Below are 144,179 nucleotides of genomic sequence, written 5' to 3'. Positions count from 1 at the left end.
AATTATTTCCTCTCGAATGTCGTCTTCAAACAATTATTATTTACTCAATTAATAAAGATCGGAAAATGTCATGACATTGCTTTTTATGTGTAACATTGTGTTTAAATGAATAAAACTTTAGGGGGAGGTGTTTCCATGCAAGTTTTTCCCATGCACGACACCGGTACAAAATATGTATTTAGTCGTACTGTCCAGTCTGGACTACCAAGTGCATAGTAGACCCATGGCACGTTTTATGCAACAAATTTAGCCTGGTAAGATCACAGTGATTTGTATTCTACTACGTTGTACTTTTACTTCAAAAAACTATGCAGGACAATCACTCCCATTAAACAATATACGGATTGAAACAGATTTATATTGATTTAATCATGATATTAATGTAAAAAATAATAATAATAAAAATAGTTTGTCATTTTGAAATGTGGAAGCAATTTATTTGATTAGTTAGTAAATGAATTATTAACGAATCAATCCAATAGCTGAAAACAACAATTTAGTTGACAGAGACTAAATTATAAACACTCTTACATTAAAGAAAAAATGATAACTTAAAATTTAAGTACATTGGCCTATATTATATATATACTTTTATTCAAAGGTAAGTAATTTATATAAACTGAGGTCTTTAAGGTTTTGCAATAACACAATCCATCACAGCAAACATAGTCTCAAGATTGATTCAACTTTTCTCAGGAAAATGAGCAGAAGAAGAAATCTAACGTTTCTGTAAAGAATCTAAAGGATTGCTTATTTAAACCTCTAATCTGCTGTATAGCTAGAACCATTTCTTAACCCTATTCCTGCCGAGGGGGGGGGGGTTTTACTGCACGGGAAAATTGTTGTTGGGGAAGTTGCTGTTTTTACTGCGTGGGGAAATTTTTGTTGGAGAAGTTGCTGCTAGGGAAATTGGCTTTGGGGAAATTGATATTGGGGAAGTTGTGAACTTGTGACTGGGGAAGTTGCGCTGGGGAAATAACCTAACACCATAATATGTTTATAAAATATTTTGAATTTGTGCAAAAAAGTGCAAAAAAAAAACTGAAAAATGCGAATTGCAAAAATTGAATTATTTTCTTCTTTGATCTGTTTTAGAAATGGTCAAATAGCTGTCCAACAATTCAATTATATGATATGTGATAACTTTAGCATGAATTTACAGTTACTGCGCATCTTTATAAAATGGCAAAACTAGTTTGCAAATATGAGAATTTTTTGCAAATCTAAAGCTCTATACTTGGTTATGTTAAAAAACTAATGAACAAGTGAAGAATGCAAAATATGAAATTATCAGATAAATCCGTTTTTGAATATTTGTACAAATTTGCTTTGCAAATCCGGTTTTTTTTCTTTAAAACTACGGATTTAGATGAGAAGGAGGCAATTTACCCCCCCCCCCCCAGCGTATCGTGGTTTTTAAGTACCCAGCAGGGATAGGGTTAATCAGAGAATGATATTTTTGCAAAAGTTGAAAAATAAACAAATACTTGTATTTTTGCTCAATGCATTATTTTTAAAGTGAAATATTCAATTTTAAAGAGAAGCTGACAGAAGAGATATTATAAGGGTTTTATAGTTCTGTCAATTACCTGGAAACTGGAATAAAATCAAAGTTCTAAATCTAAAAGTTGGCACCTTTAACAATTCTCATATAAATGGAACAATCCCTTGAGAGTATACTGACACACATTCAACTTTGATCAATTTCCAAACTGATGATTTTCTATTTTGCATCTTGTTAAACTAGAAACTGGTAATTACTTGTGCATTTACATTATACAGGGTGTCCCAATAAACTGGTAATTACTTACAGGTGTCCCAATAAACTATTAATTACTATGCATATACAGGGTGTCCCAATAAACTGGTAATTATTTGTGCATATACAGGGTGTCCTAATAAACTGGTAATTACTTGTATGCATATACAGGGTGTACCAATAAACTGGTAATTACTTTTATTCATATACAGGTGTCCCAATGAATGGTAATTGCTTTTCATAATAGTTGGTGTCCCAATTAACCGTTAATTGCTTCTGAAATTACAGGGTGTCCCAAAAAAGTTTTAATTATTTTTGCATATATTAAAAAATGGGATTACAGAGACTATATCATGAATTCATGATACCTCTTGATTACAATATATAGTGCTTATTTATATTTAATATGGTAAATTAGAAATGGTTAAGCATATTTTATCCTTTCAAAAGATGTGGTATAATAGCTTTTAATGTAATAATACCATAATTAAGATCTAGAAAGAGTTAACATTTGGTTCGAAAACGATTCATTAGATATTTTTAATTCCCATTTTATAATAGGAACCACTTTCTCTATAGTTTTCAGGGTCTTATTGAATACTTGAAAGTTTCAACACCTTAACTCTATCTCAAACTTATTAGAGAAGAACTTTGCAGAAACGGGGTGTTTGATAACTATTTACTGTAACATGTATTTGAATAATTCAGGAACTAGCCTTATTGAGAATGATTAGAAAATGTTTGGTTTTTCTAAACAGGGCAAAAGGAGAAGAGACATTGGCCGGAGCCCGAAATTTAAAAGAGTATAGTTGAACGAAACTCCCGAGTTTCCTTTTTGGGATCTTAACATTTGTGTAGATTTTGATTTAAGAGATTAAAAAAAATAGAGAATTTGAAGAAATAAAATAAGATAAGATTTCATCTCAAAAATATTGATATTCACAAAACTATAACCTAACCCCATTCGTAAAACCCAGGTTTCAAAACTGGTTTTCATAACGATACCCTGTCTTAAGTTTTGAGCTCTGAGGAAACACTGAGCTGGAACTTTTGTACTATGGATATTGAGATCAATGCTTGATCTTGATCTTTTGTTAATCTTAAGGTTATTTTAATCTTTCATCTATATTCTGTAAAGCAATTGTATACACCCTGAAGGGATAATATCTTAATATTTTTTGTTGTTTTTTTTGCACAAAAATCACTAAAAGATAAGAGGAATATAAAAATATAAAAGAATATAGAATATAAAATATAAAATACTAGCCTTCAAGGAAGCTTCGCACCCATCTTCTATTTTAATTGTGTGCATGTTCTCTTTTTGTACATTGGACAAAACAGATAAATTTCGTGGATTTTTAAAATTTTCAAAAAAATGAAAATAGAATTGTTAAGGAGGCAAATTTTTGAAATGTTGATCATTCATGAACCTTCTCTAGCGCCACGTGAGGCCCCACACAAAATTTGGGCCCGATCGGTTCAGCCGTTTTGACGTTATTGGATACAAACAAACAAACATACAGACACCCAAGCTAAATTTATATATAGATAGATAAAAAAATATCTTCAATATATTTCCTCTACATTTATCTGTGCAGAGTGCAGAGCATAGATACTAGTATAAGAGCCTGAAGGGGAATATAAGAAGTATATTAAAAATCTATAAAAGGATTCCATACCGTCAATCTCGATAGTCTGTACTGCAGCCTTGAGTAAACAAAGAGCAGAGAAAACAAACAAGCAATACAAAATACAAACATCAACAAAGCAACCATTATTTATCGAACAATAAAGAAAGGATTCTTATATGTAGGGAATACACGCAAAATACTAAAGGAATACACGCAAAATTGTCGCTTTAGTGATGGTAAATTTGTTGTGCCCCCCCCCCCCCTTGGCAACATTGAGCTCCCTTAAAAACCCCTTTTTCGAAAAAATATTTTTAACTAAGTAAACTATTCGATCATATCCACACTTCCATATTACAAGTGTTAATAAATTATTGATGTAATTTTCTCAAGTGGACTCATTAGACAATCCATCTTAATATTGTGGTGTAAGCTTCAAGGGATGAAAAATAGAAATGGAAACGTTTCTAAAACAAATATCTATATTTTCATAGGATCGATACATATTGTCTTGTAAATTAAGATATCAAATATATATTTACACTGAAGGTAGTATTGATTAAAGCTTTTTAATGAAACTTTTTTAGTTAAGGGAGATTAAAAAGTGAGATTTTAAAGTATTTTTTTATGCAATGTAATTATACTTAAAGGTAGTGTTCACGAAAAATGAAAGGGGGTATAGGCTTAATGCGATAAAAAAGCGCTTTTGATCGCTACTAATCTTACTTCTATCAATGCGTCTATAAGGAGAAAATTGTTAAAAAAGACTAATACCGAAGAACGTAGTGCCCACACAAATTCAGAAAGATGCAAAATTCAACTCGGATCGTAAACAAAACAATTTAATTTTTAACAAATCATTCAGATATTACAAACAATAGTCATTGATTTTTCGACGCATTCGTAAATAGTTGATATTTCATAATATTTTGTATTTTTCATAATCTACGACTGCCTGTGTCTGCCTACAGCGCTAGGCTAGCTATATTTACATATATTATGTCTGTACATTGTAAATGGTGTACCGGGCGGGGCTGTACAAACTAGAACAGGTAGTTTCAGCTCAAATTCATAAGTTGTAAGTAAATGTTGCTGAAATTCACAGAAACACTTTAATTAATTATCCAAGTATTGAAAATAGTCATTTTTTGATTTTAGACTGCGAACAGAGGCTTTTACTAGAGTTTGAAGGGGGGAGGGGGGCACTGGGACCTAAAACCTCTCCATAGAAACTCTAATCTCTTCATTTTTCCATTATTGGATACTGTGTATTGATCTGTAAGAATCATATTTATTTCATCCCTCTGTATTTGGTATCTGTAGAATACTGTTGTTGGTAGAAGTGTAGGACTGGGCTTTGCAATATTTAGTAATCTAAAAGCAAATTATCAAAAATGAACTAAAGAGTCAGTGAAAATCGTAAAAACCTGATAACTTGAAATCGTCAACGAAAGAAAATATCCGTTTTTAAAAAAAAAAATAATGGTTTATAAAAGAATTTATGCGTTTCAATATAGCGGTGACTTTTGTAAATTTTTTTGATTTAAAATTACATGAAACTTACAGAAAATACAATAATTTCATGTATTTTAATCTCTTTTTACGTGTTTTGATGTTTTTAATGTTAACGGCTCATTAACGAATACAGGACTGTTGATGTTTTCTTTCATATCTATTGTTGCTGTTAATGAAATTGACATCATTAACGAACGGAACGTTCAGTTCTTATCTAAAGAAATAATGGCCATACCAGAAAAGTTTTTTGGACGATTTTAACACAAAGCGTTATTAACGGCTTGAAAAGGTCTGAATGTGCCCAGCCCTATAGAAGCGTTATTAACGGCTTAAAAAGGTCTGAATGTGCCCATCCCTATAGAAGCGTTATTAACGGCTTGAAAAGGTCTGAATGTGCCCATCCCTATAGAAGCGTTATTAACGGCTTAAAAAGGTCTGAATGTGCCCATCCCTATAGAAGCGTTATTAACGGCTTGAAAAGGTCTGAATGTGCCCATCCCTATAGAAGCGTTAATAACGGCTTGAAAAGGTCTGAATGTGCCCAGCCCTATAGAAGCGTTATTAACGGCTTGAAAAGGTCTGAATGTGCCCAGCCCTATAGAAGCGTTATTAACGGCTTGAAAAGGTCTTAATGTGCCCATCCCTATAGAAGCGTTATTAACGGCTTAAAAAGGTCTGAATGTGCCCATCCCTATAGAAGTGTAGGAAATATTATTTGCACTACTCTTATAGAATAATAATCATGTTTTACAGAAAATGATTTTTTTATTTTCATTTTCACCAAAAAGGAGGACATAGATGTTACAGGGTTTGGAAAGAGGTATATTGATCTTTTTTGTATATCTGAATTAAAAAACCACCCTGTTAATGATTATATGAATTATGAAACACCTTATAATACCTATAATATGAAACACTCTGTAAATGAATATGTGAATGTAAAAGCATGCTTCCTAACGTAAGACTGCACTTAAACTTAGAATAGAATCCATTACTGACCTAGTATTAATCTGAATAGACTAGTGTAGGTATAAAGAGAGTGCAGGGGTCTAAACAGATACAGGAAAAATTATGTTAAGTACTATGTGTCCCAATAAAAATAGAATAAAAATATTATTTTTGATAAATTGCTAATGGCAAAGGATATATTTTTTTGGTGTTAGGCATTTTCCCAAGGCGTCTTCCCAAATGACAATTTCCCAAGTGGAAACTGCGCCCGGCTAGGATTGGTTCGGGGCCCAAGCGCTGCAGCTAGAACAGGCTAAGGGCCGAGGGTTGCAGCTAGTATAGACTTGGAAAGTTGCCGCTTGGGAAATTCGACGGTAACTTTGGAAAATAGGGAGTTGCCAGTGGGAAAAAAAGGCCGATGGGAAAGTACCTAACATAATTGTTTACAACAATTATCATAACATTCATAGCTTTTCCATAATGTGAACTGCAGGTTTAAGATCTAAGGATTTCTTGTTTGCAAAAAGTCGATAAAAATGTTCTCCATTCAATTCGATTCATTAATATTCTGAGTGAATTTCAAATATCGAAAAGCTATACATATTTGTTCAAAATATTGATGCCCGGGGGGGAACTCAGGCCTATTCATCTTATAAACTTGATTTTTATTCAAATCATGTTTCAGAAAAGGTTTTTTTTTACTTTTACTTGAAGTACAGTGATAACCTGAAAACTTCGGCTTTTAAAGTCCAATAAGTATCAGACACAGTAATTGTGTACTGTGAACAGAGATACATTTCACTAAATATGTGATTCAATAAGTGTTCAGTAAAACTACTTGCTTTTAACAACATCAAGTGTACTTAAGTATTGCTTTAATGTCGTCTTACTATTCCACTATTTTCTGGTTATCACTCTATGTTAATAGTGATTGGCATCGTTTAAACAAACGAAAGTTTTGAGAAGGAACGGTCGTTTGCAGAGAACACAAACCAAATAGATGGAAAATGAACAATAATTTTGAAAACGAAAGAATTTAATTTTTTGCATGATTTAACAAAACGAAGAAAATGGTTCGTTCACAAACAATGAACGAACGAAATGAAAAAAAGATGAATCTCTATAAATTAAAGATTAAGTGGAACAGTACATATATGGATTATTTATGCAGCAATATTAATCACTTTCTTTATGTTGAATAAACTGATATATAGATTCATATTCATATTTCATATTTTTATTCAACTACGAAGCACGAGATAATACAAATTAAAAAATCACAATTTACTATGTAGTTTGGACCCGCCTAACCAGAGTAGGTTTTTCTAAACCACTTAACTTTCATTAATTATTATACTATAGTTTGTCACACTACAATATACTTCAAACCATTACCTTTTATATTAACTTTTATTTTGATACACCAAAATACATAAAGGGGAAATAGAACAATCTGTTTTAATTTTATTCCTTTTTTTGGTTTATTACATACTAACTTGTAAAACTTAAAAAAAATTCAAATTTTGAAGGACAAAACTTCGTTTTTTATCCTACGGTGGTAGGCAATTATATCAATATAATGAAGACGACTTTAGATTTTAATTTTAATTTTTTATCAAGTTTTTAAACAGCATGGATTATGAAAAGCATGGAAACAAAGAGAAGCTGCCAATTTAAAAAGCTTCTCTTTAATGAATTGTAAAGTTCTAATTCTTAAAAAGCTTTTAACAATTAAAACGTAAATTAAAAAGTCGTCTTCATTAGATTAATATTATAGCTTACCAACGTATGTTACACCCATATGTCCATGAGTTTCCTAAAAACTCAGCCAATTCAGTCCAGTAATTCGGTCAACCATAGCTAACATATATAAATGTGCAAAGATCTGTATTAAATATAATATGTAGAAACAGTTGCTTTATATTATGGATTGTTTGGGACTGTAAAGGGATTTCTTTCCTTTCCCAATCTTTTACAAGTTTATAAAAAGATAAAATCATGATAAAATACTTAATTTATGTCGTATTTATAGCTAGTCTCATCTCTTGTGGATAACCCTTCATGTATGTCTACTGGTTGCAAACTAATATAATGGTCAGTGCATGGTCAGATTCTATATATTGGGTATGATTAGATCTAATTGTTAAATTGTATTTACATTATTAATATGTTTGACATGCACTCACACATCATGGATCTACTTAATTATTTTTTAGAACAAAATTTACTAACAAATTATAATTTTTCAAAGTAAATATTAATTTTAGTATGAACCGTATAAATTTGGATTAATGCAAGGTACTACTGCATGCAAGGAAAGTTATTTCAGAGGTGTACGAATTTTGTTGATTGCAGTGTACTGTCTCTGGGCTGTAAAACGGGTGTCACAGTCTGACATTGGATCCATCTTTCACACAAAAAATCTATGAAATATTCTAGTCCTAGGAAACTATTATGTAAATTATCAAAATCATCAAAATAAAATGCTTTTATCCTCCTCGGATACTAGAGTAACACTAATGCATCTATTCTTGTTTACAAACACATCCCGGAGAGAACTGGTTTCAATTTGTACGCAGAGAATACGCAACAGCAATTGACTTTCCTTGCCTTATTACCTTGAGTGAATTAACATGTTGATGTTTTTCTAAATAAATAGGTTCTAAGCCACTAGATACCAGGAAAGCAACAGAAAATATAATCCATTTCAGAGTGTTTTCCCCACATTTTAAAATATCTTATAGTTAATCCTATCACGGGGGTATGTGTGTCCCGTCCCCCCCCCCTGCAGGTTTTTTCTCAATATCTTAAAAACGGATTACACTAGAACTTCTTCGACTTCATAGTTGTGATTGTGAACAAGTTTTGCAAACAATGTTTGGCATAGTGTAGGGTGACGATGGTAAAGGAATTGAGTCTTTGCCACAAACTCTGATTTTATAATCTCTATATCTTTGCAACCCAATGTCGTAGACCCTTAGATATTTCAAACTATGCATTCTGTAAGTTTGAAATATGAAACGTTTGCATTATCAGACTGGAAAGATATAGAAATTTGAAAATTCAATTTTATTAATGAAAGTACTGATCTAAAAAATAGATGATATAACATTCGTCAAATGTCAATTTTTGACAAAGTAAAAATAAATATTATTCAACATTTTTTCAACACCCTAACCATTAAAGTTAGATGTCTATTTTTTTTAATGAATTAGCTGGACTCGAAAAGTTGGACTAGGGACATGTATCACACTCCTCTAGCTAACTCTAAAGACAAGCTCAGAGAGGGGGGGACATTCGACCCCCAGCTAATTTACACAAAATAGCCCAATCTGGTTAGGGTTAAAAAATATAGAATAAAACATCTGAAAGATTAGATTTCAAAGATTTTTTTGGAAAATTAAAATTCGAAAAATGTAAATATTCTGAAATAATAATTGTTACAAAGTGAGCCAAAAATATGTTTCACATAAATATTTTAAACAAGATCTAAGATTTTATTTTGATAAAAATTAACCAAACATAATTTAGAAAATATTTCAAGAGAAAATAAAAGAACATAGGAAGGAGTGTAGAAAAATTAATTTTACAAAAAATAACATTAATCTTGCAACAAGGTTAAATATAAAAGTTTCCCTGAGGAATTTCTATTTGGTCAGCTTCTGCAAAACTTAAAAATGTGAAATTAAAATAATGTAAAAACATTTTTCCACTTTGTGAGAAAAATGCAACTTCTGAAACGAATCTGATATTTAATTTAAAACTCTTAAGTTTAATTTGAGGTTTTGGGGATTAAGAAGTTTGAAGCTAAATAATTGGGTTTAAAGGAAACTAAAGTTTATCAAGGTTTTAGTGGTTTCTATAAATAGACTCTCACAAATTATACAGAATACATTTAACTTGCAGATGAAGATGTCCAGAGCTCGAAACTTAATCAAAGTCAGTATCAGAACTCGGTTTCATGAATGGGGTCAGGCAGTTTTGTACTCATTGTAGATACCAATATTTGTGTAAAGATTAAGAAATATTAATTCATGTGGTTTCTTTGCATTCTCTTTATGTTTTCTGATTTCTTAAGTTAAAATCCACGCAAATGTGAAGACCACAAAAGGAAAATAAGGAGTTTCGTTCAAGGATACTCTTTTTAATTTCCGGCTCAGAGGGTAGAACTTTTAAACGCGGAAAATCTACAATAACAGAGTCCGAATAATGAATTTGAGCCACGTCTCAAACCCTCCAAAAACCGGTTTCAATTGAGCGCCGGCTTAAATCTTTAAAAATTTAATACAATTTTAAGTGGAATTAACCATATTTGAGCCACGGCTTAAATTTAAGCCGCGGCTTAAATTCTTTAAATTCGGCCTCTGAACTCGATATCCACTGAGGAAACTTGCATGATATTGATTTTACATGATCAGCTTACTCATATTCTCTAAATTTCTTCAAATAGACAGAGAAAGAGAATGTTACATTTACTGGTATGACTTTGTGACCTCCTAGCTCCAATATTTTTTTAGAATAATAGGAGTTTGAGAAAACCGGTAACATCAAACCTAAACTAAACTTTCTGTGATCAGTAAATATACAGTGCTCCCCAATATAAAATGGTAAGCATTGACGACTTTTTAAAAAATTCAGTGCTCCCCAAATTAAATGGTAAAAGAAGACAACTTCTCAAAAATATACTTTGCTTCCAAAATAAAATGGTAACTGAAGACAATTTCTCATAAATATACACTGCTCCCCAATATAAAATGGTAAGCATTGACTACTTTTCAAAATATACAGTGCTCCCCAAAATAAAATGGTAAGCATTGATGACTTTTCAAAATATTCAGTGTTCCCCAAAATAAAATGGTAAATAAAGACAACTTCTCATAAATATATAGTGCTCCCCAAAATAAAAAGGTTAATGAATTCAAAGGAGAAATATCGTATTTATTTCCATTCTAATTTGAGAAGCACTGTATATTTTTTATATAATATTTATGATGACTTTTCAAAAATATTCAGTCCTCTCCAAAATAAAGTGTAAAATGAAGACGACTTGTAAACAGTGGTCTCTAAAATTAAATGTTAAAGATTAAGTTATAATTTCAATAATTAAATATTTTCCACAGAGAGTTCACTAAAATCAAGTATACAATACCTTTTAAAAGAAAGAACAGAGGTTGTTGTGTGCAGGGGGGGGGAGTAGGGAAGGAGTGCCCGCTAGTGGGGATACCCATTTGTTTTAATGTAGGGGAAAATATTGACTATGAAAGGATAATATTTTATTTTTATATATAATGGAGATCATAACACCAACATAATGTATACAGGAGGTCATTTTATGGACAGGGAGGGCCGGGTTATTCTATCAGGAAATGGTTTTCCGGCCTTTTTACTTTCTGGATTTTTTTGATAGATTTTTACACTTGTTGATTTGTCATAATTTTCTAGATTTTTACACTGTTCTAGATTTGTCATAATTTTCTAGAGTTTTACATTTTTTTAGAACATTGATACAGTTAAACCCTAAATAAGCCATACATCGAAAGAATTCATCAAATGTCGTATTCTTCACTTTCTAATAACGGAATGTTGCAGATATTTAGTTTTTTAATTAAATGATTATATGGAGCCCTGTAAAACTGTTCCCGAATATTCATGGCTATTTATTTATTGGAAAATTGTCAAGACGACATTTGATAAATTCTATCGATGTATGGCTCATTTAGGGTTTAACTGTACTTAGACTCAAGTTATGATTTTAAATGGTCCAATGTAAATAAAATATAATAAATATGGCAATGCCAGATTCACCACGGTATCCTTAAAAGCTATGTCTGATCAAGCATAAATAAGATATCGTTTATTATTACAAAAATTATTGTTTTCAAATGTGGTTTCAATACAAAAGTGACTAGCGCAATGCGCATTTCTATTGCAGGCAAACATATAAGAATGATCAGAATATAGTAAGTTTAAACCTAGAAAAATTTAATCTTCCACCTAATTGATCAAATAAAGATCTCAAGGGTACTGTTGCGAGGAGGGTTAATTGTAAGGTTACAGTTCCAACAAACATGCACCTAATATTCCATATAAATGACAAATATAAATTTTATTAATTATTGAACATGTCCATGTATGATTACTAATTTGTTGCGGTTTGGTTTTTTATAAAAAATATGACTGAACAAGATAAAAGATGGAAAGGAGTTTTAAGTTTTAGAATTTTTCTATGATTTACTCATTTTTAAGTTTTGTTGGGATTTGTTTGGTTAAGAGGGGAGATTAAAGACTGTAACTTTTAATCTTAATTAAAAAGAAGCTCAAAATAAGCTCGGTGTACTGTACCTGCAAGAAAACTAAAATGCCAAAAAAGAAAATGAGACCATTTTAAACATGAAATTAGATAATTAAGTCATTCCGATTTGGCCCAATTTTTGTATAGCAACTTGCATGACCACAGGGAAGGTTTATGGACGCTTAAACGTTAAATACTTTATCTCTGGAAAAATGTCGAGTTTTTTCAAATATTTTAGAAATCTATTAATGCTAACGGAAAAATCTGTAAAATTTTGAGTTTTTCCATTCCGCTTGAAAAGCAACATTTCAATGCTAAAATTGTTGCCGTATTGTTTTCATATTTAACAGTTATTCTTAGTAAGTAACCCTGTAGGATTTAGGAGAGTGCGGAGAATTACCTGGATCCTGGATCCGGGGCCTGGAACCTGGCTCCGGGGTCTCGGTTCTACTAAAGGAGGATACAGAGGTTTAGTTGCAGGAAAACCAGGGATACAACTAGCAGATGTAAACCAGGGATACAACTAGTAGATGTAAACCAGGGATACAACTAGTAGATGTAAACCAGGGATACAACTAGTAGATGTAAACCAGGGATACAACTAGTAGATGTAAACCAGGTATACAACTAGTAGATGTAAACCAGGGATACAACTGAACTTTATATGGGACCCTACATGACCCCAGGGAAGGTTTATGAATGCTCAAAATTACAAAAATTTGTGTCCAAAAGCTTTTGATTTTTTTTTAGATTTTAAAAATGCGCAAAAAATATTATTAAATCAGCAAACTTTTTTTTATATGTACAAAGGGAATATGCTCACATAGTTGAAATAGAAAATGGGCACGAAGCGCCGTAAAAGTCTAGTATTTTTTTTCTTTTATAATCAACAGATTTTTATCTGCCAAATACCAAATTATAAACCTATTATTTCAGGGATGCGATTTTGTTAACCTTTGAAGTCAGATTGTTCTTTTTTCTTTAATATTCTAAACAGAATGCACTGAGGGTTTTATACGAAATTAAACGGAATTTTGTTTTATTTATATTTCCTGCCTTGGAAAACAAAATCTTAATTAAAGGAATTCTTCACTTTTATAAAATTGAACACAACTTTAAGCGATTCTTTAAGCTCAAGGATGCTTTATTAGATCAACAATTTATTTAAATGGAAAGCACTTTGTCTTTTTGTTACCGGGCCAGTAATCCAAATAAAATGCAGGGATTCAATTGCTTGAATTTAATATATATATTTATTGTAAAAATACCTAAATTGGAGCATGTTTTGCAGGCAAAAGTTTTTTTTTCAATTCTTAAAGAATCAGTTTTATACATTTTTGCAGATTGATTTAAAATTTTTTACAAGGCGTGAAAATTATTTTTTTTTCTCAAAAATATCCTTTGCTTTTCTTAGTAAGACATTCATTGTTTCTTGTGGCTACTGATGTTGTGGTTTGAATTAGGAAAAGAAACTTCCTAATTAGGCAGAAGAATATATTATTGTTATTGTAAGTCTAAATAAAGATGTATATTTCCTTTAATAACAAAATATAATCTGATTTATTAACATAATTGATTAATATACCTTGTTCATTACTTGTATATACTACAAACAATTCATCTCAAGGGATATACACCTATTTACTATTCATTTATTTATATTTGATTATTCATGCACACTTTTTAAAAACAATGGAATACTAACCCTCACTACAATTTTGAAATCTAAGACCAGGCCAACTTTGGAGTGTCGTTTTGTTTTTCTTTGAAATTGGACCCTACACTACCACTGTAACTTTTCTTAAGATATGGACATTTCAAACTAGTTAGTTTTGAAGGAGCAAAATCCTAATAAATCATTCCTCTAAAATGTGCGTTTTTGTCAGGATGTGGACGCAAATCTAATTACAATTCATTATGAGTGCTGGGGTGGACGCACATGTTTTTGACTCAAGCTTTAGGTTAAGATCAAGTATTAAAAGGAGCGTAAGCGTAATTTCTAGTGATCTTATATTTCAAGAGCGGCATTCCAGATTCACAACGGTACCTTTTAAACCTTGGACCGATAATCAATGACAGAGCTCTCAGTGTATATATCTCATGAATGATAAGTAAAAAGCCGCAATCTGGATTGTATACTAGCTAGCATACTATTGTAAACTAAACATGGATGACGTCACATTTATTCATAGAAAGTCTAGAATATTCTTTTTCCAACACGGTTTTCAAAAATTTGATTGTGAATATTTGAATTCTGCAACTTCTTGAAAATAAATGTTATTTTCTTTTAAACACAAATTGCTTTTAAACAAAGTGTTTAAAAATTGCAAGCTTTTATTCATCCATGATCAGTCAAAGTTCTACATCGAGGAGGACATACTGAAAGATCATTTGAAATTACGCTTACAGTCCCTTTAATACCAACCCTAACTATGCCTTTCCATGTTTAGTAATGTAGAAGTATGCATCTACTTTATTGCCTCTAGCATTAACATAAGCATGCTTAGGGTTTATTTACATTTTTCTGCCTGAGCTGTGGAAGATAGAGGGAGAGCATTAGTTCTGTGTTATTCTTCTCTTTAATCTAGAGCTGGGCGAAAACAGGATTTTTTAAACCGGCCGGTCCATCACTGTAAACTCCAGTTCATTGAAAGTATAAGACCGACTCTGAAGCAGCGAGAGAAAGTTGATCCTTAATTCTACATTCTTTTCCAAATCGTTCTGCTCCACAAATTTTAATTAATCTTTTATCAAGAAGGAATTGTTTTTGGGTCGTCAACAATATGTGATGGTTAAAGGGAATGTAATCGTAATTTCAAGTTACCATCCAAATGTAGAGTTGCATGTTCGAATCTTAATATTACTCTTTGTTGAGGGTTCTTTTTTAAAGTGACTTGTGAAGTTGTAGATTTCTTGCTAGAGAAATAACATAGGATCTTTACAAAAAGACATTCTTGGTTCATTATCTTCCACATTATTATATCAGATAAAGGTTTCAAGGGTACCGTTGTGAATCGAAGATGCCTCTCTGCAAGGATTGTCACTTAAAATTACGACGACAGTTCCGTTAAAGAGAAATCCCAACCCTACTCAGTTTGATGGAAGTAAACAATTGTTTTCCCAGAGAGACTCTATCTTATTTAGTCAGGTTCAAAATTCCCAGGATTCCTGAAGAAAAAATTCTTCTTGTTCTAATGCAAGGTTTACTATAGTGCAAATATTTCTGCATTGAAAGATTAAATTAGATATTTATTTAAACTCATTTTAAACTTATTTTAAATTTATTTAAAATATATTTTATATTTATTACTAATTTACCTGTTAAAAAATTACCTTTTTATTAATTTACTAATTTACTTCAATTTTTATTTTACTTATTTCAAATTGACTTAATTATTAATTTACTTTTTTTAATTTACTTATTTACAATTCACTAATTTATTAATTTACCTATTTATAAATTACTATTTAAAATTTACTTATTTACTAGTTTACTGATTGAAAAGTAACTTATTTACTAATTTATTTCTTTGCTAATATACTTATTTATTAATTTATTGATTTATTGATTTACTTATTTATTGATTTACTTATTTACTAATTTACTTATTTACTTATCTATTTATTTATTAATTTACTTAATCACTAATCGACTTTTGTTTCAGATGCAATTTTAAAAACAAGCAGAAATTAGCAAAGGAAAATTGTTGAATTCTGAATTTCCGAAATTATTCTTTTGTAAATGCAATATTGTTTTAAGTTGATCCTCTTCCTTTAAAACCAATGACATTAAAAAATGACCAGTTACCCTTCATAAAAAGTTTCCTTTGAAACCAAAAGTAAAAATAGTGATAATTCTAATGGCTTTGTTTTCTAACTAAAAAATTATTTCTAATCTCGGTTTCCCAATAAAAGTGCCTTGCCGATTTTATGTAGCAGAGAAATAAAAGTAATTTACAGAATTCAGAGTTGCAGTATTAAACAGATCATATTCAACAGTACGCAAACACTCTGAAAACGACGATATCTCACAGGAGGATCTGAGAATCTCAGGTTTGCTCCTGTTATAATTTTTTGATTTAATTTTGCATTTTTGATTGGTATAATTGATAATGAAATTACATAGTGTCCGTATAGTCCATATTACGTCACCGGGAACTTCAGCCAATGGCAGTGCAGTATCGTTGTCAGGTGATACAGACGGAAATCACGTGACCAGTATACTGCACTGCCATTGGCTGAAGTTCTGGTGATGTCACACGGACTATATGTAAAAATATTATCAATTAAATCTATTAAAAATGCAAAATAAAAATTACAAAATTAAAATAGGAACAAACCTGAGATTCTCAGGCTCCTGTGGGATACCGTCGTTTTCAGATTGGTTGCGCATTTGTTGAATATGATCTGTTTAATACTACCACTTTTATACAAAATTGCATATGTATGAATGTTCGTATAAATTTGACACCGTTTGATATCAATCAGATGGATGTTTTATATGTATCGTTAAATGCTTGAGATTCTTAGGTTTCATTCTATACCCCCTTTAATTTTTCCTTTACACTCCCTTTAAGATGATAACTTTTAACTAAAACAACTTTAAGCTCTGAAACTTAATATCTATGTGTGACTAACACTTTTTAAATTGGCAGTGTAATTTATTAAAAGCAAAAAACAAATGTACAGTGATAACCAGAAAACGATGGAATAGAAAGACGACTTAAGCTTTTTGATGTTGTTACAAAGCCAATATTTCAACTAGTAACTTAGCAAAAGCACAATTAAAGTGAAAAGGGTCTATTTACACTCTACAATTGCTAAAATGTCTAATTTTCATTTTACTAGTATTAGTCCTAACTTGAGTTCAAAAGTCGTCTTTTTATTTTAGAGTTTTCTGGTTATCACTGTATTTTCCAACATCTTTGAAATGAATCAGTTAATCTTCATAATTTTACTTCCGTCTATTCACAAGTTTTGGATTTAAATCGAAACAATAATTAATTTTGAAGTCAGTTTCAAAGATGTCTGGAGTTAAGGAATCTAGGTAAGAATAGAATAAACATTGATATAAATTTCATAAAAATTCTAAAATTATGAAATGGTTAAAATTCACAAATTTAACCTAAAAAAGGAATCTTGATGCCACGAATTTGGTGATAAAAACTGGAAATTTAAAAAACTTGTTCATTTTGTTCTTTTATGTGACACATTGGTCAAAAATAAGTAAATTCTAAAAAAAATTTGAAAAAACTCTTATCTATCTATCTCTTGCTATTAATTGCTTGAAAAAAAATAAAGGTTATTTAAAACTATCAATTATTTTAAAACTAAAACAATTAAGTATAGTAATAAAAATAATTAAATTATACATGATTACCCGCTAATTACAGTAATAATAATAATTAAATTATACATGATTACCCGCTAATTACAGTAATAATAATAATTAAATTAAACATGATTACCCGCTAATTATAGTAATAATAATAATTAAATTATACATGACCGCTAATTACAGTAATAATAATAATTAAATTATACATGATTACCAGCTAATTACAGTAATAATAATAATTAAATTATACATGATTACCCGCTAAGGATGAGACTTCAGAGACACTTGTAAAATATTTATGTTGTCTATTTCCTCACATTTATGATTCTCTACAACTGAAAACTTGTGTCTTTCTGAAAGGCCTTAAAATGACTATCTTTATGGCAGATGACTTATTTTAACCTTAGAATCTACATATTTAAAGAGATTCAGGTCGTCTTACAGTCTCATCCTTTGTGGGTAACTCTGTGTATATCTCTAATGAGATATCATGATAATATTAAAGTGTTTATTATAATACTTAGAATGATAATTAGATGAAAAAAAATTCAGATCTCGAGGGCGTTCTCAACTGAAATCAAGAGATGAAGAAAAATATCCTTCTCTTCAGGTTTTCTTATTTTTTTTGGCACTTAAACGGTCGTTTTGAATAGGAGTCATTTTTCTAATTTTCCGTTTTAAAACGAAAAACAATATTTTCATCGTTTTTCGACGATTAATTGCAATAAAAAATTTGCTCAATTCAACACGCTGACTTTAGTAAAATTGAACGTTAGTCAAATCGATACAACATCGTCATTTCATATTTAAAATGGTTTGAAAAAATACAACAGCCAAGACAAGGCACCTTTAACCAGGTGTTTGTGAATGTTGCAAAAAATTAGTTTTGGCAAAAATGTGTTCCTAATCTGTTGCGTTTCTAAGAAAAAAATGGTTGAAATGTATTTAAATTCAATTAGTTGCATTATTTATACCACTTAACCCGTGAATAATTCAATAATATTTATAACTGATCCTTTAAAAATTTCAATACATAAATACCGTATTTTAAATAGGGCCGGACATTCGGATGAAGATACCATATTATAATATTTATAATTTTTGCATGATTCTTGTGTAAGTTAAGAATATTTTGAGGATTTTTAATTACGAAGACGACATTTTCATATAATCCAAGAAATCCAGCCCATGCCGTTAAAAGAAAATTTTCAACAAAGAATTATATTTTTTTTTAGGATTCTGGATCTAAGGTTCGAACAAAGACAACCAGCCTCCCTCCCGGAACCTATTCTGGATCCTCAGGGTTCAAAACTGGACACATGGAGGTATATAACATTTTATCTTTAAACATATCAAGTCACCAAATTATGTGGTTCTTCATCCTGACTCGGGACAATAAAGAGAATTTCAAATTTTGGATAAAAAACTTATTCAGATTCATTTTATCTTACAAAGTTACGCGAAATGGCGACAGTAGCGTAAAATTATTTTAATTTAAAATTTTGAAGACTCATGCGTGATAATAAAAATTTTAAGCTCGCGAAATTTTGCATACATTCGACCTAATTTGGCGTAATTACGGCCTAATTACATGCAATTTTTAAATATTAACTAGGCACATTACGTAGAATTAACTAAAACTTGATTTTGTAAAATTACGGATTAAAGCGTAATTGATTTATTCTTAATTTTGCGTAAGCTAAAGAAATCGTTTCGCTTTATTGTCCTACTGCTGTACTGTCTTGGCTAACCGCTTTATTGTCCAGAATAGCTAACCACTGTACTGTCTTGGCTAATCGCTTTATTGTCCTAAATAGCTAACCACTGTATTATCTTGGCTAACCGCTTTATTGTCCTGAATAGCTAACCACTGTATTATCTTGGCTAACCGCTTTATTGTCCTAAATAGCTAACCACTGTATTATCTTAGCTAACTGCTTTATTATTCTAATAATTCTGATATTCTGATAATCGCTTTATTGTCCTTAATAGCCCCCTTATTGCCCTGACAAACCAATTATTTGCCCTCACAAACTATTTTATAGTCCTGACTGGCTCTTTATAGTCCTGTCAAACCACTCTATTGTCCTGACGAGCAACTCTACTTTCCTGACTAAACACTAAAACCCAATAATGTTCCTGATTAACCACTTTATTGTCCTGACTAACCACTTTATTGTCCTGACTAACCACTCTTTATTGTCCTGCCTGATCACTTTTTTTGTCCAGACTAGCCCATTTAGGTTTCTGACTAAAAGCATTATCGTCCCGACTAACCCATTTAGGTTCCTGACTAACCATATTATTGTCCTGACTTGCCCCTTTTTGTCTTGGGTTGAGTTAAGGTATATTAAAATTGAAATATCCAATCTCAACCCTTCGACCACTGACCAGGCATATACATATTTAAAGCATAACCTTCTAACTTTACTCTCACTAAGTTTTAAAACAAATGTTATACAAAGACAGGTTAAAAGCTTGAGAAATATACAAAGTAAATCCTACAACATGCTTCAGAAACACAGGGTTTTTCACAAAGAATGAGACGTCAGAGACAACTTTGAAAAGCTGTGTTTTTGGTGACCGTGTTTTTGATGTGGAACCTTTTTTTCTTTGTGTTGTTTGCAAAAAAAATTTCGCTTGAATCTAGCAATTTGATAGCTATTTTTAAAACTGTTTTATCAAAATTCTCATGGGATTCTATGAAGCGCAAATTACTTCTTTAATGAATCAAATGAATAAACAGAACTCGGAACTTTTTTGTATCGTTAACCTTTTACGCTTTATCTTGATATCCTGTGTTGGCACTTTTTAATGGAATTGAGTTTTTGCTACAAACTCAAATCTCCTAATCTCGATATCTTTTCAAACTAATGGTGTTGACCTTAAATTATTCAATTTAAGATTATTTGATATAACAGATTTCATAATTTGAAATATTTAAGGTCTACAGTGCAGCGTTGGGTTCCAAAAATTTAGAAATAAGAAAATTAGAGTTTGTGGCAAAGGCTCAATTCCTTCGAGAATAAATGTTTTCTCAATTAGAATTAGCTTAGACCGATCATCATTGAAGAGGAATTGAATTAATCTGCAGATGGATATCTATGTTTGATCTCGATATTCACAGCAAACAAGTTCTGACTTTATTTAGTAGATATATTTGTATTTTTCAGTTTCGAGTAGGGTTTCCAGCGGAAGAAAACATTTGCGAAAAATGCGAAAATTTTCTGTAGTATTGTGCAAACTTTTTCGCAGAAATGAATTTTACGGAAGCAAGCAAAACCGTTCCGGAGTTCCACGATAATTTATTTCGCGAAAAAAAAATATCACGCAAGAAAAAATTCTGCGCAAAACCTTTTAATATGCGAAACAGGCGGAATTTCGGTGAAACTAAATATTTTTGCGAAAAATGCAGCGTTGGGAGTTCATCTTACAGTATACTGAAATTTGTTTACAGAAGGATTAAATCTTGAATTAAATAACCTTATTTATTCTGAGCCTTAAGTGGATCAAATCGTACTCAGTTTTCTTCATATTGAAGGGGGGGGGGTGTAATAGAAGGTTTTTATTTTAAAAAGTTCCATTATCAAAGAAACTACATCGCTTGCAATAAAGTTTCTAAAAATATGTTTTTTTTCTAATTATGAATGTAATAATATGACACGTTAAACTGAAGTGAATTGCATGTTAAAATTTTAGATTAAAATCTGACATGTTTTCTTCATAACTGCTTTTTCAAGAAGTATCAAAAAGAACAAAAATGTTTTGAATTTCTAAAATGTAACCAGCTAAACTCACTTTTCATAATACTTTTTCGTAAAATCTACGAGGTCACAAAGTTGTATCAGTAATGTAATGAATTTGACCTTCTCCTTCTTGCTTAGTTTGCAGTGATGAATGTACAGCGGGAGTCCTTGGCTCTAACTGTACTACATTACATAAGAATGTACATATTTAGGTTAACAGTCTGTACAGTGGGGATTCTGGAAGTCTAACTGTAAACTCTATGAATGCTCCAAACAATTCAACTTTACAGGTTTATTTAAAGGAAATGTTCACGAAAATAAAAGGTGTAACCATTATTCAATAGCAAATTATTACTAATTGCATTTTTTTCACTCTATCAAATTTTTAAAATGTGGTCTAGTGCCAGCCTATGCCAATGTGTGTGGTGAATGGTTTAAATTGAATGTAAGCGTAATTTCAAGTGAGCTTTCATGCAAAGATGGTAATGCCCGATTTAGAACGGTACCCTTGAAACCTTTATCTGATCAAAAATGTGAAAGATATTGTCGTTTTTCTAGGTTTAAAGGTTTTCATTGTGATGATTATTATGCATTTTTCTGCAGTAATGCGCAAGTCACTTTTGTAGAGAAACCACAATTGAAAATAATCATTTTACAAAATTTTCAATATTGATATCTATTACTTGATCAAACACACTTGTAAATAAGGTATTGTCATCTTCGCATGGATAGTCATAACAATTAAGCTTCTACATTCTCCTTAAACAATTTTTTTTTACATAAACATTTCGTGGATATGGTAATATTGCAATAAGATTCTTCACTTCTTTGTTATCTATCCAATACCACTGTAGTTAGTTCTGTTTTTAATATAGAATTCTTTCTTATTCAAAACATTTTCTGAAATCTTGTACTATGTTTTTTTACGCCAAATCTTTTAATTTAGTTTTTATTTCATTTACTCACTATTTTGTCGCGTCATTTTTACCTTGTGTACTTTGTATAATATAATTGTGTGAAGGTAAAACTAATGATGACTGATTATATAGGTTTATGCTTAATCCATCAATATATTGGGTTTATTAGTTTTCATGCATATAATACAAGTATAGTCTAAACTATTAATCATACCGATCTTATATCATATAAAGTATATTGTTATTATACATTCTAGTATAATAATCAAATTCCTACTGGATCAGACAATGCTTTTAAAGGGAGTGTTCGCGAAAAATGAAAGGGGGAATAGGCTTAATGCGATAAAAAGCGCTTTGGATCGCTACTAACCTTATTTCTATCTGTTGCGTCTATAAGGAGAAAATTGTTAAAAACGACTCACACAGAAGAACGCAGCGTCCATACAAATTCGGAAAGATGCAACCTTCAACGCGGATCGTAAACAAATCAATTTAATTCCAAACAAATCATTCAGATATTGCAAACAGTAGTTATCGATTACTTTTCGACGCATTCGTATAAAGTTAATATTTCATAATATTTCTGATTTTGTTTTTTAAAATAATTTTCGCTGGCGCTGGATTTTCGAACATTCCTGGAAATTATGAGAATGTCGTCTTCATTATAAAAAATCCTCGAAACAGGAATAAATATTTTCAAAAGTAACTCTCAGATCATGAAAAATACAAAATATTATGAAATATCAACTATTTACGAATGCGTCGAAAAATAATCTTTGATGCTCAAAAGACCGTTGTAAACATGGAGGATTACTTGAAATTACGTTTACAGTCCCTTAAAAAGGAAGTGCGATCTAAGATTCTTAGGGGAATTCACTTAAAAGGGAGTGTGATCCAAGATTCTTAGGGGAATTCACTTAAAAGGGAGTGTGATCCAAGATTCTTAGGGGAATTCACTTAAATGGATCACACTTAAAACAAATTAACTATGGTTAGTGTTGATCTGATTTAAGGATTTTTGGTTTTTCTTGTGGCACTAGCTATGTGAACCTTGTGGCACTAGCTATGTGTCGACTCTCGCACCACAGACTTTGGCCTGAACGAAGCAAATCCAACCCTTCGTTAAAGTTCAGAAATATAACTTCTATTTTACATTTTACAATTTTACAACATTTTACAAAGTGAAATAAAACCAAAGAAAATACGTTCGTTAAACTTCTCAGATGTTTATATGAGTCATAAAACCCGGATGATTAAAAAACGGGAAAAAAGCAATTGGTCCCATAAATTCTAAAAATAGGATAATAGGAAAATCTGCTAAAAATGGTTTTTCTTTCAAAGTCTTTTTATTTTTATATTTTATCATGATTGATTCAGTTTTACTGAAGGAAAAGACCTAAAACCCTTTTCATGTAGCTTAATCATCGCATTTTATCAAGTAACTATGAAATATGCTTTTTCTCACACAGTTTTCTTTTATAATGATTAAGGGCTTTTCCAGCCCACAATATTCTATTTCAGTTTACATAAAAATATTTTTTAATAATTTACATAAAATTAAGGTTTCTTCCCGCCCACAGTTTTATATTATAATTTACATAATGATAAAATTCAGTGCTCTTTCCCGCCACAGTTTTCTTTTATAATTTACGTAAAATTCAGAACTCTTTCCGCCAATACGTTTGCTTTTTTGAAACTAGTTTTAACTTGCACAACTAAGCTAATTAAAATTAATCTTTTGAAATTTTATTTTGCCATGAATACCTAAGGTCATACTTTGTCAATTTTGTAGCAAACTTTTGGCAAACAGGTTTTAACTTTTAAGTCCATCTTAGAGCTAATTTAATTATAGTTTGTTGTTTGTTCTGTATATTTCCCCCTATATTCCTATTTTCCCTTTCATTTTGTTTTATTGCTCTCTTTATTATGGTTAATTTCCGCTTTTTTAATTTTCCATTTTCATTTTACTTCTTTCTTGTTTTCTTAAAGGGACTGTAAGCGTAATTTCAAGTGACCCTCCATGCAAAGATGGCAATGCCCGATTCACAACGGTACCCTCAAAACCTTCGACTGTTGTCAGATTTATTATAATTAATCTACAAAATCACGTTTAATGGTTGAACACTATGTTTGCAAGCTGTTTTAAAATATTCGGTTGTGTCAAATTATTCAAGTAGTGCATAAGCTGTGTTGAGGTCAAACTGTAGAGAGCGTTTACCGCATTTTAGCGGGATTAAAGTGGTTTTTAAGGAATGCACAGTCAAAGGTTTAAGGGTACCGTTGTAAATCGCGTATTTTCATCCTTGCAATGAGTGTCATTTACGCTTACAGTCCCTTTAAGAAATGAAGGTGAAGTAAAGAATAGGGGGATAGGGGCTCTACACATTCTATTGTGATATATATTGGCAGCCTAAAACTAGTTTTTCGTAGAACAAATACCATTTTGAGAAAAGATCCAGCTCTCCCTCCTTCCGTGTATTTTAAAATTGGGATTTTGGGTTGGGACATTTGTACATTTCATAGATAAACAATTTTATAGAGGACAAATATCATTTTTATTGGCCTATTAATAAATTAATAAAGATAGTAATAAAGCTGTTTTTGGTTTATGCTGTCAAACGTTATTTAGATGTATTCACACACAAAGGTCATCCCCAAGGGTATCTATGAGTTTCCTCACTAAAATTCAGCCCATTTGATTTAGCCGTTTGGCCAGCCATAGCAAACACATAAATGAACCTAAGAGCTTTATTATACAATTGAACTCCTGTAGTGTGGTTTATACTAACTATTTCTTTAACACATATTACCAATCATATTACCCTTTCTTTAGATAGTCAGTTCACCTTAAGCTTCGCCTCTATTTTATTTATATTTTCACCCCCTCCAAAAAAACATTACGTCTCAAACTCAAATTTTCTAAACCCTATATCTTTGCAACCTGATGGTATAAACCTTTGATATTTTAAACCTATTTGATGTACCAGAATTTATAAGTGTGATTTATCAAAAAATTACGACATCGGGATGCAAAGATATAGGGATTAAAAAAATAGAATTTGTTTTTAATGGAAGAGGTAAAAAATTTGTTTGTGTCATAAAAATTCTATTTTCAAGCTCTAAAAATGCAGCTTTAAATTTCTTATTTCACTGAATTCTAATTTTGTCAATTATTGAATTAAATATCTAACCTCCCCCCACCCCTATTACAGTGATATTATAGTCTAAAATAGTAAGATGGCTTTATAACTATACTTAAGTGTATTTTATGTTGTTACAAAGCAAATAGTTTTACTACATACTTATTAAACACTAATTAAGTGAATTGGGTCTTTTTACACTCAACAATTTCTGTGTCCTATGCTCATAGAAATATGTACAGTCAAAACTTAAAACTAAAAGTCGTCTTCCCATTTCAGAGTTTTTTGGCTTATAGTACTGTACCCAATTAAGTTGTCAATTATACTGAATGTATCTATATAGGTCTTTATCGGACAATTTCTTACTTAATCTATTTAGATGTAGCGGTTGGATTGGCCAGGACATTGTTTTTCAGTTTATCCTACAATCTTCAACCAAACCTAGTTTGTAGAATTAACACAGAAACATGGTCTATTTATTATTTAAGCAATTCTTCAATTTAATTCCTATAAAATCCACCAACTCATAAAAAGAATCTAAAGCTCTGCATCCACTAAAATAAGAAAGCTTATTCAAACCTTATCAAACTAAGCAAAAAAATTCTTCTAAATTTTATGACTGCTACAAATTAATGTTTTATGCATTCCACCAGTAAAAAAAGTCAGAATATTTTACAGTAAGAACCAAATAGCTATTCTTATCTTATATTATATGCAATTATATAACTCCCAAAATATTGTTTTATGACAATAAATCTTAAAACCTAGGATAAAACGAAATTCGGCTTAATTTAAAGTTTTGGTTGGAGCCTGGAAAACTAAAAACCTTTATTTTGAAAATATTTAGCTGTTTCCTCCGCTCCTAAATATATCTTGTTCAGCCTGTACTTCTAGTAATTAGTAATGACAACACTGCTTAGCAATTTATGTACTGCGTACATTGAGAACATTGTCAACGCCATTTTTTGAGATCTGCAAGACAGCTTTCCAGAGATATATTACAGATTTTAAATTGTTTAGTGGCGTTACAACATGTTGCGGTGTTGCGCATTTTTAATTATATTCATTATTCAGCTATCTTCATAAATATTTATTAGATTTTAAGGGTTTGTGTAATAAAATAATAATGAAAGTCGTAAATTTCTCTGCAGAATTATAATGTTAAAAAATATTAAATCTATTTATCTTAAATGTATATGTATGTCAATGTATGTTTACCCCTTTCTTCAATAAAATATTTTTTTTTTCTAAAATTATTTCAATTTAGAAAAAATAAAAATCTTTGTTTTACTTGTATCATAGAAAACAATAACTTTTACGCTCAAGTTTCTTAAACAAAAATAATTGGACTCAAAAAAGTAACAACATTTTTTTAATAAATTTTCTACAAACTTTGTGTAATGTGTTGAATCTCTGGCTATAAGGTGTTGTACAGCGAAGAAAAACTTTTCCAGAAAGAGGAATTTCAGAGTATATCACAACTCACAATTTCACATTTCGTTCGTTGAACGTTTATGAACAACCCATTTTCTTTGTTTTTTGTTTCAATCGTTCAAAAAAAATATTTCGTTTATCGTTCATTTTCCATCTTTTTCGTTTGTTTAACGATTGTTCAGTAAAATTTTTTATTCAGTAAAATCGTTCGTTCAATAAAATTGTTCGTTCAATAAAATTGTTCGTTCAATAAAATTGTTCGTTCAGTAAAAAAACTATTGTTTAAAAAAATTATGTTTCACAAAATCATTTGCTCAGTAAAAATAATACATTTTTTATCAAATCCGAACTAAAATGGATAGCCCAAACATATTTCAATCATGCGCTGAACTATCTGGGTATTTTTTTTTCAAAAAAACCGGGAAAATTTTTTTTTATTGTCTTTTGTGAAGAAAAGTATTTTCTAGATACTAACATGTAAAGTTGCATTATACGTCAATTTGAAATTTTTTTCATTAGGGGCGTACTGTGTACCCCTAGACATGCACAATAAACATTATAAGTTGTAAAAAGTGGGATAAAAATAAAAAAACAAATGAGCTGGTCACTTGGTATAAAATTGTTTTTATTTTGAAATATTTGGTTTAACATTCTGTCAAGTGTAAAACAATATGTAAAGCAAAAAGAGAATATAAAAGTTTCTTTTTCAAGATCACACAAGTTTTAAGAACTTTGAAAAGGGGAGGGGGGAGAGAAAGGGGGATACACATATGTTTCGGAAGTAATTCTAAAGTTTACACCACTACAGTATTCAAGAAAAGAGAGAGGGGGGGGGGAAGGGGATATTAATATGTTTTGGAAGTAATTCTAAAGTTTACACAACAACAGTATTCAAGAAAAGGGAACAGAAAAAGTAGAGACTTTTATTTAAAGACGAATACACGAAATAAAAAAAGTTGCGATTTTAAATCCAGTGAATTTTTTTATATTTCATTTTCTTTGGATATTAATTTTAGTATTCCTTCCCCTTCATGTCCTTTAACATTCTTAAAGTTTTGTCAAGCTTGAAACTTTTCCAGAAAAGTTTAAAACAATCTTGAAAGAATCATGATACATAGATTTTAGAGTTCAGTGGCCATTTTTTGGAAAACATGATGGAAACTTCAGGATCTGAAAATAATTTAACTTAAAATATCATTATTTTTTTTTAGCTAAGAGAACCATGTCATTATAATCTTCAAAGTTCAAATTTAGATTTTCAAAAAAACCAGATCATTTTTGGTTTCAAATTTAAAAATTCAAAACTTTTTCTGTAAAGGGTAGGTCTGGACACATTCAGCCTTTCCTTAACGGTTAGTTAAAATAGCTAAACCAATTTTCAGGTAGCCGTTCACTTTTATCTGAATGACACCATCAATGAACTGAACGATGGTATTTTCTGTTCTTTCTTAAAGTTACCTTTCGTTTATTTTTTATTCATAATATCGTTAAACGTGCATTTATGAAAAAATAAATAGAAAAGTAGAAGACAATATTCAAAACCATCAAAACATGGAAAAAACATGGACAATTTTTGTAATTTCTGTTAGTTTAGCAATTTTAAGCAGAAAAATTAAAGAAAGTAGATCTTTTATATTTTCCGTTAATTTTATTTTTTATGAACGGTTATTTTTGTTTGATAATGATTTCAAAATTAACGGATCAGTTTGCAATTCATTTGCCCTGCCCTAGTAATACGCCAGCAATATTCTTGATAGGACTTTAAGTCCATATGTTTGCTTGACTGATCTAATATTAAAATGAATAAACTTAAATTAACCAAATCAGATTTAGAAGTTAGGTTTTCACTTAGATTTAATGAAATCATTTAAACATAGATTAAACAAAGTTAAGCAAATTCTCTTTGGCTTCAAGTTGATCTCTGTAGCACCTCTTCATTGATTCTGACTTAAAAACATGTTAACTAAATCTCTCTTTTGAACGGGACCAAAATGTTTTTGGTATATCTTCCTTGTTATTTGTTCCGGTGAATCTTCCTTAATATTTATTTATTTTATTTATTGGGGGGTTCCTTGACGAGACAAATAAAAACCTTTAATGAAAAATATTGAATTTCTTATTGGCTCGTAAAATATGATTTACATTGATCACAAGAAAATAGAAAATTCTTTAGAGTTTTTGTTTACAAAAAGAGGTGTGAACTGCAGTTTCTTGTTGTTATGCAAAACAAGGTTTTTACTCCTTAAAAACAGTTGGATTGCAGGACTTGGCAGAATTATTTTGCCTTCAGTTCACTTTTTAACTATGAAGGAAAGCTTTAGCTCAAAATGCAACTTTTACACAATTTTTATTTTCTAAAACAGTCAAAAAATTTCTTATTACATAATTTCAAATTTAAGTAAAAAACCTATAATTTAATAAACGTGTACTATATCATTATTTGTATCAAACATAATTCAAAATAAAAAATTATGTGTTGCATGATATTCTGTGAAATATGTTACAAAATTAACAAAAAAATAATCAGAAAATTACCCTGAGCAACGCTGGGTTCTCAAGCTAGTTAAAGAAACCATATACTGTGGCTATCAAGTTCAGAGTCCGAATTTGATGCATATGAACCGTGTCTCAAATTCGCCAAAAACCGGTTTCAATTGAGCGCCGGCTTCAATCTTGAAACATTGAATACAATTTTAAGTGGAACCAACAATATTTGAGCCACGTCTTAAATTTAAGCCGCGGCTCAAATTCTTTAAACTCAGCCTCTGCAGGTATTGCAGATTGCAGAATTAAAATCTAAAACTAAAAATTTTTACCTTTTAAGGTAAGATATGTTTTAAAAAAATAATATTTATTTTCAATATCTTATCTTATTTTTTTTCAGGTGTAATTATAATCACAATTTAGATTCATTTGACATTTGGTTAAGAAAGGTTTTGCTGTTAATTTCCAAATGTTTTATTGTTTTATAAATTTCAACAGATTCAGAAAGGTTCCGTAAAGCATTTAAGAAACTAAATTAGCCTGAAAAAAACTAAAAGCCCTGCTCATATCTCAACTATTTGTGACACTCTTTCGCTGCAGTAAATTTGAATTCGAACAGGACCTGCCCAGTTTGTACCGTCCTGCCAGATAACAGCGTATACTGACCCGATCCTATGGTACAGTACGTCGCCTTAACCAGACTAAAATACGACAGGGGTCAATTTTCTTGGCATAGTCCCGTGCAAAGTCTAATTATGACAACTCCCATGGCGCGTTCAGACTTTTTACAGTACCCGGCCTAATCCTAGGCTTATTTGACCGACCCAACTGGCTTAGTCCACCGTGGTTAGATCTTATGTCAGAATTCAAAATTTTATCATATGTTAAACAGAACTACAAAGCATGAAATGATAATAATAATTATTATGGATCTGCCTAACCCGAGAAAGTTGTTTTAATTTGGCTTGTAATAAGTTAATTATGATAAAAACAATAATTGGATGATCTTGAGGTTAAAATATTAATGTAGATAAACATGTATCAATTTTCTTTATAGGAATAATTTAATCGGAAATGCAAAATAATCTGAAGCAATGTTAAGGGCAGAGGTTTATTAAAATGAAATGTTTTAGAAAACAATGAACCTATATGTGTTGGGAATTTTTTTGTAAACAATGGGAAAGCTGTAAATAAATAATTGTCATAAATTTAACTACAGCCTAAACTGAAATGTTTCACATTTACGCTTACAAAAAAAAACTAGAAACAAAGGATTTGAGTTTTTTTTAAAAAAACTCTGATTTTCTTATCCCTTTATCTTTGCATCTCAATGTCGTAGACATTAAATATTTCAAACTACGGCTTTTGTTAGATTAAAAAATTTAAGTTTGAAATATTTAAGGTTCACACCATCAGGTTGCAAAGATAAATGTACTAGAAAATTTGAGTTTGTGGCAAAGACTCAATTCCATTGCGGGATAGTAAAAAAGAATAAAAATCTAGAAAGTAAAATGTCCAGAAAACCATTTTCCTAGTAGAATGACCCGGCCCTCCCTGTCCATAAAATGACCTCCTGTATACACTATGTTGGTGTTATGATCTCCATTATATATAAAAATAAAATATTATCCTTTCATAGTCAATATTTTCCCCTNCTTAATTGTAGATTTTTTTACACATGCTTAATTGTAGATTTTTTTACACATGCTTAATTGTAGATTTTTTTACACATGCTTAATTCTAGATTTTTTTACATATGTTTGATTGTAGATTTTTTTACACATGTTTAATTGTAAATTTTTTTTACACATACTTAATTGTAGATTGTAGATTTTTTTACACATGCTTAATTGTAGATTTTGTAGATGTTTTAGGAAATTTGTTTTGCAGAATTAAAAATAAAATGTGATAGTCAAGAGATTAGATAAAAACAATCTCTAAGTGAAAGTATGCTGATGATAGAAGTTTAGGGAAACCTTGGTGCTAAGGATATGTCTGAGACCAAAGCTAGGAATAATAGTTTTATAAACTGTATTTGTCTGACAAACATGAAAAATGAAAATATAGTTTTTTATTTGTTCACATAACATTTTTTTTGCCACATTACCGGTATGTCTTTTTGACCTTGTAGTTCCACAGAATTTTATTTTACGCACAAGTATAGGAAAAATAGTTATATGAGAATTAACTAAACATAGTTATGATTGAACAAATATAAAATTTTTATCTGACGTGAAATATTCAGTTTGACGTAGTAAATGCTTTTTAAATCCCTAGATATAAGTATTTAGAAAAAGTTATGAAGAGTATTTACACACACCATTAACTCCTTTTTAAATTCTTTTGTCTTTGCAACCTTATGGTGTTATTTAAAAATTTGGACCGGGTTAAGTTTGTTAAAAAAAGCTTTTTTAAATTTTTAATTTTTAATTCAGATTATAGTAAAGATATTTATAAAAAATCAGAGGTTTTTAAGAAAAATAAATATATTTATGTTTTAATTTTTTCCTCTGATATCAGGGACAAGAAATTGAAAAGTCCAGTTTTATTTTTACAAAAACTAGCCAAGTAATTAGATTGAGAAATACCAGGGGAGATAAACTTTTTATATTTATTCTCCTTGTTCAGTTGTAAAATTAATTAAAACTTTTTAGCAATTTTAATTTTGAAAATAATTCTACAGTGTCTTTAATATCTTCTAAAAGAATGTGTAAAATTTTTCTAAATTATAGGATTTGTTTGGTTTTCTCAGTTTTGCTGAAAACTTGTTAAAACTTTATTTTGTTACACAATCTTTGTTTACAAAAAAGGTATGATTGCAAATTTTGAGATTGTTATGTTTCTTCAAAAATCTTTGGCTAGCTATAAATTAAAATTGAAGACCAATTATTTTTTTTTCTCAACAGCTTAAAATATATTTACATCGTCCAGGTTGAAATAAAAATCTGACATCCTGGAATGTTCATATTCTATAATGGTAACAGAGCCGTTCCAATACCTGATTCTAAAATAATGAATAGTCCTATTACATGGCTCTAACAGTCCAGCTTCATTTAGACCATGTTTTGGCTGTCTCTTATTCAAAATTGATTTCTTATCACCAACCAACTGCACTGTGAGGATTGCGAATATGATTAATAACATGGTGAGGAAAAAATATAAAAGAAGTTACACTATCAATAATTCAACATGATTGAGAGTATTGTATTTGTAATCTGTATATATTCAATATGTTCTTAGTTTATTAGATTACTATACACCAAGTGAAAATCATTAACATATAAATCTTTCATGATGCAGTGTGATAATGATGTTAGTTGCAATGGAAATTATATGCATTTTAAGGCACTTCCTTACTTGTTATGCAACATATTTAAATTACATTATATCTTTTATTATGTTGTTTAGCTTTGATATATTTATAAAAGACGACATTACTGTTTGTCTGTCCAACCATACAAAGCAGGTAGGTTTCAATTTGAACTCCACACCTATCCCAGGTGTGGGGATGTTTTTCCAAGATGAATTCATCAATATAAAAGGTAATAGTTTGTAAACCTTAAATAACCTTTAGATTGTATGCATAAGTGTATGCATATTTATCAAGTTACATATCTTAACTATTTTGTATATTTCAGTTATGTGACTTAGACGAGTGTATCGTGTATGAGAAAGATTGAAAATAAACATCTAAAGTTAAACTTGATCATTATATTCAAAAGTCTACCCATTGACAAAACTTGTTGTCTGGGTTTTATTGAAAGGAAACCTGAAACTGATTCCTCTCAATACATATGTGTTAGATCAATTTTGCAATTCTACTAGTGTTTTGTCTGAGGAAAAGTTAGTTAAACTTTAGCTAGTTAGACGTAAAAGACTTCTAAAGAATTTTCCAAAATATTGTAAAGCGAATTTCTTAGATTGGCCAATTTGTTTATGTGTTCCGGATACCTTATTTAAGTCTTGTTGTGAATACTACAGATAAGTATTAAACTACTGATATTAATGCTTGTTGCCTGAAATGTGGTTAGATTATTCAGGCAGGTTTCCCACATAAATATAGTTATATTCTTTATTTATCCATGAACTTATAATATTCAATATACAGGGTGTCCCAATAAACATGATACTTAAGAGACTTTGATTGGGGTTTCCATTCCAACGCAATTGGATTTTACTTGCGCGCCATTGCGAGTCCTGTAAATTCCGCGCACTTCTGCACATTTCGTGCGATTCGAGAAAAGTTGTGCGCAAGTCCGCGTAGCTGAATTCCGATTGGAGACCCTATTTCATATATAATGTATGGTTCAATCGTATGCTTACTGGGATACAGGCAGAAACTACTTTACTTAAAGGACAAGGTTATTGTGATTTTAAAATATATTTTTAATTTTGAATTATTCTTTACTTTTTATCCTCTCCGAATTAAACTTTTTCTAATTAACTTCCTGAAACTTGATCATAAAACCATATTTGATGAATTGCAGTGAAAGAATGTCAAAAAAAAACAATGAAAAAACAAATGAAACATTATTTGGCTAACTGAATTATAGGTTTTTATAATGTTTTCGTATAAGTAACTTGTGTTTGTAACTCGAAGGCTCACAACCTCTATTTTCTTTTTCCGTATTTCCCAATCAACGTCCCTTAAGAATTTGAAGTAAAAGAATTTTTTTAACATCTTCTAATCAAAGTTTGGTATGAGAAATAAACTTTAATTAACTTCTTAATCCCATGTTTTACCTTCGCCTCGGAATATCTTGAAATGTTTAGAATTTTGCCATCAACATTTTTGAGAAATCTTGGGAACCATAGTTGCGTTCAACTGAACTTTTTAAAAATATAGTGTGAACCCAACCCAAGGATTCACAACTTGTACTTTACAGATTATTGTTCCCAAACGAGAATAAAGCCTAACAATCTAACCCCAAGCCAAGTGCCCAAGTTTATTGAACTCATAGTATGTTTGCGGCCTGATTACGCAACAGGCTAGACCCTATTCGCCACAGGTGAATGTGGTGTTATTTAGATGAATTTTAGTTGATCCAACACTTACCGTTTGGTTTTTTACTTTTTCAAGTTTATAATAGGGAAAAAAATAAGAAATGATTATTAAATTATATTTTTGCAATTAATAATCAAAGATTTTTTGCTGATTCCGCTTTCCAGAGTACATACTTGATGTCGTCTTCCATCAGCTCTGTTGTAAAGATCAAGTTTTATTTTAAATATTTTTAACAAAAAAAAGTTTTTTTTGTGTCTTTAAATGATTTTTTGCAGGTGCAATTAAATAATTAAGAGGGGGGGGGGTTACATTCCTACATTCCCTTTAAAACTAATTAGTTAAATAGTGCCTGTTAGAGTAGAAATCCCATAAAAAATGAAATAAAGTTAAAATCCGTGGAGAATTAAACATTTTCAAAGAACTGGAACTTTTTACTTTGACAAAACACACTGAACATTTCAAGTTTGATTTTACAAACTTAAGAAAGGAAATGAGTTTTTGTCACAAACTCAAAATGTCTAATCCCTATATCTTTACAATCTGATTATGTAAACCTTTGATATTTCAAACTTAAATTATTTGGTCTAACAGAATTCATAGTTTGAAATATCAAAGGACTTCGACATTGGGTAGAAAAGATATAGAGATTAGAAAAGTAGAGTTTGTGACAACAACTCAGTTCCTTTAGGTCTGAATATGCTTCAATGGAGAAATAAAACAAAATAGGCTTAAATATCTTGAATTTCAAAATGGTTGCCTTAAAACGTGGATTTTTCCTTGTTGAGTGAGAGTTTTGGTTTGGTTGAGTTTGAGCGTGTAAGGAGTATAACCAGACACTCTGAAACCTAAAATATTGGAACAGTTCTAAATTAAAAATCTTATTTCAATAATTTGTTTCTATTTTCCAAAAATCAAGCAAGATTATTTCATCTTATTTTTTTAAGAAAAGAACATTTTGTAAGTCAATGTTTATTAAAATTTTATTTCTTGTGTTAACGGTATTTTGCTTTTAAGTAGTGATGTGCACATTTTACTTTTTTGTCTGGTTTGTTGATTACCCATTTCTATTGTTTTTTAATTTTAATTGATCAGTGGCCGAAATTAAAGAGTTTGAGCGGCGGTTTAAATTTAAGCCGCGGCTTAAATATGGTTGGTTCCACTTAAAATGTATCAAATGTTTCAAGATTTAAGTCGGCGCTTAATTTAAACCGGGTTTTGGCAGATTTAAACCGCGGCTCAATTTCTTAAAATTCCATCTCAGTACAGTTAACAATTTGGTTGTTCATTATGTTGTTGTTATTTTCCGATTTGTTCCTTAGGGACTGTAAGTGTAATTTTATATAACCCTCTATGCAAAGATGGTAAGGCACAATTCACAACGGTGCCCTCGAAACCTTCATATGATCAATGATGAGGAAGATATTGTAGTTTTTCTAGGTTTAAAAGTGCTTCATTCTGTGTGTTATATCCAGTGCGAATCACTTTTGTAGAGAAACTACAATTGAAAATAGTCAGCTTTCAAAGTTATAAACATTGACATCTTATTCATACTTAAGCAGACAAAGGTTTTATAAAGGTGTATAAAGGGTCACTTGAAATTACCCTTAAAATCCCTTTAATGAAAACTATGCCCATCAATATTCTCAAGGGTTTTTACCTTCTAACATTTGTGGGAATTCATCACAATCATCGCTCATTCCAGTCTTAAATAATTTAATCATCTTTTTGAAATATCTATAGTTATAATCTGTTTGTCTTTTTGAATGTGCGATCACAACTCAGGAACTCCTTGACTCAAATTTAGATTGGGGAATTCTGTAGAACCTCGGGATTGTAGATTTTAAAAATTTTAAACTTTCTATATTGTTCCAAAACTACTTTTATAATATGTACTTCCAATTCAAATCATGGTAATTTATATTTCTTGCATCATAAAAAATTTAAAAGCATTTATAGAAAAATAGAAAAATTAAAAAGCATTTATAGAAAAATATCAATTTGCAGTATTCTCCATTTTTATGGAAGGAGGAAAATTTTAAATTGAGCTAAGTTTAATTGATTTCTACTTGAGTCTTTTTACCTTGCTTGTGTAAACTGAGTCCCAGCGTATAAAAATATAAAGGAATATTGTAGGTTTTGGTTTCTTCCACAAATAACTTGTTATCACCTTAAAGGGACTGTCATCGTAATTTTAAGTGACCCTCGCCCTTAAGAGGACCATGACCGATTCACAAAAGTACCCTTGAAACCTTAATCAGATCAATAATGTTGTAAATTGTTTTTATAAATGTAAAAGTATTTAATTCTGATAAATTATAAATTGTTTCTGAAGCAGAAAATGAACAAGTCACTTTTAAACAGAAAACACAAATGCAAATACTTAGCTTTAAAAAACAAAAACTTGGATATCTAATTCATACATGATCAGACAAAGCTTTCAAGGGTACTGTTGTAAATCAGACATGTCATTTTATAAGTTTATAGGGTCACCTAAAATTATGTTTAATTTTAATTTGAATATTAGATTATATGTTAAATACAGTGATAACCGCTGTAAAGTGAAATTATCGTCGTCTCTGTTCAATCTTGAAATGGTAATTTGTAAATAATAAAAATCTACAAATTAATGTTCAAAAATGTTTCAGAAGTTTTAAAATCCTTTTCAATGTTCCTAATTAAAAGACTATAAGGAGACGACAATCGTTTTACTCAAGGCACATATATTCAGACTACCATTAAAAGTTGCATCAATTTTCAAGACTCGGAAGTGTCGCATTTTACTTTTTTGCATATTTTAGAACTAAAAAGCAATTATTTTTAGCTTCAGTAATCTATATATAAATTTGGCTTGTCTGTCTGTTTGGGTGTTTGTTTGTTTGTATCCAATAAACGTCAAAACGGCTGAACCGATCGGGCCCAAATTTTTTGTGGGACATCTAGGGACCACCCCAGGGAAGGTTTATGAATGATCAAAATTTCAAATATTTGTCTCCATCAAAATTCGATCTTCATTAAATTTTTGAAAATTTTGAAAATCCACGAAATTTTTTGTGAAAATCCGCGAATTATTTTTGTTTTGTTTTACGATGTACACAAAGAGAACATGTTCACAATTAATTTAGAAGATGGGCGCGAAGCGCCCTCTAAGGCTAGTTGGTAATATTCTTTTAAATTGTTGCGTGAGAGCATGTAACCTGTTAGAGGAAAACCTACCTTACAGTTCAGACCTGTAGCAAATGACAAATATTTTCCCATTTAAGAAGATCAACACAAATGTAAACTTATTTTCGGAAATCACTGAAATACCTTTTTGATCGAAAAAATATTTATTTCCTTGTGTATTGATGTTTAGAATCAACGGTTGGTTTCCAATGTTCAGATATTTGACAAGATACTCTAGAGACACCTGGTGGACATCCTGAACAACACATTAGGTAATAAACCACTGGTAGACCGTAGAGACACCTGGTGGACATCTTGAACAACACATTAGGTAATAAACCACTGGTAGACCGTAGAGACACCTGGTGGAGATTCTGAACAATTGATTAGGTAATGAACCACTGGTTGACCCTAAAGACACTTGGTGGACATCCTGAACAATATGATTAGGTAATGAACCACTGGTTGACCCTAAAGACACTTGGTGGACATCCTGAACAATTGATTAGGTAATGAACCACTGGTTGACCCTAAAGACACTTGGTGGACATCCTGAACAATATAAGTAGGTACTAAACCACTGGTAGACCATACACCTTGTGGACATCCTGAACAATATAATTAGGTATTAAACCACCGATAGACCCTAGAGACACCTGGTGGACATCCTGAACAACACATTAGGTAATAAACTACTGGTAGACCGTAGAGACACCTGGTGGACATCCTGAACAATTGATTAGGCAATGAACCACTGGTTGACCCTAAAGACACTTGGTGGACATCCTGAACAATATAAGTAGGTACTAAACCACTGGTAGACCCTAGATACACCTTGCGGACATCCTGAACAATATAATTAGGTATTAAACCACCGATAGACCCTAGAGACACCTGGTGGACATCCTGAACAATATAATTAGGTACTAAACCACTGGTAGACCGTAGAGACACCTGTAAGACATACTGAACAACATAATTAGGTAATTAACCCCTTGTAAACCCTGGCGACACCTGGTGGACATACTGTACAATATAATAAGGTATTAAACCATTAATTATGTATTTAGAAAAAATCTAAACAAATTTAAACAGCCTCAGATTGATAATTTTAGATTAAAAATAATATCAGAAAAAAAGGACAAAATCACTATATCAACAATTGCAATAAAATTATGAAGATTAATTTACCTTATTCTCAAGTGAGCCAAAAACTTCACCATCACTAAAAACAAATAAAAAAAGAATTAGTTTATCTAAGCATTAACAGGTATTAAAATGTATTCTTAAAAAGTTTGCTTTACATTACAAAATAAACAAAAACAAGTAAACCTTCATCACTTTTTAAAACAACTTTTTTATTCATAGATTTATCTTTTTTTTAAATATTTTTTTAAAAATGGGACAATTTTTTTCTTAAAAGTTTGTAAACGCACACTAATATAAAAAAAATCAGATAACATCATCGTTATTGTATTTCCTTGATCATACTATACACATTTGCCAATATTTTTATCATTTGCCTGGATCATTATTTATCTTTTATTTAAATTATTTATTTATTATTTATATTTATTTATAATTTTTTATATTGATATATTTGGCTTGTCTGTTTGTTTGTNTTTATCAGAGCATTCACTACCTTTATCAGAGTATACACTCCCTTTATCAGAGTATACACTACCTTTATCAGAGTATACACTCTTTTTATCAGAGCATACACTCCCTTTATCAGAGTATATACTCCCTTTATCAGAGCATACACTACCTTTATCAGAGTATACACTCTTTTTATCAGAGTATACATTCCCTTTATCAGAGCATACACTCCCTTTATCAGAGCATACACTACCTTTATCAGAGTATACACTACCTTTATCAGAGCATACACTACCTTTATCAGAGTATACACTCTTTTTATCAGAGCATACACTCCCTTTATCAGAGTATACACTCCCTTTATCAGAGCATACACTCCCTTTATCAGAGCATACACTACCTTTATCAGAGTATACACTACCTTTATCAGAGTATACACTCTTTTTATCAGGGCATACACTCCCTTTATCAGAGCATACACTCCCTTTATCAGAGCATTCACTCCCTTTATCAGAGTATACACTCCCTTTATCAGAGTATACACTACCTTTATCAGAGTATACACTCTTTTTATCAGAGCATACACTCCCTTTATCAGAGCATACACTCACTTTATCAGAGTACACACTCCCTTTATCAGAGTATACATCTTTTTATCAGAGCATACACTCCCTTTATCAGAGTATATACTCCCTTTATCAGAGCATACACTACCTTTATCAGAGTATACACTCTTTTTATCAGGGCATACACTCATTTTATCAGAGTATGCACTCCCTTTATCAGAGTATACACTCCCTTTATCAGAGCATACACTCCCTTTATCAGAGCATACACTCACTTTATCAGAGTATACACTCCTTTTATCAGAGTATACATTCCCTTTATCAGAGCATACACTCCCTTTATCAGAGTATACACTCCTTTTATCAGAGCATACACTACCTTTATCAGAGCATACACTCCCTTTATCAGAGTATACACTCCCTTTAACAGAGCATACACTCACTTTATCAGAGTACACACTCCCTTTATCAGAGTATACATTGCCTTTATCAGAGCATACACTCCCTTTATCAGAGCATACACTACCTGTATCAGAGCATACACTCCCTTTATCAGAGCATACACTCCATTTATGATCTTTTACTTTAACGCACCATTTCTATTATTTGCGCAAACAGTCCCTTTTTGTTGACAATGCACACCAATATCTATCCCTTGAGTTTTGATTAAAAATGTCAAGAGCACACAATACATTATCATTTTCACCATACAGTCAGTTACATTCAAACATAGATATTACATCATCATGCTTGGAGTTGCACTATCGGAGATCCCCGCAGCAATCTCATCGGAAACCCATAGATTTTCCTTGGATACCACAAGCTTTTCATCGGAGACCCAAGCTTTTCATAAGAGAATTCAAAATTTTCTTTGGAGACCCCCAGAACTTCATTAAAGACCCAAAACTGTTCATCAGAGACCCCTAGATTTTCATTGCAGCCTCAAGGTTTGTCATTGCCCATTGGAGACACCATACTCTCTGATCAAATTTCGGAGTCTCCAATGAAAATCGTGTGATCTCTGGCGTATGTCACGTGTGGGGTTTCTGAAAGGTGTCTCTAAAGAAAATCTAGGGGTCTCCAATGAGACGGCCTTGGGGGTCTCTAATGAAAAGAAAAAAAATTTCTGTTTTTATACTTGAAGTTCTACCTTATGTCCTGCAGCTGCAGCAAGTATACTTGCTTCTCCTGCACCTATATCTAAACAGTGTAGAATACAGGGTTTTCCAAGTTACATGGGAATTGAGTGAATTGCCGAAGTTCATTCGAGACCGTGGTCGGCCATTTTCTCATTCGACACGTGGTCGGCCATTTTCTCATTTGAGAAGTGGTCGGCCATTTTCGCATTTGAGACGTGGTCGGCCATTTTCTCATTTGAGACGTGGTCGGCCATTTTCTCATTTGAGACGTGGTCGGCCATTTTCTCATTTGAGACGTGGTCGGCCATTTTCTCATTTGAGACGTGGTCGGCCATTTTCTCATTTGAGACGTGGTCGGCCATTTTCTCATTTGAGACGTGGTCGGCCATTTTCTCATTTGAGACGTGGTCGGCCATTTTCTCATTTGAGACGTGGTCGGCCATTTCCTCATTCGAGACGTGGTCGGCCATTTTCGCATTATAAAAGTTGACGGAAACTTCAATCAAATTTAAATTGTCTGAAAGTCCAATATTTCTGTAACAGTTAAGGTTGTTGAAGATTTATAAATCGTTTAAGCTTTTTGTATAAAACTAGCAATCTAAAAATAGCAGAATGAAAGTATAAAGTGAAAGTGAAATTGGAATGGATGAAAGGGTTAATCCCTTCTACTCTTACATTTTTAGAATAGAACACTTTAAACGAAAGAGACTTATCAATCTGGCAATTAATCTATTACTTGTATAAAAATATGTGTAGAGTTCCTCGTAAAAAACGATGCGCTGCTAGATAGAAGACGACTTTTTATACATTCCCTATCATGGATGTTATTCTGATTCTACCGGGAAAACATTTAACAATAGAGAGACTTATCAATCTAATTACACTACCACCAATCTATCAATATGCCAATCAAGCGAGAATATTTTCTCTTATCTAAAGGGACTATCTACAAAAGGAATTGAGTCTTTGCCACAAACTCTGATTTTCCAATCCCTATATTTTTGCAACCCATATGTCTTCAAACTAGTACTGTTAGATCAAATAATCTAAGGTTTACTCCATGAGGTTCCAAAGATATAGAGATTTAAAAATGTTAGTTTTTGACGAAAACTGAATTCCTTTCAAGTAAACCTCAACCTGAACAAGCGTGACATGTCTGATTTACAATTGCACCCTGTGGCTCTTAAATGGATCAAAAATGGGGAAGATATCTACATTTTCCTGTCTGAAAATACCTTCCTCTTGTTCATACTGTATTAACCTGTAGTCAATTTTCTAAAGAATCACAACTGAACATTTTGAGATGTAAAAACAGGGATAACTCCATCATTTTTGATTGGAAAAATGTTCTCAGGGCACCACTGTGAATCGAATATGTAATTCTTTGAGTCCTTAAATGAACAGTCATTTGAAATCATGTTTATTTTATCGTAGGTTTAAAGAATTATCTGAACAAAAGACTTCCACAATCTACTAACATTTCCACCCATAGATCAATATATGCCAATCAAGGAAGAATATATTTTCTTTTCTTATTTTTCAGTCAACAAACTTACAGTTTGAACCAGAAAACTCTGGAATAGGAAGTTAACTTTTAGACTCAAGTTATGACTCAAGTTATAATGAATTTTGAACATAAGACACAGCAATTGTGTAGTGGAAATAAACCCATTTCACTTAATAAATGCACGGTAATTTCCTGGTATAAAAATTTTGGACCCCGATATGCCTCAAATTATGATTGGGGAACTCGGGAGAACCACGTTAATGTTTTTAGTTTGGTTTTAAGATTCTGAGTTAAGTGGGTCTACTCTATACTTTTAAAGGAAAAATTTTCTAAATTCGTAATTTACGATCAAGCGCAGGTAAATATTGGGAGTAACAGTGTAACGCTGGGTTCTCAAGCTAGTTACCTATAAGAACAGAATCTGGGTATTCCTCCAAGGTGTTTCCGATCCAGCCGGAAATACTATCATTCTCTTCCTGACCATCCTATTCAGACAATTATGAATAGTTATATACAGGGTGTCCCACGAAACATGAAAGTTTGTCAATAGTTTGGAATGTCTTTTTTCTTAGACTTTTTGCAGTTTATATTGTAAAAAAGTCTTGAAATCAATTAAAAAGTCATGGAAGAAGACATTTAAAAATATTTACCAACTGTCATGTTTCGTGGGACATTCTGTTTCACAAAACTAAAGTTTCTATAATTCTATATTGGACATACAGGGCTATTCGCAATGGATAATACTTTAATGACGACCTTAAAATCTTTTAATATGTATAATTTGGGAATACTGCCTTGAAAATAATCTTTAAATGGTTTATTTTACAATTTGCTTAAATTTTGAGACATGCGAAGCTGTGTGAAGCCATGGACATGTAAGGAATAAGATTCAAGATGGAAAAATATCCGTACATTTATCTTTTAAGTTTCATATTTTGTGGGGTAGCCATATAATTTATTATTCTATAGAATTAAAGAAAAAACTAAATATGATTTCTGAAATAAAAAATTGCAATCCATATGAACATTGCTAATCAATTGTAACCATATGAATATTGCTAATCAATTGAAATCCATATGAACATTGCTAATCAATTGTAAACCATATGAATATTGCTAATCAATTGCAATCCATATGAATATTGCTAATCAATTGCAATCCATGTGAATATTGCTAATCAATTGCAATCCATATGAATATTGCTAATCAATTGCAATCATGAAGAACTTTTCGTGATTTGTAAAGGGACTTTCTTCACATAAATCCAGACCATGCTATCAAAACTGCATCAACTTTCAAGACGGCACTAGAGCACTTGTTTCTGTCTTTAGTGTAAAAGGAGTAATTGGCAAAATCTTGATAGATTTTTGCGTAAATGCTTTCAACTTTTAGATCACATCACAGTGTCGTTTTAATTTCAATTCAGTTAACTAAAAAAGAGGAACATGTCTGTTTCACAATAAAGTACCCATTAAACCTTTTTATCAATTAAACTAAAACTATGGTTTATTATTCTGACGATTCCCTCCAATGGTTCCATGTGTTCCATGTGAAAATCACAATTTTATAGAGAACCCAAACTTAAAAGTAACTAATTTTCAAAAAAAAAACTATCTTATTGTTTCTTGATCACAAAAAGCTTGAAATCTTGAAATTACAATTTCCTCCCTTTTAAGTAGAAATTTAAACTTTTCTCTTTAATCAGAAACTTTTTCCTTTGAGTTTTACATATTTTAACTTTTCATTCTTAATCATTCAGTTCCTGATATATTTATTTTAACAATCAAACTTTTGTAGGATCTAGTGAAATAGTAGAAGGTTTTAATAATTTTCTCAACGTGGGACCTAGGCTGTCTAGTTACAGTCCGGAATCTAATGTCACTTTTGAAACGTATTTAAATAAGTGCATAATTGAAAATTTTGTTTTTTGCAAATATTACACCGGAAATTATTTTAGAAACAGTTAGTATAAGCTAAAACCCAAAAAACAGCTCAGTAGAAGACAATATTTCTACCAAACTACTGAAGGAGATTATTGATTGTATTGATTATCCTTTAGTACATTTATTTAATCTTTCTTTTATAACAGGATAGCGAGTATAAATGTTCAAAAATTATTCCCATCTTTAAAGCGGACGAAAAAGACAAGTTTAATAATTACAAACCTATAAGTATTCTTCCATTTTTGAGTAAGCTACTTAAAAAAATTGCTGCAATACAAATGTTCAGATATCTTAATAAGTTTAACATCTTTTACGAGCACCAATATGGATTTAGACCTAAACATAACACAAATCAACCACTTTTGCATTTAATGAATAAAATCTATGAAAACCTTAATAAATCTAAACCAGAATTTACACTTGGAATATTCCTAGACTTAAAGAAAGCTTTTGATTGTTGTGATTATCCATACCTTTAAAAAAACTAATGCGTTATGGTTTCAAAAATGTGGCAAACACCTGGTTTAAAAATTATCTTGTTAACAGAACTCAATATGTGTGCATAAACGGAGTTTCTGAATAGAATAGAACAAAATCATATAAATTAGAACGGGTTTTAAACAAAAATTTAGAAAGCTTTCTCACCCCCAACTAAAACAGCACTATATTTTGCTTAGGCATGAGTAAGCGAGACAAAGTCTTGCCTGTACGATTATAATGCCATTTTCCTTAGCTTGCCCTAGCGACCAACCAGGGCAAGAAGCTGGGTTGGGTAGAAAGCTTTCCGTCTGCAATGTTTCTTAAATTGTGGAATGCAATGCAATGCAAGAGTAAACAATGTTTATTTTGAGAATTAAATTATGAGAGGGTTAAATGCGAAAAACCTAATTGTATATCATGTGAGTAGGTTTCATATTAAAAAAAAACTAAAAAACTGAAACTTTATTAGCTTATTTGTGTTTGTGTATCCACCATCCTTAACTCCCTGTATTTTTATTTATCTCTTCATTAATGCCTCTGATCTCAACCTGCCACAGATCACCTGTCAATCTCCTACCTTCCAATCAACTCCTTACCTATCCTCAAAAAAAACATAATTTGATATGTGTAACCAATTTTATTCATTATCGTTAACTAACTTAGAGCCAACCACCCAAAACAACCTACCCTGGTTAGGCGGGTCCAGACTGCATAGTAAATTGTGATCGCTTATTTGTAACATCTCATGCTCTGTAGTTGAATAAAAGTATGAAATGAAATATGAATGAAAACACTGAAAAGTATACAATATATATGCATATGTACTACCAGAGATTAACTTGTCTAGGGTACTGGGGTCNGGGTACCTGTGTATTGCATGATGTAAATGTTTGTTTGTTTATATGCTTTCTTTTACAAAAATGAGGAACAGATATTGGCATATTCTCTGAAAAAATGAAAGTTCTCTAAATACTATTTTTGAAAAACTAGGCCAACTGTATATCTTTTGAAATTCTCAGATTTTCTATTGTCAATGAAGCATCTAATACTTTGCTTGTCTGTCTGTTTGTTTCCAATAAACGTCAAAACGGCTGAACTGATTGGGCAAAATTTTGTGTGGGACCTCACGTGACCCCAGGGAAGGTTTAATTAAGGATGATCAAAATTTCAGAAATTTGCCTCCAACAAAATTCTATTTTCATTAAATTTTGAAAATCCACGATTTTTAAAAATAAAATCCTCGAAAGTTTTTTGTTTGTTTTTATTTTACAATGTATACAAAGAGAACATGTTGACAATGGAAATAAAAGATGGGCGCGAAGCGCCCTAAAAGCCTAGTCTCTAAAATTTTGAATTAAACAAATTTACGAGGAAAACTCAATTTTATTAAAAACAATATGTAAAATTTATGGTATTGGTAAAAAGGAAATGGTTGAATTAGTTCAAATAAAATGCTACAGTTTAACCCAGAACTTGAAAGACATTGAAAGATTTTATCAAATGTCGTATTCTTAACCTTAAGAGCAAAAAAATTTTATGTGGTATTGGGGAGCAACTTTTTCCTGGTTCTCGTTCATAAGGATGATTGGAAACAAGTTTCAGCCAAGTCATATAACTCCGTCTTGGTGAGATATTGAACAAGGTAATACATGCAGAAAGGTCTGGGAAAAGAAATCAATGTAATAACTTTAACAGAAAAAAGTTACTAAGTATATAAAAGTGTTTCCAGCAATACAAAGTGTATCTTAAAAAACCTCAAGATCTCACCAGGACGGAGTGATATGATTTGACAGAAACTTGTTCCCAATCACTACTCATACCATGAGAACCAGGAACAAGTTGAATTTACTCCACAATGCCAAGTTAAAGTTTTTGCTCTTAAGGAACACTGTGGATAATGGAACAATTCAGTCTTTAATTAAAATCATATGGAGCTTCTAAAGCCGTTCCTCTTCTAACCTTTCTCCGGTTCCCGCATATTGCATACCTACTTATATATTTGTATAATTACTGAGATTAAGGTATAATAGTATAAACCCCATTGAACAATTGTGAAGACGACATTTTATTAGTTCTTTTGATGGCTTCGAAATTCTGGCCTCCGGGTTATACTGTATTTTAAATAATTAAAAGAAATTACCTGTAATAACTATAATTTTTCCTACAGGAGCTAGAAGTAAGGTTGAAAATGTAATGAAACCTACAGCGATTCAAGGAAATTTAAATATTTTAAAGATTAAATTTTTTTATACAATGACTTTTTTCTCTGCAAAAATAAGATACAACGAGAACCATAAATCTGTGGAATAGGAAGACGACATTCATGAAATAATTTTTGTACTTTATCTTGTTGTAAATTAAATAGTTTTGTACACTGCAAAATTGATCTTATTGTTTTATGTTTAATTAACCACTGAAAATCATGACTTGAATCTAAATATATGTGGTCTTCCTATTCTACAGTTGTGTGGATCTCCCAGTAATTTTTTTTGTAGAAACACAACAAAAATATTTGATATTTTATTTTCATCAAATAAAAAAAAATGATTTTTGCATAAACCATTCAAAATTTCCTTCCTATAGTCAAACATATTGCAATTAGAACATTTTTACTAAGATTGATAACAAGTGATCTGCAGTACAGTTTAATCATTGCAGTACACTGTAAAGAATCAATATTTTGATGGATTTTTGTAAATCAGCTGACAGTAATTCACAAGAACTGAGATCCTTACTGTGTTCAGAGGAGGGGGGGGGGAAGGGGAATGACTTGCAGAATTTTCCCTTTACCTGTTAAATTCAAGAAATAAGAATAAAGGGAAGGGAAATGGCGCTGGTCTGGCATGAGAAAACCAGTCGTACTGCTTTGCAGACGAGTTCGTTATTACACACGCACAATCTTTTGGTACAGACACACACCATGACAACAGTCAAGGAAATTGCAGAACAATGTCGTCAAATATAATTAAGCTTGAATAACGATTAGTTTATTGTATGTAAACATTAATCAAATTATATTCTTTGCATGAAAATTTGGCTTATAGTGTTGACTTAAATATATAAATAATATATTACACGTGTAATAAACTTATTTTTCAGTAAACAATTAACAATAAACAAATGTACTCTCATAGACTGTACAAATGCCGAGATTATTATGTACTGTAAGTAGGGATGTTAACGTTTTCATTTTTTCAGAAAAACGATCGTTTCGTTATGATAACGACGACGAAAACTCGAAAACGAAACGATCATTTTTGAAAACGATCGTTTTTTTTAAAAAGTTCGTTTTTTTAAAAATGGTCGTTTTTAAAACGATCGTTTTTTCAAAACGCTCGTTTTTAAAAACGATCGTTTTATAAAATTCGTCGTTTTGTTAACGATCGTTAACGACGGACCTTCGTTAACGATCGTTAACGACGGACCTTCGTTAACGATCGTTAACGACGACCCTTCGTTAACGATCGTTAACGAAGAGAGGAAACCGACCTGAAGGGCATCTGTACTTATCATTGAGTAGTTTTTAAGAAAATATCAAGGAGTTTTAACTCCCCCACAACTGTTAAACTTCATGTAAGACGAAATTCAATAAAGTTGCATGTATTTTTTTTCCAAAAACAACCGTTTTGATAAAGTTCGTCGTTTCGTTAACGATCGTTAACGACAACCCTTCGTTAACGATCTTTAACGACGACCTTTCGTTGACGATCGTTAACGACGAACCTTCGTTAACGATCGTTAACGACGACCCTTCGTTAACGATCGTTAACATAATTGTCAATAAAAAAAATTCAAAAACGATCGTTTTTTCAAAAACGATCGTTTTTGTAAAACAATCGTATAAAAAACGATAAGAAATCGTTTTAATAAAAACGATCGTTTTCAAAAACGATCGCTATTCGTTTTCTAAAAGTTCAAAACGAGTGGGTCGTTTTTAAAAACGATCGTTTTTGAAAACGAAACAAAAAACGATCGTTTAACGATCGTTTAACGATCGTTTAACGATCGTTTACAAAAACGATTAACAACCCTAACGTAAGTACCTACAGTACACGCCTTCGGTTCGGTATTACCCATCGAGATATTAGTATTACTTAAACACACTCTTTTGGTAAAGACACACATACATGACGTTTCCGCCCCCTGCATGGTTAAATTATAGAAATTCATAAATCACGATATTCTTCAATTTGACTAAATTTTCAATTGTTTACAGATTACCTCATGTAAAGTTTTAAATATTTTTATACAAAATTTTTATGATATTTGAGGTTTAGGTTGTGTTATGTTACGATATAATTTCTGGGCCAAGCGCTGCTGCTAGGGAGCCGAGCGCTGCGGCCAGAACGTTCCAGGAGGCATAGCGCCTGGGCTAGGACAGGCTAGAGGGCCGGCACTGCGGCCACAAATAATTCTAAAATAAGGATGCCAAATTGTTAAAATTTATTTTGAATTTAAAAAAATTAATGTCATTTGAAAATAATGTTTTTTTTTATTTTGTTCATGTGTGCTATTGTTCAAATGGACATAACCATAGGTTCGTGAACAGCCAACTTTAGTGCAATTGTTCGTTATAAGTTTCATCGGCCGTTATAGTCCTATCGAAATAGCATAATCCGTCTCCCTATCCTCAGAAACTTATCATTAATCGGCTTTTTATTGAAATTTATTTAAAGACGACTTTTGCCTGTGGGCTGAGAAACAAGAAAATGCCGCAAATCAATATATATCATGAAAATCTGCGCTGTTCTAGTAATACGTTTCTCGCTTCAAACCCGACTATACCGGTTTGTAACCATAAACACTAGTTATTATAGTCTATTCAGTTGTGTGATAGAAGAGATATTTTAAAATTGACTATTTTACATTTTTTCCGTTATTTTTAACATGTAAGACCTCTATATGACTAATATTCCTGTAGATAAAAAATGGCCGTTATCGAAGAACTTGTAGATGATGTTAGTGTAAGTATTTGGTTAAATCTGACGCAACCTTTTAAGTTTTATTTTTAAATTGAGGCTTAATCAGATTATACTTTCATTACTTTTTAAAGGTATTTTCTGGTCCCCCTCACATAGAATTTAAAATATTAACCCACTTATATAACCCCCATAAATGATATTTATGTTTTGGTGAAGTAAAAATTATTTTTAGGGTGATGAATTATTGGCTAAATTAAGAAAATTGTTTCGATATGTCCTATTTTTTGTTCTTTAAAAGATTAAAATTTATAACACCCGGTAATTCTTTTAAATATATATATCTCAGTCCTATATTCTAGGAGGAAAGTGATACTGTAGAATCTGAAACAGCGGAAATGTTCGCGGCTCATGTTGCGAAGGAAAGAAAGAAATATGAAGCCGCACCTATGGAGAAATTTATTGCGAGTAAGATTTCCTATTCTATTAGCGTTGGCGGGTCCGTCCTAGAGAACGATTTTTGGACTCCCGCCCCCCACCACCTATCAAATTTGTACATGACCACTTTTTCAATTTTCAATTAAATTAGTATTTATTTAGGGTTAGGTTAGATTAAGACACTTTCTGGGCCGAGCGCTGCGGCTAGGACAGGCTAGGGGGCCGAGCGCTGCGGCCACTTGGTCAATTATATCCATAAGATTAGGACATATATACGGTTAGGTTAGGTTAGGACACTTTCTGGGCCGAGCGCTGTGACTAGGACAGGCTAGGGGGCCGAGCGCTGCGGCTAGGACAGACAAGGGGGCCGAGCGCCGTTGCTGGGATATGCTAGGGGGCCGGGCGCTGCGGCCACATGGTCCATTATATCCATGTCTTACATTTAAGATTCATTTACAAAATTGATATGAGGGGGGGGGGTCCAAAAATCGTTCTTTAGGAAATTACTTCGTTGGCCCCTCTCATGTAGGGGTGGATACAGGATTTAAGGGAGGGGGTTTATATTTATTTCGGAACGAATAAATCCAGATTTAGGAAACAAAAGACGCGCCGCATGCGATATTTTTTTTTGACTTAGAGACTCAAAAAAGAGCCAAAATTAATGACTAAAGACTAAGAAAACTAGATTTTTTAAAGTCATTATATCCTATTAAGATAGATATTTTTCCTGTTTTCACTAGGTTTTCTTTCCCTTAAGTGCTATTTAGAAGCTATTGGGTGGGTAATTCTTAAAAATATACCTCCCTGCCCAGACCCTTCACCTTCCTGCTCATTTTAGAAAGTAGGTTTCTAAATTCTAACCTTTCTATTTTCAGTTTTGAAATCTCTGATAATGCGTGCTTTGGTTGTATTCTTCCTCTACTGGGTACTCAGTCGAGGACCCGCCTCACCGCCACCGGCCGCCAATACTCCACAAGATTTCGGCGATGATTCATTCGACCCTATTGCCGAAAGCGATGATTTTGATAATCTTGATCACGTTGATGATCCTTTTGGAAAAATAGAACTTTAGTTTTGAACTTATCAGTATTTTAACTCAAACATTGTTAAAATTTCTAATCCCCAAAAATGTTTTGTTTGTAAATTGTTCACTCTGTAGTTGGCAGTTTAGCAAGTGAGTTGCTATTACGTTATTGATACATCCTGTTAAGAATATTTATTCTCATTTTTATTGTTAATTATTTAAACCTAAATTCTAAATGGTGCTACTTTATCGCAAACTAGATTTCTAGTGCAAAATTGTCATGTTAATATTCATGCAAGACGAGTCAAATATTTACCAAGACTTTCAAACCAAATAAAATAAACATCGCTTCACGCTAAATGATGTTTATTAAAAACGAAAAATTTTCAGATTTGAAAATGGCGATAATAGAGGAGGTCGGGGATAGTGGGGAAACCAACTATCTGCAGGTTAACCTACTGCCAAGTTTAAAGAAATCCCGGGGGGGGGGGTTAGTTTAATTTTATTTTTTTTTCAGAAAGTTAAAAAATTCATCGAAGAAAAAGTTAAATTTCAAGATAAATAACATTTCTTGGAAGAAGAACATTTTTAGGCAGGGGAAATAATTATTTTTAAAATATTTTGTCTTGTATACAAGTTTTTATATCAAAGATGTTAACTACAATGTCGGAAACTTAGTAAGTAGCTCATGTCTCCCGAACTTCCCAACAAAAACTGTAAGAAAAACTCGATACAAAGTTTTTTTTTTTGAAACAAAGCTAGATGAAATGTTTTCAAATTGTTATTGATATAAAATTTAAATATGTTTTTAAGCATAAATCAAGCATAAGAGTTCGGGTTTGCACGTACAAAGTTTACCTATCATTGAAAGATCTTAAGTATCTTCAGAAGGACCTGTCATGAAATTTGAAGTTACCCTCCATTTATAAACTGGCATCCCGATTTACCACAGTACCCTTAAAACCATTATACCATAATGAGGAAGATAACGTCTTTATCCTAGCTTTAATAGGGAGTAATTTCTGATAATTTCCTCATTGTTTTTCTGAAATAAAAAGTAACTTTTGTGAAGTATCAACAATTGAAAATAATTAGTTATAAATTATAAACATGTTAATCTAATTCATACTTGATTAGAGAAAGTTTTAAAAGGTACTGTTATGAATCGGATGTAACACTCAATAAATATAAACTTATCAAACCAAGTGCTTTTATTCAACTGCGTACATCACGAACTCAACACAGCGCACACTGGAAATGCATCTGAATACAAGCGGGGTTCGATAAGTTTACACACTCATATCTCTGCACTGGACAAGCTAACAAAGGGTGTAAGGGTACCGTTGTAAATCGGGCATTTTCCTCTTTACATGGAGGTTCACTTAAAATTACGCTTACAGTCCGTGTAAAGAACAAAAATGCTTACTTATAACATTATACCCAACGAAACGCTGTGATAAAATTTGATGAAATATTTGAATTGTTGTTTAGGTAGCCCAGAGGTCTAGCAATGAGGGCGTGGTTGTCGAGGGGGAGGGAGGCGTGGCTGTAGCTCCAGCAGAGGAGGAGGGAGCACCTCAGAAAATTTTTGGAGTTCTCAAGGTAAACAAATTCAAAACAAAATATCGATTTGTAGAAATGACGAAATGATTTTGTCAATCTAATCTTAGCTTAGAATCAGACTATTTTATGACTAATGCCTAAATATCCCATAGAACAAAATTATTTAAGCTTATTGTAAAGTTGCTTTCAACTTTATTATTACAATTTTGTACGTGTAAAATTATTTAAGAATTAAAATCATATGACTCAATTATCTAGTTTTTTTTTAATCCCAAAGTCACTAGTAATCAATCATAATTATTAAATTTCTACAGATATGGCATAAACAACAAACATGGCACCAATTAATTTGTATAATTTCATTGTTCATATTGTTTGGTTGATGCACATTTAAATAGCTAATTTTGTAATTAAAATGTTGGTTAAATCTCTTTAATATTGATTATTTTAGTCTGTATTCACCCGAATGATTATGTTCTGGTTGATTATGCAGTTCTTTAAGAAGTCACCTGGTGCAGGTGATTACTAGAGAAAGCTTTTAAAACTACGTAATTGTCGGGGAGTATATAGACATGGAGAGGTGGTAGATAGAAATCGAGAGGTGGTAGATAGACATGAGGACTGAGGAGGTGGTAGATAGACATTGGACCAGATGGACATGGAGAAGGAGCAGATGGACATGGAGAGGGAGCAGATAGACATGGAGAGGGGGGAGATAAACATGAAGAGGGGGGAGATAAACATGAAGATCAGTTCTGTAATATGACGATGCCAATTCAGATATGTGTTTTGAGACCAAACATTAATTTGGAACATATTTTAATTGTTAAAAGGGGATCTCTGTATAACATGATTTGATTTGATAACGCGTGATCCGAATATATTAAATATTCCAGGGTTTGTCACGGATTAACTCTTTCCTAACATTGTTGAAAGAAAGTATTATACATATATCTTGAAATTCATTGGGGGACTGAAGGGGTGGGGGTGAGGAAGTTTGTAAAATTTATGCGGGACAATGGGGGGGGGGGGGGTTATACAAACCCATGACTTTTGTGAGGATAAATCATCATATACTAAGTATAAGTAATATCTGTTTTTTTGCCTTTAAAATCGTTTGTCCGATCATAACTCATGAACCCCTTTACGCCTCAGATTTTGATTAGGGAACTCGGTAGTATCCGGGAATGTACTTTGCTTGGCTTAAACATTTTAAAGTTAATTTGGTTATCTTTAATAGCGAAAGTTTTATTTCCAGGTCAAGCTGGGTTCCCAAGCTAGTATTATGTAAAATTTTAGCTTCGATACCCAGCAATGCCTGGAGGTTTACTAGAAGAGTTAACTCACTTAACTGAAAATTTGTTAAAACAAGTTAAGAACATACCCGTAGTTCTTTCTACAGCATTACAAAATCAAAATTTGGGGCAAATCGGTCTAGGGGTCCTTGAGTCATGATCGGATTTACAAACAATTAAACAGGCAAACAAACAAAGACACACACTTGGATTACAATATTATATATATTGATAACCATATTATCATGAACTAACATATTAAGGAATAATATTATTATGAGTTATATACCAAAGTTAATAGTATTGAGTTAAGGAACTGGAAATACGGGTACTGAGGTTTCCAAAACAAGATCACCCGCATCTAATCTATATCAAGTAAACTATATATTCATCTAATTTATATAAATACATTTAAAATTAGCATTTTAACACTTTCTAGCCTTCATGGATTTCTTTTTAACCCTTTTAAATTATCGCTTCCTTTATTTATTCTTGTCTTCTTCAATTCTGTCTTCCTAATTCCTTGATATTATAATCCTTTCGCAACCTTTTCGCACTGTTTTTCCATCCTTTCATCATCTCTCAAACCTTTTAATATCCCTTTTCCTTATCGTTTCATTGCCCTATCTTATCTTACTTTTCACTTCATATATTATCCTCTCCATCCCTTTCCTTTCTCACCTTACTTTCCTCTTTTTTTCTTTTCCCATCCATAACCTTTCCTTTTCATAATCTTTCCTTTCTTTTCATAATCTTTCCTTTCTTTTCATAATCTTTCCTTTCTTTTCATAAACTTTCCTTTCTTTTCATAACCTTTCCTTCCTCTAAAATAAGGCTTCGTTCTCTTATCAAGCTATTGAGAAGATATTTTGTATTTGAATGATACAAAAGTTGCCTTTTTTGTCTCAGATAATGTCCCCTCCCCCTTCTGAAGATATTATGCAATCAGATAATCTTTTTGTGACCTAGTTTATGAGATTTGATTGAAATTGTGGCAAATTTTATTTGTGGCATTTCCATGTGTTTCTATTTGGATACTTTTTGTGGCATATTTTCTGAGCTTTGATTGTATGTGTGGCATATTTTTTGTGCCAAGACATAACTAGTAGCTTTTTTGTGGTGAATTATTTGTGTGACATATTTTATGCTTTTATATACTGAAGGCGGTATATTTTAAACTTTGATTGCATTTGCAGTAGGTGTTGTGTCAGGGTATAACCTGAGGCATTTGTAATGATATTTGTTAACACAATATAATTTTGTGGCAGATTTTAAGCTCATTCATTATTTCTGTGGCAGATTTTATGCATCTAACCTGCAATTTTCTTTCATCTACTCTTTATTAATCAGGATGGAACCGGTTTTGATATGTTTGTTTACATTTCTGAACAGATGGAATTTGGAGAGTTTGACGTAAGTAATTTTTGTATAAATAAGATTGAAAAGAAACTGCAAGATTTTAATTTGAGAAAATGTCAATTATTATTGTAGTTAAAAAGATCAAATTAAATATTTATGAAAAATTAACCAAAAAAATTGAGTCTTTGCCTTAAACTTAATTTTCTAATTTGTTTATCTTGGCAACACAACGGTGAAGATCTTAGACATTTCAAATAATATACGATTTATCAAAGATCTGAATTTGTGATAAAGACTTTACTCCTTTACTACTAAAGACTGACTATATTTATTTTTTTAAACCCTCATCTGTTCTGTTTTTAGCTTAACTAGACTTGATGAATTTCTTGGTTTGTCCTTGATAACATGAAAAATGATAATTTAATCTAAGCTCTTTGGAGCAAAAAAGTCCACTTGGGGAAAAATCAACCTTTTTTTATTTGTATTTTTTTTAAAGTTAGCAATCAACACGTTGGGTACGTTAAAGTGGCATCATGGCTCAAATTTGTTCGCGTGCTGTGATGTTTTAAAAGCAAAAAAAATTCAATCAGTACGCGTATTTTTAAAAGAGACCTACGGGGAAATAAAATCAATTATTTTTAACATGCAAGCTAAAGATCGGGCTAAAAACTCGAAGTATAGGATGGATGGAATTGAGCCTCTGACACATACAAAGGATGCCGTAAGCCATCAAGGCAAAACATGATTTGATTTGTGAATTTGTTTTTTTGTGGGGGGGGGGAGTAAGTAAATTTTAAAAAAATTATTAATTTTTTTAATTTATCATATTGTAGATGGATGAATCCCTATTTTGGAAACTGACTGGATTGGAGTATGGAAAATGGGATTTAGGAATTCATTTCTAAAGCATTTTTATAATCATCAAAAGTTTTTATTTTAAAAACATAAATTGTTCTGGCTTTCGTTAGTGTAATGCTTTAAATGTTTTAACTCAGGAAAAAATTTGGATTCGACATTTGAGAAAACTGTTCAGGTTAGTTTAGTTGTAAATTTGTAATGCTTTTTCTTGAAATAATTCTCCCTCTTCAAATTCATTTGTTTCCATCCATGATAGGGTTCCATTTGTGAATTTAGGGACATTTGATGATATGAATGAGTTTTTAGAGAAAAAAAGTACAAAAAGGATTTGATTTTTTAAAGTTATTATTTTTAAGGGAAAGGGGAGGTATATGAAAATATGTTAATTTTTCACTTATCTTTTGTGATTTTTTTCTGTGTATAATTTCATGTCGTATTCCAGGTCCCAATATCTGATAGAGTCCAGAATAATGGATCCCTTTATATTCATACTTTCATTGTAAAATCAGGAAAATCTCCAGACCCAAAGTAAGTGGATTTTATTGCAATGCATGATCTCGATCTTTTATTATTCTGAAGATTAATTTAATCTTTATTCGATTTCCCGCATCGCATGGTATTCGCACAAGGCAGGGTTTTAAGGGAGCTTTGACTTGGGGAGGAATTACTAAAATGAAGATATTGAAAGGTGTAGTTTTTTATAGATCCTTAAATTAAAAGTGCCCATAGTGGATATCGAGATCAAACAATCTGGATTATAAGACTACAGTAAAAGAGTTCTCAGCTCTGTCTACGCATTTCAAATTAATCTTATTTAGGGCTGGTAAACTGTTCAGTAAGAAGTATACTGTTTATAAATCTCAAAGACTGAATAAATTCAAGAAAAAACAATATAAAACTACAGCTAACCTTCTCACAGGTACAATATTATATCATTGATGTAAAGTTTTGACCTGACTTGAAATTGACAAAGCTTTTTACTCTTGGCTTTGTTCTTGAGTTTGGTATTGGCTTAGGTCTTGACTTAGATGTTTACTTTATTCCTTGCTTTGGTCTTAACTTCAGTCTTGTCTTAGTTTTTGACTTTTGTCTTTACTGTAGTCCTTGTTTTGGTCTTGACTTTTGTCTTTACTGTAGTCCTTGTTTTGGTCTTGACTTTTGTCTTTACTGTAGTCCTCGTTTTGGTTTTTACTTTTGTCCTCACTTTCGTCCTTGCTTTGGTGTTGTCTTAGGTTTTGACTTTTGTCTTTACTTTAGGCCTTGTTTTGGTCTTGACTTTTGTCTTTACTTTTGTCCTTGCTTTGGTTTTGTCTTAGGTTTTGACTTTTGTCTTTACTGTAGTCCTTGTTTGGGTCTTGACTTTTGTCTTCACTTTAGTCCTTGCTTTGGTCTTGTCTTAGGTTTTGACTTTTGTCTTACTGTAGTCCTTGTTTTGGTCTGACTTTTGTCTTTACTTCAGGCCTTGTTCTTGTTTTAGATTTCGTCTTTATTTTCGTTGTTTTAGTCTTAACTTCTGTATTGGTCAAGGTTTTGACTTTTATCTTGGTTTTAGTTTTGGCTTTGTTCTTTGCTGTGGGCATAACTAATAACTATAGTCTCGATTTGGTCTAAACTATTTGGTCTTGACATTGAAATTGATACTGATCTTTTTAATGTTTGCACAAAAAGAATTAATAGGAAGATATACAGTATTCACCATCTATTTAATTTCAGGGTTAACCGAGCAGAGTGAGATAGATCAGGAGAAAGCTAAAACTATAAAATCTGAAATAGTTTCCCATTGGCATCCTAACCTTACAATAAATCTAGGTAGTTTTACTAGTTTACTAACCTTACAATAAATCTAGGTAGTTTTACTAGTTTCCTAACCTTACATTAAATCTAGGTAGTTTTGCTAGTTTTCTAACCTTACAATAAATCTAGGTAGTTTTACTAGTTCCCTAACCTTACATTAAATCTAGGTAGTTTTACTAGTTTCCTAACCTTACATTAAATCTAGGTAGTTTTACTAGTTTCCTAACCTTACATTAAATCTAGAAAGTTTTACTAGTTCCCTAACCTTACAATAAATCTAGGTAGTTTTACTAGTTTCCTAACCTTACATTAAATCTAGGTAGTTTTACTAGTTCCCTAACCTTACATTAAATCTAGAAAGTTTTACTAGTTTCCTAACCTTGCATTAAATCTAGGTAGTTTTACTAGTTTCCTAATCTTACAATAAATCTAGGTAGTTTTACTAGTTTCCTAATCTTACAATAAATCTAGGCAGTTTTACTAGTTCCCTAACCTTACAATAAATCTAGGTAGTTTTACTAGTTTTCTAACCTTACGATAAATCTAGGTAGTTTTACTAGTTTCCTAACCTTACAATAAATCTAGGTAGTTTTACTAGTTCCCTAACCTTACATTAAATCTAGGTAGTTTTACTAGTTTCCTAACCTTACATTAAATCTAGGTAGTTATACTAGTTCCCTAACCTTACATTAAATCTAGGTAGTTTTACTAGTTCCCTAACCTTACATTAAATCTAGGTAGTTTTACTAGTTTCCTAACCTTACATTAAATCTAGGTAGTTATACTAGTTCCCTAACCTTACATTAAATCTAGGTAGTTTTACTAGTTCCCTAACCTTACATTAAATCTAGGTAGTTTTACTAGTTTTCTAACCTTACATTAAATCTAGGTAGTTTTACTGGTATCCACATAAATTATTAAAATATGCAAAAAAAAAAAAAATTTGAAAATAATTTTTTTGTTAAAAAAATTCAGTAAATCTTATAGAAATGACCTGGATCCGGATCCATTTTTTCCAGTGCGGATCCAGGATCCGGATCCGCATCAAAATTAAATGAATCCTAAGCACTGCCTATCAGGGTTAGGCTACATGAACTGCAAGTTTTGATTTTGATAACAAATTGCCCTAGCAGGGGATAATCTGCTAGTTTTTGAGACAGAAAAATCCAACAGTTAGAAGGCTACACTTGGGCTGGAAATTTAAAGCTTGGGAGGAATCCTGCTATAATAACAATCATAAAAGCCTTTTTAAATGAAATAGTTATTGTCAGACCCCCCTGGGCCCTTTATTATATGAAGCCTTAATTTGTATCATTCTTGAAGTTATTGTTTTGAATTAACAACAAGACTTAAGACAAATACAGCTTAGATTGTTATAAATCATTCATTTGTTTAGTATTCGACCACACCCCTTGGGTAGCAGGCCAGGTTCCGCCCCCTCTAGATGATTTTGTTGAGTTTACCACCACCCTGCAGCAATATAAACCTATACTCTGGTTAAATGATTACTGGAATCTACAGAGGGATTATATGCCAATCAACAGGAAATATTAACATTCAAATTAGGTTTTAAGGAAATGATTTAATGTCAAGAAACCCATCATACATGGTTCACAATGGTACCCTTTAAAACCCCTCTGAGCAAAATTGATATAGATAAGTATCGGATTTTTATCTGAAAAATTGATTTTTCCCATTGTAGTTTCTCTATGAAATTACCGTTTAAAGAAAATTGTCCGACTTTACACTTCTCCAGAGAGGAAAGCAACGTTATCTTACGTATTGTTGCTCAGACAAAGGTTGAATTTGGTTACTATTGTGAATCGGACAATTCCTTAAATTGGGGAATTTTTTTTAATAAAAAGTTATAGTTTCTCCATCCAGAAAAAAGACCCCTGGGAAAATTAAAGGTTTTTTTTTAAGGGGGGGGGGCCACAAAACGTATTACTCTCCGGAAAATTTAAACAGTGGTTAAACATAACTTAGAATTGTCGTAGGAGGCTGATTTTTTGCATGCAAACTCAGAATTATGTATATTACATGCATTTTTTGGTTTTGAAGGAATCTGAGCAAAAGTTTAAAATAATTATTAATATTTTTATTATTATTATTAATATAAATATCTGATTTTGATGTTTGTATTCTGCAGTTCAACTCCTCTACTCAACCTTACTCTAACATTCCAGCCTCTCTCTATGTTTAAGTGGCAGATGTATTCAGCTCAATCTCTTAAAAATAAGTAAGAATAAACTTTCGACATACATGCAGCGTAATTTCACGTGACCTTCATTTGTTAGAGAGGCATGTCTAATTCCCAAGGGGTTTCCCTAAAAGCTTTGTCTGAATTATGTTTGAATTAGATTTTCAAAACTAGTTTTTTAACGTTCTAAAATTTTTGGCGCTTCGTGCACAGTTAAAGGATAAAGACAGTCGAACATCTTTGTCACCATACTTCTAATTGTGGTGGGAAAAAAGTGAATGATATACACCACTGAGTGCTAGTCCCAACCCTTGTCCCATATTCCTAGTCATTGTTTTTGCAAGTACTTAATACTAGTCGTACACTTAACTATTCCTACCAACAATTTGAAGAAAATTGCAAGTCAAATGAGTTGAAACAGAAATTTCAAGAAAATGAAGTTATAATATCACAATGGACATTGAATTAACAATGTAGTGAATAATCAGAATATTTGATCTCTTGTTATGAATCTTCATGACAGAAACTATCTCAAGAACTGACTAGAGTCAACCAAGACCGAAATATATTTTTAATAAAATGTGGAACTAATATCTACTTTATTAACTCGAAAAGAATTGGTCCATCATCTACACACAATTTAAATATATTTGATCTCTATTAGAATTTTTTGGGCTATTTTTATTTTTTTTGATGGTTTTACTTAGGTTCAATATGCTGGGTAACCTGATGGGTGATATGGAGGAGGAAGATCAGGATCAAGACAGTGTCAAGGAGGTTAATATTTAAAAAAAAAAACTTAACTTTCTTCTGTTTCCGATTTTTGTTTGTGATAAGTGTCCTACATAGTTCATAACAGCTAGGACGATTGGGTCGTTACATTTCTGCAGGATCTCGCTTCGTGTAGTTTGCAGGATCTCGCTTCGTGTAGTTTGCATTGATATTGGAAAGTTAAGAATAAAAAAATAAAAAGATAAAGGATTAAATGGATGAAAATTGCAGAACAAAAAACAATTAAGCTTGAAATTATGAGAAAAAGGGATGTCAAGTGTCCCATTGTTTAATTTTAAATCATTAAATCAACCATTCTAATTGTTTGGAGGAAGAATCATGACTACCCTTTGAATAGCACAATACAGTTGTCGTCGTATATATCATTAAACTGAAGACAACTCTATTTATGATTTCAATATTTGATTTCTTGCTTTAGCCTACCTTGATACACATAAACATGGAAACAAAGAGAAGCCGTCAAGCGGTTCATGAGCTATGATCGGACATGCAACAAAACAGACCATCAGAAATTACAACTTGATATTTATATATAAGATACAACCTTGTTTTCAACTTGAAGTACAGGTATTTTAATTCCAGGCTTTTCTGGAGACAAATATCTACTTGTTGGTCCTCACCTTCGTTATCTCTATAGTCCACAGTGTCTTCGAGTTTCTAGCATTCAAGAACGATATTCAATTCTGGAATAACAGGTACGCTTATTTTATAACTACGAAATGGAAAAAAAATAATTAAGGTGCGAGCATGTAGTCTTTTCAAGTTAGATATGCCATGGACCCTTACCCCTCCCCCACCCACCCCGTTTTCCTGACTGATTTACTTAGATAGGACCAACACCATTACTTAAATAGGACCAACACCATTTATTAAGTTAATAAAAAATTTGGCAAAAAATTTCAAATTATTTGTTTTATATAGAGTAAATCCTTAAAAAGTTTAATATAAAGGAACTGAACACTCCACAAACTCCAGTCAATTTTCTAATTCTTTTATCATATACACCTAATGGTCTTAAACCTTACATAGTTCAATATTCTTCCATCAATTTGTCTTATTTAAAGGAATTATACCCAAGGATTATGTGCTCAATCTGTGTTCTCATACAAATTTATCTTTCTATCTACCTATGAATCTATCTTTCTATTGAATATCTAACTATTCATATATCATCTATTTACCTATTCATCTTATCTATTGATAATCTATCTATATATTTATCTTTCTATTCATCTATCTACATTTTCATCTATCTATCCATTCATATATATATATATATATATATATATATTTCATTTTTTAACTTTTTCCGGACGAATAGACAATTAGGTTTTTTTGTTGTTGGGTAAATATATGTTCATCCATGATACGCTTACTTGATGGAGAGAAGCGTCGGTCCCGAGTTCATCGAATGACGGGTGTCTTTTCATAAAAATAATAATAAAAATCAAAAATAAATTTAAGTTTTTTTTGCACTGATGTTTATGTTGATAATAAATTCCTTTTTAGAATATCTTGCGGAGTTGGTTTACTGATAGAACTCTGGAAAATAACCAAAGTGTCCGATGTCAGTTTCGACTTTGAGAATCCAGTAATGGGCCTCATTCCCAGACTTATCGTGAGTATTTTTTGTATCCCAAGTCATTATAAATATATATTATTGAAAAACGACAATATTGTTCAGATAAAGATTTCAATGGTACCATTGTGAATCAGGCATTGCAATCATTACAATGCGGGTCACTTAAATTACACTTCAGTCTCGGCCTTTTTGTTATGACAAATATTAATTTTTAGAAGATATCCCCCCTCTTCCTTCCTCACCGGCCCCCCTCCCTCCCTCCTATTCACTGCTTTTATCCATTGCCTCATTATTTGTTATGTTCAGATTGTTGAGAGAAAAGATTACAAGAATTCTGGAACCAAGGAGTTTGATAGAATGGCATTTAAATATCTGGGTAGGTACACAGAGGGGATGTATATTTTCTTTTAATATAATACCCCCCCCCCTCCCCCCTCTGCAATAGGGATATTTAAAGTTTAATTTCTCGCTGAACTGGGGAAAATATATTTTTTTTATAATTAAGTATCAAAAAGAACGAAAAAGTTGCCTTTTATGTCCAATATTTCTTTTTATTTTTATTACTTTAAAAGGATGGTAATAAAATATTCGGGTCAGAACATTACAAATTAAGGAGACCATTTTGTAAACATCGTATTTAAAGGGCTGTCACGGTTAAACTAAGTGCATTTAAACTCCAAGTTGAGTATATGGTGAGCTTAGGGGAAAATGAAGAAAATTTGGTTTATCACTGATACATGCTGTTTTTGAACAAAATTTAATGCTTCCCCAGATAATAATCTAGTTTTTGCAGGGTTAGGGGGGGGGGGCTAATTAATAAAAAAAAATCCCAGTTCCGAATTTTTTGGTGCACAGGAATTTGATCTATAACTCTTTTGACCTAAAAGGAATCTGATCTAACAGAATCTGAACAACGTGGACTCTGATCTAAAAAGAAATTAGTTCAAATTTCCTCTTTTTTTTGGAAAATGTGGAATTTGATTTAAAACTTAATTTTCGAATAAAAAGTGTTTTCTGGCAATGAATAATAAAAAATGAATATGTTTAAATTCTCATTAGGTCAGATTACTTTTAGATCAAATTTCCTTTAGGTCAATAGGCTTATAGATCAGATTCCTGAACAGGGTTCAAAGACCAAGCTCAAATTCATTAAATGTGGTCCCTGGTTAGTGGTTAATTTATAAAAAAAAACATGATCAATTCATGTAAATTATAAAAACTAGTGCTCAGAGATTGAATCAATTAAATGTAAAGAGTTCATAATAAAAGAGAAAAATAAAATCTACAGATTGAATTGGAGATAATCCTTATTAAAGCATCAGCTAATTTCATAGCCTGAACTTTTTTGATAAATAATTTGAAGTTTAACAAATCTAAAATTAAACATTTTGGACAAAAGAATAAACACAATCATTATTTGAGGTCATATAAATTTTGTTTTGTTCTAGAATAAATCTGAATAATAACTATTTAACATCATGACTTTTACGACATACATGTTGAAGTTAATTAAACTAATTATTCTTACAAATATATTATTTTTATCTATCTAAGGTATGCTTTGCTTTCCCCTGGGATTAGCTTACTGTGTCTACTCTGTCATTTACAACGAACATAAGGTAAATTTTATAAAAGAAAGTTTCACAATAAAATATAAAAATTGTCATTATTTTTGTGCAAAATAAATTTAGGACCGGAACATGGTCAAATTAAAATATGGGTCCATTCGTTGCTAAGAGACATGTTATTTTCTCAGTCAGCAACTGTTGAGATTTTTGAGCCATGTTTTTATAATTAAAAGAGAATCTAATACCATCTAATTTAAAAAGATTAATTTTTTTTGACGGGTTGCTTAGGCTTATGGATTAGTTGAATATTTACTGGATTACTGGAATATTTTTCGCTGGGAGATCACTTTTGAGACATTTTCAGCCAGTCAATATATGTTTTTTGTTTTACTGATAGTGCATTAGGTTAAACCAGTGATCTCGGCGCCCCTGACACCTTTACTAGGGATCTCGGCGCCCCTGACACCTATCACATTGAAGAAATATGTTTGTCATAAATATTCCTAAAACTAATCAATATGATAAGTCTCCTAAGGTAATTGCAGTCCGTATTGCCCATCAACACGTTTCAACGGTGAATAGTGCTGACCAATCTCAGTTGAATTCTGGGGTTTTCTTTAATCTTTAATTATAATATTTTAACGATTATTATTGATGTATTAATAATATGATTGATTGATTTATCATCAGGGTTGGTACAGCTTTGTGCTGAGTTCCTGCTACGGATTCCTTCTTACATTTGGATTTATCATGATGACCCCGCAGGTACATATTCAGTCCTCGATCCATTCTTCTTTCTTATTATTTATAAAGTCATTCATTCATTTTATCATTTCTGTTACGCGACTAGGCATTTTTCCTAAAGACCTAATGAAAGCTATATAAGTACCGTGCGGTATTTCTCAAGATTGGATTATAAGACTTCCTCTTCCGATCGCTCTCCATAATAAATGACAAACAGGATGAGTTCCGATCTTTTATTCACCAAGACTTCAATCTAGCAAAAATAAAACTAGATAGACCACAGGAAAAGCTTTTGAATTCATAATCATACAATACAAGTAAATCAATTCAAGCATTAACAACCTGTGGAACGGAACCAACAACATACACTATAAATCATCAAATCCATGAAAAACACAAAATATAAAGTATTTATATGAATTAATCAATTCCAATTACTCAATTTCCCTAAAAAATCTTTCCCCTCCCTCCCTTTGAAGAAAATAACTTTTTTCTCCAGAAATTCGATATGGAAACGCGGAGCGAAAATTTTTTTTAAAGATGTAATTCTGAAAAATATACACCCCTTTAATTGTGGAAAATTTTATTTTATGGTAATTCCATGTGTTTGCATTGGGATACTTTTTGCGGCATATTTTCTGAGCTTTGATAGTTTGCGTGGCAGATTTTATTTGCTAAAACCTAATTCAAAGCATTTTTTGCGATTGAATATTTTTGTGGCATATTTTATGATTTTCTCTGGTAGGAACCCGGAGTTTAACCCACAACTTGGAGACAACGAAAGAATTTATAAAATGTTGCCTTGACAGTAATTGCAAAAAATAAAAAAATATCCATGAATATGCGGGTATTGAGGTTCATATAATTAAATTATTCAATAAAAAAAACTGGAGCATATTATTATCATTAATTTCAGAAAACGAAAATTTTTAAATTTTTTCGATGTCTCTAAAGTTCAGGGTTAACCTGTAGATAAAGCCAGAGTATGGGGTCTTTTTACCATTCATTTATTTAATTTTTCATTATTTCCATCCATACATTCGTTTATTTGCTAGTTTATTTGTTTATTAAACGAAGTCTAATGATATCTGTGTTTAGTTGTTTATCAACTACAAGCTGAAGTCTGTTGCCCATCTACCATGGAGAATGATGACTTACAAGGTTAGTTATTCTAGTTCTTCTTTCTTTATTCCTCTTCTAGTTCTTCTCATCTTTTCCTTCATATCTTCATTCTAACACTCCTTTACATCTTCCTTCATACAATCTTTTTCATTTTCCTTTTTACAATCCTTTACATCTTCCTTCTTACAATCCTTTACATTTTCTTCTTACAATCCTACATCTTCCTTCTTACAATCCTTTACATCTTCCTTCTTACAATCCTTTACATCTTCCTTCTTACAATCCTTTACATTTTTCTTCTAACAATCCTTTCCATTTTCCTTCTTACAATCCTTTACATCTTCCTTCTTACAATCCTTTACATTTTCCTTCTTACAATCCTTTACATCTTTGCTCATACAATCAATTAAACATATCTTTCTCTTTTTTTCATGTTTTTTATGTTTATCTACATCTATCCTCTCTTTCAGATTATTTGTTTATTTTTCCTCTAGAACTTATCAAAAATATCAGAAATCCTATTCTTTTTGTTTTCTCCTTTATGATAACACGGACATCTTCCTCTTCAAATTTACGTTTTCCCTCCTCTTATTTCTTATTTTAGCTTTCCCTATGCATTTGACCTATGTCAACTAAACTGAACTAATTATGAACCGGTGCAATGGAGAAGGGGGTTAAACTATATCTAAGTAGTTAAATCTGGTCTCCAGTCGAAATTTGTCTGTCGTAAAAGTGCGGAAAATGGCAGCTCGAGACCCTACGAATCTAAATATTTTTAATTCTAGGCCCTAAACACCTTCATCGACGACATCTTTGCATTCGTGATCAAGATGCCAACCATGTACAGGCTGGGATGCTTTAGGTCGGTTCACAATTATTAAAATAGAAATGTAAAATATATTTTATCAGAACGAGAAATACAAATTTAAAAGCATGATCCCTTAATATTTTAATTTGGAAAAATATGAAAAATATAAAAATGTATAATTTGTTAAAAAGAAAAAAGGAAATGTTATCATTTAATCCAATTTTGCGATTATCTTTATATAATGTTTAGGGATGATATTGTATTCTTTATTTTCATCTAGCAGAAATATATCTACAAGAAGTAATTTTTATTTAATGTTTAGGGATGACATAGTTTTCTTTATTTTCCTTTATCAGAAGTATATCTACAAGGTCGACCATACCAGGTAAACTTGACAATTAAATTATTCAGAGAAAAAAAAAAAATCTAATTTTTCGGACGAAAAAGCGAGTTTAACTAGTCCAGAGCTGAAAACTTGAGAATGGTGGATATCGAGATCAATGCTTGATACTCTCTGTTCATCTATCTTATTTAGTCTTTTAATTTCTAGAGATTAGAGAAGCCCTCTCCAACTTTTGAAAAACCGGTGGCCGAATTTAAAGAATTTGAGCGGCGGTTTAAATTTAAGCCGCGGTTTAAATATGGTCGGTTCCACTTAAAATTGTATCAAATGTTTCAAGATTCAAGCCGGCGCTAAATTTAAACTGGTGATTGGCGGATTTAAACCGCGGCTCAAATTCTTTAAATTCCATCTCAGGTTTTAATTTTTCCGCATTTTTGTGTCAAACCAATCGGAATCATGATCGATTGATGAACGTATGTTTCTTAGTTTTGGATTAATATTTATTAAGACTAACGTTCAAAAGGACTAGTTCTCAAATGTGATAAAATATGTTTTTGATAAGTTCATTTTAAGATGACAAAATTTATATTTCTTAAATGCTCTAAAAGCCGGCTTGTGAACAGCTGACTTTAGTTCAATCGGATATTAGTCCAATCGATAAAGCATTATTTTTTATCAAACGTAACCTACAGTAGGAATATCCAAGAAGAGACGATTAAGAAGAAAATCAAAAGTGTGTACGTTGGATATTCAGATTAAGCGATCAGGATTAAGGATTTCCCATTCTAAAGTTTTCAACTCAGACTGGATAAATTAATCCTCATATTCAACTCTGACTCTTTTAAAAAGTTTGATTGTCGATTTTTCTACTTAAAGATAGACTTTGTCTGAAAATATTGTGTTTAGGGTAAATGAGTTTGGTTACTCAGCCGAGATGGCGGAAGATACAGGAGCTAATAAGGTGAGTTGGAGATTATACACCTTGTTGTTGGAACCAGTGCCTAGGATCCATTTTATTTGGATCCGGATCCTGGATCCGTTCTTAATAAAAAAATGTATCTGAATCCAAATTCGGATCCGGATTCAGGTCATGAACATTTCTGTAAGATTCACTGATTTTTTTTATCAAACGCAGAATTTTTAAATATTTTTATTTTTTTTCGCTCATTTTATTCCTAAGACTTGATGAACCATTCAGAGATCAGGAAACGAATTTCTCTTTTTTTAACAGTTCAGATTTTGGTCTTAAGGGCTAACATTTTTTACAATTTTTGATATTTTGTCTCTTGGATCCGAATCCAGGGGGCCACAATGTTGAAGATCTAACAGATTCGGGTCCTAAACACTAGTTGGGACTTTTTTAGGAAGACATCTATGCGTTTGTCAATTATAAAATGTCGCATCTATGAAATGTTCTTGTGTGCAATTTTCCACACAATTGATAGGAGAAGAGGGGGGAATGTGTTATAATTAAAGCTTAAATTATTTTTAACATTTGTAACTTTAGGCCGTCACTGAGGATACCGCACAAGGAGCTTTAGAGGATAAATCAGTTGCTCCACCGACAGTGGACGATTCTGTCAATGAACCGCATGCGGAGAATACCGCAAGCGGAGATACTAAATGGAAGAAATCCAAGTCCAAGAAAGCTAAAAAAGTTGACTAGTCGTCGTTATTCCTTCTGGTAGTTGTTCTAATACCCGCCCCAGTCACAATTGTATAACAATTGATTGATTGATTTGCGGAGGGTTTTTGTGTTTTGTTTTGTCTTGTCTTGTCTTTTTTTAAGTTAAATGTATACTATAAATTATTAATGTTCAATGCGCACACACTGTCCCTTAAAACATTCATTTTATTGTGACAGCGCCAGTCAGGGGTGATGATTTTTACCTTAATAAAATTTTTTACACACTTTTTGTCAAGGTTAAGCCAAATTTTTTTATCGTTCACATCTCAATTTATTTTTTTTAACTATTCACTCCTGGTGTAAACATTTATTTGCTGAAGTCAGTTATATGTGATTTTTCTATGCTAATTACACTTCCCCATTCTCAAGTGTCTGGGATAGAATCATTTGATAAACCTAATTTAAACTATTGGGCATACTTATGATGATTTGCTGATATTGTTCCTCGCTCGCTACTGTAATTTAGAATCTAGATGAATAGATAAATTTTGGGGGAAATTACTCACGTAGAATTTTGTTGATTATGATTTTATGTTAAAAGCATTTTAAATTTTGTTAGTTATATATTAAGATATTTAATGTAGTTCTGTATTTAAAACTGGGACAATTGTTCAAAACAACATCTCACCAAACTTTTTTTCAAATAACAATATTGTTTCTAGATTAATTAATATGAAAGAAACTTAAATCGTTTATATTTATTTGACCCTTATTTTATTAAGAATTAAGTTCGGTTTACAACAACATTCTTCAAACATTTTTTTATGAAGCTTATTTAAATTATGATTTCTCTTTCTTTAAAATTTATTTGCGGATTCATGCTGAAAATACAACGAAGAAAATAGTGATAATTAAACACCAAGAAAAACAACAAACTTTCCCTCATCGTTTGTACCGTTTAAATTGGGAAAATCAATCTATTTCCCTGAAAACTAGTTGCAACTCAATTTCTAATTTATAATTTTCGCGGCCAAATTGTTTCCACATTTTTAATTTGATAAATTGTGAATGATTGTTCCAGATAGAATGGTGGATACTAGTGATCTGGACCAACAAATAGAACAGCTCAGGAGGTGTGAGATTATCAAGGAGAGTGATGTCAAGATACTCTGCGCTAAAGCCAGGGAAATTCTAGGTAAGTCTTGGTTTCGTTGTCGACCTTTGCTATTCTTTCACGAAATATTTAAGTTAAATATATTCCGCAATAGTTTGTGGTAATAAAAAATAATAATCTTAGCTTCTATTTCAGCTTTTTCGGTATGGGCATCTAATATTGCCAGAAACTCCTTTAATATGCGTTGTCAATTGCTAACTTTATGGCCTACACAATATTAAACAAAATAACATTACACTGGACTGAAAGATTCATATTGTTATCAAACCATAAGTATCTCGTTCTTTTCATCTACTGGCATTTTTGTTTACTGTTTACAATGCATAATTTATGCCTGTGAGTGGAGAAGCTAACTTAGATTTGTAAATAATCAATGTATCAGCTGTAGATAATTGATCTCTATTTGGTCATATTTAAAACTATTCCATCCAATTAAAAGTTATTAGCTTGAAAGGTTAGTCCTGCCAGTAAATTTTTTTTATTAATTGGATATTGTTCTAGTTGAAGAGAGTAATGTGCAGAGAGTAGATAGTCCTGTAACAGTGTGCGGGGATATACATGGACAGTTCTACGATCTTAGAGAATTATTTAAGGTAATGATCAATATTCATATTAGAGAGCTTTTTAAGGTTTAGTTTTTATCACCTTCAGCAATCAGAGGTATGGACATTAGACATAAATCTTACCCCAGCCCCCACTTCAAAACAAAATTTTGTGTGCAATACATTACGAATTTTTTTTTTAGTCTTCAGGAAGTGTGATAGATTTTTACAATTAAACTCCCCTCTCTCAGATTGTGAAAATATCTGGATAATAAGCCATCATTTAGAATACCTTCTTTCTGGAAAACAAAATTGCCAAACGGAAACTAGGCTTTATCATAATTTATTTTACATAGTTTACTAATGCAATGCGAGATTTTCTTCTTCCTAGTATTTCGAACTCTGGTATACCCCTCGTTAAAAGGAGGGTTTACTTTAACTTACGACGGTAGCCACTTGAAGGATCTTATCAGATCAGTAAATATTACTATTATAATTATTTTTGCAGGTTGGAGGAGATGTACCTAACACGAATTATTTGTTCATGGGGGATTTTGTAGACCGTGGATTCTACAGTGTTGAAACATTCCTCCTTCTCCTAGCTCTTAAGGTAAATTTTGTAAACATTCGTACAAATATTATTTACGGAGAGCAAACGTGTGTTTGAGGTTAATATCGCTTAAAAAGGGCTAAAAAGGAAATTGCTAATTTTAAATTCTCACTCCCCCCCCCCTTCGTTTATCATTTGCGATCCTACAAATTTTAAAGCCATGACTAAGGATGGGCAGTTTTTTACTTTTTAGAAAAAGACTGAAAGTTTCGTTAGCTATGTATCGTTTAAAACATAATGATCGTATTTAATATGATTGTTTTTTTTCATGAATGAAAGCGACCATTTTCATCTGAAATACTACTGGTTTAAAAAAGTAATAGGATCAAAGTATGAAAATTGCTATGATGGTGTTATGTCAAAACGATCGTTTTAGCTTCAAAACTGTGAGTATTTTTTTTCGTTTACAAAAGTTTAAAACCAACTTATAGATAGTTGAATTGTTCGTTTTGTCTATTAACTAAGGTTTGTTTAAAACTCGAAACGAAACGAAAAGCGATCGTTTATAGTCGCTATTTTTTCAGTCGCTATTTCAATCGTTTTTAAAAACTATGCCCTTCCCTAGCCCTGACTAATTATTTTATCTCTTTAAAAATTTCGATTATAACATTTCCCTTCTAGGTTCGGTATCCTGACAGAATAACTCTGATCCGAGGGAATCACGAGTCCAGACAGATCACTCAGGTTAGTGATTTTTAAAAAGGAGACCCCCCCCTGCCTTAGTATTTTGAGAGACTGTAGACGTAGTTTCAAATGACTCTTTATTTATTTTAGAGTGAATTTAACATTTTACCCTTAACGCCTGGTCAAGAATACATGAGTTGTCCAAAATCTTCTTTTAAAAAATTGATAGTCTTAATTTGTGTTTTCTCTGCGGAATTTATCGCTTTTTAAGATAGAAAAACGACGATGTCTCTCATATTATTGATCAGATAAAGTTAAGTTGGGCATGCCCATTCTTAAATGAAAACGCATAAATTTAATTTAAGTAAAAAAGTAAAAAAATGATCAGGGATAATAAAAAAATAAAAAAAATTTTGTTGTTGGAAAGTTGAAATAAAGTCTAAAGTTGGGCCCTTGTGTATTTTCAATATATTTTTCAAGTGTTTTATTCAGTGTTTCGAATCCATATCATTTTGATCCGGATCCGGATCCTGATACGGATCCGGATCCGGATCCGAGGTAACTTTTGATTCTGTGAATCGGATTTTCCCTATTAAATGTTATGCAAGGTTATAATTTATAAACTATAGTAATCCTATAGTTAAAAATGTCGTCATTACTATTATATAAATGTAAACATTAAATTATTAAAGATAATTTTGAAAAATTTTCGTCATGTAAATAATACATTTACGAACCATTTTGATTTATTTATTCCATGGTTTTGGTTAATTTTTGGCGCTACCAGGATCCATATCAACGTTTCCTGATACGGATCCGGATCCGGATCCGACCAAATGATACGGATCCGACCGGATCCGGATCCGAAACACTGGTTTTATTACAGTTGTAGTGTTGCTTAAACTTGAGTTGGTATGATTTATTATTTGAAAATAAGATTTGATATCCATGTTCACGAAATATATTTTCCCTCGTATGTTGATCGGAATTTTTTTTTATTATTTTGGTCACTCTTTAAAGTTTCTTACGGATTTATGTTGCAAAGACAAGAGAAATAATGAAATTTTAATTTTGGTTACTCTGTGATGTCTTACAAAATGTTGCGAATATAAATGTGAAAAGGGTACTGTTGTGTATCTTACATTCTCGACCACAATTCTTTTAAGGTGTACAAGTACAGATTTTAATACTTTAATGTACAGGTGTACGAATTCTAATATTTATATGTACAGGCGTACGGATTCTAATATTTGTATGTACAGTTGTACGGATCCTAATATTTGAATGTACATGTGTAGGGATCCTAATATTTGAATGTACAGGTGTACGTATCCTAATATTTGTATGTACAGGTGTACGGGTTCTAATATTTACATGTACAGTCGTACGGATTCTAATATTTGTATGTACATGTGTACGGATCCTAATATTTGAATGTACAGGTGTACGGGTTCTAATATTTGTATGTACATGTGTACGGATCCTAATATTTGAATGTACAGGTGAAAGGATATGAATATTTGAATGTATACAAGAGTACAGATTCTAATATTTGAATGTACATGTGTAGGGATCCTAATATTTGTATGTACAGGTGTACGGATCCTAATATTTGTATGTACAGGTGTATGGATCCTAATATTTGTATGTACAGGTGTACGGATTCTAATAATTGAATGTACAGGTGAACGGATCCTAATATTTGAATGTACAGGTGTATGGATTCTAATAATTGAATGTACAGGTTGTATGGATTCTAATAACTGAATTTACAGGTGAACGGATCCTAATATTTGAATGAACAGGTGTACGGATTCTAATATTTGAATGTACAGGTGTACAGATTCTAATATTTGAATGTACAGGTGAACGGGTCCTAATATTTGAATGTACAGGTGTACGGATTCTAATATTTGAATGTACAGGTGAACGGGTCCTAATATTTGTATGTACAGGTGTACGGATTCTAATATTTGAATGTACAGGTGTACGGATTCTAATATTTGAATGTACAGGTGTACGGATCCTAATATTTGAATGTACAGGTGTACGGATCCTAATATTGGAATGTACAGGTGTACGGATCTTAATATTTGAATGTACAGGTGTACGGATTCTAATATTTGAATGTACAGGTGTACGGATTCTACGACGAATGTCTACGAAAGTACGGAAGTATCACAGTATGGAGATACTGTACCGAGATATTTGATTACTTATCTCTTTCCGCAATCATTGATGGAAAAATATTCTGTGTCCATGGCGGGCTCTCACCCAGTATACAAACCCTAGACCAGATACGGACTATTGATAGGAAACAGGAGGTAAATATCAACATTCATTGAGTGATTCATTGAAAGAATTATTAAATGGTTGAACTGTTGATTGATTGATTGAGTGAATTATTGATTTATCGATATTTTTTAATTCGTTCCTTTATAGGTTGATTAATTCAACTTATTTGACGAATTTAGTTGTATTTTTTTTTCTTCATTTTCTTCATTCTCTGATTTTGTTCTATGATTCGTTTTTTGGTTAATTCATTCTTGGTATCATTTGTTTCTTGATTTAGTCTTTCATACCGCTTTTTTATCAACTTTTTATTGTCGACTCTACATTTAGTTGAATGATGTCTTGCTTTTTATAATAATAATAACGGCAACAATAGCGATAACAATAATGATAATAAGAAAGAAATAAAGTTTTGAAGAATATAAATATATATCCTCATGATGGTTATATGTGTGATCTACTCTGGTCTGATCCTGAGGATATAAATCTATATGATGTAATTGCCAGGTTCCTCATGATGGTCCTATGTGTGATCTACTCTGGTCTGATCCTGAGGATATAAATCTATATAATGTATTTGCCAGGTTCCTCATGATGGTCCAATGTGTGACCTGCTCTGGTCTGATCCTGAGGATATAAATCTATATAATGTATTTGCCAGGTTCCTCATGATGGTCCAATGTGTGACCTGCTCTGGTCTGATCCTGAGGATATAAATCTTTATAATGTATTTGCCATGTTCCTCATGATGGTCATATGTGTGATCTACTCTGGTCTGATCCTGAGGATATAAATTTATATAATGTATTTGCCAGGTTCCTCATGATGGTCCTATGTGTGATCTACTCTGGTCTGATCCTGAGGATATAAATCTATATAATGTAATTGACAGGTTCCTCATGATGGTCCTATGTGTGACCTACTCTGGTCTGATCCTGAGGATATAAATCTATATAATGTATTTGCCAGGTTCCTCATGATGGTCATATGTGTGATCTACTCTGGTCTGATCCTGAGGATATAAATCTATATAATGTAATTGCCAGGTTCCTCATGATGGTCCTATGTGTGATCTACTCTGGTCTGATCCTGAAGATACACAGGGCTGGGGAGTCTCACCAAGAGGTAACAGTTCAATTAAGTGAAGATCTAGGAAGAGGTAGGGCTACCGCTATGGCTAAGTAGGAGTAGTAAAATCTATAGTTTCCAGTGGGGGTTTCAGGCCTTAACGGGTGCTGAAGTAGGAAAGTCTCCCCTGGACAAATTCCTTATAACGTTCCTGGTTCTATTCTTGAATAATAAAACAGTTTTTTTTTTAGAAAAAGAACAACATTTTCTTGTTCACATTTTAAACTCGAGTCAGTGAAAATTTCAAAAAATTTAACAAATTCAACAAATTCTCGTTTTCAGGCGCTGGATACTTGTTCGGACATGATGTTGTTGCTCAGTTCAATACAGCAAATGATATAGAGATGATCTGTAGGGCCCACCAGGTATGTACAGTACAGTACAGTACAGTACAGTACAGTACAGTACGCGTTTTCCATTTTGAGGTATACGGCTAAACAGAAAAAACAATTCAAAATATGGTTCAGTTGCAAATCAATTAGAAATTAATATCGATATTTGGTCTTTTGTCCAGGTTTATGAAGAGGCGATTTTTTTTCGTGAAATTTCAAGCATCCTTTTGATTTGTTGGAAAGTTCATAAATAAACCCTTTCCTTACGGATAATTCTATTTAAAAACTCTCTTGTACACTGTACGTACACTATATGTACACTGTATGTACAGACCAAAATGGTAACAATAAAAATTAAGGTCTCTCGAAAGTTACGTCTTCAGGCCCGATAATAATGATATTTTAGCTGGTGATGGAAGGCTATAAATGGCACTTTAATGAAACAGTTCTGACTGTGTGGTCTGCCCCAAACTATTGCTACAGGTATTTTAATCTTTATGGAAACAAACTTTACGACCTTTTAACTCCTCCAGTTTTGATTGAACCCACAAAGGAGGAAAAGCATTATTTTTTGGCATTGAAGTGTTTATGGATTTAAAAACCAATTTGTCAGTAAGTTAAGATAAAATTCATGCAAAACTTCCACTAAAACGTTTACTAAACGTTTAAACTTATTAAAATTTACATACTAAAACGTTTAAATTAACGATATAAACAAACGCATGGTTAGATGTGGGAATGTTGCCGCTATTCTGGAGCTTGACGAAAACCTACAGAGAGATTTCACAATATTCGAGGTAGAGTATTATTATTATTGTTGTTGTTGTTGTTGTTGTTTTTGTTGTCGTCGTCGTCGTCGTTGTCGTTGTCGTTGTCGTTGTCGTTGTCGTCGTCGTCGTCATCCATGATTGTGATTGTCGTCGTCATCCATGATTGTGAGTGTCATCCATGATTGTCATTGTCATCCATGATTGTCATCCATGATTGTCATTGTCATCCATGATTGTCATCCATAATTGTCATTGTCATCCATGACTGTCATCCGTGATAGTCATCCATGATTGTCATCCATGATTGTCATTGTCATACATGATTGTCATCTATGATTGACATCCATGATTTTAATTGTCATCCATGACTGTCATCCATGATTGTCATCCATGATTGTCATTGTCATCCGTGATTGTCATCCATGATTGTCTGTCATCCATGATTGTCATCCATGATTGTCATTGTCATTCATGATTTTCATCCATGATTGTCAATTGTCATCTCCATGATCTTGTCATTGTCATCCATGATTGTCATTGTCATCCATGATTTTGTGATTTCCAGCCGACGCTGGTTCGTTCGATTTAGTTTATATTCGTGCTCCCACTTTACGAACGGGCACAATCAATGCACCCTGAAGATTTAGTTTATAATGGAATGCTATAAGCAAAGCTTCCTCTTTATCACTCAGATTAAAGACTCCTGTCAGTTTAGAATTTATTTGTAGACAGTAATCCAAAAACAGGTGAAATCAGTTTTCTATAAAAGTTACTTATAGAAAACCGTGGTGTATTTTTGTATGCATAATTAGAAAATACATTTTAGATTTAATACCTATTTAATCTTTGTCGAGAGAAACTTCGACCGTTCAACCTTTACACGCTGCTCAGTCTATAAAAATGCTTTATTAGTTTTTGCATATTTTTTAGAAGAATGTTTTTTCTTCTCTTACCCAAAAGGGAGTTTTAGACCACACTGCAGCGCTTGCGCAAAAAGGTTGCCCAAGTTTCGGCAGAAACGCAGCCTCTACTTAGATCTATTAAAAAGGGTTTGTATTAAAATCTTTTTAAATGCATTTTTTACAAATGTACAATTTTTACAGCTTATAAACTCATACCTATATATATTCCAGGTACGAAGATTGTGATAGGTTTATACATCCTAATCACATACTTGTAGTCCAACTACGCGCTTTAAACTTTCTCATTCCTTCTGAAAAAGATTTCAGAAATTAATATTTTCTTTAATGAAAGTTTTTTAAATATAGGATGAATATTGTTTAAATATTGGCTAAGTATCTTTTAGATAAAATCCATATAAAATTCATGGTTCTGAATATAAAATGTTTATGATTTCAGACAGCAAACTCAAAAGTTTTACATTTAAGTTTCAAGAATGAATTTTCATTTAAATAGTTTTGAAGATTTTTTGAGTAAATATTTACTTTGACAATTAAACAAGATCAAATATAATCAGATTGAATCTTGCTTCTATATCTTCAATCTTCAGGTCTTGAATCATCTATAGGATCATCCGAAGGGTTTACCGAATCGTCTTCAACCTATACAGTAGAATTTACAGATTTTCATCCATGATTGTCAATTGTCATCTCCATGATTGTCATTGTCAGTCATGATTGTCATCCATGATTGTCAATTGTCATCTCCATGATTTTCATTGTCATCCATGATTGTCATCCATGATTGTCATCCATGATTGTCATCCATGATTGTCATCCATGATTGTCATCCATTGTCATCGTCATCCATTGTCATCGTCATCCATTGTCATCGTCATCCATTGCAATCGTCATCCATTGTCATCGTCATCCATTGTCATCGTCATCCATTCTCATCGTCATCCATTGTCATTGTCATCCATTGTCATTGTCATCCATTGTCATTGTCATTGTCATCATTGTTATCATTATGATTAGGTGAACTTTTTATTATTTTCATTATTTAAACCAATCTAAAAAGAGCTTTTTAAATATGGTGTTATGATCATTTTATTTTATTATCTATCTATAAAGTATATAAATATATATTTATAAAATCTATTCAACCCATTCTTTCTATTTATCCTTATATTCTATTTAGGCTGCTCCCCAGGAAAGTAGAGGAGTTCCTGCCAAGAAGCCTCAACCCGACTACTTTTTATAAACAACAACCACAACAACAACAAATACAACTTTTCATATTAAACTCTCAACTTTTTATTTCTAATTCAAGGAAGTGTCTTATACGACTCAAGTAATAATAACTTTTGTAGTAGAACCTGGGGTATATATTTTGAGGGGGGGGGGGTAATTTCATTTTAAAAATACTTTGTCTTTTCTTTTCTAAACGATTNGGTCTAGAAAGTATATATCCATGAGTAAAACTCGCCAACGTTGAATTTGTTGATTGAAATCTTCAAGATGCGGTAGATGTCTGGGTCTACGCAATCTCTATTTTTTTTGTATTTGTAACTACTCAACATAATATTCGCATTTCATAGTTTTGGAATTATTCCATTCATAATCAACATAAGATATTGTACTAGAACCTTGTATGTACACAAATCGTTAAGAAAATAAATAAAACCGACAAGATACGTTTAAAAACTGTGTACACTATGCATAGTGTATTTAGTCTTAATTTTCCTCTTTTTTTACTTGAATTTTAATGATGTTAAAAACACTGGTTAAATAACCCAAACAAAGTAAAATAAAACTTGTCCTTTCTCTGGTTGTATTTCATGTAAAGGAAAGGTTAAATTTTAGTATTTTAGTTGTTTCCTTTAATGTTTTTTAAAGAGTTTTAAAAGATAATTTTTTACTGAGCAAATGCTGAATTAAATGCTACAAATAGGACATTTTTTAGATAAATGTTTGAACTTCTGTATTTTTTAGTAAAGGGTTTCCACAGATTAGATTTTAACGACAACCCAGTGAACCTCACTAACTATGCTATTCCAACGAGATGAAGGTTAAAAAGGGTTTCAGGAAAAATAGTTGATATTTTAGGATTCACAAATTGGTTCGCCAAAGAAAGAATTTGTCTTTACCATAAATTAAAGATAAAGGCCTTAATTAATTCCGTTGAGTTGTCTTTAATATTTCATTCTTTGTGGGAAACCCTGTCTGTAAAAACTATTGACTACTTTATGTTTTTTTTTTACAATTAAAGTTCATGTTAACACTTTGTTCAGCAGATTTTTATTTTAATCTCGCGGATTATTTTCAGAGTGAAGATTGGTGAAGAATGCCCTCTTCAGGGAAAAGAATTGCATCCTTAACTTCCGGTGGTTCCGGGATATCTCGTGGATCAAGTAAAAGAAGTCTTACTTCCGAGGTTTGGTGTTTAAAGTTAAAACTGCCCACTATTAAAAGCAACAATACAAAGTTGTTAAGGTCCACTTACTTCTATCAAGACCTTACTGTAATACAATGAGAAAAATAGACTGTGGAAAAGAAATACGACATTAAGGCAATATTTAAAGAAGACTAGATGTTGTTACAAAGAAAATAATGTTACTAGTAGCTTAATACCCCATTATAAAGTAAAATGGTTTGAGAATGCTGCACAATCGCTCTGAAATGATCACTTGAGTCTAAGATTGTCTTTCTATTCCCCTGTTTTTGGATCTCACTTTTTTTTTTATAAATTTTCATTGTTATTTTTTTTATGTTCCGACTCAATTATTCCAAATTTATACTTGTCTCTGGAGGATAATGGGTCTGACTTGCTTGTCCCTTGAGTCTTTGAGAAGGACATTGTTTTCCTGTTTTAGATATTAATGTTGACAGATGGAGTATAAAACTGCTGATGTACCTACAGGGTGTTCCACGAAACAATCTTTGCATTTATTTGATACATTCAGTCGTTGACTTTTTTAATTCACATTATGATTCTTGAAACAATAACCACAAAATTCTCCTAGTTCTGGGATTTCCAAAATGTGTTCTGTCTTTTAAGAATTTTGTCGGAATCTGAACAAAATTAATCATATGTCCTTTAATATTGTGAGCACAAAAAAAGGCAGACCACATTTTGGAAATGCCAAGACTAAAGGTATTTTGTGACCATTATTTCTAGAATATTATTATGTCAAGTTTGGTTTACGAAAAATGCTAAAAATTATTATAAAGATCAAAGACGAACTTGAAGTCGTCTTGCTACTGTCATGTTTCGCGGGACACCCTGTAGTTGGGGTGCTATGGAAACGCATCAACACGGAATTGGCTCAGCTCAATAGAAGGGGGACTCATAAAACTAATTCAATGTCGTCTTCTTCGTTAAGATTAAAAATACATATTCTGATGATTTTCACAGCCATGACCGCAGCGCTCGGCCCCCTCTGAAGCCTGTGGCACAATATAACCTAAATTAATGCTAAGAATAATTTTTTAAATACGGTTTTTAAGTCCATTTTTTTAGAAATTTCCGTGTTGAAGCGTTTCCATAACACTAATGAATTTAGTTTGGAGAGTTTTAATTTTTCCTGTAATGTCTCGTAAAAAATCATGACACTTCTTGAAGAAAAAAACTTGATACATTAATAGTTAAAAAGTTAATTAAACATTTTTTCAACCTCTCATTTTCATCGCAAACATATTGTTTTCTCATAAACATAGAAATAAATAAAAAACTTAATTTTTACAGGAAAACAAGAAATCAAATGCAGCAGTCAAGAGATGTCGAGAAAAGAAGAAAAAATCTGAGGAGTATTGGAAGGTCAGGATTTTGAATTATCAAGATTATATTTGTTGGTAATGCAAAAATAGCAAACTGGCGGTTAAAGGGACTGTAAGCGTAATTTTAAAGTGACCCTACATGCATAAATGACAATGTCTAATCAAGTGTAATGCTATCTGTATGTAGGGTAAGATTGGCAAAATAAAGTTGGCACACGAGAGGGCTGATTTCACCAATCGTTGCTTAGAATTCCAGATTTTATATGCTCCCCCCTTGTGGTGTATTCTGAATAACTTAAAAACGACTTACGCTAAAACTTCTTCACTTTTTTAACATCATAGTTGTGAACAAATTTAGCAAAAAAAAAATTTTTGATGCATTTTGTTGGGTGGAAAATGGTCAAACGGCGGGTCGTTGTTTAAAACATATAAAAATGGTTAATAACTTTATTATTAATTAAGTTACAGTGCTAAGACCTGTTAGCAATTTAACTTTTTTTAATAACAAAGTATTAATTCAGAATTTGTAAAAAGAGTTTATGATGATGAAGGTTATAATGCTTTGAATAATTGCTGGTTGAATAAAAACTGGAATTTTAGTTTTGAAAATGAAGATCCAAATCAGTGTTATCCCGTAAGAAAAAAAAACATTCTTTTACAAAAAGTTTAAATTTAGCGGAGCAGATAGCATAAAAAGAAATATGTAGAATATAGGAATCTTTACAATAAACTTGTCAGAACAAACAAAAAGAAAATAATAGAAGAACAATATCTGCATCTAAAAATAATCTCAAAAAGATTTGGGATTAAAAGAAAGATATGGCAAATATTTCCAGTAAAAATACTGATTCTATTCCTGAAATAGAAGTAAATGGTAAAATACTATAAAAGTAACCAAGAAATGGCGGACTCTTTAATTATGTTCCTCCAGCTAGTAATGGATAATTTAAAGATTATCTACCACCTCCTTCCTAAAGAAGTTTATTTTTCATTCCAATAACAGAACTCGAATTAGTTAAAATTGTTACTATTTTTCAAAACAAGTCCTCTTGTGATATTAATGTTATTTCAATTAAATTTATCAAAAGAATTATAAAATCCATTTCTCTTCCGTTAACATATATTCTAAACCTTTATGTAGAACAAGCTATATTTCCAAGTTCAATGAAAACCTCTAGGACTATTTCAGTATTTAAGAAAGAAGGATTTTCTTGAAATCCTTAATATTACAGACCTATTTCACTTTTAAATTGTTTATCAAAAAATCTTTATAAAATTAATATACGTGAGAAATAAAAACTCTCTAGATACAAATATAAGCAATAATGAAAACATCTAATTTTATTAGTAAAGCAATTAATAATGAAGAACTTTTTGGTTTGTTTTTAGATATATCTGAAGCTTTTGATTCAATTGACAGCAGAGAGTATTTGTAAACAATACAAAATCGAATCATGCAAAGTGCTTTCTGTCGGAGTTCTTCAGGGCTCTATTCTTGCAGCTTTGTTTTTTATGATTTATGTCAGCTATTTTTATAAATGTACTGATGCCATATCAATTGTATATCCAGATGATACTTCATGTTTTAAAAAACCTAAAGTCAATTGTTAAATTGGTATTCTCTATATAAATTATGCTTGAATGTAGATAAAACAAAGGTTTTGGTTTTTCTCTGAATGAAATAAAAAAATGAAATGAAATATGAATGAAATAAAATTAATAATTTTCCAACTCTTTGTTTAATTGGAATTGAACTAAAGAAAGTATCTAAATTAAGTCTTGTTTCAAACATTCAAATGTTAGGTGTCCTTTTTGATCAAAGTATAATTTATTATAAATAGAGTTAAAATCTTAATTCCTAAGAAGTATTTTGTATTTTGCTCTTGTTCACTCTCATATGAATTTAGCATCTTTATTCTTGTTTATTTAAAATTCTTTGATTGTAAACAAAATAGAAAAAATGCAAAAAAAATAGTCAGAAAATTTCTGATTTAGACTTTTTAGAACACACTACTGAAGCTTTCATTTATCCTAACATATTACAATTTACCAAGATGATAGCATTTATTGTATTAAAATTCATGAGACAGTTTGAAGAAAGATAAATTCTTTGCCTGTGACGACCTTGGGAAGTTTGAATATCTTAGACGCCCATTATTAGATGAATATAAACAGAAACATGAGTGTAATGGGTCTTAATGTTTCTCTTGTAATCTAACAACACGATTATTAACTACTCTACAGAATATTAACCTAATCAGTGTCATTAAAAAGTGTGCTCTTGCCTTTAAACCGTTCCGTTTCGAAAATTTTAAAAAGTAATCATGGTTGTTTTAATCTGTTTTAAATTTTAATGATTTTAACCAAATATTTGACTGGCTCCTCTGGAAATTTTTCTTCTTCCTCAAACTTCTTCTAATGAAAATGCTGGTGTTTCCTCAGTGGCATCTAATACCTTGGAAGATGCTTCAGCTTCTAATGAAAATGCTGGTGTTTCCTCAGCGGTATCTAATACCTTAGAAGATGCATCTGCTTCAGATTGCCAGAACACTTGGAAAAACTTGGAAGAAAATCAAGAATCCGTTATTTCAGCCCCAAACAACGCTTTCGCTTCGGAGGATATGCATTTTGAAGCATCTGGTGCTCAAATAAATCAAGATTTCACTTTCATTGATGATGGTAATGCAGCCTTTGTTGAAAGGCTTCTAAAAACTCCTGATTTCGTTTAAATTAAATTGCAAAGCATTGCTGAAATTCGTGAAATAGTGGTAGATAAAATAACTTACTATATCCATATAGAAATATTAGCTTATGATAAAAATCCATGACATCTACTTCAATGATTTCCAAAATCTGGCCGAGTTCATAAAAAATTACCCGATGTTTAAATAAGAAATCATACCTCTTTTTTAATCACACTTAATAGTCAAAAGAAGAGGACATATAAAAAACTTATTTGAAGTTTTAAAATTTTGCGCAACATTGCTTATATACAATTATGAATAACTCGTTTGCTGTCCATGTTAAATTTGGATCAATCGGTTATTAATTGAAGTAAGCCAAAGTCGTATTACCATTATGCCACATCAAATGCATTATTGCTGAAACCATTTTAATTTTTTAACAATATTTTTCAGAACCAATTAGAGACCATGTTTTCAAATACTCTTATGTGATTAGTTTAACTTGTCATCACTTTAATGTATTTAAAATTCTTAAATTGATTTTACTAAATGTCTAAATTAACCAGTTGAAACAGTACAAATCATAAAGCCAAGCTTCATTTTTAATTCTGTATGTAATTTTGAATTTAAAGTATGGAAGTAGGACGTCTCTCAAAGTCGGATTTGATTTGATTTGATTTGATTTGATTTGATTTGATTTGATTTGATTTGATTTGATTTGATTTGATTTGATTTGATTTGATTTGATTTGATGATCTGATCTGATCTGATCTGACCTGATCTGATCTGATCTAATCTAATTTGATTTGATTTGATTTGATTTGATTTGATTTGATTTGATTTGATTTGATTTGATTTGATTTGATTTGATTTGATCTGATCTGATCTGATCTGACCTGATCTGATCTGATCTAATCTGATCTGATCTGATCTGATCTGATCAAAATGTTACTGACAAATTTGAACTTAATTTTGTTTTGTCTTCATGTTTATATTTTTGTTGTAAAAATGTTAGCTTTTAAATATTTAAATTTGCAACCATATTTTATTCGTGATTATGAAGAAAGTAAAAAAACAATTCAATATTTTATTGATTTTTCTTTTTTCATTGGTCCTTAAATGTTTTATGAGCCGGAGTCATATGAGGTCCATTTGAATTTTGACTTGATTTGTTCAGCTGTTATGAATTTCATTGGGAACAAACTAACAAACCATTTGCATTGTTATTAAGAACCAATATTAATATTTTTATATATTTTTAAATTGTAATATAAATGACCTAATAAAAAAAAATCCAAGAAAATTTGAAATATATGCATTGATTAAGTAAATTTTAATAAATTTTTATTTACTTTAATTTGTGGTGAACCTCATGTATTGAATATTCTTCATTTCTAACCAATTCCACCTCCATAGAAAGTTCCCACCCACTCAATAATTTTATGTAAAACCAGCTTACCTTCCACTTTTACTCGAAATAAACAGTGAACTAGAAAACTGGAATATATTTCATATTTTTTTTTCTTTTACGTAAAGAGACTGAAAGCTTAATTTCAAGTGACCCTCCATACAACATATTTTAAATGTAAACATTGAAATAGAATAAGGTTATGAATTTGTGCAATTGTTTCTAAGATTTGTCTTAATTTCAAGTGGCCCTCGGGCGATAACACTTTTAAAATTATAAACATTGAAATCGAATACCGTTGGGATATTTCGTAGTTGTTGCAAAGGTTTATCTCTAAAATAGTTCAGTTTTAAATTTCAAAACTATTGGCGACATTTCATCATTAAAAGGAAAAAACGAGTATTCCACGTTTCTGATTCTCACTGTATTTTATTTCATAATAAGGAAATACATTCCCCCCCCTGGATGATATATAGAATATGTTTTACAATATCTTCATCCTTCCTTCCTTGTCGTGGTTTCACCATGGTTAAATATTTAATCAGATCCGAAACCTGGAAGAAAAGAAAAATCTTTTCCATCAAAACATTGTCAAACAGTTCTTTATATTTTACTACAGGGTGCTACATGAAAATTGCAATATAAACTATGGGGTATTTAAAAAAAATTAAACTAAATTATACTACAATGATCTTTGGTAGCGGTACGATATTTTAAGGACACAATGTTTAAATGATTGAAGATGCAAAGATTGCTATGAACGATGAGCTTTATTATATAGATTACAGTTGTACTACTGCTTTTTTTTCAACACATAAACTTTTACAAGTCATAATTATTTTCTGGACCTTTGTCCTAGTTTTCATCTCATAGAATTTAAGTTTAAGTTGCGTTTTTCATTTTCAAAAATGTCTTTTACTATCTCTAGTTTAAATACTAATTATTACTAACATAGCAGTATGATAAGATGTCGATTTTTTAGAAACAATGCTTTTTTCTGTTTTGTTTAAAGGAGAGATAAAGTATAGTACATGCAAGGTAATTGGACTATATCTTATACTTATGCCTGGTATCCAAGAAGCCAAATGTTTTGATTTTACAGTTCAAATTTGTCCCCCCCCCTGGGAGTTCCTAGTGGGGAGAGAAATTTTTTGGCGCTTCGCGCAAATTTCGCCCCCCTCCCCCTCAAGATTTATTTCTGTAAACGCCCTTGGGCTTTGCCATCTTTGCAATAAGGGTAACTGGCAATTACGTTTCAAGTCCCTTTCAATAGAGGGACATAGTTTAGTTTAGTCAGCAGGGGATAATTAAAAAGTACCCAACATTTCGAGGACACCCTGTAGAGTTGTCGGTAAGGGATAATACTGTTTGTGACACTAATGCTATATTAGGAGAATGAGGGGGGGGGGGGCTAAACATAGGATGATTAAATGGATGGTTGGATGTATTAGGAACAGAAAATTATTATAATTAACATAAATAATATTTGAGAAAATATAAATATTTAATATTTTCAGGATTAACTCCAATACTAAAAAGAATTCTTAATTATATTATTTACAAAGTTATCTGTCAAGTTTATTCAGCACAAAAAAAGAAAGAAAGAAAATGGAAATCGAAATATGAAGGTATACACGTATAAGGTATGTATATTAAAGGTATGGGGATAGATAGAGTTTGTTTACACATTTGATGGTGACGTATCAGGACTGCTAGAAACTAATTTTATCAAAACAACAACAAAGGTGAAAAATTTCCTCTTAAAGTCAAGTTGAAACAAAAACTCTGTTATGGATATGGATATGGATATGATTATGAATACACACATAGATAGATAGATAGATAAATGGATAGATATGTGGGTTACATATACATAGATGGATAGATAGATGGATCTACATGAAAATGGTAGATTGTAGATCATGCCTAGATTACGGCTGATAATGGTCAGTGTGAATAATTTTTGGAATAATACTGTCATTAGTCCTGTACATATTTATTCATAGATTTTACAGATAGGATAATAGTAGTTCCTGGTTTATATTTACTCATAGATGTTTAAGATAGGACAATGGTAGTTCCTGGTACATATTTATCCATAATTTTTTCGGATAGGACAATATTAGTTCCTGGTTCATATGCATTTATCCATAGATTTTACAGATAGGACAATATTAGTTCCTGGTACATATTTATCTATAGATTTTACTGATAGGACAGTACTAGTTCCTGGTAAACATTTATTCATAGATTTTACAGATAGGACAATATTAGTTCCTGGTACATATTTATCCATAGATTTTACAGATAGGACAATACTAGATCCTGGTAAACATTTATATCTATAGATTTTACAGATAGGACAGTACTAGTTCCTGGTAAACATTTATTCATAGATTTTACAGATAGGACAATATTAGTTCCTGGTACATATCTATCCTTAGATTTTACAGATAGGACAATACTAGATCCTGGTAAACATTTATTCATAGATTTTACAGATAGGACAACATTAGTTCCTGGTACATATTTATCCATTATAGATAGGACAATACTAGATGTTGGTAAACATTTATTCATAGATTTTACAGATAGGACAATATTAGTTCCTAGTTAATAGATTTTACAGATAGGACAATATTAGTTTCTGTTACACATTTAGCCATAGATTTTACAAATAGGACATCACATAGTAGTTCTTGTTACACATTCATCCATAGATTTTACAGATAGGACAATAGTAGTTCCTGCATTATTCTGAAATTATTTGATGTTCCAATATTTTTATATTTAATTTTTAACGGAAAAATATTTGTTAGTCCAGTTCCAATAACAAAATGTTTTATAAATGCTTCCGACAAAAAAGATAAAGATGGTTAAATCAGAATTCTGTTGTCTATATCCACTTATTAAATATCTGAACAATTCCTTTTTTCTATTGAATCAATCTTAAGAAAAAGTTTACATTATATTATTGCAAATATTTCAAACAATGAGTCTTTTACGCTATCGACGGATTTTGAATTAGAGATTTTAAAATGACTGAACTTGCGACGATACAGACAGGATATAATTTGTTGTTTTTAGTTTTAATGAGGGGAGGGGGGATATTTTTGTTTGTGTAAACCTAACTTATATGTTTGTGTTGAATGTTTGTTTATGAATTTGTCCAACTGTAGGTAATGGTCACCGAGACTAATCTTTATGGACCTGAATATCATTACTGTCCGCAATATGAAGAAATATAGTCTAAACACACCGCAGAATATTTCAATATCATTACTGTCCGCAATATGAAGAAATATAGTCTAAACACCCCGCAGAATATTTCAATATCATTACTGTCCGCAATATGAAGAAATATACTTTAAACACGCCGCAGAATATTTCAAAATCTATACTGTCCACAATATAGTCTAAACACACCGCAGAATATTTCAATATCTTTACTGTCCGCAATATGAAGAAATATAGTTTAAACACGCCGCAGAATATTTCAAAATCTATACTGTCCACAATATGAAGAAATATAGCTTAAACACACCGCAGAATTTTTCAAAATAAAGACTGTCCGCAATATGAAGGAATGTATACTATTTACGCAACAGAATAATTAATACTATCTCCAGCATAATAATATTGCAATATCAATATTGTCTATAATATGAAGAAATATTGTCTAAATACGCCACAGAATATTTCAATATCAATACTACTCTCCACAATATGAAGAAATATAATATAAACTCGCCGCAGAGTATTTCAAAAGTTTGCAATATGATTGCTTATTGTCTTTTCACGCAGCAGAGTAATTTCATGTCAATATTGTCCGATATATAGAGAAATATTGTTTAATCGTGCAGCATAAAATTTCGATGTAAGTATTGTCTGCATGCAATTTAAAGAAATAGTTTGAGAGCATATGTTTTGTGATTGTGGCAAAGTTTGAAGAATACCTTGTGTGAAAAAGTTTGCAGAATACCTTGTGTGACAAAGTTAGCAGAATACCTTGTGTGACAAAGTTTGCAGAATACCTTGTGTGACAAAGTCAGCAGAATACCTTGTGTGACAAAGTCAGCAGAATACCTTGTGTGACAAAGTTAGCAGAATACCTTGTATGACAAAGTTTGAAAAAATTCGCTGTGTGCCAAAGTTTGGAAAAAATCCTCTGGCGAAGTTCAGAAGAAGACCAAGTTACCAAGTTTTTAAAAACACTCGGTTTTATCGCCAGTTAAAAAACAAATATGATATGTGGCCAAGTTGCTAAGCATAGGCTATGTGATCAAGTTTCAAAGTCTATGCTGTGTGACTTACCAAATTTAAAAGAATACACTGCTTGTAAAAGTTTGAAAAAATACATTATCTGGCCAAGTTGTTAAGCATAAGCTATGTGATCAAGTTTTAAAGTCTATGCTGTGTGACTTACCAAAGGAATTGAGTCTTTGTCACAAACTCTGCTTTTCTAAACCCTATATCTTTGGAACCAAATGTTGTAGACCTTAGATATTTCAAACTATGAATTCTGTTAATTCAAATAATCAGAGTTTGAAATATCGAAGGTTTACAACATTGGGTTCTGAAGATATTGGGATTTAAATATTTGATTTTGTTACAAAGACTCAATTCCTTTGAAACAATTCGCTGCATGCCAAAATTTAAAAGAATACAATCTTTGCCAAAGTTTAAAAGAATACACTCTTTGCCAAAGTTTAAAAGAATACACTCTTTGCCAAAGTTTAAAAGAATACACTCTTTGCCAAAGTTTGAAAGAATACGCTCCTTGCAAAAGTTTAAAAGAATACGTTGCGTGCCAAAATTTCAGATACAAGTATATTTTAGAATTCCTGAACTCCTAGAACTGCCACTTTAAATAATAATTGAATATCTATATTTACTACAGAGGGAACCAGCATAAAGGATTATCTAGATACAATACAGGGGGAATCAGTATTAATGAATACTTAGATATAATACAGGGGGAACTAGTATTAAGGATTACCTAGACATAATACAGGGGGAACCAGCATTAATAAATACTTATATATAATACAGGGGGAATCAGTATTAATGAATACTTGGATATAATACAGGGGGAATCAGTATTAAGGAATACTTAGATATAATACAGGGGGAACCAGTATTAATGAATACTTAGATATAATACAGGGGGAACCAGCATTAATAAATACTTATATATAATACAGGGGGAATCAGTATTAATGAATACTTGGATATAATACAGGGGGAATCAATATTAATGAATACTTAGATATAATACAGGGGGAACCAGTTTTAATGAATACTTAGATATAATACAGAAGGAATCAGTATTAATGAATACTTAGATATAATACAGGGGTAACTAGTATTAATGAATACCTAGATACAATACAGAAGGAACCAGTATTAATGAATACCTAGATACATTACAGGGGGAACCAGTATTAATGAATACTTAGATACAATACAGGGGGAACCAGTCTGGTAATAATGAAAACCAAGATGCAATACAGGGGGGACCAGTATTAATGATTACCTAGATACAATACAGGGGGAACCAGGCAAAGTTCCCCCTAACGCTAACGCTAACACATGTAAGTGAAAACATTCTTTTTAAGTCCTAAAAAAAGGTTATAAGAATATTAGAATATTATTGAATTTAGACATCATTAGTAAAATAGTTAAAAAGATCTAATTGGACAACATTTCAAGTATATAAATCAGTGCAAAGCAATATACAGGGTGTTTAGTGTATAATGTATAATGTATAAAATACAGGGTGTTTCGGAAAAAATTATTTCTTGCAGTTGTAAATGAATGTTCAAGGGGATTCAGAATTAATGAGACAATCTTTGTGTAAGAGGTTATTCACAACTTGTTAAAATTAACTAACCGTCCTAAAAACCTGGTAATAGTCCCTTTTAAATAAGTGCAATGTCTAATTAGAATGTATTTAGGGTGTATAAATCAGTATTGAGTACTTTGCATTTTATTACAGGGTATCCACAAAATATACTATGTATAGACAGCGTTAATTTAAAAGTTTTCTGAAAGGGACTGCAAGTGTAATTTCAATTGATCCTCCCTGTTTTAAAAATGTGCTTTTAGAGAAACCACAATTGAAAATAATCAGTTTTTCAAATTATAAACTTTGATATCTAATTCATACTTGATCAGACAAAGACAAAGTTAGATGGGGAGGCATCTTTGCATGGAAGATCACTTAAAATTACGCTTACAGTCCCTTTAATAGACTTAGACTTTAATATTTTCAAATAATTAATACAAGAATCGGACCAATTGGTTTTCAAAAATAAGATAATTTTTTAAAACCGCAGTTTGGATAAGTTTAGTTGTTGTATTTTTATGGTGCAATTGTGATTCGTACATACCTTTATATTTATATAGCTATTCATTTTTCAGTTTTTAATTTCACATTTTATTTAAAAAGAATTGTACTGAACAAAATGTTTTACGTCTCACGACGTTCTTCAGCAGTCAAAGTTCTTTGAACAAGAAAAATGTCCACCATTTTGAATAATTTTATTCAATTTTATTAAATCAAGGGAGGTGGACNCTCCCCATCATGCACACACACAAACCGCCACTGTTATTCTATCTTTTAAAACAAGTTTGATCAGTTTCTGGTTTATATAGTGCCAAATCTAACAATATCAGTAATTAGCACTGCTTGCAAATTCTATTCTTATCAATACCAAACTTTATCCTGCAAACTACATTATCTCGGCTTAAATATAATTTGTTTTTCAATACTTTTTGCAATCTTGATTTTTTGCAATGCGTTGTTATAAATCTAAACATTGTGTTCATGGAAATTGATTTAAACTCTTATATTTTTCCCGCGTATAATCAATTAAAAAAAAGTAATATAATTCTAATAAAACTTTTAGAATAGCTAACAAGTTTTCTCAGAGAAACTTAACTTTATTAAACATGAACTTTGAGCATTGATCTCTATTTATGCATCGACCTATTGATCAATTTAAATATTTTTTCTATGATATCACTTAAATTGAAGGATCAAACGTTGATCTTCAAAATTCAAAAGTGGATATCGAGATCAATATTTAAAACTCTTTTATTTTGGGTAAAAGGTTTTTTAGAACTTTTCTTATTATTGATAAGATGCATTTTTTAAAGCAAGGGACAAAATATAAAATAAAAAGGGGTAAACGGAGATATTAAATCTAAGTACATTAATTTTTTAATACGTCGTGCCAAAAAATAGTGTTATAGGAAAAGAAGGCATGAAAAACTGAGAGAAAAAAGCTAGAAGACAGAAAAAGGAAAAAGGAAACACGCATGGACTGATTTCCCGGAAATAATTTCAGCTTTTCAATTTTTCATTCTGTAAAACAAGGGACGGAATTTATCAAAGTTAGAAGGGAAAAGGAAGGTTCTGAAGATATTGGGATTTAAATATTTGATTTTTCAAAACTTTTTATTACTTGAATATTTAATTTATTATTTTTATAAAGAAAATTAATTATTTTCAATAAGAAAATTAACTATTTTTATTAAGAACATTTTCATATTGTTTGAAGTTTCTCTGTGTCCGATATATTTGTGTCAAGTTTAAAGATTTCTGAAAACTGAACTGAATGGTTTTAAAACTTTGTTTGTTCCAATCTGCATAAAGGAAACAACAGTTCAAAACAGTATCAAAAAAAAGGTTTTAAATTAGCTTGATATAATATCTCATTTTGTGTAGGTGCCACATTTGGATTGGAGACTTTAAAATGTTAATTCTCTTTTTATGCTCAAATAATTTTAGAAGGTTTACAAATAATTTGAGTTCAGTGATGGTTAACATTGGTTGAATTCTTAATTTATAGTTTTCAAATCCTTAAAATTAGCAATGTTACTTATCATTGTAAAAGAAAAAGAAGAGTATTATTGTGAATCGTTACAGGAAATTTTTGTCTTAGGTCAATGTTATTAAAAAGTTTTATAATTTCTAAACTTATTTCATAAAACTAAAAACTTGCCTAATTCTTACTAGATTCTAAAAAGTGAGAAACACTACTTATTGTAAAATATTTACAGGCCCTTGTAAATATATTTTTATGGTTTTGAATTATGTTTTGTGTTAGCTTGATGACTCTATACACTAGAAGAACTAGAAGGTTCTAAACTTGTAAAATGTTAACACCCCTGCTCTAATTGAATACAGTTGTAAACCCTATAGTGCTCACTTGGTCATTTACTTTTCAGCTATATGTCTATCTATCCATCTATCTATCTATATATCTATCTATCTATCTATCTATCTTTCTATCTATCTATCTATCTATCTATCTATCTATCTATCTATCTATCTATCTATCTATCTTTCTATCTATCTATCTATCTATCTATCTATCTATCTATCTATCTATCTATGTATCTAGATAGATAGATAGATTTATAGATTGATAGATAGAGAGATATTAAGATAGATAGATACACAGATATATACAGGGTGGCCCAAAAAACAGGGCGTTATCAACTCTTTTAATTGTTAAAAACAAGACTTGAAAATGTGCTCTTTCATATAGTTTTTAATTTTAGAAGGGGTCAGTGAAGTAAAATTTCGCGTTTGATCCTTCTACTCGGTGTAAAACTATGTCGAATATTCGAAAATCTCTCTGTTAACTTCACTAACCAATATTGTTCAAGAAACAAAAAAATTCTTTTACACATATCTGAACCCCCATAGATATTTCTTTTAAGTTTTCTGAAATACAAGGTTTATAAGTAGTCCTAAACCCAGCACTCTATGAAGAGAACCCTAAAACGAGAGGTTGCAGCAACCACCCCGGGGTCCCATGGTTTAGAACAGCTTTGATGGACCTAAGAAAAAGGCGATTTTCTTTGCAGGACATTGAAATGGGAAATCTTGCATACAATACAGCATTTTTTTTTAAAATCTATTTTTTGACAAATATGCATGACATTTTTGAATTTCTTGAAAGCCAATCTGTTAAACTTTTTTAAAAAATTCGCGAAACTATTTTTTTAATTAGACAAGTGTAAAAACAAAAATGCGAAAATATATTATTTCTATCACACCATAAAATCTTAAACAGATCAGATGAGCAGTTTCGAAGAAAATCCGCATCTTCTTGCTGGATTCCAAAGTAATAAATATTTTTGTTCTGTTGAAAATTAATGAGTCATTGCAGGCAGAACTTTGCTTCAATTGATTATTTAAACACTAAAATTGCGGATTTCTATAATTTAATTTCACGCATTTTCATCCATATTTGTTTAAAATGAGATTACCAAAAAAATGCTGTATTGTATTCACCCTTTTTTTGCTCACATTATATATTTGTATTTATCTATCTATTTACATATCTATCTTTCTTTCTATATTTGTATTTATCTGTTAGTTTATCTATTTTGGGGGCTTCTTAATTTTTTTTTGTATTTACTTTACGACCCTGACATCATAAAAGTTTTTTGGGACAGAGGTTCTCTCAAAAACCTTTACAGACGTAAACGTGTAAAGAATTTTCTTCCTGAACCAATTTTTTTTTACTTCCACGGACATCGCTGGACACTTGAGCTAGTATATGTATACTAATCTTAGAAATACGATTGTTGAAATTTCAAGAGATAAATATTATTAGATTTTGAAATGTTTTGTAAATGAACTCAAGATACTGATAATAAAACTTTTGCTTTATAATATCAAATAAATATCATCCTTCTATTTCAAAGCTTTATGGGCACCACTGCATGGGAATTATTTGCATCATATATTTAGCAGATCATTTTATGTATGTGTGACACCTTGGTTAAAGGGCCTGTAAGCGTAATTTCAAGTAACCCTCCATACCAAGCATAAAACAAAACAGTTTTTTGTCTGATCAAGTATAAGTTTATAGATATCCATGTTTTTGTTTTAATTATAATGTTTACTTTCATTTGTGGTTCTTTTGCAAATGTGACTTGCGCATTCCTTGCTTATAAGAAACAAAGGAGAAATTCACAGAAATAGAAACTTTGCTAGTCAAAAAATCACATTGTTTTCGAAATTTTTGACTGATTAGGGTTTCGTGGCCGTGGATACCGTTTTAAATTGAGCGTTGCTATCTTTGCATGCATGATCACTTAAAAATTCGCTTACAGTCCCTTTAATAAATGGTACTCAATACATAATATGATAATATATCATAAACTTACCTGAACCCTCTCCTTCACATCCATCCTCCCTAGCTATAGGTACAGGGTGTTTCGGAAAATAGGAAGAAATAAATTTATCCAAAAGCTATTTAGCATTCAAGGTGTTGTGCTCTTAGCAATATTAACGGTGTGCTATTATTTAAATATTTTGAAAGTTCATTTTATTTTAATCTTGAAAATTTTCAGACACCTAAGACTATAGATAGGTCTTATCCGAAATTAGATCTTATTACCTATACTCCTGATGTATTCACTGATATATCTATCTATCTATCTATCTTTTTTATCTATCTATCTATCTATCTATCTATATATCTATCTATCTATCTATCTATCTATCTATCTATCTATCTATCTATCTATCTATCTATCTATCTATCTATCTATCTATCTATCTATCTATCTATCTATCTATCTATCTATCTATCTATCTATCTATCTATCTATCTATCTATCTATCTATCTATCTATCTATCTATCTATCTATCTATCTATCTATCTATCTATCTATCTATCTATCTATCTATCTATCTATCTATCTATCTATCTATCTATCTATCTATCTATCTATCTATCTATCTATCTATCTATCTATCTATCTATCTATCTATCTATCTATCTATCTATCTATCTATCTATCTATCTATCTATCTATCTATCTATCTATCTATCTATCTATCTATCTATCTATCTATCTATCTATCTATCTATCTATCTATCTATCTATCTATCTATCTATCTATCTATCTATCTATCTATCTATCTATCTATCTATCTATCTATCTATCTATCTATCTATCTATCTATCTATCTATCTATCTATCTATCTATCTATCTATCTATCTATCTATCTATCTATCTATCTATCTATCTATCTATCTATCTATCTATCTATCTATCTATCTATNATTTTAGGGCTAGGTTAGGTTAAGACAATTTCTGGGCCGAGCGCTGGGGCCAGGATGGGCTATGGGACCGAGCGCTGCGGCTAGGACATGCTAGGGGGCCGGCGCTGCGGCCACATGATTAATTATAAAAAATGTACAAAATTGATAGAAAGGGGGGTCCAAAAATCGTTCTCTAGGAAATTACCGATATCTTTGCGAATGTTTTTATGAAATACACATATTAATTATAGTAAAATGATGATAATAATTATGATAATAAAGGATTTAAAGCTATATTTCAAACTAGATAGAACGTATATGTTTATAGTTTTTAGACTTGTGTAAATTAGCCTATATATATATATACCAATCCATTTTTATATCTTTTTATATATAATATATATATTCTTTAATTGCAGGAAAAAATTATGCATAATTACAGTCCTTTTTAGTTCTCATATAGGTCACTTTAAAGCCCCCTTTCAGGTTCTTTTTAGGCCTTCATGGTGTACCCCTTTCCTGACATGTCCCCACTGCTTTGTCTTAAAATGAACTAATAGTTTTTGACACGCATTCTTTATAATTAACATGGGAGTTTTTCAAATCTGAAAGTTGAAATAACCGTCAAATGAATTGTTACTTTATAATAAAATATTCAAAGATAAATATATCTATACATTTTTTAAATTTTACCTCATAAAAGGGACTGTGACCGTATGTCAACCATTTTCCCACGTCAAAAAAAGGTTTTTTCGTATTTGCAATTTCATACTTTTTTGTTGGAATATATAATCTAAATATTCAAGAAAAAAGTTTTCTGTGCTTTTTTCGACAAACTTTGTTGTACCTTCAGATGATAGAAGGAAGGGGTAGTATGTTTGAACCCACTTTTTACTATTGAACATTCAAAATAATATGTAACCCTTGATATATATAGAAGAAAATGTTTTTTTTTATAAAGTTTAAGTGCATTTTCCAAGGATGAGAATTGTTTTATCAATCTTATGTTACTTCTTCCCATGCTTTAGGCAAAAAAGTTGTTTAGATTTAAGTCCTGTAAAGCACTGCTAAGTGACCTGTATTGTGAACAAGGTATTGAACAAGGACTGACAGATAATTTTTACTTTCTTTGTTAACCATTCAAGACCTACAAATATAACAGGCAGTCAGAGATCCAGGGGGTCCCCGGTCATATGACAGGGAGGGGGGGGGGGGCAAAAGAGGGGGAGAGAAAGAAAAAAAGATAGTTGCAAAGTAGAGAGTAGTGACATAAAGAACAAAAATTATAATGCCTGAGATGTAAAATTAATATAGATATTATAAATAGCTAAAAAAGATTGAAAAGAAAAAAACACAGAGGAAAAAAATACACTGTTAGAATAATTCTAACATTTTCGAGCTTACCGAAAGCATTTCGAAGTTACGAATATTTTAATGGAAATAATGATCAGAATGTCTAACAATTTGTGATATATGATTAACAGTCTGTTTAAAATTTTTAAAAATTTCCTCACGCAATGTAAAGGGTAAAAATTAAAGACTAAAAAAACGATGGGGAGGGAAGTATATTGAGAGGGGGGGGGGCGAGGTTTATAAAGACATGGAGATATATTCACGTAAAAAGGACAATATCAACATGTACTCTTATTAATCAAGTTCTTATTCTTTTATATTTCACACCTTTCATATCCAGATGGACACCCACATAAACACCTTCTAGAGATAATAATTTTTTAAATATCTTAATGGTCCTTTAATTAATGATTGTCTAATTGACATTTTTAAAGATTTAACTTCAAAAATTTGCCACGATTACATCTTAATTTGGCGGATTTTCTTGGAAAACTGCAAGTTAATTGTTTTTATTGGTCCCCATATTCTATGTGACGCTGCAATCTTATCTTAAAATGCCTGAAAGTCATTAGACTTTTTACAACTCTTTATCTTTAAAGATCATTTGGAAAAGTGAGTTTTTACATGAGTTCTCCCATACAAGGTGTTCTAGTGGTATTAGGCTTATTTGTTACTGTTTTAAACTCTACTCTATAATCTAATAGAGTATAATGTACCCAGCTTCGTCCGGAAATCTACCCCCCCCCCCAATACTTCAAGATGTGCATGCTCTCACACAAGAATCGGGCAGTATTTTGCCAAATACTCCTTTTAAACTTAAAGTAAAAACAAGAGCCTTGCATTTTTAAAATCTATATGTCTAGAGCTACAAAAAAGTGTGCTGGTGATTCAAAACAAATACCAAGGCGTTGCGCGCGACATTTTAAAGTATTGACTGTTTTAAAATTCGATGACTAATTTTCAGAGGAGTCAAGATCTTTTTCATCACCAAACAAACTAACAATAGTTCACCAAGAAAACCTTAAATTTGGAAACCAAGCAAAGAACATCCCCCTTGGTACTAACGTGTTTTCAAATCAAATTTTTATGCAATCAGACAAAAAGTTTAAGAGTTATGATCTTGCATACATACAAACAAACAAACAGACAAGCACTAATTACTAATTTAGATAGAAAGATGTAAGCAACTTACCCATATTTCTGTAGAAATTCATACAAAAACGTTCTTGGGTTGTGATTGAAAGTCAGTTTTCGGGTCCATTCTAGAAAACGATTTTTGGTAGGAGAAAAAGGTTGGTTGGGATCCCCCATAAGGGATTGAGGTTGAAGTTTGAAATATTTCTACCATAAAGATATAGGGATTCGAAAATTTGTGTTTGTGGTAAAGATTCAATTTCTTTAGATTTTATGTTTAATTGGAGCAAAATAATTGCGAATGGAATGGAAATTAATGGATGAGAGAGAAGTAATTTGAGCTAGGTAGGACTAATTCTAAAGAAGATCAAAATTAACCCTCTTTAAAAGTTCCATTCTTATGCTAAGTAAACACATAGTTGTGAATTTTTTATTTTATGAAAACTGTATATTTTCTCTAAATGCAATAGCATATTTAGTATCCCCAGTAATCAAGGATTATAACATTAATCGTGGTTGAATTATTCATTTTTACTTTACACTGGCTTCACTTAGAAATAATTAGCATATTGCAAATTTTTCAAAGAACAGAAAATTTCAGCCAGAATTATCAAGGATAATCAAATATTTTATGAAAATCTTAAATAAAATCTTCAGACTAAACCGAAAAATCGACAGAATTTTTCAAAACAGAAAAGACAAGAAATGAAATTAAAAGATTATAAGCGGCTTAAAAAAAGTTTATTTTCGGTTTTTCCTAAAATTACGATTTTACCTCTCAAGGGCTAATTGGCCCCCTTCCTTCGGGAATTATATCAATGCAACGAAGACATTTCTATTTAAGTTTTGATTTCTAACAACTTTTTCCTTTCAAATTACAAGTTTACAAGTAAAAAAAGAGAAGCTTTAGATTAAACCTTTTTTCATGTTTAAGTAGTCATGCTGTTTGAAAGCTTGGTACAAATCAAAATTTAAATCGAATGTCGCCTTCATTGTATATATATATATATACAATACGACGTCGACTGTATGAAAACTAAAATGGAAATCCTTATATATATAATACGACATATAATTTCAAACTTAAAGATATTAGTTATGTTTATATTCTTTAAGGAAGTGATTGTGAAATTTATTTAGGAGTAGGGTGTAAGGAAACATAAGAAAATTATGTTTTAACAGCAGGATTTTCTATTTCTATCAAATTTTTTTAAAACAGTGCACGGCAAATTAAAGTAAACTGGACTTAGGACGGAATCTCATTTATTTTTAATTATATCTCTGATTGAAGAACTATTGAAAGTAAAAAATGCTTTACTTTCTAATTTATGATAATTTAATTTAATTATTATAATTTAATACGAGGTAACATCGTACCAACTACCAGTAATGTTGCAGAAATTTAACCTTCTGTCTAGTTTACAGTCATTGGAAAAATCATCCACAGGTAATCTTAAACCAACTGGAATAACACAACAATAGTGCAAGATCTCTTTTCCAAAATTAATAAGCAGTCCCTTTAGACTGAATTGAACCTAAAACCATCAATTATTGTAGCTCCCCTCCTCTCTTGCAAGGGTCATTATAGCAGTGAACTGTAACTAACAATACGTGACGTCAGAGCCCACAAATTTGTAAATATTGTAATGTATTGTTATGTATTGAGGAATATTGAAGCATACAGGGGGTCCCAAAAAACATGGGAATTAATTGACGACTTCAAAATGTTATCAAGTTTTTAGCAGGTTTCAGCAGGCTTTTTTCTCTAAATGTAAAAATTTCCAATTATAGCAGATCACAATTTGGAAATTCCAATAATAAGAGTTTTCGATTTGTTTCTGTGTAATTCAAATTTTATTCACGAAAAAAGACTTTCTAGCACAAAGACGATCTAAAAGTCGTCGTCACTTAATTATCATGTTTATTGGAAAACCCTGCACATTGGTTCCAACCAATTACACATTTTTTAAGAGAATCGTATTTCTTTTTGGAAAAACCGATAATAAACTTGTTGTTGTCCGCTTAAGTCTTACAAGGCAAATAAAAATTTTGTTTTACTTTCACGAAATTAGATAAATGTACATATAGGAGGGATCCCTGAAGACTCCCCCCCCCCCTCGGGTGAGGGAATAGATATGAAAAAGAATATATTATGCCGTATACTACAGGAGCTTAAAAAAACACGTAAAATTAACTATAACGAAGTACATCCTACGTCTTGTCTGTATTGTAATATTTTCAGTCATATTTTTATCTCTAATTCAAAATTCGTCAAAAATTGATATATTAAAAATATAAAGAATAGTTTAAAAATAAAATAAAAGATCACTGACTTTCAACCAAGACCTCTAATTTACCGTGACATAGAATCCCCTATTTCTAGTAATTTAGATTTTAGATTTAAGTTTTATTGAACACAGTTTCTATCCAAACACACGCAGTAAAATCTTTAATAGAATTAGTTTGGGGAACAAATACCATGGTTTCACCAAATATACAGAGGTACAAACAAAAATACAAACCATAGCTCTAAAATCCAGCGATTATTTGAAACAAACGTTATATCCTCACATATTCATAAATATTTAAAGCTATTCATTTTTCTAGATAGTCAAAGTTTAAAACAGCCAAGGTTGACATCATCAGGATGCAAAGATATAGGGATGTGACGATTAGAGTTTGCAGCGAGAAAATAGTTAAGAAATAAAATGAAATCAACCAATATTTCTTTTTTGGAATTTTTTTATGGTTTCCCTGTGAGATTATTGTTCCCCGGTTTACTACCATTATGAAAAAGTTTTAAAACCAGGATATATCTTTTAGAATAATAATAGTAGTATTGTAATAACTTATATTTTCCTTAAAATACACTGCAAAAAGTGCATTTAGATTTTACCTCTCTAAATATCTATTATCCCGATCGCTGGATTTCGATATCCAATTCGGGCACTTTTGAATTTGAAACAAAGTCTTCATGATCTTTTGATCAATGGTTGAAGGCAAAATTTACGGACTTCTGATTGGCTGTTATCTCAAGAATTGATCTCGATATCCACAATATTTGATTTCCCAGCTCACTTTCTATCTTTAACCAATCAGAAGCGAACTGCAAAATATCCCAGCCAATGAGGAAACACCAGTCTTAGAAAATTCTCCTGGATTGTGTTTACGTTTGTTTATTCAATTTCGAGATGTCTAACACAACGATATGACACTGACATAGGGAAAATATTGACCAATATTTAAAAAAAGGTTAGTCTAGACCCGTTTTTATTAAAGATTTCATTAAAAATTCTTGGAATTTTTCACTAAATGTCGAATTGGCAGTTTTAATAGAAATAATTCTTGGAATGTTTTACTAAAAGGTGAATTGACACTCCTAATAGAAATGGTTCTTGGAATATTTTACTAATTGTCAAATTGACACTCCTAATAGAAATATCTCTTGAAATATTTCAGAAAAATTCGAATTAACACTTCTTATAGTTTTAGAAATAATTCTTGGAATGTTTCACTAAATGTTAGATTAACATTTCTAATAGAAATAATTCTTGGAGTTTTTCACTATTGACAAATTGACACTTCAATCCAAATATTAATCTTCACGAAATCCAAATTTTATTCTTCCCTCAATCCATACCGGGATCATCTTCAAATCCAAACTTAACTAAAATGATCAAGAGAAATAATTTGGTGGTATAAACTTAATTAACGAAATTCAACTATTTTTCACTTTTTATAAAATCTGGACCCAGATAGATAAAATTATCAAAGTTTAAAATTGCCAAAAGTGTACAGCATTAGGTTGCAAAGATATAATTGGATAAAATTTTATGCGAGTGTTCAGTCCCTTTTTAAATTTTTTTTACTTGAATTGAATTTGAAAAGACAATTTGGGACTCAGTTAGCAACTTAACTACCTAGTTTTGCATTCTTTACTGAAGTGGTGGGGTTAATGATATGGGTGGTCCTTAAAGGGATTGCAGACGTATTTTAAAGTCACCTGACATTAAAGATTAACATCGAAAAAATTTAATTTTGTTTGCTATAGGAAATATAAATTTATCTCATTTATCAATTATCATTTACACACAAGTAGATATAAGAAAAGAAAATTTATTTGGTTACATATTATAAATAAAATTTTTTTTCTTTATTTAAGGAAATATGATTGAAAACATATCAGATTTCAATCTTTCGTGCAATTTAACTTTAGTTTGACGTGATTCTGTAATTGGAAGTTTGCTTGAAATAACGCCAACAGTCCCTTTAATAACCCATCCAAACATGTTCTAGTCCAACTGGTTTCATGTTTGCCTCTTTACTTTACAGGTATAGTTAACATAATTTTAATCAATCCTTTGTAAAGCTCGTTAAAAATAAATTTATTGATTTAAAAACTTGTCATAATTTTTGTGTTGTCAAATGTTTCAGAAATCTAAATCTTTTTGAACTAAGTGAAGGCAAGCCTTGCTTATCTTTAATTAATGGGGGGGGGGGGAGGGGCAGTATTAGACATTTTTATGTAAAAGAATGAAAGAATTTTCAATTTTCATTTTTTTTATTTGACATTTCCAATATTGAAGTTCTATTCAGCTTTGAATTGAAGAATACAATCACAAAATTGTTCTTTGGTCTACACCTGAACCTTTGAATACGAGGCCTGGGTTAAAAATAAACATTTTCCTGGATTTTAAGGAAAGAACTTTTGGCCTAAAAATTGGCCGAAAAACGTTTAACATTCTAAATCATTTGGTATTGATTGGTTTTGAAAATGCTTATAATCCCATTTAAATTTAATTAAATTAACCAAACCAATTCTTGATTATAAATGTTTATGCCTAGGAAATACACACTTTTGAGTATATCGTACAAACTTTTGCGCATATTTTTGCATGTTTAACCCCCCCTTGTAGTTTTTTTTTCATAACTTGGCTTGAGGCTGTTGAAATTTTCTGACTTTTCCTAAATACCAATTGCCCTCCCTTTAGGTATGAAACCGGGATTTTATACTAACTGCCTGAGTCCTCAAGCACACTGTTTGAATGGCTACTTTTGAATATAACACACTAAATCTCTGTTTTGATCCACTGTTAGTTGTCAGATTTTGATAATTTTTAGATTTTTGGAAAGTCTATGACCTTTTGAAAATGGTTTCCAAACATCCTGTCAAAAGAAATTTGCACATTTTTAGTTTTTCTGAATTACACATCAGGTTGTTTAAAATTGTGCAAAATTTTTTGCATACTTGAACGGGCATAGTCAAGGGTTTTTCAAAAATGTATAAGTTAACATTTTTTGGAAACTTTTTTTTGCAAACAATTTTACTTTATAGTTGGATTTTGCAAAAAAAAAATCCAATTTTTTGCAGATTCTGAAAGTAGAGCAGACGTAATTCGTCATATTTGGACATCAAACATGGGATATTAAGGCGGGTAGGGGTCAGATTGCCCCCCCCCCCTGCCAACGTTTCCTGGTTTTCAAGTACCTCAGCAGGGATAGGGTTAAAATGGCCTGGTCAATGGGTTTTCAGAAATGCAGAAATTTTTATATTTCCAATAACTTTTGTCAAAAAAATTAGAACTTGTCATTCCTGGATATCAAACAAGGAATTTAAGGGGGGGGGGGCATGGTAAAATTCTATTTTTGCACACGTCCTGAAATGGTATTTTGGCCATAAAAATAGCTGCATTGTCTTTGCACCAAACAGGTTTAATGTTCACACTTTAGATCCTAGTGTACTTTATTTTTGCACATTTGTGCAGGGAGAAGCATAACTTAGATGCTAAACTATTGTAAACATGATTTTTTTCTGTAAATCATGGTGCTCTACAACCTTCATTTTTCTGCACATGGCAGAGAATAGATGGTATCTTTATTTGCTTATTTTTCCTGTTTCTATAACAGCTTTTATTCCTGTTTCCTAGCCTCAAATCCCTGTTTCCTCATCTCTAATTCTGTTTCTCCATCTCTTAATCCTGTTTTCTCAGCTCTGATTACTGTTTCTCCAGCTCTAATTCCTATTTCTCCAGCTCTTATTCCTGTTTTCTCAGCTCTAATTCCTGTTTCCCCAGCTCTAATTTCTTTTTCCTAAGCTCTAACTTCTGTTTCCCAAGCTCTAATTCCTGTTTCCTCTGCTTTAGTTCATGTTTTTCCAGCTCTTGTTCCTGTTCCCTGAGCTTATATTCCTGTTTCCTCAGCTTTAATTCCTGTTTTCTGAGCCCGAAATTCTCTTATCCTTCCTCCCGTCGTATCCCCGCTACTATCCGTTATATATCTCTCAACTCTCTGCTCTCTATCCCCCGTATATCCCCCCCCCCCCCCCCCCACACGGGATGGTTTAGCGCCGCCAGTATTTGAGTGGATACGGAGCAGGATGGAAGGATTTCAAACCTTATACAAACCTATGGATACTCCAAACATTACATAAAGAATATCTGAATACATCTAAGTCAATCAGTTATTTCAAAAATCAAAATTTAATTGCCCAAGTCAGTTACAGTTTACATTTCGAAAGAAAGTGAGTTAGTTTGCCAAAAATCTTGAACAGAAACAAGTGAGTCTGTAAGTTAAAAACTGAAGTTTCTCGAAGTGAGTTAAAAAGTACTAAATTAATCCAGTTCTAAAGAATGGGTGGATTATCAGTTCAGTGTCTAAGTTTAGTGATTTTGAATGTCTGCTGTGTGTTTGCTGTAAAAAATCTGGGAAGTTGGATGTAAGTTAGTTTCTTCATTATTCATCAACTAAAATAAACTAAAATCAACTAAAATCAACTTAAATCAACTAAAATAAACTAAAATAAACTAAAATAAACTAAAATAAACTAAAACCAACTAAAATCAACTAAAACCAACTAAAATAAACTAAAATCAACTAAAATCAACTAAAATCAACTAAAATAAACTAAAATAAACTAAAATAAACTAAAATCAACTAAAATCAACTAAAATCAACTAAAATCAACTAAAATCAACTAAAAGCATTGTCGAATTGAATTAGGATTTATATACAAGCATGTAAATCTAATACAGTACATTTTCTAGCAAAATACATTATCCTATTTCAGCGGTGCTTTTTATCTAACATCAGAAAGAAACTTTTATGATTTAAATCATATGATTTAAATCCAATTAATGAAATTTTCAAACCTCGTAGACTTGACTGACTCATACAGTCCAAAGGTTTTTCTTAAAACTCTATTTTATGATCTTGTTAGCACATCTTGTCATCTTGTCATCTCGTTGCGTTTTGTAAAAAAAAAGGAGGAAAAGTCTACTTAAACCCAGCCAACTAATTCAACATTGTTATATGAAAAAGGTTATGCAAGGCATAGCAAGTGAAGCTTAGGAATGTGAAAAAACGAAAATTTGGAAACAAAAAGGGTTGAAAGGACTGAAAGTGACCCTCCATGCATAGATGGCAATGTCCTTTTCACAACGGTACCCTTTAAACCCTTTTGAAATAAATAATGTGGAATAATATGGTAGTTTTTAAAGGTTTAAAAATGTTAAATTCTTATCATTCCTATACGTTTTCCTGCAGTAGAAATACGCAAGTCATTTTTGTAAAGAAACCCTAATTTAAAATAATCAGTTTTCAAAATTAATATTATTGATATCTATTTCATACTTAATCGGACAAAACTTTTGAGGGTACCGTTGTAAATCAGACATTTCCACCTTTGCATAGAGGTTTGCTTTAAATGAAATGGTTAAAATGGAAAAGAGGTGTGAACCAAAAATTTCTGAATTGGAAAAAAAATACTAATAAAAAATAATGTGAGAGAAATTATGATGGGTTAAAAAAGGATATCTATACAGTGGAATTCATAAAATTGTGGAATAGCCAAACGACATTTGACACGTCTATAGTTTTACTATAGGAAATAAACTTATTGAAGAAAATTGATCTGCAGTTTACACTTCACAATGCCTGTGATACAAGTTATTGGACTATTTGAAATCATAACTTCAGTCTAACAGTCGTCTTCCTATTCCACAGTTTTATGAGACGCGCTGAACAGTTAGAATAAATTCTCTCTACCAATAAAAAATTACCGAATCTAGACAGATCCGCCTATTGAAAATTTTCATAGGATCCTAAAATAAACTTTGATTATATCTCACAAAACTATGATAAAATTCTATAAAACTTCAATTGATTTTCATAATACTGTAATAAAATCTAATGACTCTGGTAGAATTAAAAACAGAATAATGGATTAATTTTTTCCAATTAATTTTTTAAAACAGTTTTTAAAAAGTAAGGTCAGAAAAAGTAAAAAAAAAACTATTAAGCTTTAAATTCCTAAAGAAGTGATGATATCACTCTAGGAGAAGTGGAATCTAGAAGTTTAGGTTTAGTTTGTTTGCATAAGACAGGTTACATTTATACTTTCAAACTTAGTCTTTCATCTTTAATGTTTGCTATTGAGATCTATACAACTCTCTATCTTTATATCTATCTATCAATCCATCTGTCTATTTATCTATCTATAGTGTATATGTATGTCTGTACCTGTATTTGCCAATTACTTGTTTATTGAAAGATATACAATTACACCCCCTGGACCCTCTCTGGTCACTTTTCAACACAACTCAAAAATAATTGAAAAACATTTTATAAAATTTTAACGTAGAGTTCAATCATTTTTTTCCCTACGTAGATATTTTCTGCAAAAAAGTAGAAAATATTTGTGTTTATTGACATCAGTTTTAAAACTCGTTTATTTGTTAAATGTTTGCTTAAAAGGTTGTCATCAGGAAATGTTTAGGACCAGAAACCAGATTTAATGAATAATTAAAAGTAGTCTAACCTCGTAGACGTAGTTGAACCAGTTCTATTCAACTAGAGCTGACTCAAAAGAAAAGTGGTTCAACTACTTCCACGCGCTTCAACGCTTTTAATTAAATCTGGTCCATGCTAACCTAAAGATCAATCATTAAAAATATATGATGCTTTTCGTTTTTAAGTTTTTAAGGGACTGCCTTAGTAATTTAAAGTCACCCATTAATTATAATTTGTTTTACTGTCTGAAATAACTTGAATGGTCAAATTCATTAATTTATAGATTCATTGAAAACTTGTAATTATAAATTTATAATTATGTTTTATATTTATACTTTACAATATTTGTTTTAGCTTATAATTATAAATTTATAGTTATGTTTTATGTTTAAACTTTACAATTCTTGCAGTGTTCATCATTAATCTAAAGTATTTTTCTGTCAAATGTAAAATGTCAAGTGCAATTGCAGAAAAATGAAAATTCAACTTTATGCAAAAAAAAATACAGTTCTGCACTTTTAATTCACTTATTCCAATTTCTTAAAAGTTTAAAGAAGAGTCGTATAACAGACTTTATTCATAATTACCTGTATTACAACTGTGTTATCTGTCCTGTTGTTAACAACCTCCACTAGTATCACTGTGTTATCTGTCCTGTTATTAACAACCTCCACTAGTATCACTGTGTTATCTGTCCTGTTATTAACAACCTCCACTTGTTATCTGTCCTGTTATTAACAACCTCTACTAGCATCACTGTGTTATCTATCCTGTTATAACAACCTCCACTAGTATCACTGTGTTATCTGTCCTGTTATTAACAACCTCCACTAGTATCACTGTGTTATCTCTCCTGTTCTTAACAAATACCACTAACACCACTGTGTTATCTGTCTTGTTATTAACATCTACCACTCGTACCACTGTGTTATCTATCTATCCTGTTATTAAGAAGTACCAATAGTACAGTGTTATCTGTTCTCTTATTAACATCTACCACTAGGCCACTGTGCAATTCTTTATCTTTAAAGCTTTGATTATCGTGTGCAGGCAAAAAATGCTCAATTGCTTTATTTATCTTCTCATTAATTCATATTTAACTGTGCTTTAATCTATCTATCTCGTTTCTTTGAGTTATATTTTATTTAAACTAATTTTACTCATAGTTATGTAGGCTTTTAATATTTGTAACTGCTCATTTTCATATTTTTACTAAAAGGAAAGATATTCCGAACTAGGGTGTCCAAAAAAGGGTGATTAGTTTATTTTCCGCTTTTCGTCAAACCCTCTTATAGCACTTTTTTGGTACACCATGTAAATTCATGAAATATTTGTTTTGAGGGTGGGACTACCTACGTTTTTTTTTAAAGAGTGTCTTCCGTAATTTGGTAATGATTATAATCCCTTTATACTCTTTTCTCAGAATTAAATGTAAAATAATATTTTTATTATAATATTACAAACATTCATGCTAATCAGCAAATTGTGGAATTCTACAACAAAGAATAAAGATTCTGTCTGTATTTTATCAGATTTCCTGGGACATTTCTATAAAGGGTCAAATGAAAAAAGCTATAATTCCAAGCCTAAATTTTATATCTGGTCGACAACGAAGGACTTATTTTTTATTTTTTGGCTGCATTCTTACCTAAAATTGATTTTCCCTAATATTTGTGTTTCCTTTTGATGATTCATCTACTCTCTTCTAGATTTCTGGTCCCCCTCTCTTTGAACATTTCAACTCCAGTCAAAATTTGTCAAGATAAACTTGTGTTGAACTATACTATTGAGCCAGTCATCACGGTCGGCCCTATCAGATATAGAGATAGATATAGAGATAGGATTAAAATCTTTATAGAACAATATTATATACTTCATATATTTCATTCTATACATGTTGTTCCAAATATAAAGAGGGTTCTAAATAAGAATTAATATTAAATTATGAAATATTCAAACAAATAAGGTAAATTGCAGAGACAAATTTACCCTTGCAACTCTTTAACTGGGGGTGGGGGGGGAGGGTAGAAGTTACCTAGATATACCCATAAATCTGTAAGGAACTATCAAATCTAAATCCAATTGTGACAATTAGAAAAAACAGTAATCAAGGAAATTGTCTCTTACCTATGTAGTAAATGCCTAAAGATAAGTTTCTTAAGTAAGTATCAATCTGGATACAAGCTCCTTATCCGTCAATCCAGATACAACCTCTAGAACACCGTGGTCTACAATACACTATAGTATCAGTAGAAGTAAATATTTCCATTTACTGATAGAAGGATTCATAACTCTTATTGTATAATGAGATACATAGAAAGATAGATGTTACCACCATACTATTTCTATTGGTTCAGAATAGACATCAAACACATGACTGAACCCTGATTGGATCAGGCGCTAATGAACTCGGCATACAGGAGTGAATAATAAACTTATTTGTATCGCCTAGGTACAAACTGTTCTCGAACTCTCTCGTTCCTTCAATATACTCGGTTGGTATCATTCCAGATACAACCTCTGTAGAACTTTCAAGATACAGCTTGTGCTGACTCTCAGCTATACTTAGTCTATATCAATCAAGATATGACGCTGTTGTATTCTTTAGGTATCTCTCTTTCAAGATACAGTTTGTGCTGGCTATCAGCTATACTCAGTATGTATCAATCCGGATACAATACTCTCTGTATCTTCCTAGTCTATATCTTTTAATACCAATACAGCTCAGGTCCGTCTTGTTTGCTACACGAGAATTCTGTAATCAAGCAGAGTATTTTTCCAACAAACGTTTGTTTTTAGTTCTATATTACAGCCTTACAGGCTAGATTCATGAACGTTTTACGTAGTTATTTACAAGCATTGTTAGGTTACAAATAATGTATAACGTAATATATCTGTGTTAAGGTTTATAAATATGGGGTTTACTACGATATTTATTACAATTAGAACAAAATTAGGAAAATTCGCCATTGAAAATGAAAATATAAACAAATTTATTTTCTTATATCAAATTTCAAAAAAACAAATTGTTCGTGAATGCCTTTGAGCTTGGTTGAAAATATTCTGCATATATTTTCTATAAATCACGAAGTTGAAGAATGTTCTCTGAAAGCTGAACCAAAACGTGCATTACATAATGTTGTACAAATATCAATTGATTGTACATATGTTTACTCCATAATCGATATGTAAATCTTTCATTTTACAATTAAAGTAATTGCTGAAAATTTTTACGCAATTCAGCGCGATAAGGAAAAACAAAAACTGTTGATTCTAATAACAGAAGTTACCAAACTATTTTCCAATCATTCGTTAAAAAATCACTTTAAGTGCGTAGTGNATCATGACTATCCTAAGTCTTCTAGGGTTAAATATAACTATATAGTGTGTATGAATAAAAATTGATGAAAACTAGTCCTGAATATAAAAGATTGCAAAAACTAGTCACCCACCTGGCTACAAGGCGTCCTTAAATACTTAAAATTAAAATCTCCCAAAGCTTATCAAATTTTTTTATCTTATGAAAATTTCTGGAAATTTCTTGAAAGTTTAAATATAAGATATTTAATTTTTAATTAGACCCCATTCATGATATTTTCGCACACTCTGCTTACTCCGACTATACACTACTGCTAATCTTAGTTTAATTGCAAACTTTGAATGCCAATATATTTGCAATCCCACGCAGGAATAAAATAGAAATTACTATATGCCCCGGCTTCCCTTTTTTCCCCACTTCGATTTTTAAAATTTATTTTGCTTTCTCTTTATTTCTCCCTTTTCAATTCACCCTTTCCATTCTCTTCTGTTAATGTTTTACCCTCTTCTTCCTTTTTTTCTTCTGTTTTCTTTCTTCCTTCAGTTAACCTTCCTTCTGTTCTTTCTTGTTTCTTTTTCTTTTTTCCTTGGTTTCCCTTCTTTTCCCATCCTACTTTCTTTCTTCTTTTGCTTCTGCTTTCTTTATTCTTCTTTATGCTTTCCCCTTCCTTATTTCTCCTTCCTTTTTCCATCCTTCATCCTCCTCCTCTCCAACTTCCTACTTGCATTTTTCTTTCTCCTTTTTTGCCTTCTCTTTCCTTTATTTCTTTCTTCCGTTCTTTGCTATTTTTTTCATTCGTCTACTTTTTATGTCCTTTTTAATTTTTAATTTTTTTTTTAATTTTTATCCATTTACCTTTATAATATTCTTCTTCTTCTTTGCCTGGTATTCTTTTTTATTTTCTAATTCGCCCTTCTTCATTTTTTATTTTATCTTTTCTACTTTCGGTTTTGTTCTAGCTCTAACTTGCAATCCTTTTTTGTATTTGTAATTGTATTTGTATTAATTCTTTTTTCTTTACTATAAATTTGTATTCTCTTGTTTCTTTACTTTCATCATTTATTCTGTTTTTCTTTACTTTTTTTTTTCTTTCTTTAGTTTCATTTTTTATTTTATTTTTTGTTTTATTTCATTTTTTGCTCTTTTGTCTCTTTTCTTTCACCATTCTTCATATTACTTTTTGACGTGTATTTTTGTGCATCTTTTTGCCGGAATTTAATAATTAAAAAATGTGCAAAATCTTGTTCACGGATTTATATATCCTATCTGTATCTGTGGAGTTAGTATCTGTTTTATGTTGACTACTGAAAACTCGATAAATCATTTGATTAATATCTTCTTGTCTTTCTTTCAGCATTTTAATATCAGCCAAAGATGCTATTGCATAAGATGCCCAAGGCGAAAAGTAAACATCATTCACTGCACATGCACATGTAATTTTTATACAATTAACACGCATAAATGTACAGGTTTAGGTATACATTGCTGTAATGATACATATTTACATGGGCGTCTTTTAAAATGTCAGTTTTTATTCTGTTTTTAACATATTTCAAATTAAAATCAATCAAGTCACGTTTTTCATTTCTTTCCAATATTGATTTATTCAGTTTATCTTATGTACAGTTATAGTATGTACACTACATTACATATCGTACTTCCTCGCATTTATTTAGTTTATCTTATGTACAGTTATAGTATGTACTATTAACACTACATTACATATCGTTCTTCCTCGCATTTATTCAGTTTATCTTATGTACAGTTATAGTATGTACACTACATTACATATCGTACTTCCTCGCATTTCTTGCAATAATTCTTGCAGATTTCATCTTGAAAAATCATAATCATTTTGTTTCCTACCATAAAGTAAATAGTAATTTAGGGCAATGAAAAATTGTTAAAAATGAAAAAAAATCTCATCTATGAGAGAAAGAAATCGACTTCTTTTTACAAAGCAAAATCAAAGGGAAATTGTGAAATTGTATCGATTCTTCGTTTTTTAAAACACTCAAATTTCCTAGTATCGCCTCAAATTTTATCATTACGTATTTTTAATTTTGATCCTTGAATCTGGGATGCTCAATGGTCCCTTGAGGGGTCAGACAAATTGATCAGCGAAGATTGGTGTTAGGACCCCCTCCCGTGAAACACAGGGGCGTACACACACACACATAATTTGGGGGTAAAGCGGGGGGTGGGAGGGTGCTAAAAAATTATCTTAATTGAATCAAAATAATAACATTTTTGGGTCTTGTTTATCATGACTATTTTAAGGGGAAGAAAGAAAGAGTAGCTAAGGTTCTTTTCAAAACCTTGCATTTTAAAATAAAAAAAAAAATGTAAATATACTAATTCCAGTCCCACCCCTTTCTTCCCCTTCCCCCCCCCCCCCTCCCTCCCCGCTGTGATCTCATGTTTATCATTAATTGTTGATCATTCCTGAGCGCGTTCACTACAATGCGCCCGCTGCGCCTGTGCGTGCTTTCTGATCATTTTTATTATCTGTAAGTCTACCGTGCGCCAAGCAGGGGGTTTCTTTTAATGCTTCCGGATTTCTAAATTAAGTGGTTTAAAAATGCTCATCTCAAAATTGTTATCTAATTTATTTAATTTGTGTTCAATTAAACAAGAACTTAAATTTAACATGTATTTTTTTCTCATGATAAATGTAGCCTTTCCCCACTTGATACATGTAGTTTTCCCACGTAATGATACATGTATTTTTCCCACGTGATGCATGTATTTTTTATGCATGATACATGTAGTTTTTCCCATTGTGCATAAATACACTTTAGAACATTAATAGCATCCCCTACCCCCGACGCTTTAATTAGGCCTGGGCTAGTGTTTACTTATTAAGTTTAGTTTGTTAACATGATTAGTTTGAAAACATTATGATTATTTTCGTTTTTTATGTAACTTACGTACCGTAAGTTTTTATAAAATTCTGGTTTGTTAATGGAAACTACCGTTAATTTTTAGTTTTTACAATATTCCGCTTGTAAATGAAAATTCCTGTAATTTTTTTTTTATAAAATTCAGTTTGTTAATTTAAACTTCCGTTATTTTTTTGTTATAAAATTCCATTTGTCAACGGTAGTTTTTATAATATTCCGTTTTTTTTTATAAAATTTACCGTTATTCTTATTTTTTTAATAAAATTTGTAAACGGACTTACCCTCTAATGAAATTTTTTTTTTTAAATTCCAAAAAAATTAGTTTCAGGAAAAAATTGTCCTTTTAAAAAGTTTTTCTTTTAAATTTTCAATTATTAAACAAATTTACAGAAGAGTTCTGTCATATTTGTCTTTTAGTTAACTGAACTAAACCCCCCAGCCCTAGCTACTATATATATATTACCTATATACTGAATTGAATATCCAATCAAGGCAATTGATCTGAAATCCTTGCGTGAAGTGGCCCCATAGCGACGCAAGATTTATGCGTCAGATATCCCACCGATGATGGCCGATTTATACCAACAGAAAAATCGATTTTTAAACCTTATCTGATAGAAGTTTTCAAGACCCCACCCTCACAACATCATCTTTCCGGGCTCTTAAAGGGACTGTGAACGGGTGTTCAATAAATCGTAAGAAATTGTAAACAAACATGATTTTCTCTGAATTCGGACAGTTAAGATGTTCGGAATGAAAATTGAATAACCCAAATTTTAAAGTAAAACTATCTTTACTATAAATTTGTATTCTCTTGNCGTTTAACGATCTTTTAACGATTGTTTAACGATCGTTTTCAAAAACGATTAACAACCCTATCCATACCTTACATGACCCTCTAACTCCCCCCCCCTCTCTTATCCAACATCAAACTTAAGTAATTGTATAAAGATATAGAGTCGCTTGAAACTACGTGAACCAATCCTTTAAGCAAATAAAAAATCAAATAGTATTATGTTGATTATCTCTTTAAACATTTATAGGGACTGTAGTGACCTTTCACTTAAAAAAGGCCATGCTCGATTCCCAACAGTACCTTTGAAACCTTAATCTGTTCAAGATTGAAAAGCTTAAAAATTGTTTAATTCTGTTTGTTTCTGAAGAAAGAATCATCCGCAAGTCACGTTTTTAAAGAAACCAGTAATAAAAATAATTCGTTTTCAAAAACGAAAACTTTTTAATCTTAATCATACTTAATTAGACAAAACTTTAAGGGTACCGTTGTGAATCGGACTTGGCATGCTATCAATAGAGAGTCCATTGAAATTATATTTACAGTCCTTTTAATCTGGTCTCTCCAATCTCCATGCAACCTGTAGTCCCCTGCAACGTTTGATTACAGTGTAAAATGTTTTACAGGTTATAAACATTTCACGACTCTACCCTAATCAATAAATTCAATAAAATCAAGAATGGGAGAATATTTGAAATGTGTAATTAATCTTTGAGGGCAGGTCGACCGTTTTGTTTCAAATTTATCCAAAATTTGTAAATCTGATCAATAGTGTGGAGGATAACGTCGTTTTCTACCAGCTCGAAGTATTTAATTCTGTCAGTTTTTCCGTTGTTTTTAAAACAAAGATCATGCGCAAGTCACTTTTATAGAGAAACCACTATTGAAAAAAAATCAGTTTTAAAAAACAAAAAAATAATTTTTGATCCGACAAGTCTTTCAAAGTTACCAAATTCAATAAAATCGAGTCTGAGAAAATATTTTAAAAGTGTAATTAATCTTTGAAGGCAGGTCACATGTAATTTTGATTTCAAAGGAATTATATCTTTTCCACAAACTCTGCTTTTCTAATCCCTCTATCTATGCAAAGTCTTAGATATTAGATATTTCAAACAATGAATTCTGTTAGATCAAATAAGTTAAGTTTGAAATATTAAAGGTATGCACCATGCATGAGGTTTTAAAGAAGAATGGTTTTTAAATTTTGTGTTTGTAGCAAGACTAAATTTCTTTTGCTAAAAATTTCAAACTGTCAAAAAGTAAAATTGCCGAAAATTAGTCTTTTGTAGGATTCTAGACACCTTCGAACTTTTTAAAATTTGATCGTTAACAGTTAAATAAATAAATTAGAATATATATGAATTTGAATCCTCGAATTTTTATAAGTTCATAAATTTTATAATTTAAAAAGATTTTTACATACGATTCTACGATTGCTAATACCAAATATGCATTGTATTGTAATGATGAAAGTTTACTGCCCAATTGATCGAAGGGTTTTTTAAAGTTATAATATAATTTCTTTTTACATTTGTATAATTTCAGGTCAATCGGCTTACAAGGATACAGTGTTATTGATCAACCAGAGCAGTTTCGAGAACAGTACAGTACATACTCAAACATTGATGGAAATCATAATATCTGTAAGAGGTAAAAATTTCAGAATTTATATTTTTAGAACATTTTGTTCGAAATTTTGAACAGAATGTTAGGGATCACAGTTGTAATATCCCGACATTATTTTGTTAATTTTGAACAAAATTTTAGATATTTTGCAATGTTATCAGTAAGTTCTTTATTACGAACAAAATTTTACAGAATTAACATCATTAAGAATGAATAAAAAGAAAGAAAAAAATTGGAACATCTATTTTTTTCAGGATAAAAGGTCTATCCTCAGGACAAGAGAAGCTATGTACACTGTACACAGATCATATGCTACATGTAGGGAGAGGCGCAAGGTAATGCAGAACACTTTCTTCTATGCATTTTTATGAAAATTTAATGATATATTATTATGTATACAGAGGTGTCCAGAAACATTGGAATAATTGTGGTCACCTTTTTTTAAAACAGTCGCTTAAGATTTCGTCATTTGTAACTGATGTACAGTGAAAAAACTTTAGAATTGTAAGACGACATTATAGAAATATTTATGTGTATTTGTGTATTTAATACAAAGCAAATATTTTTAATAATAGCTTTAAAATCTCTTGTAATGTAAAATGTGCCTGTTTACACTACACATTTTCAGTGTCTCATGTTCTTTGGACTTTCAAAACTCAAACTTTAGTCTTAAAGTCGTCTTTCTATTCCACAGTTTTCTGGTTCTTACGTATTTCTAAACATGTTTAGACATGTATCAGTAAAAAAGCAGTTGCAAATAATAACTTAAATGACAATCATTGCACAGTTTTCTGCTCCCTTCTGTATCTAAATTAAAATTGTAATTGTAATTGTAATTGTAATCCTAAAAGTTTTTTTTTCTCACCAGGTCAGGGATCGGAGAATGCCAATATCAGTTCCGTAATCAAAGATGGAATTGTTCAACGGTAGATGATACAACTGTCTTTGGTCCAGTTCTCTCTATACGTAAGTTGAAAAGTCTCTGTTGATGTGCTTGATAACCTTTGTTGATGTGTTTTGAAAGTCGTTAGAGATGTATTTAATAGTCTTTTGCGATCTGTATTACTAGGCTTTGGCGATGTGTTTTAATAGTCTTTGTTGATGTGATTTAATAGTCATTGTTGATGTGTTTTAATAGTCTTTGGTGATGTGTTTTAATAGTCTTTGGTGATGTGTTTTAATAGTCTTTGATTATGTGTTTTCATAGTCTTTGGAGATGTGTTTTAATAGTGTTGGTGACGCGTTTTAATAGTCTTTTGCGATGTGTTTTAATAGTCTTTGGTGATATGTTTGGATAGTCTTTGGTAATTTTTTAATTTTTAAAGTTAAAATCCAACTTTTCACTTGAACATTGATTTAGTTGCCCAAAGACAAAATTTAATGAATGGCGAGAAGTAGTTGAACTACTTTAATTCTTTAACTTTAACCGGTGTACAATAGTGGTTCAACAACGCATTCTCAGTTAAACTAATGTTGATTATATAATATATCTACTATCTAGTCCTAAATGTAACATTCATGTTTACTTGATTTAATATCCATATAAACCATTACATGTGTGCGTTTAGTTTGCTGAATTCAAAAATTGACCTTATTCCGATACTTTCCGTACATGGAGTACATGGAGTACATGGAGTACATGCATAGCTCGAGTATTATTCTTCCACAATAGTATTAAAATTCTTCATAGTTTTCATTCTCTAACATTTTTTCTTATCTTTTTTACAGTTTATGATGTGTCTTTTTGAATAATTTTTTTAGATTGGTTTATAATTTATATGCTTAACTTTTACTTTTTTGACATTCTTAAAAATATCCATCGCCGCCCCCCCCCCCAGTATGGGAATGGGTGGGGGGGGGCTCCTATAAATAAACAAACTCACCACCGTATAATTAAATGTAAACCAAAACTAATAACTTCTCTGAATGATGTTAATCTTCTAATTGCGTGGTTATACATGAGGGCAGAGATACCATAATCAGAATATAGATGCATAGATAGAAAATAGGTTGGACTATAAAAATGTGAAGTATAAAGACGACATTAAAGTAATCTTATGTGTATTCTATGCTGGTTCTAAGAAAACTCACGAGCTTGAAAACTAACTTTTTATAAAGTGAAATCAAATAGGTTAGTGCAATGCACTGCACAATTGTTCTGTTTCATGTTCATTGGACTATTTGAAATCATAAACTCAATCTAAAGGATAAGCATAGAGAATAGAATATATATTAGAGAGGAATTAAAAGAATCTCTCGTTTTGAATTTTTTCAGTCCCTTTCAGCCTGAAAGGGAGTTCATAGTGTACAAATCATGTGAATGTTCACAAATTATAAGCAGTAGAGTACATTAATACAGCATATTCTCTAGACTATTCATTTCAATTTCGTATTTTTTAAAGCTGTTAAATAAACTTTCTAATGAATTAGGTGAATAAAAACCATCATTTGATTTATAGTTATAACGGAAAATCATCGTTTGTAAAGTGAAAGGCATAGAGTTATGAAATGATCATTGGTCAATTATGAAACCAGCCTATTTCATAATTGGGTTAATTTTTAAGTTCCGACAAAAAAACCTTTACAATCTTTAAAGTTGTCAGTTCATCAATTAGTATTATAATACCATGTTTACAGTGTATTTGAGCAGGACAGGAAGTATAGATTTAAATCTTTGTTGAATTATATAATCTAGTCTTCTCCTTAATCCTTATATTGTACTGGTTTTTCTTTTTTGCGGATCTCATTTCAATGTTTACATTTATTATATAAGTTCATAACTGGAAATGTTTAAACATAAAGTAAGTTTGACTGTTTCATTTGTACGTAGTTAAACAGATAGAAGTTTAGATAGATTTATAGATAGATATAAAAATAGATAGTTAGATAGACAGAGATAGATATAGAGATTGATAGATAGATAGATAGATAGATAAATAGAAATAAATGGATAGATAAATAAATAGACATATATTTTAATGGTCTTTCTTCTAAAAGGGAAGATTGAATTTTTTTTCAGTGATTAGTAATGAAATAACGGGTGGGGGATTTATAGGTAGTAGAGGGTGAGTCAAGTGGGGAGGGGAAATGGGGTGGTGGGGTAATAAAGGATGTTTGTAAACTTTATGGTTTCATCCTGATTAATCTATTACACCTGGTGTACACTGTACAGTTTGTTAAGGGAAAAGTGGAATACAAAAGTAAAGAATGATCCCTCCAAGTGATTTTTAAAGAGAGAGTTTTCGGTCTAATAAAGCAATTATAGATCTTAAATACGTTTTTTAATTTTTTCTATAATAGTATTGCACTCTCAGTTCACTCCCTTTAAATCTCTGAAACGTATTGCCTTAAAAAATGTATATAATATACCAAAACTACATTTAATTGGTGAAACCCAGTTTGTTGTATTTGTGTTCACAATGCATACGCCCAAAGGAGTTAAGCCCATTTTGCGTAGAATTACTAGACATACAGATCCTGTTCTACGCCGCATGCGCTTAACTCCTTTGGAATTCTGCCTTAGGGTTATTGTTTACGAAAAACCCCTAAATCTTGTAAAAACGAAATCTATTGCTACATCTGTGTTGTTATTATTCTATAATGATGGTTTAATTAAAAGACTATAGAATCACGTCAAATAAAAGGAATTTCACTTTGGATTAAATTCTTAAATGATTTCAATGTGATGTGACCGGATAACATTTGCTCACATTTGTGCGTAAAATCAAAACTATAATGTTGTATATATATATATCCTATAACACCTTCTGTTATGTTCAGTGTGGAATATATTTTTCTTGTAATTAATAATTTTTCTGTTTAGCTTCTAAAGAGGCAGCTTTTGCACATGCTGTAGCGAGTGCTGGAGTTGTCCACAGTGTATCAAGAGGATGCAGGTATTATTAATCAATAAAAGGATTAAAATCACGAATTAAAAAATACAACATTCTGAATCTGAGGGATTCTTCACGAATTTTAAAAAGAAGATATTTACAAATTAAAGTCATGTCCCTTGGATCTGCGAATTCTATGTTATCTGAGGGGTTTAAAAAAGAAAATTAAAATCTGTTTTTATTGGCGACTTTATTGGTGCAGTATTTTCCAATTGTATATAAATATTTTATACGCAATATGCAATTGTATATATGCAATTGTATATATATATTTTATACGCAATATACATGTATTATGACAACTAAAAACTTGTTTGAAAAGAAACAGAGCTTTATTTTGATAACACAATAAAGTATTAAACAATTTATTGGCGACTTTATTGGTGCAGTAACGTCCAATTGTATATATATATTTTATACGCAATATGCATGTATTATGACAACTAAAAACTTGTTTAAAAAGAAACAGAGCTTTATTTTGATAACGCGATAAAGTTTTAAACAATTTTTCCGGCTAAAAAGTATTTTCTCTCTAAAATTCAATTTGAGTAAAATATTTTGGCGGCGCAAAATTAATTGCAATTTTTTACAGCAAGAATATATTTGCAGATTGTAAACTCAAAGCTTTATTCAACTTTACGTTCGTTACTAAAGGGCATCAACTAATTGGGTTAATGTCCGTTTTAACGCCCCTAGACCTTTTCAGAGGCGGGGTATAAAACGGGTGTTAATACTCCCTCGAGCCCTTCTGACGCCTTCGTAAAATATTTTCAAATATTCGGACAATTGGTAAATTTGTTAATATTCCCTTTACAGGGAGATTCATTCATTCATTTATCTTTATATTCACCTAAATATTCATTCATCTTTATATTCACCTAAATATTCATTCGTCTTTATATTCACCTGAATATTCATTCGTCTTTATATTTAACTAAATAAACATTCATCTTTATATTTACCTAAATATTCATTCGTCTGTATATTCACCTAAATATTCATTCGTCTTTATATTCACCTAAATATTCATCCATCTTTATATTTACCTAAGTATTCATTCGTCTTTATATTCACTTAGCTATTCATTCATCTTTATATTCACCTAAATATTCATTCATCTTTATATTCACCTAAACATTCATCTATCTTTATATTTACCGAAATATTCATTCGTCTTTATATTCACCTAAATATTCATTCATCTTTATATTCACCTAAACATTCATTCATCTTTATATTCACCTAAATATTCATTCATCTTTATATTCACCTAAATATTCATTCATCATTATATTCACTTATTCTTCCATATTTATTTCTATATATCATTCCTTTAAATCTTACCTTTTTCTTATCAGAATCAGATAAAATCCAAATTTTTGAAGTTTCTTCCCAATTATCCCCTGAAATTAGGCTTTTTGAATGGTCATTTCAACATTTTCATTGTGAGCCAATTTTTGCAATTTTAAAATCTAAATGGATTTCAAGGGTGTATGCAGGATTTGTGATTAAGGTGGGGGAGGGGGAATGTGGGGGGCTTAATTTTTTTTCTTATCTATCTATCTATCTATCTATCTATCTATCTATCTATCTATCAATCAATCTATCTATCTATCTATCTATCTATATATTTATCTATCTATCTATCTATTTATTTATTTATCTATCTATATATATATCTATCTATCCATCTATCTATTAAGGGACGGTCAGCTGGCAAGCTGTGGGTGTGCTAACGCTAACCGGCCCCAGGACCTGAAATCTGAATGGATCTGGGGAGGCTGCGGGGATAATATTCAGTATGGTTACAAGTAAGTAAATCAATGATACAAAAACCGGATAAAATGTTAGATATTTCTAGTATTCTACCTTTCCATATGAGTTATGAGAGATAGCGAACGTTTTTTTTAAAAAACGAATTGTTTTTTTTAATTTTGTTAAATATTTTTTCGAGTATAAGTCTAGAAATGGACTATGGTAATTAGCAAAAAATTTTTTGCTTAAAGTGACTATGCGTAATTTCAAGTGCCCCCCATGCTAAGCTGGGAATGACAGATTCACAAGGTACCCTTTGCAATCTTTATCTGATCGATAATGTCGAAGATATCGTCATTTTTCTAGGTTTAAAAGTATTTAACTTTGAAAATTTCTACATGTTTTCCTTCGGTAGAAATGTGCAACCTCTGTAGAGCTAACCTCTGTAGAGCTAATCTCTGTAGAGCCAACCTCTGTAGAGCTAACCTCTGTAGAGCTAACCTCTGTGTTGTATTAAACCAAAGTATAGAGTTCCTTGTGTATCAAACTAATAAAAAAATGGGGGGGGGGGAGACAAATTTCTAGAAGGTACCAGAATATCAAGGGTTAAATGCTACAACTGTTTCTATATATTTACAAACAAAGTATAATAATTCTCCATTATGTCAATAAATAATAAATAAAGGAGAGAAAATCATGATATATCTATATTTTGCGTAACAATGTTTAAAGACACATTTTTGCTGAAAAAATTCATAAAACGAATACATTGCGAACATTTTTAAGTTTGGTGTTTTTAATCCTGATTACATGTTATTTTGCATCCATAAGAATATTTTATTTTAAAAAGTTCCTTTCAGAATTGAAATTAACTTAAAGGGACTGTCAATGTAAATGCTCAGACTTTGTCAGAATTTCTAAAAACAGATAATCTCCAATCGTGGTTTCTCCATAAAAAATACTTGAGGATTTATGCAGCATAGACAAAAAATACATTTTTGGAATTTAACATTTTTCCAGAGAAAACCGACATCTATATATAAATTTGGCTTGTCTGTCTGTTTGTCTGTCTGTCGGTGTGTTTGTATCCAATAAACGTCAAAACGGCTGAACCGATCGGGCCCAAATTTTTTGTGGGACATCACGTGACCCCAGGGAAGGTTTATGAATGATTGAAATTTTAAATATTTGTCTCCATCAAAATTCGATCGTCATTAAATTTTTGAAAATTTTGAAAATCCGCGAAATTTTTTGTGAAAATCCGAGAAATTTTTTGTGAAAATCCGCGAAATTTTTTGTGAAAATCCGCGAATTATTTTTGTTTTGTTTTACGATGTACACAAACAGAACATGTTCACAGTTAATTTAGAAGATGGACGCGAAGCGCCCTCTAAGGCTAGTTTAGTATATTTAATTTGCGATACCTCGTTGTGAATCTTTAAACACTTGATATTACGTCGAAATTTCCTTTAAATGAATATAACGAAATGAAAATTATACCCTATAAAGCAGAGGTGGTGGTAAATCCAGTTCATTTTTACATTGTTAAACTTTACCACGTGCATTTTTACTCACTCCACAGTGTGTGCTGTAAAATAATGCATCTGTGAAATGATGCAATTTCTTTTTTTTACTACATCTTAAAAGTGTTCTTTTAGAGTGGGTTTGAATATGAAATACGGGGTGTCCCGTATAATATTGGATCGTGAATAGCATTAAACTGTGATTTCCAGGAGTAAGCAAACATTTTAAAAAGAAGGAATGATTTAATAAGTTTGTAAAAGGCTACAATGAAAATTTTCAATCAGAAAATGAAAGATTATATGAGTTTTTTGTGCTCATTTTGGCTTTAATGTTTGGAGGCAGTCTAGTATTTTTAGTTAAAGTTAAAATTTTTAAAAATTTTTTTTAATGTTTTGGTGAGTTTTCAAGCTCTAACTCATTCAATTTTAATTTTTTTAAAAGCGCTTTTCAGATTTGAACATTTCCAAAAAAAGGTTGTATAACATGAAATTAAAAAAAATATTTTTTTTCGGGGCCTTACGGTGATATCAAATCGCCAATTCTCAACCGTATGGACGATTTTGAATTTTTTTGATTGCAATATTTTTATTACGTGAAACCGCAGCAACCTCTGGTGGGCGGTTAGCTGATTTCTAAAAAAAGTCACAAATCAATCACCCTTACTCTGTATATCTTTCAGTTGCAAGGAATATATACTTATATACCAGAAACCATAACTGTAATTGCATTAAAATGTTACTAAGAGGAATCAGAGATGAGCCGTAACAAATATAAACAAACGACCTGGGGCCAAACGACAAAGGAACAAACAACTTAGAGTTAAAGACAAACGGCCAAAAACGTGACCTAGGGTAAAACGATCTACTGTAAAACGACAAACGAAAGTGTTACAATCGAGAATAATTCAGAAACCACAGACATAAACAGATCGTCGTTTGACCCTAGGTCGCATAGTTGGGTATTAGGGGGGGGGGGGTCAGTCAAATAAGTGTATTCCATAACCTCTTATTTATGTCAAATAAGGCATTTTTACCGAAAACCCGCTATTTCATTGAAACTCTTAAAATAGGATTTTTCAACACAAAAACTCTGACTATATCAAGGTTTTGGCGTGCTGCTGGCGCCCCAAAATATTTTCTATATGCCTGTTAGAAAATACTTATATATTTAGATTATCACGAAACTGCTGTGCTTTCTTGTGCTTTTGCTGTAAAATATATGTTGTTTTTTTTAAAGCTCGATTTGACAAATACGACATCTGAATATATTGCGGATTTACAGGATCCATTCGAGGATAAATATGTGGACGGGAAAAGTAATTATAAATTGAAATCATTAAAAAACAATGCAAGCTACAATTCATACAATGTTTGTAAATGAAAATATTATCAGAATATATTCGTTTTGTCAATTCTCACCATGACAAGACAAATGCATTTAAAGAGGAGTATTGTGGCAAACCCCCCCCCCCCCCATTACCCCCTAAAATACCCCATCGTAGGTAGTTTTTCCATAGATAAAGATAGATTGCGCATAAGACGACATTTTTCATCTTGAAAGATATAAATGTACAGAGATGTTTTAAAGATATTCCTATTATATAGATTAACTAGGTCGGTTGTGAACATTGGCTGTTCTTATGTCATTGAGTACTTGTGGTGTACATGAGTTCTGTAGAGAGAAATTTAAGTTCTCATGTCCTTCTTCAGTTCTCGTCAATATGATATATTGCTCAGTGAAATAAAATTCACTCCTGAGTGGTTTAATGATTATGAAATCCATTTATAAAACACCAAACCACCCCGCTTATCATTGAAGTACACTTTGACCCCTAGAAGTATGAGTTCGTGGACTGTACAATTCTTGGTGATTTTGCGTACATAAGCTATCTATGTTTATTTATTTATCTATGAGTTTTTCTCGTGATATCTTGTGTTAAATATGGATCTGTACTCCCCCGCCCAACTAAAGTAAATAGTACAGTACAGTATGTGGGATTGAAATTTTATATTTTTCTTCATAACTCCTTTTATTAAAAGCTTTTAGAACTAAAATGTTAAAAATTTCAATTACGCAGGTATTTTATCATACTTTTGCGTCAAATCAAAACCAGAAAAGCTATAAGGTTACAAGGCCGCAGCAGTGCTGTTGCATAAATTTGACCTCCTTCTTACTACAGTGATAACCAGAAAACTCCGAAATAGGAAGACGACTTTATAGCAATACTTCAGTGTAATTGTTGTTATTACAAAGCAAATAGTTTTACTACATTAATAACTAGAAAACTCTGGAATAGGGAGACAACTTTTAGACTCAATTTATGATTTTAAATAATGCAATGAACATGAGACAACACAATTGTGCGGTGTAAAAAGGCCAAAATGACATGACAACTGCTTTTTTTATTTTACTAGAACACTATTTGCTTCGTAATCGCATCGAATATGATTAATTATTGCTTTAATGCTGACAATTGCCGTGTCCCATGCTGATTGGACTATTTAATGTCATATTTAGAGTCTAAAAGTCGTCTTCCTATTTCAGAGTTTTCTGGTTATCACTGTTGCTTAGTGTACCTCCCCCCCTGGAGTAAACCGTACTTTTTCTGGATTTTAGAATTTTTTCCTTCCCGGATTTTTATATTCCCTATTGATCTGTTTACAGGGTTCTAGAATGCTTTTATGCTTCTCTTTACAAGAGAATCTTCACTCTTTAGTGGGATGTAAACCGGAGTTTCAGATTTTAGACCCGCAATAAATTCTTCTCTTCAAAATTTAAATAAATTATTTCAGTAATAAGAGTTTTCCCTGTCTATATAAAAGGACACTATATTAGAGCACCATCGACAGGGTATCTTCATGAAACTGAACTTTTGGCTGGGATACCGCTTTAGCCTAAGCTACTGAACTTAATTTACAGTGGACAAATTTCTAGATTAAGGTTTTACTCCATAAATTGTAGAGATTGATCGAACATGGGAAAGGTAGCCGGCTGTTGTAATCACAGATTAAGACACAAAAGTTTTACCCAAGGAATATATAGACCAGGAACCGCCATATCTCATGCGTTAAATCTGTGTACTCAGTGGGAGGAGATCAAAACAAAGAATTCAGGGGCAACGCATCATTTTTGAGTGAAAAGGGTCCAAGGGGTGGAATAAAAATATATTGCTATTGTATTTTCCATATTGACCAGAAAGCCAAAAATCATATATATTAACTTGTTTTTTGTTGGACTGTAATATCACATCAGAGCTTTAGTTTTGTTTACATTCCTCCCACAGTGTACAGTACATAATATGCGTATATCTGAGTTGGGCGTTCCTGTATATAGTTCCTTGGTTTTACCCTCCGTTGTCACAAAAAGAATTTTCACATTTTATATAATTAAAAAATATGTTTAATAAATATTTAATATAGATGATAAAATATATATTAAAATAAATGTTTAGGTTTGCGCAGAACTTTATTGATATTCGTGAGCGGGAAAGTAACGAGATTCCAGGTAATTCCAGATTTAAAATCCAAATTCTTATATTGCTGATTTGGAAACTTGTCATTTGCAATTTGGAAAGAATATTTGAAATTTATCAGAAAACAATGCTGTTAGAAAAACAAATGTTTAAAATAAAAAAAATTAAAAACATAAGGCTCTTCTTGCATTATGTCAGAAAAAATAGGCAATAAACGACTCAAAAACGATATAATTGAAGGAACATTGTGTATAATCAACCAATTTTTTCATAACAAGTATTTTTAATTCAGGAACTATCAACCATGGCAGGCAACTAATGAATCTTCATAATAACGAGGCTGGAAGAAGGGTAGGTTACAAGGGAGGATTTTTTTGGCAACATGGAATATTTAAAAGTATTTATTTTTTAAACCACATTGTACAGATATGTGTATGTTTAATTTTTGGTAGACAACACATTATTTGTGTAAAATGGAGGTAGGTAAAAGTTCAAGTTAGAATTCTTTGAAGTAATTTACTTTTCCCTTTCTTTCATCTTTGTTTTATGAAAACATTTACTAATTTAAACCCCCTTCATCTTTATTTTATTAAAACTCAATATTCCCCTGGGTTTCTTTCATTCAACCCCCCACCCTCCGGCGGTCCTTGAAACATATTTCTCCATGTTATACAACAAAGCAGAACTAATTCAACTCTTTTCTCCGTAATCGAGTTGAGATTTATAGATATTAAATATCCCCCATCCCCCTCCCTCTTCCAACCCTCTTCTTCTATCCGTCCTGATATCCTTTCCCTCTTCTTCTATCCGCCAGTTTATCCTTTCCCCGTTCTTATATCCGTCCTGTTATCCTTTCCCCCTTCTTATATCCGCCCTGTTATCCTTTCCGCCTTCTTCTATCCGTCCTGCTTTCATTTTTCCCTTCTTCTATTCTTCCTGCTTTCATTTTCCCCTTCTTCTATCCGTCCTGATATCCTTTCCCTCTTCTTCTATCCGTCCTGCTATCCTTTCCTTCTTCTTCTATCCGTCCTGATATCCTTTCCCTCTTCTTCTATCCGTCCTGCTATCCTTTCCCTCTTCTTCTATCCGTCCTGCTATCCTTTCCCTCTTCTTCTATCCGTCCTGCTATCCTTTCCCTCTTCTTCTATCCGTCCTGCTATCCTTTCCCTCTTCTTCTATCCGTCCTGCTATCCTTTCCCTCTTCTTCTATCCGTCCTGCTATCCTTTCCCTCTTCTTCTATCCGTCCTGCTATCCTTTCCCTCTTCTTCTATCCGTCCTGCTATCCTTTCCCTCTTCTTCTATCCGTCCTGCTATCCTTTCCCTCTTCTTCTATCCGTCCTGCTATCCTTTCCCTCTTCTTCTATCCGTCCTGCTATCCTTTCCCTCTTCTTCTATCCGTCCTGCTATCCTTTCCCTCTTCTTCTATCCGTCCTGCTATCCTTTCCCTCTTCTTCTATCCGTCCTGCTATCCTTTCCCTCTTCTTCTATCCGTCCTGCTATCCTTTCCCTCTTCTTCTATCCGTCCTGCTATCCTTTCCCTCTTCTTCTATCCGTCCTGCTATCCTTTCCCTCTTCTTCTATCCGTCCTGCTATCCTTTCCCTCTTCTTCTATCCGTCCTGATATCCTTTCCTTCTTCTTCTATCCGTCCTGCTATCCTTTCCCTCTTCTTCTATCCGTCCTGCTATCCTTTCCGCCCTTCTCTCTGCTCTTTTTTCTGCGCCTCGTACTGTTCCTCATTCTCTCCATCTTCTTTTAACCACCATTTCATCCACCGTTTTCTATACGTCTCCAAAAATCAGCCCCTTTACTCCATCTGCGCAACCCTCTCCTCTTCAATCCAACCCCACTACCCCTGTTCTTCTCTCCTCCCCCTTCTTTTTTCCTCTTCAATCCAACCCCACTACCCCTGTTCTTCTCTTCTCCCCCTTCTTTTTTCCTCTAAATCCAACCCCACTACCCCTGTTCTTCTCTCCTCCCCCTTCTTTTTTCCTCTAAATCCAACCCTTTCCATCCCCCTTTTTACTCCCCCTTCCTCCCTTTCTACTCCCTTCCCTCTAATCCCCCCTCTACAATAATCCTCTTTTAGATTTATTGAAAATAAAAAAATATGGCTTCTCTAATCTCTACATCTCTCTATACTAGAACATTGCAATCGGAATGTAGAATTAAAACATAAAGATAGAAATATGAAAATCATCCATTAATCGTAAACAGCCTCGACTCAAATTAATTTTCATTCATCAACCAACTGATTACAGTTTTGCATTTAGTTATTTTTATGAACGGTGAATTTTTAACTTTTTAGATTACGGATTCAAAACAAAATTCTGAAATCCTGCAGAGGCACATCTTTTGCAAAGTATAAACACATTTTAGAGTGAAAATATTTAAAATTACACAATCACACCTTTCTTAGACTTTATTGTGAAAGACCATCAATTTATAGAGTGACATGTCGATTCACAACTGCGCTCTTTAAACCGTTGACTGGTCGAGAATGTGCGCGCAAGACAATATCCTTACATGTTTGCCAAAAAATTCATTATTTTAAATGCTTCTGAGATATATTCCTTATTTTTATTTAGAAAGAGGGTTGTTGTTGTGAATCGGATATGCCTTTTTCACTTTTTTTTTAACGGAGGGTCACTTGAAATTACGTCTACAGTCCCTTAAAGAGTTTAAAAACAAACCAATTTATAGGCAATCAATCTATCTCGCATTAAATCTAGCTTTATTTAGGCTGTTATCTCTAACATGAAAGTGACCTGCAAGTGCCACGGAGTAAGTGGGTCCTGTTCACTTATTACTTGCTGGCAACAACTTGCACCGTTCAGGGTTGTAGGTAAGTCAATCAAAAACCATTCAATTCAATTACTTATTGGATTAATCTCGTTGTATAAGTAGAGGGTAGGTAGGTAGGTAGGTAGGTACACATTATTTTCCTAGAAGGACGCAGGATTAATTTTATCTATATTCCTGTTTCTCCGTCTCCGTGTGTACAACTTGCTACCTACCTAAATGTTGGCCTAGCACTTTAAAGGAATTGGAGTTGTTTAGTGGGCAGGTATGTAAGAAAGCAAGGTCTTGATGCTAAGAGGTAGATAGGATGATAAGTAGTTATGTAGACTACCTAATCGATATTTGAAGTATTTATAACATATTTGTATTTAAATCAGGGGATTATCTGAGAGAAAAGTACTCTGATGCTGCCAAGGTTAAACCGACAAGGAAAGGTCGTCTTCGTCTTCACAAGAGCAACGCCAAGGAAACCATATTGGATAAGAATTTATTTATCATATTTAAAGGGACTGTTATTGTTAATCTAAGTTAACCTCCATTAACCTTTTACAACAATATTCTTAAAATCTAAGTTTTAGAAATTATGGTGGAAAATTCTAGATTAGGCCAAAAATGTGGAGATATCCTTGTTTCTCTATAATATAAGTAAATTGGCAGAAATTATCTTCCTCATAGTTTTATGTCTCGCTTAGATTACGTGACCATCAAAAAAAGTTTTTTTGTCTAGAAATAAAATTTACTTTTTTCAATATGGTTGTTGCTCTTAGGTTCCAACAGCCAATGATCTGATCTTCATCAAACCATCTCCGGACTACTGTCATAGAAACCATACGATTGGATCCTTAGGTAATTAGAACACAAGGGTATAATATTATGTACAGGGATAAAATGTTCTGCTACAGGAACACAATGTTCTGCTACAGGGATATAATTTTCTGCTACAAGTATATAATGTTCTGCTACAGGTTTATAATGTTCTGCTACAGGAATATAATGTTCTGCTACAGGTATATAATGTTCTTCTACATGTATATAATGTTCTGCTACAGGTATATTATGTTCTGCTACACGTATATTAAGTTCTGCTAGAGGTATATAATGTTCCATTACAGGTATAATGTTCTGCTACAGGTATATAATGTTCTGCTACAGGTATATCATGTTTTGCTGGAGGTATATAATTTTCTATTATAGGAATATAATGTTCTACTACAGGTATATAATGTTCCATTACAGTTATAATGTTCTTCTACAGGTATATAATGTTCTGCTACAGGTATATCATGTTCTGCTGGAGGTATATAATTTTCTATTGCAGGAATATGATGTTCTACTACAGGTATATAATGTTCTGCTACAGGTATATCATGTTCTGCTGGAGGTATATAATTTTCTATTATAGGAATATAATGTTCTACTACAGGTATATAATATTCTGCTACAGGGATATAATGTTCTACTACAGGTATGAAATATTCTACTACAGGTATATAATGTTCTGCTACAGGCATATAATGATCTGCTACAGGTATATAATGTTCTACTACAGGTATATAATATTCTGCTACAGGGATATAATATTTTTTTACCGATGCAGCTATTGTTCTTCATGGGCTTACCCATTAAACTGCAAAACTAAACAAAAATTCCAACTAATTCTTTTAAAGGCATAAATCCAGGCGACCTTCCATCTGAATAGTTGCATGTCCGATGCACAACGGTTCCCTTAAAGGCTTTGTCTTATCAAGTTTGAATTAGTTTTTCATGTTTTTCTTCTATTATTTTGATTATTTTGATTGTAATATTTCTTAAAGTGTCACTTCGGCATTTCTATTATTAGAAGCAATAGGAGAAATTATTACATTTAAGCACTATCCAAGCTTTGAAAACGAGTATATCTTCCACATTATTGATTAGTTAAAGGTTTCAAGGGTAACGTTCACTGTGACTATGCCAGGCTACGTTTGTTGCATAAAACGTGCTGGTCAACTCTGCACTGGGTAGCCTGACTGGACATTACGAAGGACTTCAAATACTGTACGTGTTGTACCAACACTGATCATGCAACTTTTAGAATGGGGTGCGTTGTGAATCGGGCATTACCATTTTTGCATGAAGGGTCACCTGTTATTATTACGTTTAATTACAGTCTATTTAAGTACAAAAATTATGGAATAGAATATTTATATTACTGGTTAGTTTCCTTAAGTCTTTTCTTCTATATGATAAAGCTCTTAGCTCAAATATATATATTTGTATACTAGCTGAAGTGCCCGGCGTTGCCCGTGGGAAATAAATTGATTTTCGAAGAAAAAAATCAAATTTAAAATTTGTTAGCTATAGCTGGCCAAACAGCTGGACCTAATGGGCTGACATTTTTTGAGTACTTCAGGGGTAACAAAGGCTAAAAAAAATTTTCTTTAAAATACTATTTACAAAATTCTACGGGCAACGCCGGGCACTTCAGCTAGAAATACAAAACATATTTCTATAAAACTTGATTAAAAATCAAATTAAAAAACTTTATAAAAACTAATGTTTAGGTACGACTGGGCGTGTCTGTAATGCCGAGAGTGCGGGTGTGGATGGATGTAAAACAATGTGCTGCAACCGAGGATACACCACTGTTAAAACAAGGTATACCTATTTTAGGTTTTTTTTTGGTATTTTCAAAGAAATTATTCTCTAAAATTACAATTTTATTATTATTGTTCAGTTCATTTTTTTTTCATTAAAATATCTCCAAAATTAGTTGTTCTTTGCCTATTATTGATTTTTAAATCGGAGAATATTATTTTCAACCACCAATTTTACAACATTGTTTCACTGCTTCTCATTAAATTTTTTTCTCAAAATTTACCCAAAATTTTTATTTTTATTTTCCTGGATAATCAGTACAATTATAATTTTTTGGAGAAAAAGTAATTTTTTTATGAAAAAATATATATTTATGTTTGGTTTTAGAGTGAAGGAGCGATGTAAGTGTAAGTTCCACTGGTGTTGTTATGTAGAGTGCCAGACCTGTACAAAACCTGTAGTACTAACTGTATGTAAATAAATCTTATTGTACAATAAGTACATGTTTCTTTTAATGTCTATAGGTTTATAGAAAGAGTGGAAAAAATGTCAAGTTGTTTAATTTCGTTTAAAGCGTTTCCCGCAATATATTGGTTGCAAAGTCATGAAATCTAATTTTGAGCAATGTTGCGTTTTAATAAACTAGCTGAAGGGCCCGGCGTTGCCCATGGAAAAATAAAATAAAAAAATAAAAAAATTCTCGCTTTTTCGCTTATAACACTCCCCGGCCACCCATGAGTGTCCGCAAAAAATGTCAGCCCAATCGCTCCAGCCGTTTGCCCGGCTATACGAAACATATATATGAATGTCTTGTTTTATTATATAGATTTGTTGAAATAATTCAATCTGACTCCGAATTGATTAAAAGTAAGGACACATTTTGTCGGAACCCACAATTTTATCTCTTTTGTTTGAGAGTTGTAATATTTTCCTGGTATTTTTCAAAGAGTCTCCTTTCAGTTGACATTCAATTCTTATTGAAATGTGATTTTCTACTTTTACGTACATTATTTAATAAAAAATAGAAAAACTTAAAATTTTGTTGTCACATACCATACCATTCCATAACACATACCATGTGTCTTTGACAAAAATATATTCTTTTCCTCTAACTTTTGAATCAAAATTTATTTAATTTTCAAGAATCTGAAGATATTTAGTAAAATATTTTCGTTTAAATTTACAGTATATCTTCACAGATTTTAAACATATTAAATTTCGTTGAAATTTTAATTGTCAAACTCTTGGAAAAGCTCTTGTTGAATTTTAGATAAAATAAAATAAAATAGAATGTTCTTAAATATAAAAATGAAGTTTTAGTATGAAAAACGACTAGCTTTTTGTTCCTGGCCGTTTGTTGGGTCGATTGTTTTCAATAAAAAACTTCAAAACAGCTGAACCAATTGGCTAATAATGTATTTGGGTCTGTCACAAATTCAAATTTTATAATCCCTTTATCTTTTCAACCTGTTAATCTTTGACATTTCAAACTTAGATTATTTGATCTAATCATCTAACAGAATTCATAGTTTAAAATTTCTAAGGTCTACGACATTGAGTCGCAAAGATTAGAAAATCTGAGTTTGCACCAAAGACTCAATTCCATTGGAAGGATTTTACCATTAGTCCCACGCATAGTAATCGGATAGTACTAGAAAACGCCCACAAAAATTGTTTATTTCTTCTAAATTTGATCGATAAAAAAAGAAAATTTCCAAATTTTATTTGATGTGTAAAAACTAAAAAATTAGGCTATAAAAATAATAAATCTAAATTCCAAATACTTAGTTACAGAAATATTTATTTTTTACATTTGTTCGGTAACAGTCCCATTTTCTCCTGATAAAGGGTAAAATTATAAAATGTTTTGAATTTAAGAATCAGAAACATATTTTCAGATTAACCAGAGCTCTTTTAAGATTAAACTATATTCAGGGCCCATGCAGCACAACATGCTGCGTCTAAACTGATTCCGCTTGTTCAGGGGCCGTTAAACCATATTTATACTAAACTTGGTCTGGTTGTTCAGAGCACTTCTAGAAAACCATCATGTTACTCATCTCTGGGTCTGCTTGTTTAGGGCCCAATAAACCATAATGTTACTAAACTGGGTCAGCTTGTTAAAGGCTCAATAAACCATAATGTTACTAAACTGAGTAAGCTTGTTCAGGGCCCAATAAACCAAAATGTTACTAAACTTGGTCTGCTTGTTCAGAGCACAGCAAACCATCCTGTTATTAAACTGGGTCTGCTTGTTCGGGTCCAGTAAACCATGTCCTGTTACTAAACTGGGTCTGCTTGTTCTGGTCCAGTAAACCATGTCCTGTTATTAAACTGGGTCTGCTCGCTAATATGTTCTTTTCCTAAATGTAAAAAGAATAACCACCTTAACGAAGATAGTTTTTACACTTTTGACTCGATACAACCAGCCTGAAATCGTACCGTACAAGTCATTCGCTTGTTAAATGGACCCAAAACGACCCTGTCAGCCTTTAACCGTACTGTACATGGCGTTCATATGATATTTTGACCCGACCTGACCAGTTACCATATTAGTGAGTAAATCGATGTGATATTATACACCCCTGATCTGGCTAAACATTTACGAGTTTTCTGAATATTATTAAGATCAAATATTCAAGTTTTTTACTTGTTGGAGTTGACATTTTCCTTTCAGTTTCCAGTTTCTAAACCGGGAACCGTGATTTATTTATTTTTTAAAAGCTTAGTGCGGTTTAGAATTGTGTAGGTTTAGTCACATTTAAATCCTTTTAATGTATTTAAATCTGAGTTTTAGCGAAAATAACCTACAGAGGCAAATTCTATTCTTTATCTTTTTATCCAACAATATGGTATTTCATAAAACATTAGCTAAAGAGCCAGGCGTTGCCCGTGGAATTAAAAAAATCCAATAAAAAAATCGATTTTGAATCAAAAAAAATTTGAAAGCCTATGTTACCTGGCCCCAGGCCCCAAGGAACCAGTGGGTTCCCTCAAAAAATGTCAGCCATTTGGATATATTTAGAATCTTTGTATAGCTTTCATTGCGGACAACTGAAACAATCTAAAATCGTCATATTTTCAACTGTATGATATCTATCCAACAATGTGGAAGATGTTTTTGTTTTTCTAGGTTTGAAAGTGTTTAATTCTGATAAATCCTATATGTTTTCCTGAAGTAGAATAGTGTAAGTCACTTTTGTAGAGAAACCATAATTGAAATTAAGCAGTTTTTAAAATTATAAACATTAATATCTTATTCAAAATTTTAAGGTTACCGTAGTGAATCGGGCATTGCAGTCTTTGCATGGAAGGCCACTTGAAATTACGCGTACAGTCCCTTTAATATGCATAAATCGTCAATACTTAATATGTTTAAAGATGCCTGAAACAATCCTGAATTCATCTCATGTATTTTAAACTTGTTTCATCAGCCAGGCAGTATTCAGGCAAAAACACCATTAGAGACTATAGGTTGCTTACCAGGCATAATATTTACATATTTTTATTTGCTACAGGAGTGCCAAATTAGGGGAAGGTATCGATATGTTACAAGAGAAGTAGTTAATTAGTTTAGGTGCACAATCGTGTATGACCTGAACACGGGCTTCCGTAGTACATTTGAATTTCCGAGCCGGGTCAACCTTTCCGGTCCCAGTTTGTAAGACGACTGTACGGAGTTTGTTTAGTCTTTTATCACAGATTCAGTGTTCCCCGCAGGATAAACCATCTAACTAATAAATTGAAGGCAGAAAATCAAAATCAAAGTTCAAATCGTCATATTCTTGAGCTTTGGGTCGTCATTACAGTTGCATCCTTTAAGGGTTACTCTGTTTCTGCACTCCCTAATATGTTACAGAAGACCTTTGATATTTCAAACTATAAATTATGCTTTAACAAACAGTCAAAGTTAGAAATATAAAGGCTTTAACAAACCGTCAGGTTACAAAGATGGTGGGAATAAGAATATTGGCTTTTGAGCGAGCAATGAGATATTTTATATTGTGCATGAATCTTTGTACAAATATATAATCTGTTAATCGAAATATAATATTTCTGTTGTTTTGTCGCAAAAATTTCATCAAAATTTCGCAAAATATTTTTCCAAAGCTAAAGTTAGAAATAAGTGGTTTTCTGTATTAGAATATTATTTTACACGGCTACACAAATCTATAGTCCGGTCTGAAGAGCTGATGCACGATATTCGTTTCTTTTCCTTGATTTCAACAAGTCTTCAAATTGTATTATAATAAATTTTAAACATCCTTTTGCGACATGAAAATCAATTTTAACAATAAGTAAGCTCATTTTAACTCCATAGTAAAATTAACAAGGCAAAACTGCTCGCTACAAGTATATAGGGCAGTTTATAATACTCATTTAACCCCTCCCCATTCCTGGTCATTTAAAAGAGGTAAGAAAAAATATCACAGTACAGGGAACAGCAGAAAACAGTGGTATTCGTGCCGTCTTCTATTTTCTTTAAAGATTATGAAAGTTTTTGTAATGAAAAAGTTGCAATACTCACAAATTAAACAATTTTAGTGGCATTTTATAGTAAAAGGGAGAACAAAGACGACATTCAGTCCAAGGATTTTTCGCTTCTCATGCGTTGTCTCACCTCAAAAAAATCTGTTACGTCATTTCAGTTTTAAATTCAGAAATAAAATCGGGAAAATAAATCAAAGTGGGATCAGTTTATATTAGGCGTACAGTCCCTTTAAGGAATCAACTTTAAAATCCTATAAATGAAAACTTAAAAAATTACTAGAATTAAAACCTCTGAAGAATTAAAAAGAATGATCTATTTATTGACTTATCAATTTAATTTAGGTCTCCAACGAAATGTGTTTGGGTCAACGTTAAGAACTGCTTTGAAAATGACTGTAAATGTAATTTCAAACAAGTACGAATAAAAGATATCAATGTTTATAATTTGGAAAACTGATTAATTTCAATTGTGGTTTCTTTACAAATACATCTTGGGCATTTCAACTGCTGGACAACATATAAGAACTATTAGAATTAAACACTTTTAAACCTAGGATTATTATTTATTAGATTAAGTATTCAATGGGCACTGTTTTAAATCCGGCATTGTCATCTGTGCACGTCATGAATCACTTAAAATTACGCCTAGCTACGGTCTCTGAAAAAATACGATCAAAATTTAAAAAAAAAGATATTATGAGGCTAGGTGTCTCCAAAGAAAGGGGGTTGAACACACCGTTGCTGATATCCGGCCCCCCCCCCCTACAAATTTGTGTTGAAAGAAATAAGAAAAATTAAATATTACAAAGCACATTTAAATTTCGAAGTTTTTTTTCGGGACATTCAACAGTTTAAACCTTGTAATAAGATGGAACAAATTCTTTCTAAAGAATGAAGGTTCAAGCAAAAATGTCGGGTTAACCACAAAGAATCCGACCCCCCTTCTTTAAATACTTCAATTTATCAAACATAAAGTATTTTACAAAACAAGGGGTTGAGGGGCCATTAGACAGAAAGGGAGGTGGGCATTGTACACTTTTTTGCTTAAACAATATTTCTGCTTAATATTCTGAATGTTAATTTCTAAGCCTTTAAACCTCAATATGTTTAAACTTTTAGAATAAATTAACTGTAAGAATCTATTAAAAGTATTTAAGCGCTAAAATTCCAATCATAGTGCTGAGAATTGATGCTGAGTACATTGTACACACATAATACACTGCGTGTGTGTCCGTGTCCGTAAATGGTAGTGTCTGCCTGTTCCCTGTAATTTGAATCAATCTGAGCTACCTTTACTCCTATAATCTTGACCAATTTCTAGCCGCAACCCCCCAATATTTAGTGCGGGGGGTTTGGGGCACCTCGCTTTTTGGTGTGCGAGGTGCAGGGCTTTTATTTTCTTCAATTCGTGTGTATAAATGATAATGTTTATCGAACAATTCAAGCAAAGATAATGGTTGAAAATGGACAAAAATACGCAATGATTCGTCATAACTCAAACAGACAGAGGTTTGCCTGGAATTGATGGTGCTTAACACCCCCTAGGAAATATATGGGATGCAACGATTTGCAAACGCAAACCTCTTCAAAACAGAGTATAACATCCTTATACAGCTAAAATGATTTTAAAAGCAATTTACTAAATGTTATTGAAATATATTTGCTTTAACTGTTGCTTTGTTGTATTAAACCATGTTAAATCAAAGTAAATTTAATTTTAGATTGAAATCTTATATTTATTAAATCATACCTTCTCTTATTGAGATGAAGGTTTGTTTCAAATTCATAAAGTGTAACCGGATAATTTTGTATTCTAATAAATGTGCGCACAATCAAAAATGGAGGACAAAGCTCAGTTGAAATTTAGTTTAGATCTTTACCTTTAAATCTATCCGTTTAATTTTCTATCTAAATGAGCTAAAGGGCAACATTAATGAAGTTTGCTAAAGAGAATAATTTCAATGAATTCTCTTTGTTTGAACATCAATGCTTTCCCTGAAACATATTTTTGGTGTATTAACAAGTTAATAAACCTTTATCTTATCAATAATGTGAAATATATGGATATTCTTCATGTCCTTTACTAAACCTTTATCTTATCAATAATATGAAATATATAGATATACTTCATGTCCTTCACTAAACCTTTATCTTGTCAATAATGTGAAATATATAGATATTCTTCATGTCCTTTACTAAACCTTTATTTTATCAATAATGTGAAATATATAGATATTCTTCATGTCCTTCACTAAACCTTTATCTTATCAATAATGTGAAAAATATAGATATTCTTCATGTCCTTCACTTAACTTTTATCTTATCAATAATGTGAAATATATAGATATTCTTCATGTCCTTTACTAAACCTTTATCTTATCAATAATGTGAAATATATAGATATACTTCATGTCCTTTACTAAACCTTTATCTTATTAATAATGTGAAATATATAGATATTCTTCATCTCCTTCACTAAACCTTTATCTTATCAATAATGTGAAATATATAGATATACTTAATGTCCTTTACTAAACCTTTATCTTATCAATAATGTGAAATATATAGATATTCTTCATGTCCTTAAAATTGTTTATTCCTATCCAGTAAAAAAGAAAAAAGCAGGGACAGGTTTTACATGTACCATTGTAAATCGGACATGCCGATCTAGAAATGGAGGTTTACTTAAAATTACGTCTATAATCCCTTTAACTTGGGGAAGAAGGGAGAGGGGTGGGGGATTTGGACAGGGTTAAGTATAAATATTCCCCCTCGTGTGTGAGTTTAAAGTTTGTCCAACAAGATTTTATTATCTCAATACATAGTTAATATCCTAGGAACCTAGTTGGAGAGCAGCTAAACCGTTGGAATCCTTCTTATCTATTGTAAATCGTTTTTTCGTGATATTTGTTTTCGCCTATTTCATTTGTTCAGCTCTATATATACATTGCCCAACAAAAGTTCTCTATTTTTTTTTTGTCAAACAGTTTTCTCCCCTTTCAGTCATAAATATCCTTCCTTTTCTGCTCATCAAATGTTCTCCCCTCCTATCAATTACTAAATTAATTCTCTATCTCTTCTTTACTGTTTGTTGTCTGTAGAACAAATCTAGTCAAATATTAACTTCGTCCATTGTACCTTCTCCCCCCTTCCCCCCCCCTACGACCCTTAGTCCCCCTACCCCATTTTATTCCCATGGGACAAAATATTAAACAAAACTTTTCCTCCATCTAATTTTCAAATTGAGGATGAGTCCTGGGCAAAATCTTCTGATTAACAAATTAATTGATATTACATGTGTGTGTGTACTGTGTACTGTAAATTGTACATTCACAAAATACCTTTTGCAAAATTCAAAAAGAACTTTGAATATTTCGAACTATTAATTCTAAATTCTGACTGTCATTAATATCTTAAGCTATGAATTCTGAACCCTGACTGTCATTAATATCTAAAGCTATGAATTCTGTAATGTTTATCAACAAGTCAACGTTTGAAATATTAAAGTTCTACATAGCTATAAAAAATAAGAAAATTACAGATAGTGATTTCCCCTAATATTTGCCTTTTATCACGATTATAAGTTAAGTTAATATATAAACTGAATATATGCATCAAATCAATGGCCCGGCAAAATGACAAGACCAGAAAGAATCTGGGTTTGATGATGGTTAATAGTGGTTTAATCATTAATTAAAAATATATTTCCTAAAATAAACATTCTATCTACACTCTACAGGTTGGGCCATAATAAAATATAGGTTTACATTATTTTTTTATGGTTTATTTTTCACTAGATCGATTAACTATGTTACCATTTAAACATTTAATTTCCTTTCTGAAAATTGCTTAGCGGTTCTTTTTTCTTAAATGGCATACTTTATAAATTGAACTAAGATTGCGTTAAGATACAACCCCCCCCCCCCTCTCCCACCTTTATTTATGTATGTGCCCAAAGTTATGTTGGCATGGTAAATAAACCTGGAAACGCTATGAGCAATGTTAAATCTTGATGTTTACAAATATAAACGGTTACAGCAGATTCTTAAAGGAATTTATTGTTCCATTGTAATTGCCTGAAATATATATACAGATAGACAGATATATAAATAAATAGAAAATAAAATTTAGATAGATAGTCAAATGAGTAGAAAGATAGATCGATATGTTACAAGAGAAGTAGTTAATTAGTTTAGGTGCACAATCGTGTATGACCTGAACACGGGCTTCCGTAGTACATTTGAATTTCCGAGCTGGGTCAACCTTTCCGGTCCCAGTTTGTACTGTATCGCCCGGACATTGGGTAAATAAAGCAGACACTCAATAGGACTAGCCGGTGCATCAAGGTTGACGCGGTCAGAATTCAGGTTGAATTTACTTTTACTGAATGGTCAGGGGTGCGTGTGACATACAAACAAACAGAGATTATACTTTACATGAATACATACATATAAAGATACCGAACACCATTATTATTCTTTTTTCAAGTTTTTGAACAGAAATTTCAGGTTATCTAATAAATAGGAGATACATAAGAGTTATCTAACCCTAAAACTTAAAAGAATGTATGAATCTACAATTAGCCTGGACATCAGCCTTAAATTGAGGGGTAATGTGAATACAGTTTATAAAGACCAGTAAGTTTTGATCATTTTAAATCTCGGTCAAAAAAATATTTCAAAATCTAATATTATATGAAACATAAATTTAGATATCCAACTTTCAAGGACTACATATGTGAATGTTCGATCCATAGATTAATTAATTAATCTATGGTTTGTTTAATTATAAAATTATAAAATTTTACAAAAAGATTCTGAAAATTTAAGAAGATGCATGAGAGCGGTAGGAAACAAAACTACACTACAAACAAAGACTTAAAGAAATTCTTGGGATTTTAGAAATGGGAGGTTTCGTGATTTTATAAAAACATATTGATTTTTGTTTTCCATTTCTTTCTAATTTTGACAATTGGTGAGCCTATAAACTGATAAGCTATGCTAATGAACTGATGAACTGATGAACTGATGAGCTGATGAGCTGATGATTTGATGAGCTGATGAACTGATGAGCTGATGAACTGATGAGCTGATGAACTGATGAGCTGATGAACTGATGAGCTGATAAACTGATGAGCTGATTAACTGATGAACTGACGAGCTGATGAACTGATGAGCTGATGAGCTTATGAACTTATTACCTTCAACTTAGCTTTCGGTGTGTACTGCACATGGATCAACTGCACAGGATGAAGGGTTTTCGCATACCGGTGTCTGACAAGCCAGTACGCGTCGTTTTTCGCTTTTGTAAAAATATATTTCAAAAAAACCTTTTTTTAAGTAGACTATATATATTTGGTTACTCGAGTGTCCCAGCAAATATGGATTTATGAATGATTTACAATGACCTTTCTAATTGGTTTACTTTTAGAAAAAACATTCAAAATAATAAATCTTCAAAATAATCGAAAGTTTCCAATATTTTTAAAACAGAAAAAAGTGGAAATGTGTGAAAATTTCATACCAATATACCACATTTTTCTTTATTTAATCTGTTTATCATTTATGTGTAATTTCCCCATGTTTGTTTGGATATACAGTATCTTTAGATCTGTAAAATAGAGGTGCATATTTTACTCCAAAAAAATCAAATGAAATATTGAAAAAAAGTGTGTTAATAATTTAAGAATACAAGCATATTATGAAATATAATATATTCATTTCTAAAATGAACAAGCTTTGCAAGCTTCTTATTTAAAACTTAGCTTATTTGATCTATAAACTATTCTTAGTTTGAAATATCTAAGGTAGACATTGGGTTGCAAAGATTTAGGGATTAGAAAATCAGAGTTTGTGGCAACAATTCAATTCTTTTATGAACTCTACTAGAAGATTATGACGGTGTTCTGGGTCATGCAGGGACAAGGTACATTTGATCAAATTTTATTTGAAATTGCACCCTTTTATCAAAAAAGGGGGGTTGGGGTACCTGTTATCTTGCCCCCCCCCCCCCGGCTATGGGCTTAGTTGGATGGGGGGAGGGGTTTAAATTTCATCCCGCGAACGACAGGTTTTTGCGCCCCGTGACTGGCAACAAATTGCGTGCTTTGAAAATCCGAAGACATTTGCTCGCCCGGACTCACACTTGAGCCCAACTCTTTCAGGCTGAAACGTTCAGGGTAACGTCCCCATTCCCATGGCTAGCTTGTAGTACATTTGGATGCAGATCCGAGAACTTTGAAAATCCGAACATTTTTGCAACCCGAGACTGGCGCACTTTCCCAGCCTAGAGTTTTCAAGGGGATCAGGCTAAAACTTGGAGGGTACCCTCTCCATTTCCATGGCTAGCTTGTTTTACATTTTAGTGAGGCGCCCAGCAGTGCAAGTGGGCCGCACAAGGCCCTAAAGCTGAAAATCCGAACATTTTTTGCAACTGTCGCAAGACTGTCGCACTTGCCCGGCCTATAGTTTTCAATGGATCCGGCTAAAACTTGGAAGGTACCCTCTCCATTCCCATGGCTAGCTTGTATTAAAATTTGGTGAGGCGCCCGGCAGTGCAAGTGGGCCGCACAAGGCCCTAAAGCTGAAAATCCGATCATTTTATGCAACTGTCGCAATTGCCCAGCCTAGAGTTTTCAAGGGGACCAGGCTAAGACTTGAAGGGTACCCTCTCCATTCCTATGGCTAGCTTTTATCAACTTTTGGTGAGGTGCCCAGCAGTGCAAGTGGGCCACCCCAACCGCTAAAGCTGAAAATCCGAACATTATTTTGCAACCCGAGACTGGCACACTTTGAAACCGAACCCGTGTAATTGCCCATTACTGTATTCATTGCCCAGACTAGAGTTTTCAAGGGATCAGGCTAAAACTTGGAGGGTACCCTCTCCATTCCCATGGCTAGCTTGTATTACAACTTGGTGAGGCGCATAGCAGTGTAAGTGGGCCGCCCAAGCCTCTGAAGCTGAAAATTCGATCATTTTTTGCAACTGTCGCACTTGCCCAGCCTAGAGTTTTCAAGGGGACCAGGCTAAGACTTGAAGGGTACCCTCTCCATTCCCATGGCTAGCTTGTATCAAATTTTGGTGAGATAATATATATATTATATATCAAACCAAAAATGTCCAGAAATAGAAATTCAAATCACTAAATAGAGTCAAATATGTCATACACAAGAACTAATGAATAATAAAAGTTATTGTTATTGTGAATTATTTTACTGAAACCACTCTAATTTTCATTAATTTTAAGAAGAAACACCACGTGATATTTGGTCTATGTCACTATAAATAAACCCGCTGTAGACAGCTGATATTGCTGAAATATTGTGCGCAACATTTATGATAACTCTAGAGTATCCAGGTAGATTGAAAGATTACCTTAATTTATGAACGTATATAGAGCTGGGTGGTTAGTAACTCTCAGCCAAGCTACATGAGCAGGGTGAACCGCGCCAACAAATTATCCTTTAGTTGATCCATGGTACTGCAGTAATCTTCAGTGCACTGACCGAAGATACGGTAGCGTTTAGTAGAGAGTGTGATGAGCTAATGCCCTGATGAACTGATGAGCTGATGAGCTGATATGCCGATGAACTGATCAGCTGAAGAGCTGATGAGCTGATGAGCGGATTAGTGGATCAGCGGATCAGCTTTTAAAATAATAATGATAATAATGAATAGACTTATAATTAGATGAACTGATGTGAGCTGATTAACCGATGAGCTGATGAACTAATGAGCTTATGAACTGATGATCTGATTAACTGATGATCTGATGAACTGATGAGCTGATGA

The 144,179-nt window shown here is 31.6% G+C and overlaps 6 protein-coding genes and 2 long non-coding RNA genes across 8 annotated transcripts; 5 read left to right on the top strand and 3 right to left on the bottom strand.

The window, feature by feature from the left end:
- Nucleotides 1-15,810: 15,810 nt before the first annotated feature.
- LOC111699809 (uncharacterized) lies at nucleotides 15,811-21,585 on the top strand. Its single transcript, XM_023470544.1, has 5 exons — nucleotides 15,811-15,841; nucleotides 17,155-17,189; nucleotides 18,033-18,090; nucleotides 18,716-18,805; nucleotides 21,439-21,585. Exons 2-5 carry the CDS (start codon nucleotides 17,167-17,169, stop codon nucleotides 21,568-21,570), a joined length of 303 nt encoding a protein of 100 aa, XP_023326312.1. The 5' UTR covers nucleotides 15,811-15,841; nucleotides 17,155-17,166; the 3' UTR covers nucleotides 21,571-21,585.
- Nucleotides 21,586-34,305: 12,720 nt separating this feature from the next.
- On the bottom strand, nucleotides 34,306-39,616 carry LOC111699792 (uncharacterized). Its single transcript, XM_023470523.1, has 8 exons — nucleotides 39,579-39,616; nucleotides 38,560-38,593; nucleotides 37,540-37,624; nucleotides 37,420-37,433; nucleotides 36,287-36,373; nucleotides 35,864-35,909; nucleotides 34,983-35,051; nucleotides 34,306-34,401 (listed from the first exon to the last, which is right to left on the bottom strand). The coding sequence occupies exons 1-8, from the start codon at nucleotides 39,614-39,616 to the stop codon at nucleotides 34,340-34,342; spliced, it is 435 nt and encodes a 144-aa protein (XP_023326291.1). The 3' UTR covers nucleotides 34,306-34,339.
- A 940-nt stretch (nucleotides 39,617-40,556) lies between these two features.
- LOC111699810 (uncharacterized) lies at nucleotides 40,557-47,343 on the bottom strand. Its single transcript, XM_023470545.1, has 5 exons — nucleotides 47,181-47,343; nucleotides 46,744-46,803; nucleotides 45,470-45,549; nucleotides 42,586-42,664; nucleotides 40,557-40,733 (listed from the first exon to the last, which is right to left on the bottom strand). Exons 1-5 carry the CDS (start codon nucleotides 47,254-47,256, stop codon nucleotides 40,666-40,668), a joined length of 363 nt encoding a protein of 120 aa, XP_023326313.1. The 5' UTR covers nucleotides 47,257-47,343; the 3' UTR covers nucleotides 40,557-40,665.
- Nucleotides 47,344-49,455: 2,112 nt separating this feature from the next.
- LOC111699791 (cleft lip and palate transmembrane protein 1 homolog) lies at nucleotides 49,456-69,721 on the top strand. The gene is made up of 25 exons (XM_023470522.1): nucleotides 49,456-49,567; nucleotides 49,885-49,990; nucleotides 50,836-51,433; nucleotides 52,476-52,586; nucleotides 52,999-53,065; nucleotides 54,156-54,217; nucleotides 55,193-55,255; nucleotides 56,035-56,092; nucleotides 56,197-56,234; nucleotides 56,502-56,587; nucleotides 56,878-56,978; nucleotides 57,773-57,868; nucleotides 59,250-59,397; nucleotides 60,003-60,092; nucleotides 60,761-60,830; nucleotides 61,428-61,573; nucleotides 62,355-62,463; nucleotides 62,734-62,803; nucleotides 63,982-64,046; nucleotides 64,686-64,760; nucleotides 65,838-65,900; nucleotides 66,647-66,723; nucleotides 66,992-67,054; nucleotides 67,919-67,973; nucleotides 68,520-69,721. Exons 3-25 carry the CDS (start codon nucleotides 51,344-51,346, stop codon nucleotides 68,676-68,678), a joined length of 1,962 nt encoding a protein of 653 aa, XP_023326290.1. The 5' UTR covers nucleotides 49,456-49,567; nucleotides 49,885-49,990; nucleotides 50,836-51,343; the 3' UTR covers nucleotides 68,679-69,721.
- Nucleotides 69,708-78,316, top strand: LOC111699779 (serine/threonine-protein phosphatase 4 catalytic subunit). The gene is made up of 10 exons (XM_023470512.1): nucleotides 69,708-69,834; nucleotides 70,315-70,406; nucleotides 70,864-70,965; nucleotides 71,587-71,649; nucleotides 73,725-73,913; nucleotides 74,928-75,006; nucleotides 75,292-75,374; nucleotides 75,748-75,824; nucleotides 76,072-76,138; nucleotides 78,212-78,316. The coding sequence occupies exons 1-10, from the start codon at nucleotides 69,708-69,710 to the stop codon at nucleotides 78,272-78,274; spliced, it is 942 nt and encodes a 313-aa protein (XP_023326280.1). The 3' UTR covers nucleotides 78,275-78,316.
- LOC111699781 (uncharacterized) lies at nucleotides 76,871-77,841 on the bottom strand. The gene is made up of 3 exons (XR_002764814.1): nucleotides 77,557-77,841; nucleotides 77,230-77,324; nucleotides 76,871-77,148 (listed from the first exon to the last, which is right to left on the bottom strand). It is a non-coding gene; the product is annotated as an uncharacterized LOC111699781 (long non-coding RNA).
- A 26,496-nt stretch (nucleotides 78,317-104,812) lies between the features above and the next one.
- On the top strand, nucleotides 104,813-132,412 carry LOC111699803 (protein Wnt-5b). The gene is made up of 13 exons (XM_023470537.1): nucleotides 104,813-105,162; nucleotides 115,795-115,899; nucleotides 116,130-116,210; nucleotides 116,744-116,841; nucleotides 119,699-119,771; nucleotides 121,472-121,579; nucleotides 126,499-126,551; nucleotides 126,812-126,870; nucleotides 129,261-129,363; nucleotides 129,698-129,786; nucleotides 130,088-130,166; nucleotides 131,864-131,957; nucleotides 132,285-132,412. Exons 1-13 carry the CDS (start codon nucleotides 105,077-105,079, stop codon nucleotides 132,376-132,378), a joined length of 1,122 nt encoding a protein of 373 aa, XP_023326305.1. The 5' UTR covers nucleotides 104,813-105,076; the 3' UTR covers nucleotides 132,379-132,412.
- Nucleotides 122,912-123,945, top strand: LOC111699804 (uncharacterized). The gene is made up of 2 exons (XR_002764821.1): nucleotides 122,912-123,258; nucleotides 123,791-123,945. It is a non-coding gene; the product is annotated as an uncharacterized LOC111699804 (long non-coding RNA).
- Nucleotides 132,413-144,179: the final 11,767 nt, after the last annotated feature.

The sequence above is a fragment of the Eurytemora carolleeae genome, unplaced genomic scaffold (assembly GCF_000591075.1).
Source record: "Eurytemora carolleeae unplaced genomic scaffold, Eaff_2.0 scaffold61, whole genome shotgun sequence".
Classification (NCBI taxonomy): Eukaryota; Metazoa; Arthropoda; class Copepoda; order Calanoida; family Temoridae; genus Eurytemora; species Eurytemora carolleeae.
The sequence above is the reverse complement of the archived record's forward strand: the minus strand, read 5'-3'. Positions and strand labels throughout refer to the sequence as shown.

Bases quoted from the DNA above. Each gene is read 5' to 3' on its own strand.
- LOC111699809 (XM_023470544.1), top strand. From the start codon at position 17,167: ATGTCTGGAGTTAAGGAATCTAG. The intron at 17,190-18,032 runs GTAAGAATAGAA...AAAAAAATTCAG, and splicing joins TCTGGAGTTAAGGAATCTAG to ATCTCGAGGGCGTTCTCAAC. The intron at 18,806-21,438 runs GTATATAACATT...GTACATATTTAG, and splicing joins TCAAAACTGGACACATGGAG to GTTAACAGTCTGTACAGTGG.
- LOC111699803 (XM_023470537.1), top strand. From the start codon at position 105,077: ATGGGTGGATTATCAGTTCAGTGTCTAAGTTTAGTGATTTTGAATGTC. The intron at 116,211-116,743 runs GTAATGCAGAAC...TTTTCTCACCAG, and splicing joins CATGTAGGGAGAGGCGCAAG to GTCAGGGATCGGAGAATGCC. The intron at 126,552-126,811 runs GTAATTCCAGAT...TTTTTAATTCAG, and splicing joins GGAAAGTAACGAGATTCCAG to GAACTATCAACCATGGCAGG.
- LOC111699791 (XM_023470522.1), top strand. From the start codon at position 51,344: ATGATGTTTATTAAAAACGAAAAATTTTCAGATTTGAAAATGGCGATA. The intron at 53,066-54,155 runs GTGATTACTAGA...TATTGAGTTAAG, and splicing joins TAAGAAGTCACCTGGTGCAG to GAACTGGAAATACGGGTACT. The intron at 60,093-60,760 runs GTAAGAATAAAC...GGTTTTACTTAG, and splicing joins GCTCAATCTCTTAAAAATAA to GTTCAATATGCTGGGTAACC.
- LOC111699810 (XM_023470545.1), bottom strand. From the start codon at position 47,256: ATGATTAAACTGTACTGCAGATCACTTGTTATCAATCTTAGTAAAAAT. The intron at 46,804-47,180 runs GAAGGAAATTTT...GAATCGCTGTAG, and splicing joins TGCAATATGTTTGACTATAG to GTTTCATTACATTTTCAACC. The intron at 40,734-42,585 runs GTAACTAGCTTG...TACACTGTTTAG, and splicing joins CCCAGATTCTGTTCTTATAG to ATATAGGTGCAGGAGAAGCA.
- LOC111699779 (XM_023470512.1), top strand. From the start codon at position 69,708: ATGATTGTTCCAGATAGAATGGTGGATACTAGTGATCTGGACCAACAA. The intron at 69,835-70,314 runs GTAAGTCTTGGT...ATATTGTTCTAG, and splicing joins TAAAGCCAGGGAAATTCTAG to TTGAAGAGAGTAATGTGCAG. The intron at 76,139-78,211 runs GTAGAGTATTAT...TATTCTATTTAG, and splicing joins GAGATTTCACAATATTCGAG to GCTGCTCCCCAGGAAAGTAG.
- LOC111699792 (XM_023470523.1), bottom strand. From the start codon at position 39,616: ATGTATACTCTGATAAAGGGAGTGTGTACTCTGATAAA. The intron at 35,910-36,286 runs GTAAAAAGACTC...AAATTATTTAAG, and splicing joins ACTCAGTTTACACAAGCAAG to ACTGGAATGAGCGATGATTG. The intron at 34,402-34,982 runs GAAAAATCCACG...TCTTTACAACAG, and splicing joins CAAAACTCTCACTCAACAAG to AGCTGATGGAAGACGACATC.